Source organism: Kogia breviceps, chromosome 1 (genome assembly GCF_026419965.1).
Source record: "Kogia breviceps isolate mKogBre1 chromosome 1, mKogBre1 haplotype 1, whole genome shotgun sequence".
In the NCBI taxonomy this organism is placed as follows: Eukaryota; Metazoa; Chordata; class Mammalia; order Artiodactyla; family Physeteridae; genus Kogia; species Kogia breviceps.
Window position 1 is genome coordinate 21,971,750 of NC_081310.1, and position 122,378 is coordinate 22,094,127.

General features: G+C 38.8%; 1 long non-coding RNA gene across 1 annotated transcript; it reads right to left on the reverse strand.

The window, feature by feature from the left end:
• Window positions 1-245: 245 nt before the first annotated feature.
• Window positions 246-90,335, reverse strand: LOC136793793 (uncharacterized). The gene is made up of 4 exons (XR_010839567.1): window positions 90,029-90,335; window positions 70,157-70,281; window positions 656-759; window positions 246-383 (listed from the first exon to the last, which is right to left on the reverse strand). It is a non-coding gene; the product is annotated as an uncharacterized lncRNA (long non-coding RNA).
• Window positions 90,336-122,378: the final 32,043 nt, after the last annotated feature.

The window sequence follows — 122,378 nt, forward strand, 5'->3', positions numbered from 1 at the left end:
TCTGCACCCCTGTTGCTGTGCTCTCCTCCGTCGCTCCGAAGCTCCCCCCACCCCCCTGCCCACCCGCCGTCTCTGCCAGTGAAGGGGCTTCCTAGTGTGTGGAAACCTTTCCTCCTTCACAGCTCCCTCCCAGAGGTGCAGGTCCCATCCCTATTCTTCTGTCTGTTTTTCCTTTAATCTTTTGCCCTACCCAGGTACGTGGGGAGTTTCTTGCCTTTTGGGAGGTCTGAGGTCTTCTGCCAGTGTTCAGTAGGTGTTCTGTAGTTGTTCCACATGTAGATGTATTTTTGATGTATTTGTGGGAAGGAAGGTGATCTCCACATCTTACTCCTCTGCCGTCTTGAAGGTTCTCCTTACTTTTAAACTTGTTTTTCTGCTGGACCCTGATATTGCCATAAGAGAGAGTAGTTTTAATAATGGGGAAGGTCTTATATGTAAACTCAGACCAGAAAATATTTTTTTATCTCACCTACTGTTGCAGAAAAACTCAAACCCTTTCCCACTGCAGTAGCACAGAGGATATGGAAATTTAATTCACAACTCCTGCAGTACCAGCATGGCACTGCTTTTTTCAATAGCAATTAGGGACTGAAACCAAAATAGCAAGCACAATAGCAACACCATAGTTGAACTCTCAGTAGTTGAAGTAAAATACCTGTTTAAGGAGAGCATGTGGAAAAGTGGCATCCTGGCTGGCATGCCAGGTCAGGACAAATGACTGGATCACATGGACACCAATGGCAGATCCAGATTGGAGACCTGGTGGAGATCCAGACAGGGGACTTAGACTGGAGAACTGGGTTGACAAAAGAAGTGTCTCCAGGCAATGACAGAAACACCACTTCAGCTTCTCTTTTTTAAGGGCTCCAAAAGTCCATTTGCCAAATGTATTTTGCTAACTTTTAGAACATTGCATATGAGTCATTTGCAAAGAGTGATTTTGATTTCATACTTCTGTTGCATTTGAGAATACCCTCCAGTTATTCTCAGGAAGAGGTGACTGAATTGAGTGGACCCAATGACATTACAACTACAATGTCACCCCTTACAGAACCGTGTCTGTTCAAGGTACTATCCTTTCCATTTCTGTGAATCAACTTTTGCTTAGACACACTTTCTGTGCAACGTGACCTGAAGGTGAAGTGACTTATCGGGAATGTCTCTCTATACTTTTACCCAAACTGTTCCCTTTCATCTGTAATTCTCTAACCCTTAACGTTTTAAATTTTTGCCTTTAAAATCTTAGTCATCTTTTAAGACCCAGCTACCACTTCTAGTCCACCTCATATAGATGTGCACTTACCTTTCCTTCCACACACTGAGCGCTTAATTATATACTGTAAGGGACCCCAACTGTCAAAGCGTATCTGGAAAAATAGGCTTTCAATTTCCCTGGAAGGAAAAGCAGAGACAAGCAGGTCAAGAATGCCTAGCCATTAGCTCTGCTTATCCCTGAATGTGGATATGGCTTCACTGATGCTGAGTTTTGTTCAAGAATTAGGAGATTCCAGAATTCCCTTCAGTGGATGTACATCTGTTTGTATTGGGTGGGCCAAAAAGTTTGTTCGGGTTTTTCTGTAAACTATAAGATTTCTGAAGTAGTAATGTGAACCCAAAGTAGAAAAAGGACATGGCTAGAGATTAGGCCTCTCTGATCCAGCAAGATTCCTTACATGGACTGCACACTCATTAGGGAATTTGGGGACCAAAGACATGCCATCAAGACAGGTTTCATCTACTGCTCTGTGGGACTGCTGCTATGTCAGCTGAATTGTTGTGTCCTTTTCAAAATGAACTGAGAATTTAGTCTAACCTCTGTCTGTCTGTCTCTTTTTGTCTCACTACTTCCCACCTATTTATAAGTCACTGAAATGTTGCAGTAACCAACTGTTGTGACTTTGTTACATTAACATTTGTTAGATAAAGCCTCTGGGTACCAGATATGAGCCACAGTTCTATAGAAGACCATAAAGGAGTTGAAGCAGAGAAGTGTGTTACTTACAGGTTCTGGAGGAAGTACATGGCACACCGGAGGGGCCACCTGGAGAGGTCAAGGCAGAATGCAGCCAGAAAGCAAGAGCAGGACCTGGGGCACATGCCTTTATTAGGGTCTGTGGGTGGAGTGTTTTGAAGTTCCTGGGCTAAAATCAGATGACTTAATTAAACCCAGAAGAGTGGGATTTTAGTAAGCTCCAGGGAGTCTTATCTAAGGGCCAGGTAAAGGGTAAAGAACTAGAAGGCAGGGGAGACTTGATCACAGGGCTGTTGAGAAGTCATAACAGGAACTTATATTTGCTTGTGATTCTGTGGGCTGCAATCTAGGGCATGTGCTTTCAAGAGGGGCCTAGTATCAGTTAAAGGCTCTGCAGGCTGCTTGGCCAAACAAAATGGATGCTGAGGCAGCAATATCATGGAGTAATTTTAGCTAAACTCTCAACACAAACCAAATCAGCAATTCAATTTCTTCACTCAATGTCATATTCTTTTTTTGTTTGTTTGTTTGTGGTACGTGGGCCTCTCACTGCTGTGGCCTCTCCCGTTGCAGAGCACAGGCTCTGGACGTGCTGGCTCATGGGCCCAGCCGCTCCACGGCATGTGGGATCTTCCCGGACCGGGGCACGAACCCATGTCCCCTGCATCGGCAGGCGGACTCTCAACCACTGCGCCACCAGGGAAGCCCCCCTCTTTCTTATTTAGCTCATCAGGCCATTCAGATCTAGCTTTAAGGATCTCCATTTCAAAAGAGGCTGTTGAGCGATATTCTAAACTTAGTTGAACAGAGGAGCGAGAACTAGATGAATACAGATAACACACATTTATTCAGTATTCTGCATTCCAGGCATTGTGCTCATAAGCATATTATAGAACAAACCTCTGCTTTTCCAAATTCTGAGCTATCTGAAAGTTCAGATAATTGGAATTTTTTTTTTTTCACTCTGCAGGGGAAATAAAGACAGAGAAGCTTTTATCAATATTCAGATACACATGAGAACACACATTTTCTAGGACACATTTTCTTGGGATCATCAAATTCAGGTCAATGTCTTTCTTCTACCTTTTACAGTTTTAGGACAAGAAACTGCAAGATTTCCTTAGTGCTTTTTGAATCAACAAAGACTAAATTAATTTTGGTATCAATCTAATATTTTAATTTTACACATACACACAAGCACACATATTAGAAAACGGACATATTTATATAATTCTCAGACATGGCATCCCTCTGGAGATACAGGTTTATAATAATATGTATAAAAATTTAGATCTGTATTATGGAATTTGTCCCCTACTCTGCTTTGGTTCAGATGCACTTGTGTTTATCTTTTCCATAAACTGTGAGCTCTTGGAGGTCAGAAACTATGTCTTACTCAGTTTTTGGATTCTTCACAACATGTAATGACTCTTTTGAAGTAAAAGTGGAAGTAATGTTAAAATACTTCAGATATTTTCACCTTAGATATGCTGAGTAAAGATAAGAAAGGTATAGACTTCCTAACGTGGGCTGAATGTGACATATTCTAATGGGTATATGAAGAGTGAGGTCATAAAGCTTGTGAAAGCTGTAGTCAGACTGCGTGGGTTCAAACCTGACTCTGGCATTTACTACCTGTGGGATGTTGGTTAAGCTGCTTAACTTCCCTGTGCTTCGGTTTTCTCAACTGTGAAATGGGAATAATTATGGGATCTACTACATGTGAGGATCAAGTGAAGTAATACATGTAAAGTACTTCACACTGTGCCCAGTACACAATAAATGGAAGAGCCATTATGATTATTAAAATATATGGGGAGCTCAGGGAGGAGGGAATTTGTGAATGAATCTGTATCTTTATTTTGTGGTGTCATCTTGGGCATATTACTTGAGCTCTCTGACCCTCAGATTCTTTATTTATAGGATAAGGACAATACTCGTGAAGTGAGTACTAAATGAGGTAAAGCATGTAAAGCACTTAGAAAAGCACCTGACACATAGTAAATGTTTAATAAATTCATTTTTTCATTCAACATAGACTTATTGGCATTGACTACTCAATGGCACTGTGCTGGGTCCTGGGGATCCTGGAGGGAATGAAACAACCCTTGCTCTCATTGAGGTTACAGTAGAGGGAGGGGAGACACACAAAGATATTGCAGTTCAGGTTGTGATAAGGACGATAGGGTGCATAAAGCAGGGTAAAGGGATAGAGAGTGAGGGGTGAGGCTGTGCTAGTTTATAGAGAATTGTTACATTTGGGCAGAGACTGAAAGAAGAGAGGAAGTGAGCTGTGTGCCTGCTTTGGGGAAAGGTGTTCTAGGTAGAGGCAACAGCAACTGCAAAGGTCCCAGGGTGGGGCCTTCTTACGTGCAAGAATAGGAAGGAATCAGGGGGCCAAGCTGAGGAGGCCGGGAGAGCGGTGGGAAATGAGGGCAGAGAAGTCACGGAGGCCGGATCGTGCCTTGAAGGGCCTTGAAGGCTGTTGTTTGGAATTTAGGTTTGACTGTGAGTGAGAGGGGGAGCCATTGGAAGGTTTCCAGCAGACCAGTGATTTCACCTGACTTAGGTTTTAAAAGCTGCTGTTTATAATACAAATGAATGTGCATACAAAACAGAAACAAGACTCACAGGTATAGAAAACAGACTAGTAGTTACCAGAGGGGAAAAGGAAGAGGGGAGGGACAAATTAGGGGTATGGGATTAACAGATAAAACTAATATATAAAAAATAGATAAGCAACAAGGGTATATTGGATAGCACAGGGAAATATGGCCATTATCTTGTAATAACTTTTAATGGAGTATAATCTGTAAAAATACTGAGTCACTATGCTGTACACCGGAAACTAATATAATATTGTAAATCAGCTACACTTCAGAAAAAAAGCATCACTTTGGCGGGGAGGGAGTTGATGGAATATAGGTTGCTCATTGTTTTTATTATTATTACTCTTATTCTTTTGTATCTCTCTTGCCTAGAGGAAGGAGGTGTCTTTCCTTCCCTCAGAACAGGTATCTGATGTCCAGATCTAAAAATGTGACTAAATTCCCTGTGTGTGTGCATGGGTGTGACTTGCATGGCTGGGGTGTTATACTCAGGTTTATGCGTAATGTGTTTGGTGCAAAAGTAAGAAGATGCTCATCACAATCTCTGTCCTTGATGCATCTGCAGTCCAGTTGTGGAGATTGAATATAGAAGCAGCAGGGAAATAGCATGGACATCAACAGGCCACCTTTTATTTCACTCTACAAATTGTGTCATTATTACTGAATGTTTGTGTTTATGAAGTCCTCAGATGCTTTAAGCATGATTCCAAAGATGCTGCGATAAAATATGACCTGTGTTTTCTTCACCCATAAAAATGAAGGGTGGAATTGAATCAGCTATGAGTTCTTTTCTGTCTAAAGTGCTGTAATTCAGACACACATTTTTGAAATCATAATCGTCATTAAAAGTTTTCAAGAAAAACAGCTACTATGAGAAACTGGCATTGTTGGACACCCTGACCAGACTTCTTCAGACTGGGCACTTTCTCCAGCTGCCAAAGGGCTGTGAGGCTGCAGAGCAGAGGCGTGAGAGGACAGAGGCTTCAGGGACTCAGTCAGCTGTGGTCTCTGCCAAGGAGCATATCCTCATCATCGGGCTTGCCTTTACCCACTGACCTGCCTGAATCATTCATTCATTCATTCATTCATTCACTTGTTCATTTGTTTTCTTTTTCCCCCTCCGTCCTTACTCCCTCTCTTCTCCCATTCTCTCCCATTGCTTTCACCAACTCTTTCCTCCTCCCCTTCTCTGATGGGGGCAGGCAAGATCAGATGCCCAGATGTGCACTGGACCTAGTAGGTCATGCACACCACTTTCTCTATATGGTGCCAAATCTTTCATGTGATCTGTAACCCCTTATTTCTGCCTACAGATTACTCCGTCCTTTCTAGACTCTCATAGATTCACAGATGCCTCATTGCACAATAAGGAAACCTGAGCCAAGAAAGTGCTCAGTGACTCACCTAAAATCACACAGCTATTTATGGCATAACCACCATCCTTGAATAAAACTTAAAAGTCACCACATCATAGGCTAAATGGCGTCTTAAGTCTTCCTTCAGTCCATTTACTGGTAAATCTTTAGGCAAATTCTGGAGCTGAGTTCAAAGTCTTCCTTGTAACCATGGAAAGAAGAAATGAGAGGCCAGACCTAGCAACTTCTGAGCTATGGTCAAAGACCAAACTACTAACATAATGTTCACTAATAGGCCTAATGGGGCTTTATTTTAAAATCCTTTTTCTTAGCTAAACCAGACCACTGAAATTCTATCTATAATAAACTTGCAATTCTACTAGATTTCTTAGCTTCACTATTTAAAATATCGGTTTACTAAAACCTTTAAAAATTATATTCAGCATTTGGAGATCTTTAGACTTCTAATATAATAATATTCAGCAAAAATTGAAGTACCAAGATATTTATAAGTGAAGTAACTGGTAACAGCAATTTTGACAGTGCTCAGTTCAGTTTAGAAATGGTTACTGAATGAATACCGTGTTGCTCTATGTGTATACATTCACAAATATTAATATGGAATGTAACTATTAAATACAACTATTGAATCAAATTAATAACTAGTAATTATGTTTGTAGTGATTTTTCTATTGGCACCATAAGACCCTAATGTTTCCCACCGTCAGCTGAATAAATGGCAAGACCCGCCTCTTGCTGCCTGGCTGGGTGATAGATCTATACACCTAAGAGACATTACCTGTGAAAAGCAGATTATGAGCCTGTAATCCCAGAGAAGGCTGTGTCAGTTTTAAGGCATCTGTTTACTGTTGGGGAAGGAAAAGGCATTTCCTACAAATGCTGATCTGTTACACAAAGAAGCCATTTTTCTGTGAGTTAGAAAAATAATCCTAAGGAGGATCCACAATCAGTGCAGAGACTCATGCAGGTCAAACAAGATGGCAGAAACCTAGCAAAACAGCCATTTAGAAAGGAATGGGCTGTGAGCATTTGTTCTAAGTCTATAAAAAGGGTAATTACTTTGGCAAGGAGTTCCTTTTCTGCTCCCTAAAGGCAGATGTAATGGGTTATAAATAAAGGATGCCTCATAATTCATTAAAAACAAGAAAATGGGGAAAGTTTTAAGGAAGCATGAGCTTTAAGGAGAACCTTCCAAGTTTAAGAAAGGTCACAGAGGGCCAGAACAGCACAAGTCCCTCTCCAAACTTGGATCGAAGTAACAAAAAGGGGGCATTTTCCTTTAGAGGGGGTTGATTCTTCCAGCCCATCTGCTGTAGGCACATTGCTGGGTGCTATCCTTCCTCTGTAGGTGACCTGCCTCCTCAGATACAGGCAGAATACTGGATTGGAATCAGAAGAATTAAATTCAGATTACTCCTAGTAATCTTAGGCAAATCATGTAGTGTCCTTGATTCTCAACTGCAAAGTGAGATAACAATAGTATCTGACTCACAGAGCAGTTGTGAATGCTGCTTATCTTATTCATTCACAAATTCTTGATTTGTGATTGAAGTCCTACTTTGTGCCAGGCACTGGGGAAAGCACTAAAGATGAATACCAGGAAAAAAAAAAAAAAAAAAAAAAAAAAAAAAAAAAAAAAAAGATGAATACCAGGGCCCCAGACCTTGAAGAATTTGAAACACCCCTGTCCAGGTCACACCTGAGACCAATTGGGTCCAAATGTCTGGGAGTGGGGCCCAAGCACTGATACCTTTTACAAAATCCCCAGGTGAGCTCGGGGCTAAGGACTGCTGTTGTAGGCATACTGAGAAATGTCCCAGTGGAGGTAAGACACTAAGTAAATGGAAGGGGCTTCACAGATGTAGAGTAGGTCTTGACAGACAGGTGAGAGTTTGCCAGCAGAGGAAACCCAATGAAGAAAGGCAGTGCACACTTGACCTTGAAGTTTGGAGTGGCTGAAGCCCAGGTTGTATTTGCTCTGGTTCAGGAGATGAATTAGACGTGTACGTGAAGGCATAATGACAAAGGAACAGGAGTGCTGTGCTATCATGAAGGCAATGGGGAGTTTCTGGGGGTTTTCATATTTATATTAATGGGGTTCAGGACATACTACCCCAAAATATGGCCCCTTGGCAAATTAAATATCTTAAGCTGAAGTGATTTTTTAAATAACAGAAGCAGGAAGGTCACTCTGACCTTTCCCACTCCTCACCCTTCTTCTCTGAAATAGGTCATAAAACCCCATAGGAAAGGTACTCTCCCTGTACCAGGAGGTGGGAAGACATTCTTATCACTAGAGACAGTGAATTTGGGGCTGAGAAATCTATACAAACAAATGTTATTAAAGCAACCCTATCTTTCTAGTTACTTCTTCACCATTTACTAACCCTAGCTCAAATCCATTTATCTTGCTGATTCATCACAAATTAATTGTTTCTGGGTCTAAAAGATATAAAAGCTTCTTGGTCTGGTCACATCTTTGGGTCATCATTCTCTTGTGAAGACTCCTATATACTTGTAAAAATTTACTAAAATTTATGTGCGTTTTCTCCTGTAAATCTGCCTTTGTCAGTTTAATTTTCAGACCCAGTCAGGGACTCTAAGGTCAAGGAACACTTTTTGACAAAAAAAGAATTTACAATGAAAATGCTCTACAGGGGTATAGAGGGAACATACCTCAACATAATAAAGACCTTATATGACAAGCCCACATATAACATCATACTCAACAATGAAAAACTGAAAGCTTTTCTTCTAAGATTAGGAACAAGACAGGATGCCCACTCTTGCCACTTACTCAATCCTAGACACGGCAATCAGGCAAGAAAAAGAAATAAAAAGCATGCAAATTGGAATGGAAGAAATAAAACTACCTCTATTTACAGATGACATAATTTAAAAAAAAAAAAATATATATATATATATATATATATATATATATATATATATCTCCCTAAAGACTCCACCAAGAAACAGTTAGAACTAATAAATTCAGTAAAGTTGGAAGATACAAAATCAATATACAAAAATTTCATGCTCATGGGTTGGAAGAATGAATATTGTTAAAATGCCCATACCACCTAAAGCAATCTATAGATTCAATGCAATCCCTATCAAAATTCCAATGGCATTTTTCACAGAAATAGAACAAACAATTCTAAAATTTGTATGGAACCACAAAATCAATACACAAAAACCAGTTGCATTTCTATATACTAACAATGAACTATCAGAATAGCCAAAGCAATCTTAAGGAAGAAGAATAAAACTGGAGGCATCACATTCCCTGATTTCAAACTGTATTACAAAGCTATAGTAATCAAAACAGTACAATATTGGCATAAAAATAGACACATGGATCAATGGAACAGAATAGAGAGCCCAGAATTAAACCCATGCATATATGGTCAATTAATATATGGCAAAGGAGCCAAGAAAGTACAATGGGGAAAGAATAATCTCTTTAATAAATGGTATTTGGAAACCTGGACAGCCACATGTAAAAGAATAAAACTGGCTAATATCTTACAACATACACAAAAATGAATTAAATGGATAAAAGACTTGAATGTACAACCCGAAGCCATAAAACTCCTAGAAGAAAACATAGGCATTACACTATTGGACATTGGTCTTAGCAATATTTTTTTTTTTTGGATCTGTCTCCTCAGGCAAGGGCAACAAAGGCAAAAACAAATAAACGAGTCTACATAAAAAGGAAACCATTAACAAAATGAAAAGGCGACCACAGAATGGGAGAAAATATTTGCAAATCATATATCTGATAAGTGGTTAATATCCAAAAATATATAAAGAGCTCATACTATTCAATAGAAAAAAATCCAGTTAAAAATGGACAGAGGAACTGGATAGACATTTTTCCAAAGAAGACATACAGATGGCCAACAGGTACATGGAAAGGGGCTCAACATCACTAATCATCAGGGAATCGTAAATCAAAACCATAATGAGATACCACCTCATGCCTGTCAGAATGGCTATTTTCAAAAAGACAATAAATAACAAGTGCTGGAGAGGGTGTGGAGAAAAGGGAACCCTCATACACTGTTGGTGGGAAGGAAAATTGGTGCAGTCACTGTGGAAAACAGTATGAAGGGTTCTCAAAAAAATTAAAATAGAACTACCATATGATCTAGCATATGATCTGGGTATTTTTCTGAAGGAAACAAAATCACTATCTGGAAAACTTATATGTACTCTCACATTCATTGCAGCATTATATAAAATAGCCAAGACATGGAAATCACCTAAGTGTTCATGGATGGATGAATGGATAAAGAAAATATAATGGAATATTATTTATCCATAAAAAGGAAGAAAATTTTTTCATTTGCAACAACATGTACAGACCTTGAGAGCATTATGCTAAGTGAAATAAGCCAGACTGAGAAATACTGTATAATACCACTTATATGTGGAATTAAAAAAAAACAAACCTGAACTCATAGATACAGAGAACAGATTGGTGGTTGCTAGAGGTGAGAGGTGGAGTGGGGGTGGGGTGTGGTTGTGAAAGGAGTGAAGGTAGTTAAATGGTACAAACTTCCAGTTATAAGATGAGTTAGTCCTGGGAATGTAATGTACAGTATGGTGACCACAGTGAACAACACTGTATTGTATATTTGAAAGTTGCTAAGAGAGTAGATCTTAAAAGTTCTCAGTGACAAAAAATAAAATTTGTAGCTATGTGTGGTGATGGATGCTAATTAGATTTATTGTGGTGATCATTTCACAATGTATACATCTATCAAATCATTATGTTGTACACCTGAAACTAATACAATGTTATATATCAGAAATCTGAAGGCAGAGAACCCTGTCGCAGTCATCCAGATGTTATGGTATTTGAAAGAGTTACACGAATGTGAGGAATTTTTATCCCTGTTGGCCTACTCCCACTCTTTCCTGGTTGGGAAGTCCACGGGGACCTTTGCGGGGAGTGGATTTGAAGACATGGCCACGACCCAAAGAAATCCATAGTAGAAATTTTGAGATCACTTTGTGAGATCACAGTTAATTGTTTGTTTTGCCAAAGCATCCAGCTCAACAATACACCTCGAATTACCCCGTCACTACTCCAGTGGCTGCTGGGTGTTTGCCCCATGCACTCTAGCAGAAGGATTCTCCAGTCCGAGGTTGAAACAGACTGCATAGATGGGAATGGACACGACAGATCTATCTGTCGTGTGAGGCAGTATGGTTCAGATAAAGGGAGCTACCAGTTGAAAAGCACTTAGAGCCATGCCCAGCACACAGCCAGCACTATGTTTGCTATTGTCGTTTTTCCAATCTTAGCTCCAGTCGGTACCCCTTCCTCTGTGAGCTTCATCAGCACTCTGATGAATGGCCCTTCTGTTTATTTCTACCATATGTATTGCAATTATTTATCTGTATGTGTTTCTCTGGAGGCTGTGAGTTGCCCAAGAGCAGGACTGGTCTTATTTATTCCTTGGCATTGGTATGGGTATGTGCTTTCTGCCTGTTTATGTTATGACCATGACTTAGTTTTTATTAATTTAATAAAATAAAAACCACCAAAGCAAAGACATGTTAACATTCAGCAACAATCTTTTACTGTCTTTTAAAGACTGCAGTCTGATTTTTTCATGTGTTGTAAGAGACTTACAAATGCAAAGACATTTTCAACACCTTTGTTTTTTGCTATTAAAACTTCAGCCTTACTTGTGACTTTTTTTTTTTTTTTTTGCTGCAAATCTTATAAAATATTCAGTTTCCTAAGCACCTTGAAGTTTAATCCTTATAAAGAACCTTCCGTCTGGAAATGTCAGGCATAATTTATTAACTCCTTTTTCATGGGTATGGATAGTTATAGCTTTGCATTTCTGATGCAAAGCTATAACTTTGCATCAGAAATGGGAACTGAATTGCAAATGCAATGGAGATATGGAAATAGACAAATCTCTTTCAAGGTAGAGTTAAAAGAAGCATTTTAGAATCCCTTGCAACTCTAGCAAGCAAGTGAGTGCTTTGTGAGGTCAGGTACACAGGATGATTTCAGCTCTCAGGGGCCTTAGCTCTTCGCTCTGCATGGAAGCGCTCCTCCTAGATGCCCGCCTGGCTAGCTCTCTTACTTCCTTCAAGCTGAAGGGGGAGTATGTCACCCCAAATTATACTTCTTTGGCATAAGGATTATCCTGAGCTGGCAACTTTTAAGAAACAGCAGATATAGGAAAAGCTCTGAAAACTGAGTAGAAGTTATACTTTTGTAAGACACACTTACAGTAATAAGGGAAATCTCCATTTGTAAGGGTGTCCCTCTCTGTACTGGGAAGGAGGAGGATGACTAAATCTTTAGAAACTCTTTTCAGTGAAGAAGGCAGTGACTTAAATCTGTATCAACCATACCTTTGATTATGTGCTTTGCCTGATAACTGGCTTTCTCATAATCGTCCCAACATCTTCTTTTGTCTTTAGCTGGAAGTGGTATTTAAGGTGATGGCTTGGGCCATTTCAGAGAGTTACTCAGTTTTCCTGGTTACTTACCATGTATACAAGAGGTACACATGTTATTAAACTTTTGGGTTTTTTTCTCCTGTTAATTTGTCTTTTATTACAGGGAGGTATTAGCCAAGAACCTAGAAGGGTAAAGGGAACATTATTTTTCATCCACTACAAAGCTTTTGCTCAGTCTCACATTATTTCATCCTACCTCCTCTTCTTCCTCGTCCTCCTCTGCCTCAGGTACTCCTGATCCCCTGTTATGACACTATACCACTTTATCACCTTCAGTAGTCTATATAATTCACCCGTCAACTGAAAGAAAGATGCTCAACGTGAGAGCTGTGAGTTAAGTTTTATTCAGGGTCTTACTGAGGGCTGTTGCCTGGGAGACAGGCTCTCGGGTGGCTGTGAGGAACTGGTCCAAAGAAGTAAGGAGGAGACTAGTTTGTATGTGATTTTTGTTGAATAACATGAAGTCAAGCGTGCATCTTAACAAAAGATGACTGCTAGTCACAAAGAAGAGAGATCTCAAGTGAGTGATGATGGTGCTTTCCTATGTATGGGAGGATGCAAGAAGCGGGGTTCATTAAAATTCTCCCTGAGATGCATATAACTACCTGAGGGCCGGTTTGTCCAAAGCACAGAGCATCCTGTTATTGTCTTTAATTTCCTCTCTGAAGCACCCAGTGCACTGCTGGTCAGCCACTGCAGTGGGTTAATCTTTGGATTAACTTGGATAATGAGAGGAATTCTCTTTCCTCTTCTTTTGTTTGCATGCCTTGTTACGTTTGTTGTGTATCTCACTCCACTGGAATGTAAGCTCATGAGGGGTGGGCTGTTTATTAGTTGTTTTTTTGTTTGTTTGTTTGTTTTTGTGGTATGCGGGCCTCACTGTTGTGGCCTCTCCCGTCGCGGAGCACAGGCTCCGGACGCGCAGGCGCAGCGGCCATGGCTCACGGGCCCAGCCGCTCTGCGGCATGTGGGATCTTCCCGGACCGGGGCACGAACCCGTGTCCCCTGCATCGGCAGGCGGATTCTCAACCACTGCGCCACCAGGGAAGCCCTGTTTATTAGTTTTGTTGACTGTTGTAGTCCAAGTGCCTAGAACAGTTCCTGACAGACAGTAGGTGCTTAACAAATATCATTTGTATCAAATGCTGGCTACCTAACTATCACCAACACTACTCATTGATAAGACAAAGCTGAGTTTATTGCTTACTGTGCTAAGGGAGAGCACAGCCTTGACAGCAGGGTCTCTGAGAGGGAAAGAAAGATTGGAATTTACTGAGAATTTGAAGTTTGGTTTAAGGCAAGGCAAGTCTTTCAGTATGGGAAGGGGGGTCCTGATACGTTTTAATATTTTTATTTATTTATGTTATCCTGAAAGCATGAGGTTTTGGGATCAGGGCAGATTACTATTTACTTACAGAAATAACTATATTCGCTCGTCAGCCTTAGTTCTTCCCTCTTCTAGTGTAATGCAGTGAGAGCCAGATGGTCGGGCCTGTGTGTACAAAGGGGACTCTTACTCCACAGGAGAGGAACCCCAAATTCATCAATCTGGCAGTTTCCATAGGACAACATGCACAGCAACTTGACTCCCTTTCTGAGAGAGGGAAATAAACTTAATCTCCCTACTATAAACAAAATCTCCTTGGGAGGAGAAGAGGAAGATCCTTCTGCAAGGCAAATAAATGTCTCCAGGGGAAACCTAGACAAGCCTCTTGGGGCTTAAAACGCCGGAATGTCTCCATGTCCGTGTTTTATCCTCCCTTGAAATGTAACGTGCGTCTCCAGAGAGGTAAATCTTTCTGGAGTTCTCTGGCATCCAACTTCCCTTTAACTTCCAAGACTTGTCTTTCAACCCAGATCCCAGTACGATTTGCTCAAAGATCCCTAACTGTGCAGAAATACGAAAATGTTCATTTCCTGACATGGCCTTAATTAGATTTGCGTAAGGATCACAATTTAACAGTTGTGGAAATAAATGAAGATCATCCAAATGAGAAGAGGCAAAGACTATTTATTCAGAGCCAGGGAGTCAGCCACCATCGCTTGGTTTGGGCACAGACTCAAAGGAAAGCAGAGAGTGGTCAAGCTTTACAGTGGAAAAGAGGAAATTTGCGTGTGCCCTGGCTGGAGGCTATGGACGTGAGGAAGTTACAGGCAGGCTGACTGGATGCAAGGCATCCGAAGTGACTGGTTGGCCATGTTTGGCTTTCTTCTCTCCAGTTAGTCCTAAATTGGCAGTGGGCACAGAAATCTGGAAGCTGGCAGTTATCAATCAAGTCCTGGCTGTTTGAGGCCAATTGTTGCAGGAGTTATGGTTTGGCTGCCTGGACTGTGTGCTAGAGATAGTGATACGACTTCTTATAAGTCTGATTTGTAGATAGTAGGTTGGCCTCCTGGGCTGGTTATTATTGATAACGAGTTGGTTTCCTGGGCTGACTGCCACAGATTATGGGTCAGAGTTCTACTTTTATATGAGGTCTGGCCATTCTCCATTTGTATGGAGTCTCTCATGGTTTAGAATTGGTGGAAATAGCAAGGCAAAGACTTTGAAGCAAGGAAATCTTAGGCCACAAACCATCTGTTGATGCTTACCTATTGAAAAGTTGATGAGTCTTTTGGGAAGTTCCTATAAAAAACAAGCAGGATATTTGCTTGGGCAAGAACATCCTGAAAGAGTAAACTTGTGCTAATGAAAGTGACAAAAGAGTAAAGTTATGTTAACGTAGACAGTACCAGGAGAAGGGGAGATAGGTAGCTTTGATTTTCAGTTGAATGAATTGAAGGGAAGGAATTGGATGGAACCAAGATTTGTCTAATGTCACAGATGTTCCTCAATTTCATTTCTCTCTCCACTTCCCCCAGCCATGCATGGTGCTGTGAGAAAAGTGAGAATATTCCTGTTTTGCAGGAAATGGAGATTCCGAGTTTAAAAAAGGTGTCCAAAGTCAGACTTTGATTGTAGGAAAGACAGAATTCAAAGCCTGTTCTGTAGGACTCCAAAACCTCTGGCTTTTTCTAGAGCACCACGCTGCTTTCCATAAATTTAAACATTACCCAAATCACCTTTTCATTGCCATGCATGTGTATGAATGTGTAATAGGTAATAGGTATATGTGTAATAGGCCATATGTATGTTTTGGTGAGGGGGAAGAAAAATGGTGGGGTAGACCTTGGAATGGCACAAAATAAGTTCTTTTTGAGTATAGCTTTTGCGTGAGTTTTTTTAGGGGTAATTCCAGAATTTAAACTTGTGTCTGCCCTTCATTTCAGATATTCCCTGTACTGATAGGCCCTTTTAGCTACTGAATTATAATAACATATTTTTCCTTAATACATGTTCTTTCTAGTTTTTCCCCCCTTAAAAGTAATTGGCAAAGTAGCCAGAGTTAACTTCAAAGAATTAAATGCACGTGATTCTTGGGTATCATTTCAGATTTTACAAATGCTAAGCAGTTTTCAAGAACTATGGAAATAAAACTTCTGGATGTTCTTAGATTTACAATCTTCACGGTTTATATTCTATGCTGCTGGCATTTTTACTGAGCTGGAACATTCTCCAGAGATCATCATTTTATCTTTTAAAAACAATCACAATTATAATTAGTATTGTTATTGCTTTCTTAGCCATGGTAGGGGAACGCAGTGATCCAAGCCCCCAGTTTATCAGTGTGAAAACTGGCAGTACAGCAGTGCTAGGCTTCCAGGAGGGGCTCCGTGTTGCCTTCATCTGAGCTAAGCGCCAAAGCTATGGCTAGGAAAAACCTCGGGAAGAGCTGTGTGTTTGGTAGGAGCCCTTCCAAAGGGAATGCCCCCACTAAAGCCCACACTTGTGTAATTTTCTTCTCTTCTTCACTGAGAGGGGTTACCAGCTCTACTGGTTGCATTCAAACCCTGCTGCATGTTGGAATGGCCTGGGGACCTTTGAAAGCTCTTGACTTCCAAGCTGTACACCAGACCAATTAAATCAGAAGATCTAGAGATGGGAACCAGGCATTAACATTTTCTGAAATGTCTCAGAGGATTCCAACTTGAAGCCAACGATAGCACAATGATAGCAGCTTTTCAAAACTCCCGGAGAATCCCTGATGGCAGCTCCCCATAATATCCTGGACAGGGTGGGGAGGTTTAGGAGGCAGTGATGGTGGTCCTGGGCCATGAGGTGTCGGCTGCTGGTACCAGTCCTGACTCTGTACATGCAGGGCTGGCTTGTGCTCTGGGATGTGGCTGTGTTATATGCATTAGACAAACTAATTGCTAGAGTCCTTGACAGCCACTCTGGAAATGAGTCTGTGGGGTCTAAGGACTGGTGGGGATCAGCCTTTCCTGGAGGGATTGCTTCTTAGTTGCTGGTGGAGAAGTGGACCCAGCCTGGGCACTGCTCTGCAGGAGTGGGCATTACCTTACCTCTTCATAACCCACATGTCAAGTTGGAGAGACTCAGTTGCTGAGTTGGCCCTAAGCACCATTACACAGCTCCCCTGCACTTCTGAGCAGCCCCAGCCAGCTTCTGCTCTAGATGTCTGCAGCCTCCGTGAGCATGTTCAGGGAGGGAAAACAGACAGCCCAAAGCTGAAGGTTCACATTCGTCCACTTAGTAGCTGAGATGCACAACCATACAGCTTGCAAGGCAGCTTTTTTTTTTTTTTTTTTTTTGCGGTACGCGGGCCTCTCACCGCTGAGACCTCCCCTGCTGCGGGGCATAGGCTCCGCACTCGCAGGCCCAGCGGCCATGGCTCACGGGCCCAGCTGCTCCACGGCATGTGGGATCTTCCCGGACCGGGACACGAACCCACGTCCCCTGCATCGGCAGGCGGATTCTCAACCACTGCGCCACCAGGAAAGCCCTGCAAGGCAGCTTTTTATCAGAAGCTACACATCTCCTCAGCAGGCACACAGCCAGATGAGACCAAGTCATACAGGCATCCAATGATGACTTAGAAGCACTGGGCACCCCTGGACACATAAACAGGACAGGGGGAGCCTTGTCAGCGTAGCCTGGACTTTTAGAATTCCTCTTTTATTTTTTTATTTATTTATTTATTTATTTTTTAATTTTTTTTTTTTTTTTGCGTTACGCGGGCCTCTCACTGTTGTGGCCTCTCCCTCTGCGGAGCAACAGGCTCCGGACGCGCAGGCTCAGCGGCCATGGCTCACGGGCCCAGCCGCGGCATGTGGGATCCTCCCGGACTGGGGCACGAACCCACGTCCCCTGCATCGGCAGGCGGACTCTCAACCACTACGCCACCAGGGAAGCCCAGAATTCCTCTTTTATTATGGTTGATTAAGTATTTACAGTTTGGAGATTGATTAGGTATATTAGTAATATCCAAACTGAATAGAACGATTATTTTTAATCTTTATTGTAACAGGATATTAAAATAAGAATCTTCCCTGGATTTTTAGTTTCAGCAGAGGCCATAAAGGCTAAAAACAAACCAATGGGGAAAAAGTATCCCATATCCTAAGATATGTTGTAATTGCTCAATCTATTATATATGGTGAAGAACCATTCCGTCCATTGTGGATGGATATTTTGTAAAATACAAAATCATGCCCTTGGATATGGTAGCAATGTCAGATTGCCGAAAATGTTTCAAACACTCTCAATTTCCGTACTGAGATCTTCACAGACTGGTAGCAGTTTTAGGTAGCACTGTTCTAGACCACTTTTACAGATCAGGCTAAATTCTTGTGAAAATCGTTCTGTCAATCTTAGCCCACATCCCAGCCTAACTAGGTAAGAGAAGGTTGAAGAGCCTGGAGAATGATTTCTTTCGAGAAATGTCAGAGTGAAGTAAGAGTAAGAGTGAAGTACTTCACTCTTAGCACTTAGCAGTTAGATTCCATATATATGTGTTAGCATACGGTATTTGTTTTTCTCTTTCTGACTTACTTCACTCTTTCTTGATGGCAGCTCTAAAGGATCGCCTGGAGAGCTCAGTCATATCCCCTGACATATGCGGGGACTTTTATGGGACTCATACCTAGAAAAAGTATAAAGTTGAGAGGCTGCAGCTAGAGGGAAGAGAGCTGTGCAGAGTGAGCTGCACTTGCCCCCGTGGAGGGACAAAGATAAATGGTTGTTGGGGAAACTGGCTATGAGCCCTCTATAAAGAACCTGGCCCAAGAGGGTGTCCTGCCAGCTGTGAGGACACCGCCGTGGAAAAAGGCTAGAGTTATGCCAAAGAATACAGAAACTAGAGCGAGGAGGGAACACTGAGTGGTATAGTGGGAGCAGGCTTCAGCTCCACCAGGAAACTGCAGTTGGAGGCTCCCAGTGTGTGGGGGGGTGGGGGTGGGGGGGATGACAAAGAAACATCATGGGACAAAGAGCCAGTGATGGGGCATCAGTCACACAAAAGGTCCCAGCTCCAGATTACAGTACCCAACAAGAAAGCACTGCATCTGTCCCCTCTACCTCTTCTCCATCCCTCCCACCCCTGCCTGACTGCAGACCTTGTAGCTTGAGTTTGGACCAAACTGAGAAAGGGAGACAATGTAAACTGGGTGAGTCTAGAGTCTTGATATTATCCTGGCTTAGATGTATCAATACTAAAACAGACTGTTTATTACCTGAGAGTAACCAAAATAACACTCCATCTGCCCCAGGCTGCATCCAGGGGGAAACCCTGCTTCAGGCCTTGTGTAGAAGTGCCCTGCTGAGCAACAAAGTGACCTCCTGATTTGGCCTCTTGTCATCCAATAAATTGGTGGCATGGCCATAGAATAATGGCTGGAGCTCAGAGTCTGAGTAAGATTTCTGGGTTTGCTTACTTGTTCACCACTTACTAGTGATGGGGTTCAGGACATGCTACCCCCAAATATTGCACCTTGGCATATTAATAATTTAAGCTGAAGGAGTTTGAGAAGAGGGCAAAAGAAGTAAGGTCTCTCTGACCTTCCCCCATCCTTCTGCCCTGAAGCAGGTCATGAAACCCTCATGTGAGAAGTGCTCTCCCTATACCTGGAGGAAAGGAGTACTTATCTCGAAGATGGAGGGACACTGAGAAGAAACCGAACGAGCTTGCTCTTTCCCCAGTTTACTACACTTAGCTCAAACCCCTTGCCCTATCATACCTTTCCACAACTCTTCAGAAAACGTAGCATAAAACCACTCAAATTTTTTTTTTTTTTTTTTTTTTTTTTTTTTTTTTTTTGGCGGTACGCGGGCCTCTCACCGCCGTGGCCTCTCCCATTGCGGAGCACAGGCTCCGGACGCGCAGGCTCAGCGGCCATGGCTCATGGGCCCAGCCACTCCGCGGCATGTGGGATCCTCCCGGACCGGGGCACGAACCCGTGTCCCCTGCATCGGCAGGCAGACTCCCAACCACTGCGCCACCAGGGAAGCCCAACCACTCAATTTTAACTGTTTCTTCGGTCTTCTTTTCCTTATGAAGGCTCCCGTGCCACATAAAATTTGTATTAAACAAATTTGTTTCCTTTCCTCCTGTTGATCTGTCTTTCAATTTAATGTTCAGATCCAGCCAGGGACCCTATGAGGGTTGAGGGAAATGAATTTTTCCTCGCCTACACTAGCTTTGTGATCCTGGCCAAGAGAAACTATGCCTCAGTTTTCCATCTGTAAAATAAGGATAACTTGACCATTTATTTATTTATTTATATGTTTAACATCTTTATTGGAGTATAATTGCTTTACAATGGTATGTTAGTTTCTGCTTCATAACAAAGTGAATCAGCTATACATATACATATATCCCCATATCTCTTCCCTCTTTCTGCCTCCCACCCTCCCTATCCCACCCCTCTAGGTGGTCACAAAGCACCCAGCTGAACTCCCTGTGCTATAATGCTGCTTCCCACTAGCTATCAGTTTTACGTTTGGTAGTGTATATATGTCAGTGCTACTCTCTCACTTTGTCCCAGCTTACCCTTCTCCCACCCCATGTCCTCAAGTCCATTCTCTAGTAGGTCTGGGTCTTTATTCCCATCCTGCCCCTAGGTTCTTCATGACCATTTTTTTTCTTAGATTCTATATATGTGTTAGCATACAGTGTTTGTTTTTCTCTTTCTGACTTACTTCACTCTATATGACAGACTCTAGGTCCATCCACCTCACTACAAATAACTTAGTTTCCTTTCCTTTTATGAATAAATAATATCCCATTGTATATATGTGCCACATCTTCTTTATCCATTCATCTGTCAATGAACACTTAGGTTGCTTCCATGTCCTGGCTATTGTAAATAGAGCTGCAATGAATATTGTGGTACATGACTCTTTTTGAATTATGGTTTTCTCAGGGTATATGCCCAGGAGTGGGATTGCTGGGTGGTATGGTAGTTCTATTTTTACTTTTTTAAGGAACCTCCATACTGTTCTCCATAGTGGCTGTATCAATCTACATTCCCACCAACAGTTCAAGAGGGTTCCCTTTTCTCCACACCCTCTCCAGCATTTATTGTTTGTAGATATTTTGATGGTGACCATTCTGACCAGTGTGAGGTGATATCTTGTAGTTTTGATTTGCATTTCTCTAATGATTAATGATGTTGAGCATTCTTTCATGTATTTGTTGCCAATCTGTATATCTTCTTTGGAAAAATGTCTATTTAGGTCTTCTGCCCATTTTTGGATTGGGTTGTTTGTTTTTTGTTAATGAACTGCATGAGCTGCTTGTAAATTTTGGAGATTAATCCTTTGTCAGTTGCTTCATTTGCAAATATTTCCTCCCATTCTGAGGGTTGTCTTTTTGTCTTGTTTATGACTTCCTTTGCTGTGCAAAAGCTTGTAAGTTTCATTAGGTCCCATTTGTTTATTTTTGTTTTTATTTCCATTTCTTTAGGAGGTGGGTCAAAAAGGATCTTGCTGTGATTTATGTCATAGAGTGTTCTGCCTATGTTTTCCTCTAAGAGTTTGATAGTGTCTGGCCTTACATTTAGGTCTTTAATCCATTTTGAGTTTATTTTTGTGTATGGTGTCAGGGAGTGTTCTAATTTCATTCTTTTACATGTAGCTGTCCAGTTTTCCCAGCACCACTTATTGAAGAGGCTGTCTTTTCTCCATTGTACATTCTTGACCCCTTTATCAAAGATAAGGTGACCATATGTGCATGGGTTTATCTCTGGGCTTTATATCCTGTTCCATTGGTCTATATTTCTGTTTTTTGTGCCAGTGCCATACTGATTTGATTACTATAGCTTTGTAATATAATCTAAAGTTCAGGAGCCTGATTCCTCCAGCTTTTTTTTTTCGTTCTGAAGATTGCTTTGGCTATTCAGGGTGTTTTGCGTTTTCATGTAAATTGTGAAATTTTTTGTTCTAGTTCTGTGAAAAATGCCATTGGTAGTATGATAGGGATTGCATTGAATCTGTAGATTGCTTTGGGTAGTACAGTCATTTTCACAGTGTTGATTCTTCCAATCCAAGAACATGGTATATCTGTCCGTCTGTTTGTATCATCTTTAATTTCTTTCATCAGTGTCTTATAGTTTTCTGCATACAGGTCTTTTGTCTCCTTAGGTAGGTTTATTCCTAGGTATTTTATTCTTTTTGTTGCAGTGGTGAATGGGATTGTTTCCTTAATTTCTCTTTCTGATTTTTCATTGTTAGTGTATAGGAATGCCAGAGATTTCTGTGCATTAATTTTGTATCCTGCTACTTTACCAAATTCATTTATTAGTTCTAGTAGTTTTCTGGTAGCATCTTTAGGATTCTTTATGAATAGTATCATGTCATTTGCAAACAGTGACAGTTTTGCTTCTTCTTTTCCAATTTGGATTCCTTTCATTTCTTTTTCTTCTCAGCTTGCTGTAGCTAAAACTTCCAAAACTATGTTGAATAATAGTGGTGAGAGTGGGCAACTTTGTCTTGTTCGTGATCTTAGTGGAAATGGTGTCAGTTTTTCACTGCTGAGGATGATGTTGGCTGTGGGTTTGTCATATATGGCCTTTATTATGTGGATGTAAGTTCCCTCTATGCCTAATTTGTGGAGAGTTTTTATCATAAATGGGTGTTGAATTTTGTCGAAAGGTTTTTCTGCATCTATTGAGATGATCATATGGTTTTTATTCTTCAATTTGTTAATATGGTGCATCACATTGATTGATTCGTGTATATTGAAGAATCCTTGCATTTCTGGGATAAACCCCACTTGATCATGTTGTATGATCCTTTTAATGTGCTGTTGGATCCTGTTTGCTAGTATTTTGTTGAGGATTTTTTCATCTATGTTCATCAGTGATATTGGCCTGTAGTTTTCTTTCTTTGTGTGACATCTTTGTCTGATTTTGGTATCAGGGTGATGGTGGCCTCGTAGAATGAGTTTGGGAGTGTTCCTCCCTCTGCTATATTTTGGAAGAGTTTGAGAAGGATAGGTGTTAACTCTTTTTTAAATGTTTGATAGAATTCACCTGTGAAGCCATCTGGTCCTGGGCTTTTGTTTGTTGAAAGATTTTTACTCACAGACTCAATTTCAGTGCTTGTGAATGGTCTGTTTATATTTTCTATTTCTTCCTTGTTCAGTCTCAAAAGGTAGTGCTCTTCTAAGAATTTGTCCATTTCTTCCAAGTTGTCCATTTTATTGGCATATAGTTGCTTATAGTAATGTCTCATGATCCTTTGTATTTCTGCAGTGTCAGTTGTTACTTCCTCTTTTTCATTTCTAATTCTATTGATTTGAGTCTTCCTTTTTTTCCGGATGAGTCTGGCTAATGGGTTATCAGTTTTGTTTATCTTATCAAAGAACCAGCTTTTACTTTTATTGATCTTTGCTATTGTTTCCTTCATTTCTTTTTCATTTATTTCTGATCTGATCTTTATGAATTCTTTCCTTCTGCTAACTTTGGGGGTTTTTTGTTCTTCTTTCTTAATTGCTTTAGGTGTAAGGTTAGGTTGTTTATTTGAGATGCTTCTTGTTTCTTGAGGTAGGATTGTATTGCTATAAACTTCCCTGTTAGAACTGCTTTTGCTGCATCCCATAGGTTTTGGGTTGTCGTGTTTTCACTGTCATTTGTTTCTAGGTATTTTTTGATTTCCTCTTTGATTTCTTCAGTGATCTCTTGGCTATTAAGTAGTGTATTGTTTAGCCTCCATGTGTTTGTATTTTTTACAGATAACGAGAATAGAAGAGGTCAATAGTGGAAAGAAATCTTTCTGGATGGATTGCATAATGCTATGAAAGTGCAATGTATGGATAAAGGTGTCTGAGATTTTTTTGTTGATATATAATTTACATACAACATTATATTCATTTCAGGTGTACCACATACTGATTTAATATTTGTATACTTTGCAAAATAATCACCACAAAAAGTCTAGTTAGTATCCATCACCACACATAGTTACAAACATTTTTTCTTGTGATGAGAACTTTTAAGATTCACTCTCTTAGAAACTTTTAGATATACAGTACAATATTAGTAACTATAGTCACCACACTGTACAGTATATCCCCAGGACTTATTTATTTTATAACTGGAAGTTTGTACCTTTTGACCACCTCCACCCATTTTCACCACGCCTTTGGCAACCCCCAGTTTGTTCTCTGCATCTATGAGTTCATTTTGGTTTTTGTTTTTCTGGTTTTTTGTTTTTTTAGGTTCTATACATAAGTGAGATCGTATGGTATTTGTCTTTTTCTATCTGACTTATTTCACCTAGCATAGTGCTCTCTGGTTGTCAAAATTGGAAGAATTTCCTTCTTTTTATGGCTGAGTAATATTCCATTGCGTGTGTATATGTATTTTTTTTCACATTTTCTTTACCCATTTATCCACTAATGGACACTTAGGTTGCTTCCATGTCTCAGCTATTGTAAATAATGCTGCAGTTAACATGGGGATGCATATATCTTTTTTGAGTTATTGTTGTTGTTTCCTTCAGATAAATACCCAGAATCAGACTTGCTAGATCTTTTGGTACTTCTATTTTTAATTGACTGAGGAGACCTCATATTGTTTTCCATAGTGACTGTACCAATTTACATTTCCTCTAACAGTGCACAAGTGTTCCACTTTCTCACCAACACTGGTTATTTGATGTCTTTTGTTAATAGCATTTTAACAGGTAATATCTCATTGTGGTTTTGTTTGTATTTCCCTGATTATTAGTGATGTTAAGCACCTTTGCTTGTACCTGTTGGCTATCTGTATGTCTTCTTTGGAAAAATGTCTATTCAGATCCAAGTGTAGGAGTCACTCAGGTAGTTTTTGGTTTTCTTCCAGAGATGACTGTTCCATACGTGAAGCTGTAGATTCAGTGCGACCATGGGAGGGAGGGAATTCAGAATCCTCCTATGTCACCACCTTGAACTGGATCTCTGAGATTTCTTTTTATTCATGTAACAAATGTTCATATAACAACATGTACCAAACACTGTTCTGAGCACTTTACAAATATTGATTCATGTGGGAGGAGATGGGGAACAGATTAGAGCACAGAAATTTTTTTTTAAAATAAGGTAGTCTGGATACCTACTATAGGGTTTTGCTGGAGAAGATTTAATTCTGAAGGATGTAGATTTACGGTAGGACTACAAGGAGGACGAGGGCAGGTCCAAAGTCCTGAGCAAGCAGTGGAGTTCAGAGCACCAGTAGAGTGGGGCAGGCCATGTTGAGCCCCCACCCAAAGTACTATTCTACCTACACCTTGATTTCAGATTTCCAATCTCCATAACCATGAGAGAATAAGTTGCTGTTGTTTTAAGTCACCCAATTTGTAGCAATTCGTTTCAATGGCCACAGGAAACTAATATAGATTTTGGTACCAGTTAGTGATTGCTGCTGTAACAAATAAAGTGGCTTTGGAATTAAATCATGCATAGTGGCTGGAAGAATATCTGAGCAGAGATATTACATAGATGTTGAGCTGAGAGCTCAGTTCAGGGACAGACTGAAAGATTTGTAGACATATGAATGGCACTGTCATAGCTGAAAGGCTGAATACTCATTAATTAAGTCAATAAATATTGATGGAGTATCTTCCGTGTAAGAGACATTACGATAGTTTACAAGACCAACTCATTCCTTGATGTTAGTAAGCTTACATTGTAACAGGGAAAACAGACATTAAATAGCTACAGCACAATTAATTAGTTACAATAGTGATCTGTGCTGTTAGGAAGTGTAGAGTATTATCTGAACAATGTGAATTTTTTTAGCAGAATGTTAGTGTTGCTGTCCATACTATTCATGCATTAATGCAACAGCTCCTCACTCTCTGAAGCATTCTTAGCAAAAGTGATTCCCTATGGTTATACTTAAATAGATCTTTGAAGCTCAAAAAAATAATAGCTTATCCAAAGAAATGATTAAAAGCCTAACAGTATTTTAAACAATAATAAGAACACAAGCAATAAGTTGAGAATGGACCACCTTCCTTCTAAATTATTCAGCAAAATGGTTCTGTCTTTCCAGGCAAGAGAGGAAATGTCTGGTTGGAAAGGAAGGGGAAAAGAATATCAGTCTGAGAAAGATTTCATTCTGATTATGGCTCCCCAAAGTATATGAGAAATACTATATAGCTAATTCTAAACTACTTTGTACCATTTAGATGAGGTGGATCCATAGGCATGTAACACAACTAAGCTAGATAATGTCCTCAGTGAGCCCCAGTGTGCCCCAAGCCACACTGCCATCATTGACCAGATAGACCTTTGTATAGCGACTGTGCCCTGCCAACATGCCTCTTATGAGGCAGAAGTCGAGGGTGATTTTCCAAGTCACCTCACACAAGGTGCACAAGAAGGAGACTTCAGACCTCCTTATACACCAAATTCCACAAAGCTGGAGAAAGTTAACTCGTTTTATTTTTGTTTTAAAATGGAGTTCTTCTTTAAAAACTATAATGTAGCTACTGTAACAATAACAGTAATAACAAGATGTTTATAGTAGAGGCTTTTCCCCTCATCTTAAAAAAATTAGTGGTACTAGAGCCATTTTGTACCCAGGTATGTCTCTGATTCTACTTTTGAAGAGTAGTCGAGTATTATTATTATGATGATTATTATTATTATTTTTTTTGCGGTACGCAGGCCTCTCACCGCTGCGGCCTCTCCTGCCACGGAGCACAGGCTCCGGACGCGCAGGATCAGTGGTCATGGCTCACGGGCCCAGCCGCTCCGCAGCATGTGGGATCCTCCCAGACCAGGGCACGAACCCATGTCCCGTGCATCGGCAGGCGGACTCTCAACCACTGCGCCACCAGGGAAGCCCCTAGTATTTTTTTATGTGAAATAAAATTTCATTCTAGTGTAGTTTGGGGAAAACTTCAGATAAATATTTCTTTCTTGTGTAATACATGAACTGTATTCTCTCTAGGTTTTCATAAAGCTGAAAAAGATGTTTATCTTACCTGATTTCAACCCAAGCAAGATTGCTCTAGTTTCTGTTGCTTGTTGCTCTATGTGCCAGTGGGTTATGACATTGAATAATTACCATGAAGTATAGAAGGTATGCATTTTCCTCTTAAATATCTATAACAATTTGGAAGTAACACATCTGTGTTGTCCCAGAAAAAAAAACTTAATGCTCAAATGAACTTCTGTGGAAAGAATGCTTAATGAAAAACACTTTAATCAAACATATTATGTTAACTCATAGATATGACAGTGCTCCTATGATATTCTTTAATCTATGGCAACTATGCTATTGTTTTATTTATTTGTGTTAAGATGTTTCACCATATTAAACTACTTATTTCCCTTTGTACTCTAATTCTAGGAAAGTTTAAGAGTTGACATCTATAAGTGTCTTTCAAACTTATAGAAAGAAAAATAAGTTCACTTATTTTTAACAGTGAACTTGACTTTTTTAACACTGAAATTTTGTGACATTCTGTTTGAGCTGGTGGGCCCTAAACAAATACAAGTGGCTGAAGCTCAAAATGTTCTAAAAATTGCACAACAAAGGTTGGCCAAAAAACAAAGAGATTTACAGCTGGTAAGAAATTTTTTTACTTGTTAACCTCTCAATGTCTTGATGAACTAGATGAAAACATCAGAAAGATGTCATTATCTCAATAGAATATACTGGTTTAAGATAAAATAAAGATAATAATATAATAAAGGTAGTGAAGAGATTAATTGTGATTAAGTAAACAATATAAATACTATATGTACAGGTCTTAGTGCCTGCCACATAGTAACACACTCAATAATGTTAATTAATATTATATCAGTAATATATTAATTTACCATTTCTCCCAGGAGAACTTTGTAACTTCAGTTTACCAAAGACTTAGTATCAATCTATGTTTTTAAAAAACCATTTAACCTCTTTATATTAATTACTCTGTTGCTATGTAAAGTCATGGTTATTCCTTTAATGTCTCAATTTTAAATTAAAATAGAGTATCATAATGAGAACTAAAACTAGAATTGAGATCATTAATCCCTATCACTTACATAGCTCACATACATTTTGAGAGTGGGTGAGGCAATATAATTCAGAGATGGCCATCTAGCAAGGGCATTCAGCCCATTGACATCTTTATTTGGCCTATGTAAGTCTTTCTCCCCTTTCCCTACATTTGGATGTAGTTACCAACATTTTAAAATCTGAGAATTTCATTTAAAATCTGAATGCTTATGTTCTTTTGAAAATTCAGAAGATCCAACAGTCCTGGGCTAGCATTCTCACTTGGCTATCATAAGCCCCCCAATTCACTTCAAGGATTTATGTTCCCTGCCTGGTCCCATACACATTTCTTGCAAACTTAGGGATGTAAAAAGTATTGGACATTTTTGAAGGAAGTTAACAACAAATTTGAACTGAATTTATTTTTTTTTGAACTGAATTTATCTTATGTTGATAAGTAATTTTATTGTACTTACTTTTGATGCTTGGTATTTTCAATTTTGGTATTTACTCAGTTTTCCTGATGTCCATTATTTTTTGTGTGTGTCTTAGTATTTTCACTCATCTATCCAACAAATGTTTATTTAGAGTATTGCTCATTTGCTTTTATTATTATTACACAGTAGAGGAAAGAAAAATAAACTGCAAATTCCAGTCAGAACCTTACTCACTAATACTCCACATTCCCTTCCACCTCCACAGGCTTCATAAGTTTCTAATATTTTAACTCATTGAACTCAAACAAGTATATTTTAAATGTATATTTTTACACGTAATGTTTTTAAATTGAGTGTAGTAGTTAACTCCATTGGTTTTAAGCTCTTTGTTGAGATTTTCTGCTTACTCAGCCATGTACTGTCTCCCATTTAAAAAATACGTTTTTTGTTCACCATGCCTAAAAAAAATTTCTGAAAAATCTCAGAGACTTTGGGGGAAAGATATAATGCCAGAACCTATTATATTTCATTAAAAGTGCTACCTTGGGGGAGCATGGTGACTGTCACATAATAAAAATTTCATGTGTCTAATTGAATCAGTAAGCCCTACACTTATTTCAATATTTAAATACCTCACTAGATCATAAGTAGCAAAGGAAGAATTTGCTCAGAGTAATCTAAACTGGAAGGATGAGCAAGCAAACAACAACATAATATATAAAAGAGTAAATGACTGAATAATTATTATGGATGAAACAGGACTAAATAATGTCATTAGAATAAGCATTCCAAAAGTAGCTTATGTGTTTGTTTTTGTAAAAATTAGGTATTTTCACCAGAATAACATCTTAAAAATTGGAGGAAAATTACAAGTCACAAACTGTATTCAATACACACAATTTTGTGTATACAATTACATGTACATATCATATTCAAGTCTCCATACTAAACTCTGTCTTCAAAGACTTTGAGGACATAAAACCTTTCAAAAATAAAATAACAATAAAAGAATAATAAGACTATTAAGACCCAACCCAAGAGATAATATCAAGCAATTTATAATTACTCACAAATGAGTTTTATAAACAGTAGATCAACATGGATTTGACAAGGCTGAGACTTTATGACAGCTGGAAGTTGTTAAAGATTTTAAAGAATGCCTAGGATTTACATCCACTTAAGTGAGGAGTCCAGGCATAAGGGAAGGATATGAGCCAAATCTCAGAAGCAAGAAAATTTAAGGAATGTTTGGAAGACATGGAATAAACCAATCTGGTGTAGTGTAATATTATTGAAAAGGAGATGAAATTGGGACTGAAGGTTGGGGTTAGATTGCAGAGGTTTTTGTTGACAGGGCCAAAACATTGGACTCTCTCCTTAGGCAATCGTTTCTATAATAATTCACCAAATGTTTCTGAGCAAGGGTGTTATCAAGATAAGTGGTAATTTAAGAAAACTGTATCATCAGCTATTCATGAAAATATGTTTTCTACTTACAGCCTAGGGATAATTTAATACTTGCTTCATCCTACCAGCCTAACTTCAAAAACTCGTTAGTTCCTAAAGGTCAGTGTATCTGGAATGAAAAAATTTCAGTTACTCCTTTAAGAGAAAGAAACTGGATATGATATAAAATTTTCTGTGTGAAAAAGAAATCAGAAAATGATGAATCTTCAAATACTAAGATTGTAAGAAAGCCTACTGAGGAAGATAACATTGAAAAAAACTTCAATATCAAGTATCAAAGAATCATTCATTTAATTACAATAAGGTGCATTTTCATTGGTAATATAATCTATCTTTCCAGGATATAAAATGAAATGGTTACACACTATATTTGCATAAATGACAGATAAACTCTTGAGGCAAAATGAGAGTAAGAATTTGTCTCAGTAATGAATTAATTGTCTTTCAGGTTGAAGAACATCTGCAGTTTTTGCAAGCAGCCTACAAAGATATTGTTGCTAAAAAGAACTACTAACATATCGGAAAAAACGGGCCACCAAGCGCTTACAGTGTGCATCTATCTTGCTAACTGCCCTGGAAGATGAGAAGGCAGGCATGACTTTCTTTGGTTTTATATCTCCTTCATTAATTTCTACGGGGCTTGACAAACCCAAGATGTTATTTTCACCAAAGCCTATATCATATACCTCTTAAAACTATCTTACTATCAGTTTCTCATTTAAGATTAGTAGACAGTCCTATTCAGATAAAAATAAAGGAGACTTAAGTAGCCTTCAAACAGGGGTAACACACTAAAAAGATTAAAAATTGTTTTCTCTTGTTCCTAAAACATCAGCACACTTTTGTCTGATGAGCCCAAAATAATAAACCTGCCTGTGAGTATGGCTTGAGTTTCCCTTTTCTAGCACAAGAATTACCCAAGCTGTATGTATGAAACATGGGTGGGCTGAAAGGAAAGGCATGTCTTTAGGAAGGAAAAAGAAAATTTTATTTTGCTCTGTCAGTCTTCTGACCTCTTTTATCTCACCTTTTATTTCTCTGCTTTCTCTATACTTGAATCCCCAGTGAGCTGACTAGAATCTTGGTTTAGTCATAACTCAGTTATCTCAAAGGATCTTACAAATTCTCAAGATAATTTTAATTTAGTTTAATTGTTTAAATAAATACATATCACAGAAGACTCCTACAGGGCAGGGAGAGAAGGAGGTTATGAAATGAGGCCAATCAGAGAGAGATCACAGCTCTCAAAAGATGATTGTGAGCCAAGTGTATGTTGACAGGCAGTAGAACAGCATTACCTCAGATTTTAAGCTTCCAGAAGACAGGGCTCTTGCTCAACATGCTTTATTTCTTGATCAATCAAGCACATGCGTCGTTGTAGAAGGAGGCTATATAGCCAAAGAATATGGGTCCAGCTACACTCTTCAGAAGCTTTGTGAACATGAGCAAGTTGCTTAACTTCTCTAAACTTCAATACCTTGATCTTAAAATAAAGTCAGTGGCTTTTACTTAACAGGATATTGAGAGCATCACATGAGATTTTCAAAGAAAAATCTCTGTCAGATAAGTAGGGATCAAAAAATATTGGTCATTATTATCATCATTGAACACCATTAATGATACATTATAATGAATCAATATTTTAAAAATTATTCTGCTTTATGAAACAAAGGATTTGAAATGGCTATCTATCAATCTTAGCAAATATAACACAGTCACAAATGCAAGAATAGGACCAATGTTCTCCTCAGAAAACAGTTTGTTTTTAAATATTATCTATTATGAATTTTAATATGACTATAGCATGAGAACAGTAATAGTAACAACAATAATAGATCCAACTTGGAGAGTGTTAGTATCTAAAACGTCTCACAGTAGTATATTTTATAGTAAATATCAATAACTTTTTTATTTGAACATTTAGACTCGATGGCAAGAAACAATCAATCAAATAGACAACAAGTTGGAAGGAATTTTGGGTGACATACTTATTTCAGCAGCATGCATTGTCTACAGCGGGGTGTTAACAGCAGAATTTCTCCAGTTGATTGTGAAGAAATGGGAGAATCTTTGTACTGAAAACAACATTTCTTTGTCTTCTAACTTTTCTTTAATTGAAGTCATGGCACAAAAACATGAGGTAGTAACATATTTCTATTATCCAGTTAAGTGATTGTTTTTGTTGATTTGGATTGTGTGTGTATGTGTATGCATGCGCACATGCACTTTGGGGCTTGAATCATTTCCCCAAATTATTTTATAAGTAAAAATACAGGAGTTTGTTCTGTGCTTTTTTAAAATTATACTTCTGATGGCTCAATTAGTTAAATCTCCTGTTTCTCATCCTCTGGGGAAAAGTCAAAAATATCCTTTTCCTCATTGTAATCCTACTACCTTGTCCTAATAAATATAGCCTATGTCCTAATAAATATAGCTGAAACCCCTTTAATTAATAAAATTGGTGAACTTGTCAAACCATAGGTAGTAGTCTTAGAAAGAGCCAAAATTATAGACCACAATTTATCAATAAATATTTATTGTCTATCTATGTAAGTTCTGTGCTGATGGTAAGAGAATAAAAAAGAAAACACCTACTTTTTCATCCCCAGAGAATAATTTTGGATTGGTTCTCCCATACCTTAAACTGACTGTCCAAAATACAAACTCTCAGAAGCAAATACTGACTTTTCATTTTCATAATGATAATAATGAATTTAAACCCAAATATATCAGTAATTACATTAGATGTAAATGGACTAAATGGTACAGTTAAAAGTCTAAGATTATAAAACTACATAGAAGTATAAACCAAATCACAAAACAGAAACCATGTTATTTAGAAAGGAAACATTTAAAACAGAAAGACTGACAGTAAAAAAAAGTAGGAAGAAATTTGACATATATTACCCCCCCCCCAAAAAAAGGACAAAATAGACCTTAAGGCAAGAAAATGATTACTAGAATTAAATAAGTTTTTGTTAAAATAAGAATTGGTTTAATTCCTCTTCAAGATTACGTTAACAATTCTAAAACTGTACGTAATAACATGACCTCAAATAATAGAAAGCAAACATTAAAAGAACTACAGATAAAAATGGACAAATCTACAATCATAGTGAAAAATTTAACACAATTCTTCCTGTAACTCACAGAAAAAGAACACAAAAAGCAGTAAGATTAGAGAAGATTTGAACAACATAATCAACAAATGGACTTAATAGGCTAATAGGACACTGGAGCCTACACCTACAGCTTTCACATTCAATGCAAGCACATATAGAACATTGCCAAAATTGACCACGTAATGGACCATAAACAAACTTTCAACAAATATCAAAGGACTTAAATTATACAGACTATGTTATCTGACCAAAATGCAATTAAGCTAGAAGTAAATAATTAAAAGCTTCTCTGAAAATTCCCCTATTTCTAGAATTTAGGAAATATACTCCTAAACTAACCATAGGTCAAAGAAGAAATCAGAGTTAAATAAATGAATCATTGGTGAAAGATTTTCCTTTGAGATTGGGAACATGACAAAGAGATATCAACTCTCTCCATTTGTACTTACCACTGTACTGGAGATCCCAGACAGTGCAGTAAGGAAAGAAAAAGAAATTTTAAAATGCTAGAATTGGAAAAGAAGAGAGACAAATATATAATTTTGCAGATGAGATGTTATGTATCTAAAAAATCCAAGAGAATCTGTAGATATATCATGAGCATTATAAAAGTTTAGCAAACTTTCTGGAATTAAAATCAATATACAAAAAAACCAATTGCATTTCTTATACCAGCAACAAATATGGTGCACAATGTTTTTAGGTACCATTTATCACAGCATCAAAATGAATCTATCAAAAAGTGTAAAACTTACAGAAACGAAACTATAAAATATTATTGAGATAAGTTTTAAGAAACCTATATAAATGAAGAGTTATACCATGTTCATGAATTGGAAGACTAAATATTCTGAAGTTGCCAGTTCTTTCCAAATTGAGCTATAGATCCAGTGTAATCCCAATCAACATTCCAACAGGTAGAGGTGTGTAGAGGTGTGTAGGGGTGTGTGTGTCTAACTCGACAAGCTGATTCTAAAAGTTGTAAGAAAATGCAAAGAACCAAAATGTCCAAGACAATGTTGATGAAGAACTAGGTGGAAGGACTTGCAATATCAAATATCAAGATTTACTTTAAAGCTACAATAATTAGGACAGTGATATTGTTTATCCTTGTGTGTAACAATGCAAGAATAAACAACTTATGCCAATGAAGCAGAACTGAGAGCCCAGAAACAGACCCTTAAATAAGTAGACCTTTGGTTTATTTCAAAGGTGATACTGCAGTGCAGTGAGGAATGGATAGTCTTTTCAGTAAGATAATGGAGGGTAGTTGAATATTAACTTTAAAAATTGACCATTACTTCACACCACACATAAATTCAATTGTAGTTGAATTGTGGACCTAAATATGAAAGGCAAATTAATAAAGTGTAATTTAGGAGAATATATTCATGACCCTAGGTTAAGGAAAGATAACCTGAGCAGAACTAAACATAGAGGAAAAAGTTGATCAGTTGAGTTACATTAAAATATAGACCTTTTGTTCATCAAAAGACACAACTGAGAGGATATAAAGGCAAGTCAAAGAATAGGATATTTGTAATACATGTATTCACCAAAAGGCCCTATCCAGAATAGAAAAGAGAACTACTATAAATCACTAAGCAAAAGACATGCAACCCAGTAAATAAATGGGCAAGAGTCTTGAATAGGCAGCTCACAAAAGAGACTGTCCAAATAGCCATAAACATACGAAAGGTTCTTAACCTCATTATTCATTAGGGAGTGAAAATTAAATCTAAAATGAGATATCACAACATATCTGCCAAAATGACTAATATTTATTTATTTTTCTAATATTTAAAAGATTGACAATATCAAGCATTAGCAAGGATATGGAGTAATAAATTATCATAACTGCTGCTGCTGAAAACATAAAATGCTATAGTCATTTTAGAAAACTGATTTTAGCTACAAATATTAAAAATATCCTATGACCCAACATTCAACTTCTAGGTTTTCACCCTAAAAATGCATATATAAGTTGATCCATAAAATATAAAAGAAAAACCAAAAAGAAAGGAATTTAAGCATACTACAAAGGAAAATCATCAAACCATAAAAGGAAAAACAAAAAGAAGAGGAAGTGAACAAGGAAGAACTACAAAAACAATTGGAAAACAGATTAAAATAGCAATAAGTACATAACTATCATTAATTACTTTAAATGTTAATGGACTAAATGCTCTGATCAAAAAACATAGAGTAGCTGATTGGATTCTTTAAAAAAAAAACACACAAAACCCCGCAGTATGCTGCCTACAGGAGATTCAGTTCAGGGTGAATGAAACACACAGATTGAAAGATGGAAAAAGAAATTTCATGAAAACAGATATGACAAGAAATCCGGGGTAGCAGTAGTCATATCATACAAAATAGACTTTAAACCAAAGGCTATAGAGAAAGACAGAGAAGGACATTATATAATGATAAAGGGATCAATACAAGAAGATGTTATACTCCTTAACATATATGTACCCAATACAAGAGCACATAAATATATAAAGCAGATACTAACAGACATAAAAGGAGAACTTGAAAATAATATAATAGGAGACTTTAACACCCCACTGACATCAATGGACAAACCATCCAGACATAAAATCAATAAGGCAACAGATGTCCTAAAAGACACAATAGACCAGTTGGAATTAATATCAACAGGACACTACATCTAAAAAAACCAGAAAAAAAAACATCTAAAAACATCTAAAGCACACATGGAATGTTCTCTAGGATAGATCCCATACTAGGTCACAAAACAAGCTTAAATTTAAGAGAATAAAAACTATATCAAGCATTTTTTTATAACCACAATGGTATGAAACTAGAAATCAACTACAAAAAGAACAGGAAAAGAATGAACATGTGCATACTAAACAACATGCTACTAGAAAGCAGTGGGTCAATGATGAAATCAAAGAAGAAATAAAAAATACCTCAAGACAAATGAAAGTGAAAACACTCCAAAATCTAAGGGATGCAGCAAAAGCAGTTCTAAGAAGGAAGTTCAGAGCAATACCCACCTTCCTCAAGAAACAAAAAAATCTCAATCTAACCTACCACCTGAAAGAATTAGAACATGAAGAACAAACCTCAAAGCCAGCAGAAATTAGGAAATAATAAAGACCAGAGAGGAAACAAATTAAATAGAGATTTAAAAAACAATAGAAAATATCAATAAAATCAAGCGCTTTTTTTTTGAAAAAAATAAACAAAATTGACAAACCTCTAGCCAGGCTCGCCAAGAAGAAAACAGGAGAGGACCAAATAAACAAAATAGGAAATGAAAGAGATGACATACAAACCAATACCACAGGGATACAAAAAAAATCATAAAAGAATACTATGAACAGTTATATGCAGCAAATTGGACAACCTAGAACAAATGGACAAGTTTCTGGAAACATACAGCCTGCCAAGACATAGTCAAGAAAAAAAAAGATAATTTGGACAGACCAATCACTACAAGTTAAATAGAATCTTTAATAAAAAGCCTCCCTGCAAGCAAAAGTCCAGGAGTGGATGCTTCACTGGGGAATTCTACCAAACATACAAAGAAGAACTTATACTTGTCCTTCTGAAACTATCCTTCCAAAGAACTGCAGAGGAATGAACACTTGCAAAATCATTCTATAAGGCCAACATCCTGATACTAAAACCAGACAAAGATACAACAAAAAAAAATTATAAGTCAATATCTTTGATGAATACAGATGCAAAAATCCTCACCAAAATATTAGCAAACTGAATCCAACAATACATAAAAAGAATAATACACCATCATCAAGTTAGATTCATTCCAGTGTCACAAGGATGGTTCAACATATGCAAATCAATCAATATGATACACCACATTAACAAAAGACAAAAAAAATCTATGATCATCTCAATAGACACAGAAAAAACATTTGACAAAATTCAGCATCCATTCACAATAAAAACTCTCACCAAAGTGGATACATAGGGAATATATCTCAACATAATAAAGGCCACTTATGACAAACCCACAGCCAACATAACACTCAGAGGGTGCAAACCTGAAAGCCTTTCTGCCTAATTCAGGAAGAAGACACAGATGTCCACTCTTACCACTTTTATTCAACATAGTATTGGAAGTTTTGCCCACAGCAACAAGACAAGGAAAAGAAATAAAAGGTACCCAAATTGGAATGGAAGAGGTAAAACTGTCACTATTTGCAGATGACATGATACTCCATATAGAGGACCCTAAAGTCTCCAAACAAAATCTTTTAGAACTAAGAAATGAATTCAGCAAGGTAGCAAAATACAAGATTAATACATAAAAATCTGTTGCATTTCTATACACTAATAATGAAATATCAGAGAAAGTAAAAATACAATCCTATTTAAAATTGCATCCAAAAAAATACCTTGGAATATACTTAACCAAGGTGAAAGACTTAGGTGCTGAAAACTATAAAACACTGATGGAAGAAACTGAAGATGACACAAAGAATTGGAAAGATATCCCATGCTCTTAGATTGGAAGAATTGTTAAAATGGCTGTACTACCCAAAGCAATCTACAGATTTAATGCAATCTCTATCAAAATACCCATGAAATTTTTCACAGATCTAAAACAAATAGTCCTAAAATTTATATGGAACTTAAAAACATTCTTTGACATAAATTGTAGCCAAATTTTCTTACATCAGTCTCCCAAGGCAAAGGAAATTAAGGCAAAAATAAACAAATGGAACATAATCAAAATTAAAAGCTTTTTCACAGCAAGAAACTATTAATTAAACAAAAAGACAACCTATGGAATGGAGGAAAATATTTGCAAGTAATGCAACTGACAAGGGGTTAATATCCAAAATATACAAACAGTTCATACAACTCAATATTGAAAAAGCAACCCAATCAGAAAATGGGCAAAAGTCCTGAATAGACATTTTTCCAAAGAAGACTACCAATGACTAACAGGCACATGAAAAGATACTTAATAGTGCTAATTATTAGAGAAATGCAACTCAAAACCACAATGAGGTATCACCTTACACCAGTCAGAATGGCTATCATCAAAAAATCTACAAACAATAAATGCTAGAGAGGGTGTGGAGAAAAGGCTACCTTCGTACACTGCTGGTAGGAATGTAAATTGTTGCAGCCACCATGGAGAACAGTATGGAGGTGTCTTAAAAAAACTAAAAGTAGGGCTTCCCTGGTGGCGCAGTGGTTGAGAGTCCGCCTGCCAATGCAGGGGACGCGGGTTCGTGCCCCAGTCCGGGAAGATCCCACGTGCCGTGGAGCGGCTGGGCCCGTGAGCCATGGCCACTGAGCCTGCGCGTCCGGAGCCTGTGCTCCGCAACGGGAGAGGCCACAGCAGTGAGAGGCCCGCGTAACTCAAAAAAAAAAAACCAAAAACTAAAAGTAGAACTACCATATGATCCAGCAATCTCACTCCTGGGTATCTATCTGGAAAAAACAAAAACTCTAATTCAAAAGGATACATACACCCCAACATTCATAGCAACACTATTTACAAGACATGGAAATGACACAAGTGCCCATCAACAGATATGTATTATATATATATACATATATATATATATATATATATATATATAATGGAATATTACTCAGCCATAAAAAAGAAGGAAATACTGCCATTTGCAGCAACATGGATGGACCTAGAGAATATTATGCCTAGTGAAATAAGTCAGAGAGAGAAAGACAAATCCTATATGATGTCACATATGTGAAATCTAAAAAGTAATACAAATAAATATATATATACAAAACAGAAAGACTCACAGACATAGAAAACAAACGTACGGTTACCAAAAGGGAGAGAGGTAGAGGGAGGGATAAATTAGGAGTACATAAGTCCCCTACATATGAACTTTCAAGTTGCAAACTGTCAAAGATGTGAACATGCATTCTCATGTCCAATCACGTTAGTTCATGTGTCTGGCGTATACTGTCACATGTGTGCATCCTCTACAAGTGCTTATGCTTTTGTGCACTTTACAGTACTGTATAGAGTACAGTAGTACAGTTTCTTTATTTCAAGCCCAGGATGTCCGGAAGCAAGTGTAAAAGCAGCAGTGATGTAGCTGGTACTGCTAAGAAGCACCAAGAGGTAACAATGGAAACAAGCGTGAAAATAATTAAGAGAGTGGAGCGAGGCGAAAAGATGGTAGACATCACTCGTTCTTCGACCTTCGGCACAATTCTAAAGAACACAGACAAGATGATGGAACATATGAAGTCTGCTGTGCTGATGATGTCAACAATAATACTGAAGAATCGTGGAAAAGTGATAGAGGAGATGGAGAAACTTAGTGTGTGGATGCAGGATCTGCATCAGTGTTAAGTCCCGCTCAGCTTAATGCTGACTCAAGAGAAAGCCAAAAGCCTTTATGAAGACTTGAAGAAGAAACACAGGGAAGACTCAGAGGGGGCATTTTTAATGCCAGCCATGGCTGGTTTTGTTGATTCAAGGCTAGAGCCAACCTTCACAACGTAAAATTAAGTGGTGAGGCAGCAAGTGCAGATATGGTAGCTGTCCAGGAATTTCCTGAAACACTTCGAGAAATTATTGATGAAGGCGTGTATTTACCTGAGCAGATTGCTTTTTTTTTTTTTTTTTTTTTAATTTATTTATTTTATTTATTTATTTTTGGCTGTGTTGGGTCTTCATTGCTGCACACAGGCTTTCTCTAGTTGCGGCAAGCGGGGGCTACTCTTTGTTGAGGTGCACAGGCTTCTCACTGCGGTGGCTTCTCTTGTTGTGGAGCACGGGCTTCAGTAGTTGGGGTACACAGATTCAGTAGTTGTGGCTCGCGAGCTTTAGAGCCAAGGCTCAGTAGCTGTGGCACGTGAGCTTAGTTGCTCTGCGGCATGTGGGATCTTCCCAGACCAGGGCTCGAACCTGTGTCCCCTGTGTTGGCAGGTGGATTCTTAACCACTGCGCCATCAGGGAAGCTCCCGAGCAGGTTTTTTTTTTTTTTTTTTTGGTGGTACACGGGCCTCTCACTGCTGTGGCCTCTCCCATTGCGGAGCACAGGCTCCGGATGCGCAGGCTCAGTGGCCATGGCTCACGGGCCCAGCCGCTCCGCGGCATGCGGGATCTTCCCTGACTGGGGCACGAACCCATGTCCCCTGCATCGGCAGGAGGACTCTCTACCACTGCGCCACCAGGGAAGCCCCCGAGCAGGTTTTTAATGTGGATGAGACAGGACTGTACTGGAAGAGGATGCCAGACCGAAGTTACATCAGTAAGGAGGAAAAGTTGATGCCAGGCTACAAAGCAGCAAAGGATAGGTTAACTCTGTTGTTTGGTGCAATGCTTCCAGCGATATGAAGCTGAAGCCTCTCTTAGTTTATCATTCAAAGAACCCAAGAACCCTTAAAAACATAGTCAAAGTCTCTCTTCCTGTTGTGTGGAAGAGTAACCCCAAAGTCTGTGTTACACAGGCCATTTTCCAGGACTGGTTTTTCCACTGCTTTATCCCGGAGGTAGAGAAATATTGTTTGGAGAAGGACATCCCATTCAACATTCTTTTGCTGCTTGACAGTGCTCTGGGCCATGCCCCATTCATGGACAACTTTCATCTCATCGTCAAAGTAGTGCATCTGCCACTGAATACTACATCACTCATCCAACCTATGGACCAAGGAGTTATAGCGACTTTCAAGAAATATTATTTATGTCACACTTTTCATCGGACAGTAAAGGCGAGTGACAAATCAAGAACAACCTTGGGACACTTTTAGAAGGACTATAACATCTACAAGGCCATAAAAAACGTTGACTTTGCTTGGCATGAGGTTACAGCCATCACCATGAATGGGGTTTGGAAGAACCTTTGCCTGCAGTTTGTTCACAATTTTCGTGGATTTGAGAAGGTGAATAAGGAGTCCAAAGAAGTCTTTCAGCAACTTAGTGACCCTCAGCGAGAAGCTGGAGCTAGATCTGCAAGAGGATGAACTCACTGAACTCCTAGCTGTGCAACACGAGGAGCTTACTAATGAAGACCTGATGGAATTGGAGGCCCAGAGAAAGGACGAAGAGAGACAAGAGGAAGAAGTAACTGAAGAACCCAAGAGACTCACGGTGCAGGAAATGGCAAGGGGATCTTCTTTATTTGAGGAGGCGCCGTTAGTTTTTGAGGCACAGGACCTGAACTTAGAACGGTACACGAAGATTGCAGCAGCCGTTCAGAATACAATCCAGTGCTACCATGTCATCTATGAAGAGAAAAAAAGAGCTACTTCCCAGACGTCACTGGATTGTTTTCTCAAGAGGGTAGATAGGATTGAATCCAGCAAGGAACCAGAATCTGTGCCATCAACGTCAGGTGTGAGTGAAACTGCAGCTTGCCCTCTGTCTCCTATTGCTGATGATCCTTCATCTCTACCATCTCCCACCTCCCCACCCTCCTCCAGTCAGTAACTTTTCCTGCCTGTTCATTCGATGCCAGCCCCTGTGTGCCAGCTGTTGTACTGTACTTTTCAAGGTACTATACTGTAAGATTAAAAATGTTTTCTTTATTTTTTGTTTGTTTTTATGTATTATTTGTGTGAAAAGTATTATAAACCTATTACAATACAGTACTATATAGCCGATTGTGTTAGTTGGGTGCCTAGGCTAACTTTGTTGGACTTACGAACAAATTGTACTTATGAACACGTGCTCAGCATGGAACTCCTTCATATATAGGGCACTTACTATATGGTATTAACAGATACACACTACTATACCTAAAAATAGATAAGCAGCAAGGGTTTACTGTATAGCATAAGGAATTATATTCAATATCTTATAATAACCTACAATGGAATATAATCTGCAAAACAAATATTGAATCAGTATATACTGTACACCTGAAACTAACATAATGTTGTAAATCAATTTAAAAAAGAAAGGAAACTGATTTTAGCCACAAGTATTAAAATTGTACACACCCTGTGATCCAACATGCCACTGCTGGGTTTGTACCCAAAAGAAATACATACATAAATTGACCCATAGAATATAAAAGAATGTTCACTGTAGCAATATTCATACTAGCCAAAAACTTTAAACAATCCAAGTACCCTCAAAAGTAGAATGGATAAAAATCTAGTTATATTCATAAAATGGAATACTCTACAGCAGGGAAAATAAATAAATACAGCTATAAAACAGCATGGATGAAGCCAGACAGAAAACAGGATATACTATAAGATTTCATTTCTCTAAAGTTCAAAAATTAGTAATACAAGTGTTTAGGAACACATACTTCAGTAAAATAATAAAGTATGAAAGTCAGAATGATTCATTTTTTTTTAATAGAAACTTTGATTTGCTATTGAGTTCAAAGTTTTTTTCTCTCACAACACTGACTTTTACTCTCTTCTTTGTACTCAAGTATAATCTATTGTAATCTATTTCCATAAGACGTTATGGAAAAACCTGAAAGAACTTTTTGGCCAACCCAATATATTCCAACCAACAGAAATACTTGTGTTTTTCAGGAGTCTTCACCGTCTTTCATATTTTCTTTTATGTAGAATTCAAGAACATCCTATTCTTCACAGGCTTAAACAAAAAACTTTTTCTTGTATTTTGAAAGTAAACAGTATCTTTGGCTTCTCCTGGGGAGGCTCCTGCTTCCTTTCACTGCAAGGTTCCCTGGTGTCCTCCTCCTTCTCTGATCTCAATGGACCTTCGTGGCATTTTTCTCCCAAGCTGCTGGCATGAAATCAGAGTGGCAGGCAAAGAGAGGCCATGTAAGGATGAAAAGTTTATTAGTCTTGGAGTTAGCTTCTGAGTCAAACCCTAGGTCTGCCTTTTATTCTGAGAGTAACCTCAGTTCCTCCTTCCAAGAAATAAGGGTTGTTATAGAAATTTAAGTAGATAATGCATTTATGTGCTTGGCGGGTGGTAGGTGTGCATTAGAGTGGCTGTTAATATACCTGTATAATTCTGTACTATTACATTTCATATATATCCTAAGATCCTTGGGAACAAGTACTCTATCTTACATTTCTTTTCTGTTTCCCATAGCATGTATGTTGTGATGAGCACTCATCCTTAGTGTTAAACAGAGAATTGTAATATTCTGAATAATTACCCTACCAAAAATTTCATATCTCAGTTGTTTTAAGTTGTTCATTTCCTTAGTCCTTTTAAAGATTATTTGATAATCTATAGGATCCTTCAGTATCCTGTAGGATATTAAAAATGTGAAGAAGTTTATGAAACAGTGAAAGCACTAATGATTTCATTCCAGATCCACTGATGTCATCATCAGGGGTTCCCTCTTGGTCAGTATTCAACAGAGAATGCCATCTTGGTCAAGAACAGCCTACAGTGGCCACTGCTGATTGACCCGCATAAGCAAGCATACAACTGGATCCGTCAGATGGAAGGATCTAGGCTCCAGGAACTCTCACTGAGGATAGCAATTACATCCAAAACATTGAAAATGCTATGAAAACGGGGGGATGTGTCCTCTTACAGGTATTTAGACAAAATGGCCTAATTCCAGGCAGCTGACACAAAGATTGTAGGCACTGAGCATAAAGTCTTAAGAGCTTTAAGTGACAGGTAACTTTGTCAAGGGAAAAAAATGACAAATAAATTGATACCGATATCTAGATATTAACAAGATTTACATGTTTTAAATGTTGTGCCTTTTCAACTGATTTCTTTGTTGTAAAAAGAATTTTTTATTTATGTCTATTGGGCTTTTCAGAATCTCCCTGAAACATTAGCTCTAAATTTAAAGGCAATTTTGAAGAAGGATATCTATCAGAAAAGAGGACAATATTTCATAAGGATTGATGATTCTGAGATTGAATACAATTCCAAATTTAGGTAATGTCTCTCACAGTTGAATTGAGTCAAGTGTTACATTTTTAAAGACAGATAATATTGAAGTTCCCTTTTTCAGCCCTGATAAGCTTCTCCTAGAGGAAAAAGTAAGACTGCATTTTGAACGTTCTTTTTGTTTTTGTGTTTCCAGTAGCACTTATTAGTATACAGAGTAGAGAATGGATTTTTAAATATATAAAGTCATTCCAAACCAATATTTTTCAAATTGTGCCTGATGAAAGCTGTGGGCTCCATGAAGAGTCTTCAGAAGCTGTGCAGGGGTGGTGGTGGTGGTGGTGGTGGTGGGATGAAATGGGAGAATTGGATTGACATGTATACACTGATGTGTACACAATGGATGACTAATAAGAACAGGCTGTATTAAAAAATAAAATTCAAAACATAAAAAGTTTAAAAAATTTTTTTAATTAAAAAAATAAAATTAATGCCAAATCTTCATAGAAAAAAAAAAAAGAAGAAGAAACTGTGCAGGAAAGGCAGTGAGCAGGAAGCCTGGCCCCACTTGATCCCATGGAGCTCAATTTGATCTGTTTGCATAACGTTTTATTCGGGCAGAAAAAACTTCTCTTCTTTAAAAAACAAAATCCACATCTAGAGCAAAAAGAGATTTTGCCTAGGCAGATAAAAACATTGTATCCATGTCCCAAGCACTGATGGGCCTCCAGGAAACCAACCCACCAGCCAACTTCACAAAGCACTATTATATAGTCAAATTGAATTACAACAAAAATGCAGTTCCCAAGGGAATAAGACATTTCAGTTATCAGTCGTGTACATTCTTTTCTTCAATTCATAATCAAAAGACTGCTGGGTAAACAAGTCACCAGTAAGGATAACTAGAAGATGATTTTAATGGTCCCTAGCCTAGCGCATTTAACTTCTTTACTGGGACTCTGACAGACTGACTCTTTACCAAGTGGTCCTGACTCTTAAAATCTGTTGATCCGTGGATCCTCTCCCTTGGGCAGAGCTGCCAAATTCTTACTCCTCACCGAATTCTTACTTCTTAGAATTCTCCCTCCCAGCTTCCTTCCTCTGTTAATAAAACATTTTCCAAAGTATGTTTCTCAAAACATTTCTAAGGATTTAGTAGGGGTCACTCAAAAAAAGAATTCTGTACTTTTTTAAAGCACTGGGTTAAACAAAGTTAAACAAGATTCTTTCCTACAAGGACTTAAAATCTCTTTGTTCATTTAACAAACCTTCAGAAAATAGTGTTCTATAGAATACACTTTGGAAAATACTGTGTTAACCCATTCTTTCTTTTTCACTGCATACAGTACAACTGATTAAGCTACAGCTCTAGAAATGCTAATGAAGTAACATCTTCCTGAATTGATAGACTGGTCCCCATGTTCGAATTTTGTGTATGAGGAGGTGGTAGAGAGACTGTTTTAGAGGGCAGACTGGTGACAGATTCCCTCTCTGTCACTTCCTTTGCCATGTGATATTGGCAACTTATTTAACCTCTCTAAGCCTAAATTTCACCCTTTATAAAATGGAGAGACGGCTTAAAGATGGCAGAAGAGTAAGACGCGGAGATCACCTTCCTCCTCACAGAGACATCAGAAATACATCTACACGTGGAACTTCTCCTATAGAACACCCACCGAACGCTGGCAGAAGACCTCAGACCTCCCAAAAGGCAAGAAACTCCCCACGTACCTGGGTAGGGCAAAAGAAAAAAGAATAAACAGAGACAAAGAATAGGGACGGGACCTACACCAGTGGGAGGGAGCCGTGAAGGAGGAAAGGTTTCCACACACTAGAAGCCCCTTCGCGGGCGGAGACTGCGGGTGGCGGAGGGGGAAGCTCCGGAGCCGTGGAGGACAGCTCGGCCACAGGGTGCGGAGGGCAAAGCGGAGAGATTTCTGCAGAGGATCGGTGCCGACCGGCACTCACCAGCCCGAGAGGCTTGTCTGCTCCCCCACCGGGGCAGGCGGGGCCAGGAGCTGAGGCTCGGGCTTCAGTCGGATCGCAGGGAAAGGTCTGGAGTTGGCAGAGTGAAAACAGCCTGAAGGTGTTAGTGCGCCACGGCTGGCCGGGAGGGAGTCCGGTTGAAGTCCGGAGCTGCCGAGGAGGCGAGAGACCTTTTCTTCCCTCTTTGCTTCCTGGGCGCGAGGAGACGGGATTAAGTGCGCCGCTTAAAGGAGCCTCAGGGGCGGGCGCGGAGCTGCCGAAGAGACAAGAGACTTTTTCTTGCCTCTTTGCTTCCTCGGGCGCGAGGAGAGGGGATTGAGAGCGCAGCGTAAAGGAGCTCCAGAAACGGGCACGAGCCACGGCTGTCGGCACGGACAGTAGAGACGGGTGTGGGACGCTAAGGTTGCTGCTGCCACCACCAAGAGGCCTGTGTGTGAGCACAGGTCACTCTCCACACCGGCCCTCCCGGGAGCCCATGCAGCCCGCCACTTCCGGGGTCCCGGGATCCAAGGACAGCTTCCCCGAGAGAACGCATGGTGCGCCTCGGGCCTGTGCAGCATCACGCCGCCCTCTGCCGCCGCGGACTTGCCCCGCCCCCATGCCACTCCCTCCCCCCAGCCTGAGTGAGCCGGAGCCCCCCAATCAGCTGCTCCTTTAACCCCGTCCTCTCTGAGCAAAGAGCAGAGGCCCTCAGACGACCTACACGCAGAGGCGGGACCAAGTCCAAAGCTGAACCCCAGGAGCTGTGCGAACAGAGAGGAGAGGGGGAGGTCTCTCCCAGCAGCCTCAGAAGTGGCGGATTAAAGCTCCACAATTAACTTGAAGTGCCCTGCATCTGTGGAAAACCTGAATAGACAACTAATCATCCCAAGTTGAGGAGGTGGACTTTGGGAGCAAGATATACTATTATTTTCCCCTTTTTTTCTTTTTGTGAGTGTGTATGTGTGTGCTGCTGTGTGAGATTTTGTCTGTATAGCTTTGCTTTCACCATCAGTCCTAGGGTTAGACCGACCCGTTTTTCTGTTTTTTTTTTTAATATAAATTTTTCTTCTTAATAATTATTTTTTATTTTAATAACTATACTTTATTCTACTTTGTCTTCTCCCTTTCTTCCTTTCTTCCTTTCTACCCTCCTTCCCGCGCTTCTTCCTTCCTCCCCTCCTCTCTTCCTTCCTCCCTTTCCTCCTGTCCACCTTCCTTCCTTCCTTTCTTGCTTTCTTCCTTCCTTCATTTCTTCCTTCCTTTCTTCCTTCCTTCCCTCCCTCCCTCCTTCCTTCCTTCCTTTTCTTTCCTTTCTATTTTTTCTCCCTTTTATTTTGAGCTGTGTGGATTAAAGGCTCTTGGCGCCCCAGCCAGGCACCAGGCCTGTGTCTCTGAGGTGGGAGAACCAACCTCAAGACAGTAGTCCACAAGAGACCTCCCAGCTCCACGTAATATCGGACAGCGAAAATCTCCCAGAGATCTCCATCTCAACACCAAGACCCAGCTTCACTCAAGGACCAGCAACGAACAGTGCTGGACACCCTATTCCCAACAAAGAGCAAGACAGGTCTACAGCCCCATCCATTAGCAGAGAGGCTGCCTAAAATCATAATAAGGCTACCAACATCCCCAAACACACCACCAGATGTGGACCTGCCCACCAGAAAGACAAGATCCAGCCTCATCCACCAGAACAGAGGCACTAGACCCCCAACCAAGGAACCTACTCAACCCACTGAACCAACCTTAGCCACTGGGGACAGCCACCAAAAACAACGGGAACTACGAACCTGCAGTGTGCAAAAAGGAGACCCCAAACACAGTAAGATAAGCGAAATGAGAAGACAGAAAAACACACAACAGATGAAGGAGCAAGATGAAAAGACACCAGACCTAACAAATGAAGAGGAAATAGGCAGTCTTCCTGAAAAAGAATTCAGAATAATGATAGTAAAGATGATTCAAAATCTTGGAAATAGAATAGACAAATTGCAAGAAACAGTTAACAAGGACCTAGAAGAAATAAAGAGGAAGCAAGCAATGATGAGCAAAACAATAAATGAAATGAGAAATACTCTAGATGGGATCAATAGCAGAATAACTGAGGCAGAAGGATGGATAAGTGACCTGGAAGATAATATAGTGGAAATAACTAATGCAGAGCAGAAGAAAGAAAAAAGAATGAAAAGAACTGAGGACAGTCTCAGAGACCTCTGGGACAACATTAAACGCACCAACATTCGAATTATAGGGGTCCCAGAAGAAGAAGAGAAAAAGAAAGGGACTGAGAAAATATTTGAAGAGATTATAGTTGAAAACTTCCCTAATATAGGAAAGGAAATAGGCAATCAAGTCCAGGAAGCACAGAGAGTCCCATACAGGATAAACCCAAAGAGAAACACGCCAAGACACATAATAATCAAACTGTCAAAAATTAAATACAAAGAAAACATATTAAAAGCAGCAAGGGAAAAACAACAAATAACACACAAGGGAATCCCCATAAGGTCAACAGCTGATCTTTCAGCAGAAACTCTACAAGCCAGAAGGGAGTGGCAGGACATATTTAAAGTGATGAAGGAAAAAAACCTACAACCAAGATTACTCTACCCAGCAAGGATCTCATTCAGATTTGATGGAGAAATTAAAACCTTTACAGACAAGCAAAAGCTGAGAGAGTTCAGCACCACCAAACCAGCTCTACAACAAATCCTAAAGGAACTCCTCTAGGCAAGAAACACAAGAGAAGGAAAAGACCTACAAGAACAACCCAAAACAATTAAGTAAATGGTAATAGGAACATACATATCGATAATTACCTTAAATGTAAATGGATTAAATGCTCCCACCAAAAGACACAGACTGGCTGAATGGATACAAAAACAAGACCCATATATATGCTGTCTACAAGAGACCCACTTCAAACCTAGGGACACATACAGACTGAAAGTAAGGGGATGGAAAAAGATATTCCATGCAAATGGAAATCAGAAGAAAGCTGGAGTAGCAATTCTCATATCAGACAAAATAGACTTTAAAATAAAGACTATTACAAGAGACAAAGAAGGACACTACATAATGATCAAGGGATCAATCCAAGAAGATATAACAATTGTAAATATTTATGCACCCAACATAGGAGCACCTCAATACATAAGGCAAATACTAACAGCCTTAAAAGGGGAAATCGACAGTAACACAATTATAGTAGGGGACTTTAACACCCCACTGTCACCAATGGACAGATCATCCAAAATGAAAATAAATAAGGAAACACAAGCTTTAAATGATACATTACACAAGATGGACTTAATTGATATTTATAGGACATTCCATCCAAAAACAACAGAATACTCATTTTTCTCAAGTGCTCATGGAACATTCTCCAGGATCGATCATATATTGGGTCACAAATCTAGCCTTGGCAAATTTAAGAAAATTGAAATCTTATCAAGTATCTTTTCCGACCACAATGCTATGAGACTAGATATCAATTACAGGAAAAGATCTGTAAAATATACAAACACATGGAGGCTAAACAATACACTACTTAATAACGAAGTGATCACTGAAGAAATCAAAGAGGAAATCAAAAAGTACTTAGAAACAAATGACAATGGAGACACGACGACCCAAAACCTATGGGATAGAGCAAAAGCAGTTCTAAGAGGGAAGTTTATAGCAATACAATCATACCTTAAGAAACAGGAAGCATCTCGAATAAACAACCTAACTTTGCACCTAAAGCAATTAGAGAAGGAAGAACAAAAAAACCCCAAATTTAGCAGAAGGAAAGAAATCATAAAGATCAGATCAGAAATAAATGAAAAAGAAGTGAAGGAAACAATAGCAAAGATCAATAAAAGTAAAAGCTGGTTCTTTGAGAAGATAAATAAAATTGATAAACCATTAGCCAGACTCATCAAGAATAAAAGGGAGAAGACTCAAATCAATAGAATTAGAAATGAAAAAGGAGATGTAACAACTGACTCTGCAGAAATACAAAACATTATTAGAGATTACTACAAGCAACTGTATGGCAATAAAATGGACAACCTGGAAGAAATGGACAAATTCTTAGAAATGCACAACCTGCCGAGACTGAACCAGGAAGAAAGAGAAAATATGAACAGACCAATCACAAGCACTGAAATTGAAACTGTGATTCAAAATCTTCCAACAAACAAAAGCCCAGGACCAGATGGCTTCACAGGCGAATTCTATCAAACATTTAGAGAAGAGCTAACACCTATCCTTCTCAAACTCTTCCAAAAGATAGCAGAGGGAGGAACACTCCCAAACTCATTCTATGAGGCCACCATCACCCTGATACCAAAGCCAGACAAAGACGTCACAAAGAAAGAAAACTACAGGCCGATATCACTGATGAACATAGATGCAAAAATCCTCAACAAAATATTAGCAAACAGAATCCAACAGCACATTAAAAGGATCATACACCATGATCAAGTGGGGTTTATCCCAGGAATGCAAGGATTCTTCAATATACGCAAATCAATCAACGTGATACACCATATCAACAAACTGAAGGAGAAAAACCATATGATCATCTCAATAGATGCAGAGAAAGCTTTTGTCAAAATTCAACACTCATTTATGATAAAAACCCTGCAGAAAGTAGACATACAGGGAACTTTCCTCAACATAATAAAGGCCATATATGACAAACCCACAGCTAGCATCATTCTCAATGGTGAAAAACTGAAACCATTTCCACTAAGATCAGGAACAAGACAAGGTTGCCCACTCTCACCACTCTTATTCAACATAGTTTTGGAAGTTCTAGCCACAGCAATCAGAGAAGAAAAAGAAATAAAAGGAATCCAAATAGGAAAAGAAGAAGTAAAGCTGTCACTGTTTGCAGATGACATGATACTATACATAGAGAATCCTAAGGATGCTACCAGAAAACTACTAGAACTAATCAATGAATTTGGTAAAGTAGCAGGATACAAAATTAATGCACAGAAATCTCTGGCATTCTTATACACTAATGATGAAAAATCTGAGAGGGAAATTAAGAAAACACTCCCATTTACCATTGCAACAAAAAGAATAAAATATCTAGGAATAAACCTACCTAAGGAGACAAAAGACTTGTATGCAGAAAACTATAAGACACTGATGAAAGAAATTAAAGATGATACAAATAGGTGGAGAAATATACCATGTTCTTGGATTGGAAGAATCAACATTGTGAAAATGACTCTATTACGCAAAGCAATCTACAGATTCAATGCAATCCCTATCAAATTACCACTGGCATTTTTTTACAGAACTAGAACAAAACATTTCACAATTTGTATGGAAACACAAAAGACCCCGAATAGCCAAAGCAATCTTGAGAACGAAAAATGGAGCTGGAGGAATTAGGCTCCCTGACTTCAGACTCTACTACAAGGCTACAGTAATCAAGACAGTATGGTACTGGCACAAAACCAGAAATATAGATCAATGGAACAGGATAGAAAGCCCAGAGATAAACCCACACACATATGGTCACCTTATCTTTGATAAAGGAGGGAAGGAAACACAGCGGAGAAAAGACAGCCTCTTCAATAAGTGGTGCTGGGAAAACTGGACAGCTACATGTAAAAGTATGAAATTAGAACAATCCCTAACACCACACACACAAATAAACTCAAAATGGGTTAAAGACCTAAATGTAAGGCCAGACACTATCAAACTCTTAGAGGAAAACATAGGCAGAACACTCTATGACATAAATCACAGCAAGATCCTTTTTGACCCATCTCCTAGAGAAATGAAAATCAAAACAAAAATAAACAAATGGGACCTAATAAAACTTAAAAGCTTTTGCACAGCAAAAGATACTATAAACAAGACCAAAAGACAACCCTCAGAATGGGAGAAAATATTTGCAAATGAAGCAACTGACAAAGGATTAATATCCAAAATTTATAAGCAACTCATGCAGCTCAATAACAAAAAAACAAACAACCCAATCCAAAAATGGGCAGAAGAACTAAATAGACATTTCTCCAAAGAAGATATACAGATTGCTAACAAACACATGAAAGAATGCTCAACCTCATTAATCATTAGAGAAATGCAAATCAAAACTACAATGAGATATCATCTCACACCAGTCAGATTGGCCATCATCAAAAACTCTAGAAACAATAAATGCTGGAGAGGGTGTGGAGAAAAGGGAACCCTCTTGCACTGCTGGTGGGAATGTAAGTTGACACAGCCACTATGGAGAACAGTATGGAGGTTCCTTAAAAAACTACAAATAGAACTACCATACGACCCAGCAATCCCACTACTGGGCATATACCCACAGAAAACCATAATTCAAAAAGACTCATGTACCAAAATGTTCATTGCAGCTCTATTTACAATAGCCAGGACATGGAAGCAACCTAAGTGTCCATCAACAGATGAATGGATAAAGAAGATGTGGCACATATATACAATGGGATATTACTCAGCCATAAAAAGAAATGAAACTGAGTTATTTATAATGAGGTGGATGGACCTAGAGTCTGTCATACAGAGTGAAGTAAGTCAGAAGGAGAAAAACAAATACCGTATGCTAACACATATATATGGACTCTAAGGGAAAAAAATGTCATGAAGAGATTAGTGGTAGGACAGGAATAAAACACAGACTTACTAGAGCATGGACTTGAGGATTATGGGGAGGGGGAAGGGTGGGCTGTGATGAAGTGCGAGAGTGGCAGGGACATATATAAACTACCAAATGTAAATTAGATAGCTAGTGGGAAGCTGCCACATAGCACAGGGAGATCACCTCTGTGCTTTGTGACCACCTAGAGGGGTGGGATAGGGAGGGTGGGAGAGAGGGTGATGCAAGAGGGAAGAGATATGGGAACATATGTATATGTATAACTGATTCACTTTGTTGTAAAGGAAAAACTAACACACTATTGTAAAACAGTTATACTCCAATAAAGATGTTTTAAAAAAAAAAAAAAATGGAACAACCCAAAACATAGGGTTGCTATGAAAACTAAAAAAGATCCAGAATCTGACCACTCTTGAATGCTCCCCCTGGTACCACTCTGCTTCAAGCCATCATCACCATCTCTTACATTTTTAACCAGTCTCCTAGCTTCCTTCTTGCTCCCCATCTTCCCCCTGCACAGGCTACTCTCAAGATAGCAGCTAGAGTGGTCCTCTTATGAAAGATCATGTCTCTCCTCTTCTCAAATCCCTCCATTGGCTTCTTTCTCACTCAGGGTAAAAAGCATAGTCTTTACAATGATCTAGTAGCAAGCCAAAACTCCCAGTATGTAACATTTTTCTTTCCTCTTCCTTATGTTTAGACCAAATATAGTATGGACATAATTTATGGTTGTATTTTTTAAGTCATAAATAGCACTTAGTATAAATTGAGAGACTACTTGGTATACAAGGCTGAATAACACTAAAAATTAAACTTGTTTACTTCCAGAAGAAATATTTTTTCATTATTAAATAGTTTCATTTTCTTTTCTTCTGCATATCCTTTGAATAACTGGTGCCTTTCTCATGTTTTAGGTTATCTACAGAAATAGATACATTTTTTAAGAAGCATTTTCCTATTTTCCTCCATTCGTTTATAACTTTGTTACTATGATAAATTTCACAGTAACATTGCAAGGTTTTTAAGATCAACTCATCTACTGTATTAACTCAGGAAGTTCCTCATTTAGAAAATCAACGTTTCCAACTCTTAGAGAGTATTGCCTTGATGCTAAGACTCTTGAAGAACTGGAACAAAAATCATTGAATTTACTACAGAATGCACAAGGTAAGTTAAGATATTTAGTGATATTAGTAGACCCTTGCATACCTTTGTAAAGGACAGAAAAGAAGTTAAAAGAACCACATTCTGAATTGTTACCAAATATATCAGATCTCCATTTCCACCAGGTAACTGATTAATGTAAGTGAACTACCTCATTTCTAAAATTAAAATGATGCAAATTTTGATATTTCTCAGTTCCTACCTCTGCATTACCTCATTATATCATAAAACATTTGCCACTGTGTAATCAGTATAAGTTGTAAGAAAAAAATCTTACAGAGGCTAGTTAGTTCCCTCCTCACTCTATGCCTTCTTTCAGGTACCTGACATCTGTTATATGTATCAAGTTAGATGATAGAAACCAAAAGATTAGGTTTTCCCCCAAGTTTTAATAACTACAATATAAAAGGACATAATCCAGTGACTTATATGTATGGTATTAAAATATGGTATTTATTAAAATAACAATAGAAATCTTCTTCCTCTTCAACGCAAGAAACATCTAAGACACTATGGTCTTTAAATTTAAACAACATAATTTCTAAACAACCAAATATGAAGCATTATTAGTTCCTGGGGCACACTGATATATCTGCTCCTAAAAAGTGTTCTCAATACCCAATTTCAACATGGGGGCAAGGGGTTTCTCCCATGCCAAAAAGCAGTGGAACACCATCTGGGTGTATTACAATTCAACTCATTTCTGACACCATCTACCTGGAGATGGCATTAGATTCCACAGGTTAAGGGCTCAATTCTACAAGACTGCCCCCTACCCCCACTTCAGATGCCAATCACAAGCCCAGGTTGTTACCTGTGCTTCTGACAGACTGACTACAGTTTGGAAGTTCCAACAACCCCCTCCTTGGGTTTGATTAATTTGCTAGAGTGGCTCACAGAACTCAGGAAACCCATTTACTCACTAGATTACTGGTTATAATTCAGGAACAGCCATATGGAAGAGATACATAGGTCAAGGTATGGGGAAAGGGCACGGAGCTGTCATGCTCTCTCCTAGCACACCACTCTCCCCCAATTTCCAAGTGTTCACCAACCTAGAAGTTCTCTGAACTCTGTCCTTTCGGGTATTATGGAAGCGTCATTACGAAGGCATGATCGATTAAACCATTGGCCATTGGCAGTTGATTCAACCTCCAGCCCATCTCCCCTTCCCAGAAATTAGGGGGTGGGCTGAAAGTTCCAATACTTCATTCACGCTTGGTTCTGCTGGCAACTAACCTCCATCCTTAGGTGTGGCCCAAAACTCACCTCATTAACATAACAAAAGACGTCTTTATTGATCTCAATACTTAGGAAATTCCAAAGGTTTTAGAAGTGTTGTGCCAGAAATGGGGATGAAGACCAAACATATATTTCTTAGTATAAGTCAAAAAAATCAAGTATATTTGTTTACTATGAAACTTTAAATACATATTTATGCCTGGAAAGATCTGACTTTGTTCCTTTTCTATACTAATTACACCTAAAAGCTGTTTCTTTGTAACACATGACTAAGCCGTTCTTCTATTAATGACAAGACTGGTTACATAGACAAGGTTTCCATATCTGTTTCTCATGCAGGATTGTAATCATAGCTGGTAACTTCTTAAGGAGCAAAACCAAGGCATCTAGATATTATGTAAAATATGTAGAAGGTGACACAATTGATCTAATGAGATTGAGAAGCCCAGCCTCTCCTATTTTCTGAACCACTATATGACAAGTGTCATATTTTGCTATAACCTCTTCCTAACCTGGACAAAATATAGATTTAACGAGACAAAAGAAAACTTCTTTATGATGACACACATTAGTGCACTATATTCTTTTATTATGCCTTTGGTATTTATTCCCTACCAATTGTTCCCCTTTTTAGAGTCTGAGATATTTTTAAAAGGCTGCAATCTTTTACTAATAGTGGTTTGAATAAAGATTGTTCTTGGGGAAAACTCAATAGAAAGACTCCTTGATTTTGAACATATTTTTTCCTCCTTTCCAAGTTTTAGTAAAATAGATTATCCTTACTACCTTTTGTAAATATTTTATCTTGGGTATGACTCCTCACCCCCTTTGGGAAAAGGTGTGGCAGGCTAGTGACGATGAGAGGTGGTCCGCAGCTAGATCCAGACATTACTTAGAAAGCTTCACCTACGTCAATAAGAATATGTTGTCCAGGGCTTCCCTGGTGGCACAGTGGTTGAGAATCTGCCTGCTAATGCAGGGGACACGGGTTTGAGCCCTGGTCCGGGAGGAGCCCACATGCCGCGGAGCAACTAGGCCCGTGAGCCACAACTGCTGAGCCTGCGCGTCTGGAGCCTGTGCTCCGCAACAAGAGAGGCCGTGATAGTGAGAGGCCCGCGCACCATGATGAAGAGTGGCCCCCGCTTGCCGCAACTGGAGAATGCCCTAGCACAGAAACGAAGACGCAACACAGCAAAAATAAATAAATTAACTAATAAACTCCTACTCCCAACATCTTCTTAAAAAAAAAAAAAAAAAAAAGAATACGTTGCCCAGATCTTGGAATGCAATAATCCCATAATTCCTTGCAATGGCCATATCAAGCTTTGGTTAGTTCTGGATGCCACATTTCAAGAGGGCTCTTCTCAAATTAAATTGTTTCCAGAAATGAGCATCAGGGGGTCTAGAAATCATATCATCAAAAAAAAATTTTTTTAAGCACTTGAGGGAATTCCCTGGTGGTCCAGTGGTTAGGACTCTGCACTTTCACTGACAAGGGCATGGATTCAATCGCTGGTCGGGGAAATAAGATCCTGCAAGTTTTGAGGCATGGCCAAGAAAAAAAAAAAAAAAGCACTTGAAAATGGTAATGTTTAGCCTATAAAATAGAGTTTAAAATGGGGATATGAGAGTTGTCTTAAGCATTTGAAAGGGATAGAACTGTTACCTGTGTTTCTAAAGCAGTGCTTTTTCAAAAGGTGAGTGGCAACTTATCAGTGGAATGAAAAATCACTTTCATTGGTCATTGCCAACTTTATTTGTTTAATAAAATAGAATACAATGGAGACTATCAGAGTGCATCACATGAAATAATGGTGCTCCTGTTGTTTCTGAAATTTTTATTTTCATTTTCTGTGTGTTTAGGAGGTCAAGTGGAAATGCATTCCTTATGATGAAATGGCTATTTATTATGTGCCTATAATAAAAATAGAATCCACAAACACTAAAGTAATATAAAGAATAGACTAGAGAATGGGAAGGGGGAGGCATGTGTACTATTAATCAAAATTTTTAGAAATATGACCTATCTTCATTTAAAAACCCATATCCAAAATAAAACCTATAAAAAGCCAACAGTAAAAACTCTTAGATAAAGGGTACAGAATGAGGAAAGGGCCATTTAATATTCCAATGGTTTTTATTTAAATTCATTTTTTGTTTGTCTTTAGGATTTGTGTTAGATGATGAGGAAATCGTAGACATCTTAAGAAAATCCAAGATGACCTCAAATGAAATTTCAAAGTGAATCAAAGCAACAAAAAAGCAGAAAGTGAAATTGAAGAAACACGCAAAAATACCTCCCCACTGCTCCTCGAGGTGCCCTGCTCTACTTTCTAGCAGCTAGTCTTGCACAAGTTGATTACATGTACCAGTTCTCCCTAGACTGGTTCTGTCAAATTTTTGTTTCATCAGTAGTTTCCAAGAGCAAAGAAAAAGAAGAACACAGTGTGAAAAGGGAGAGAATGTCTCTGAAAAAAGTTCATAAAATCACAAATCTCTCAAGAGCCTAAATTAGAAAGTGAAAAAAAACTGTTAGACAGTCATCTTAAAAATTCAATAGACAGGTTGACAAGAAATATTTTTAAGGTGAGATATTCTTTAATGTGAATTTTGCATACTTATTTGATCTAGCTAGGTTAGTCTAACAGTTATGCTTTCTCTATAGGTGGTTTCTTCAGCTCTATTTAACCAACATAAACTTTGCTTCTCCTTTGGGCTTTGCACTACAATCATGCAAAATAATGCTAATGGAAATTTAATGCCAGATGACATTGGATCCCTACCAGATGAAGAATGGAACATCTTCTTATATTCTGGCATGCTTGTAAATATTAAATGTGTAATGCCCCAGCCTAAACTTAATAGTAAGTAAAAGTAATTGCTCTGGATTTACTAGAAACCCATTAAACACATTTCCTGAAAAATCCTAAAAGATATCTAAGGTGCTGCAATTCAATGCTTTTAGATTGATTAAACTAAAAGCAGCTTGAAGTCAAGTGCAATATCGAATTCATCACGGTATCCCCTGCACTATTGAGCATAGAACCAGTGCTCAACAATTTTTGAATGAATAAATAAATGACAATTGCTAGGTTATTATAATTCTAATCTATAAAACTGAATACCTAATGCCAGTCTCGATAGGGGCATGTGTGCATGTGCACGCGCACGCGCACACACACACACACACACACACACAAACACACACGTTGATTAAACACCATCAGAAGTTAAATTTCACCCTTCTAGCTGTAGTTGCCCTCAGTTTCTTATGAAAATTCCCTGAAAACCTGAACCACAAAAATCATGCTTATCGAAAAAGACTAGACAAAATACTTAAGTATTGGATCTTTTCAGATGCTCCTGTGTTAATACATTTTTTAATATACTTATTTTTAAAATTATGGTAAAATACACATAACATAGAATTTACCATCTTACCCATTTTTAAGTGTACAGTTCAGTGGCATTAAGTACATTCATATTATTGTGCTGTGTTGTAATTTTAAGTTACAAAACATATAAAATTTAAAGGAAGTCTGACATTCTCACTGAGGAGGAAAAAGTGGTGGTTTGGAGTAGCCTTTGTCAATTGTTTTGAGACTATTAGCAGAGGCTAGAAGTCAGAATGAAAATATGAAAACAGTTGCTAGGGAAGATACCAGACGTTTGGATAGTATTTTTTTTTTTTTTTTTTTTTTGCTTTTATAGTCCCAAATCCTGGTCCACAATAAATGTTTGGTAAATGACTCTTTTTTTTTTTTTTTTTTTTTTGTGGTACGTGGGCCTCTCAGTGTTGTGGCCTCTCCCATTGCGGAGCGCAGGCTCCGGACGCGCAGGCTCAGCGGCCACGGCTCACGGGCCCAGCCGCTCTGCGGCATGTGGGATCTTCCCGGACCGGGGCACGAACCCGTGTCCCCTGCATCGGCAGGCGGATTCTCAACCACTGCGCCACCAGGGAAGCCCCGGTAAATGACTCTTGAATCAATTAATGTTCTTTTGAATTTATTAAGATTCTTTTGCTTGCAAAAAACAGGCAACAATAATTCAATGGCTTTAAAAAAATTAAAAATGTATAGAAGAATTCTGGGATATCTCAGAAAAACCTAAGGAAAATGTGAACAGCCAAGCACCAATATGAAAATAACTACTGCCTACCGTTAACATGACTCAACTTCCAATAGTTCTCAGACTCTGTGCCACTCAGTTCTAGACGCCATACATATAGAAGGGTGAATCTGAGTGTCTTAGCCTCAGTCAGGAGCCTATTCCTCAACTACTCACCTAAGGCCAAGAGAAAGATCATGCAGCAAAACAGGCAACCAAAAATTCATCTTCAGCAGCCAATCCATGAGGTGCCTACTGTAATTGGAATCATTAAAACATTCTCAGTGTACGTTAGGGCTTCCCTGGTGGCGCAGTGGTTAAGAATCTGCCTGCCAATGCAGGGGACACGGGTTCGAGCCCTGGTCTGGGAAGGTCCCACATGCCACGGAGCAACTAAGCCCATGAGCCACAACTACTGAGCCTGCGTGTCTGGAGCCTGTGCTCCGCAACGGGAGAGGCCGCGACAGTGAGAGGCCCGTGCACCACGATGAAGAGTGGCCCACGCTCGCCGCAACTGCAGAAAGTCCTTGCACAGAAACGAAGACCCAACACAGCCAAAAATAAATGAATAAATTTATTTAAAAAAAAAAAGAAAAGAAACGTCACACTACCATGTTGTACACCTGAAACTATTATATTGTATGTCAATTATACTTTAACTAATTTAATTAAAATTATTTTTTGCTCTCAACAAAACAAAAAAATTTAAATTATATAATCAATATGTATTTATTATAAAAACCATTAGAAGTTATACACATGGAAAAGAAGAAAATAAATAAATTCTATTCAGAGATAACCATTATTAATATTTTTGTGTTTTTTTCCTTTCACTTTTTTCTTCTACATATATATTCTTTATATATATTCATTTTTTGAAATATAGTTGACATACAATATTAACTTAGTTTCAGGTGTACTACATAATAATTTGACATTTGCATACATTATGATACGATTACCACAATAAGTCTAGTAATCATCTCCCCATACAAAGTTATTACAATATATAATAATTAACCATATTCCTTATGCTATATATTGCATTCTCATGATTATTTATTATATAACTGAAGGTTTGTACCTCTTAAACCCCTTCATCTGTTTTGTCCACTCCCACCACCTTCTGGCAACCACCCATTTGTGTTCAATATCTATGAGTCTGTTTTTGTTTTGCATTGTTTTTTTGTTTGTTTGTTTTGTTTCTTAGATTCCACAAACAATGGAATCTAGATTTAGATTCCTCATGCAGTATTTCTCTTTCTCTGTCCAACTTATTTTACTTAGCCTAATACCCTCTAGGTCCATCCATGTTGTCATAAAAGGCAAGATTTCATTTTTTAGGCTGAATAATATTCCATTGCATATGTATTCCACATCTTCTTTATCCATTTGTCTATAAATGGAAACTTAGGATGCTTTCATATCTTAGCAATAGCTAAGATAATGCTGCAATGAACATTGGAGAACACACATCTTTTTGAATCAGTGTTTTTGTTTTCTTTGGGTAAATACCCAGAAGTGAAATTGCTGGATCATGGGGCAGTTCTATTTTTAATTTTTTTAGGAAATTTCATAATTTTTTGCATAGTGGCTGCACCAATTTACAATCCTGTCAACAGTGCATGAGGGTTCCTTTTTATGCACATCCGCACCAGCATTTATTATTTGTTGTCTTTTGGATGATAGCCATTCTGACAGGTGTGAAGTGGTATCTTATTTTGGTTTTGATTTGCACTTGCCTGATGATTAGTGATGAGCATATTTTCATGTGTCTGTTGGCCATCTATATATCTTCTTTGAAAAAATGTCTATTCAGGTGTTCTGCTCAGGTTGTTGTGTTTTGTTTTGTTTTTTATGTAGAGTTGTATAAGACTTTGTATATTTTGGATATTAATCCCTTATCAAATAAATCATTTGCAAATACTTTCTCCCATTCAGTAAGCAGCCTTTTCATTTCGTGAAAGTTTCCTTCACTGCATAAAGCTTGTAAGTTTGATGTAGTTCCATTTATTTATTTTGGCTTTTGTTTCCCTAGTCTGAGGAGAAATATCCCCCCCACAAAAAATACATTGTTAAAGCTAATGTCAAAGAGCATACTGCCTGTGCTTTCTTCTTGAAGTTTTATGGTTTCAGGTTTTACATTTAAGCCTTTAATCCATTCTGAGTTTATTTTTGCATATGACATGAGAAAGTAGTCCAGTTTAATTCTTTTGCATGTAGCTTGTCCAGCTTTCCCAACTCCATTTACTGAAGAGGCTGCCTTTTGCCCATTGTATATTCTTGCTTCCTTTATCAAAGATTAATTGACCATATAAGCATGGGTTTATTTCTGGCCTCTCTAATCTGTTCCATTGATCTACATGTCTGTTTTTGTACCAGTACCATACTGTTTTGATCACTGTAGCTTTGTAGTATAGCTTGAAATCAGGGAGCAAGATACTTCCAGCTTTGTTATTTCTCAAGACTGTTTTGGCTATTGGGGGTCTTCTGTGTTTCCATACAAATTTTAGAATACTTTGTTCTATTTCTATGAAAAATGTTATTGGAATTTTCATAGGGACTGCATTGAATCTGTAGATTGCCTTGAGTAGCATGGCCATTTAAACAATATTAATTCTTCTAATCAATGAGGATGGTATGTCTTTCCATTTATTTGTATTATTTTAGATTTCTTTCATCAAAGTCTTACAGCTTTCTGAGTGCAAGTCTTTCACCCCCTTGGTTAGATGTATTCCTGCTATTATATTCTTTTTGATACAGTTGTAAATGGAATTGTGTACTTAATTTCTCCTTCTGATAGTGTGTTATTAGTGTATAGAAAAGCAACAAAATTCTGTTTATTAAATTATACATTAATTATATCACATTAATTATATCTATTAATATAATTATTTATTAATTTTGTATCCTGCAACTTTACTAAATCTGTTTATTAGTTCTAACAGTTTTTTGGTGGCATAATGGTTTTTTCAGTATATAGTATATATGTAGGAATATATATATATATATTTATATAGGAAATTTTCATGTCATCTACAAACAGTGACAGTTTTATTTTTTCCTTTCCAATTTAGACTCCTTTTTTCTTTCTTTTTTTTTTTTTGGTCTGATGTGGTTAGGACTTCCAATACTATGTTAAATAACAGTGGCAGGAGTCAGCATTCTTGTCTTGTTTCTCATTTAGAAGAAATGTTTTCAGCTTTTCACTATTGATTATGATGTTGGCTGTAGATTTGAGATATATGGACTCTATTATTTACAGGTATATTCCCTCTGTACTCAATTTGTTGAAAGGTGTTACCATGAGTGGATCTTAAATTTTGTCAAAGATTTTTCTGCATCTATTGAGATGATTATATGATTTTTATTCTCCAATTTATTAATATGGTGTATTACATTGATTGATTTGTGGATTTTTTTACTTTTTATTTTACATTAGAGTATAGTTGATTTACAAAGTTGTGTTCGTTTCAGATGTACAACAAAGTGATTCAGTTATACATATACATATATTGAATCTCTTTCAAATTCTTTTCCCATTTAGGTTATTACAGAATATTGAGTTCCCTGTGCTGTACAGTAGGTCCTTGTTAGTTGTCTATTTTATATATAGTAGTGTGTATATCAGTGGGATTAACATATACACACTGATACGTGGATATTGAACCATTTTTACATCCCTGGGATAAATCCCACTTGATCATGGTGTATGATCCTTTTAATGTATTGTTGTATTTGGTTCCCCAATATTTCATTGAGTATTTTTGCAGCTATGTCGTCAGTGATACTGGCCAGTAATTTTCCTTTTTTGTGGTGTCTTTGTCTGGTTTTGGTATCAGAGTGATGTTGGCCTTGTAGAATGAGTTCAGAAACATTTCTCCCTCTTCATTTTTTGGGGAATATTTTTGAGAAAGATAGTGTTAATTCTTCTTTAAATGCTTGGTAGCTTTCATCTGTGAAGCTGTTTGGTCCTGGACTTTTGTTTGTTGGGTGGTTTTTTTTTTGATTACTGATTCAATTTCGTTCCTGGTAATCAATCTGTTCATATTTTTGTATTTCTATTTCTGATTCAGCCTTGGGATAATGTACATTTCTAGGATTTTTATCTATTTTCTTGAGGTTGTCCATTTCATTGCTTCATAATTCATAGTACTCTCTTATGATCCTTTGCATTGCTGTGGTGTTCTCCTATTTTATTTCTGATATTATTTATTTGAACTTTCTCTCTTTTTTTCTTGATGATTCTGGCTAAAGGTTTATCAACTTTCTTTGCCTTTTCAAAGAGCCAGCTCTTAGTATCATTGATCTTTTGTAATTTTTTAAGTCTCTATTTCATTTACTTCTGCTCTGATCTTTATTATTTCTTTCCCTTTACTAACTTTGGGTTTTGTTTCCTCTTCTATTTCCAGTCCCTTTAAGTGTAAAGTTAGATTGTTTATTTGAGATTTTTCTTGTTTTCTGAAGTAGGTATGTTTTGTTATAAACTTCTGTGTCAGAACTATTTCTGCTGCATCACACAGATTTGGGATCATTTGTTTCCATTTTCATTTGTCTCCAGGTATTTTTAAATTTCCTCTTTGACTTCTTTAGTGACCCCATTTGTTGTTTAGTAGCATAGTGTTTAGCTTCCATGTGTTTGTGTGTTTCACAGTTTTTTTCTTGTAGTTGATTTCTATTCTCAAACTGTTTTAATCAGAAAAGATGCTAGAAACTGAGCCTCGGGCGGATCCCAGGGAAAGGTCTGGAGTTGGCAGAGTGAAAACAGCCTGAATGGGTTAGCGCGGCTGGCCGGGAGTCCGGGAGAAGTCTGGAGCTGCCGAAGAGGCAAGAGACCTTTTCTTCCCTCTTTACCTCCTGCTGCGCGAGGAGAGGGGTTTAAGCGCGCCGCTTAAAGGAACTCCAGAAACGGGCGCGGAGCTGCCAAAGAGACAAGAGACTTTTTCTTGCCTCTTCGCTTCCTGGGGCGCGAGGAAAAGGAATTAAGGGCACCACATAAAGGAGCTCCAGAAACGGGCGTGAGCTGCGGCTGTCGGCACGGACAACAGAGACGGGTGTGGGACGCTAGGGTTGCTACTACCGCCACCAAGAGGCCTGTGTGCGAGCACAGGTGACTCTCCACACCGGCCCTCCAGGGAGCCTGTGCAGCCCGCCACCGCTAGGGTCCCGGGATCCAGGGACTGCTTCCCCGGGAAAACGCGCGGTGCGCCTCGGGCCGGTGCAGCGTCACGCCGGCCTCTGCCGCCACGGACTCACCCCACATCCGTGCCCCCCCTGCCCCCCCCCGCCTGAGTGAGCCAGAGACCATGAATCAGCTGCTCCGTTAACGCTGCTCCTTTGACCCCGCCCTCTCTGAGCGAAGGGCAGCCGCCCTTGGACGACCTGCGCACAGAGGTGGGGCCAGGTCCAGGGCTGAGCCCCAGGAGCTGTGCGAACAAAGAGAGGGGGAGGTCCCTCCCAGCAGCCTCAGAAACAGCAGGTTAAAGCTCCACAGTCAGCTTGAAGTGCCCTGCATCTGTGGAAAACCTGAATAGACAGCAAAATATCCCAGGTTGAGGAGGTGGACTTTGGGAGCAAGATATACTATTATTTTCCCCTTTTTTCTTTTTGTGAGTGTGTATGTGGGTGCTGTTGTGTGAGATTTTGTCTGTGTAGCTTTGTTTTTACCATTTGTCCTGGGGTTAGACTGACCCCCCCTTTTTTTTTCTTCTTTTTTTTTCTTTAATAGAAATTTTTCTTCTTAATAATTTATTTTAATAACTGTATTTTACCCTACTTTATTTTGTCTTCACCCCTTTCTTCCTTTCTTCCCTCCTTTCTTTCCTATTTCCCTCCTTCCTTCCTTCCTCACTTCCTTCCTTTATTCCCTCCTTCCTTCCTTCCTCCCTTCCTTCCTTTATTCCCTCCTTCCTTCCTCCCTTCCTTTCTTCCTCCCTCCCTTCCTTTCTTTATTCCCTCCTTCCTTCCTCCCTTCCTTTCTTCCTCCCTCCCTTCCTTTCTTTATTCCCTCCTTCCTTCCTCCCTCCCTTCCTTTCTTTATTCCCTCCTTCCTTCCTCCCTTCCTTTCTTCCCTCCTTCCCTCCCTTCCTCCTTCCTTCCTTCCTTTCTTGCCTTTCTATTTTTTTCTCCCTTTTATTTTGAGCCGTGTGGATTAAAGGCTCTTGGCACTCCAGCCAGGTGTCAAGGCTGTGTCTCTGAGGTGGGAGAACCAGCCTCAGGACGCTGGTCCACAAGAGACCTCTCAGCTCCACGTAATATCAAACGGTGAAAATCTCCCAGAGATCTCCATCTCAACACCAAGACCCAGCTTCACTCAAGGACCAGCAACGAACAGTGCTGGACACCCTATACCCAACAAAGAGCGAGACAGGTCTACAGCCCCATCCATTAGCAGAGAGGCTGCCTAGAATCATAGTAAGGCTACCAAAATCCCCATACATGCCACCAGACATGGACCTGCCCGCCAGGGAGACGGGATCCAGCCTCATCCACCAGAACAGGGGCACTGGTCCCCCTACTTTGATAAAGGAGGGAAGGAAACACAGCAGAGAAAAGACAGCCTCTTCAATAAGTGGTGCTGGGAAAACTGGACAGCTACCTGTAGAAGTATGAAATTAGAACACTCCCTAACACCATACACAAAAATAAACTCAAAATGGGTTAAAGACTAAATGTAAGGCTATCAAACTCTTAGAGGAAAACATAGGCAGAACACTCTATGACATAAATCACAGCAAGATTTTTTTTGATCCACCTCCTTGAGTAATGGAAATAAAAACAAAAATAAACAAATGGGATCTAATGAAACTTAAAAGCTTTTGCACAGCAAATGATACCATAAACAAGACCAAAAGACAACCCTCAGAATGGGAGAAAATATTTGCAAATGAAGCAACTGACAAAGGATTAATATCCAAAATTTATAAGCAACTCAGGCAGCTCAATAACAAAAAAACAGACAACCCAATCCAAAAATGGGCAGAAGAACTAAATAGACATTTCTCCAAAGAAGATATACAGACTGCCAACAAACACATGAAAGAATGCTCAATATCATTAATCATTAGAGAAATGCAAATCAAAACTACAATGAGATATCATCTCACACTGGTCAGATTGGCCATCAACAAAAACTCTAGAAACAATAAATGCTGGAGAGGGTGTGGAGAAAAGGGAACGCTCTTGCACTGTTGGTGGGAATGTAAAATGATACAGCCACTATGGAGAACAGTATGGAGGTTCCTTAAAAAACTACAGATAGAACTACCATATGACCCAGCAATCCCACTACTGGGCATATACCCTGAGAAAACCATAATTCAAAAAGAGTCATGTACCAAAATGTTTATTGCAGCTCTATTTACGATAGCCAGGACATGGAAGCAACCTAAGTGTCCATCAACAGATGAATGGATAAGGAAGATGTGGCACATATATACAATGGAATATTACTCAGCCATAAAAAGAAATGAAACTGAGTTTTTGTAATGAGGTGGATAGACCTGGAGTCTGTCATACAGAGTGAAGTAAGTCAGAAGGATAAAATCAAATAGCGTATGCTAACACATATATATGGAATCTAAAAAAAAAAAAAATGTCATGAAGAGATTAGTGGTAGGACAGGAATAAAACACAGTCTTACTAGAACATGGACTTGAGGATATGGGGAGGGGGAAGGGTAAGCTGTGACGATGTGAGAGAGTGGCAGGGACATATACACACTACCAAATGTAAATTAGATACTAGTGGGAAGCTGCAGCATAGCACAGGGAGTTCACCTCTGTGCTTTGTGACCACCTAGAGGGGTGGGATAGGGAGGGTGGGAGAGAGGGTGATGCAAGAGGGAAGAGTTATGGGAACATATGTATATGTATAACTGATTCACTTTGTTGTAAAGGAGAAACTAACACACTATTTTAAAACAGTTATACTCAAATAAAGATGTTAAAAAAAAAAAAAAAAAGAAAAGATGCTAGATGTGATTTTTAAATTCTTATATTTATTGAGTACTGTTTTGTGGCCAAGAATGTGATCTATCCTGGAGAATGTTCCATCTACAGTTGTAAAAATTGTATATTCTGCTACTTTTGTGCATATATATATATACACACACACACACACACACACACACACACACACACATACATAACATCTGGTCTAACCTGTCATTTAATGTGCCCATCTGGTCTAATGCGTCATTTAAGGCTAAAGTTTCCTTATTGATTTTCTGTCTGGATGATCTGTCCATTGATGTTTGTGGGGTGTTAAAGTCCCCTACCATTATTGTATTACTTTAAATGTCTCCTTTATGTTTGTTAATATTTCCTTTATGTATTTAGGTGCTCCTGTGTTGGGTACATATATATTTACAAGGGTTATATCTTATTGTTGGATTGATCTCTTTTTCATAATGCAACATCCTCTTTGCCTCTTGTTACAATCTTTATTTTCAAGTCTATTTTGTCTGACATAAGTACTGCTACTCCAGATTTCATTTCCATTTGCAGGGAATAATTTTTACATCCTCTCACTTTCAGTCTCTGTGTGTCTTTATAGCTGAAATGAGTCTCCTGTAGGCAGTATATATATGGCTCTTATTTTTAATTCAATCAACCAATCTATGTCTTTTTATTGGAACATTTAGTCCATTTACATTCAAAGTAATTATTGCCATCTTGATCATTGTTTTTTGGTTGTTTTTGTAGTTCTTTTTTTTTTTCTTCTTTGCTCTCTTGCTTGGTGATCTGATGACAATTTTGTTATGTTTGGATTTCCTTTCTCTTTTTGTGTGTGCATGTTTTAGGTTTGTGATTACAATAAGGTATATTCATTTGTGTGTGTGTGTGTATATATATATATATATATATATATATATATATATATATAAAATATAATAGTATTTTAAGTAAGTGATCGCTTAAGTTCAAATAACCCTACATTTCTACTCCTGCCCACCACATTTAGCATTTAGTATTTTGAACATTGTATGTTTTACATTTTTTCTTTTGTGTGTCCTTTAATTACTTACTGTGGGTATAGATTATTTTACTACTTCTGTTTTTTAACCTTTCTACTAGCTTTATAAGTGGTTTATCTACCACCTTTACTGTATGTTTCCCTGAAACATATGAAATATGTTTATGAAATAAAGTTTAATTCAACAGAACCCCATTTCTTCAATCTTCCCTTTCTCTCCCACCACCTCCCAAAAAAAGTTCTTGGGGTTAAAAAATAACAAAAGCAGAGAAACTTAATAAATGTTTGCTTGATCAATAAAGTAAAGAGGGAGCCGGCAGCATGATGATGACAAAGGATGATAATCCCATTTGGGAGACAGATTCTCAGCAGTGATGGTGTCAGGGGACCACACCTAATGATGTTTCACTTGGATGATTCTCAAACTTTCATTAATTGGATATATTGTCTGAACTCTGCTATTAGACCCCAGATTCTTTGTATGCTGCCAGTTTTCATTTTTTTAAAATATATATGCTGCATTTAATTAAAATAAAAATTTAAGATTAATTGTTCCAAAGGGTAACAGAAAAGAGCAGAGCTCAACATAGTGATTATATGTTAAACATGTGAACTTGCCAATATTTGACAGTTTCTGACTATTACCCATAGTTCAACCTAGTATATCCACACAGACCCACAGACACATACAGTTTCAGCTTTGCCTTAAATGATGGAGTCTCTGATGCTGAAAATGCTTAGCACAGAATGTATGATCATTCTGTAAAGAAACAGCACATAAGTGATTTGAATAAAACAGTTTTCATGGAAAAGGTCTGAAATTTGCAATGATTTCCAATAAGCCCTGAAATCTCTATTTCCCACATGTATACATTTGCAAAATCTTTTAGTTCCTCTAGAGTTCTTTTCAGATATGTGCTGTGCTCAGTTTGCTTAAATACACAAATATTGTGCTATTGATTTTCATTTTATTAATGGAAGAGTTAGTACTCTTCCAACCATGCTATCCTGGATTTTCATCCCTCAACACCATGGGATTTCTTGCTCTAGATATGTACAGCAGAGCAGGAAGAAACCCAGGGGAAAGGTCTCTTTTTGCAGAATCAGGGACCATAACTTGGATTTTCACATCCAAAGTGAGATCGCAGAGTGTGAAAGAAAGGTAGCCATGACATCTAATGAAGGACCGTATGAAGGTCAAGAGCAGTGGTGGCAGTTTCCTCACCACACATAGACTCTCCCATCAAATTTTCCCAACCCAAGGAACACCACAAAACTCTTGACTGGCAACCTAAGTAATGAATACTTTTTAGTTTATTTCCTCTTACCATAGGGAATATTCCCTTGGACGGTTTCTAAAGTCATCTTATCTTTCATGATTTCTTTCTTAGATAAAAATTCTTAGACCAGAACATTTAAAGAATTCCATGAAAAGGTTTGTAACCGAAAATATAAGAAATGAATATATTCACAGAACTGGAATTGATTTGAAAGAATCATATAAAGAACTCAATGCCAGAACTCCACTGATACTTATTCACTCACATGGTAAGCTACTTGTCAACAGTTAAGATGACACGACAATATTCATCAAAAAATGTAGAGAAGTAGGTTCTGTGTCAGGTTATTCTCTGTTTAAAATATTTTCCTATTCTTACTTAAGTATTTTGGGAAAGAGACCGATTAAAACCGTAAACTATATTAAGAATGAATCTTTCAAACACACTCACAGATATAGCGAACAAACTAGTGGTTATCAGTGGAGAGAAGGAGAAGGGGAGGAACAAGCTGAGGTAGGGGATTAGGAGGTACAGACCACTATATATAAAATATATAAGCTACCAGGATATATCGTACAACAAGGGGAATTAGCCATTATTTTATAATAACTATAAATAGACTCTAAGCGTTAAGAATTGTGAATCACTATGTTGCACACCTGAAACTTATGTACATCATTATTGTACATCAACTATACCTCAATTTAATAAATAAATTTTAAGAGTAGCACAATTTAATAAATAAATTTTAAGAGTAGCACATAAAAAAAAAGAATGACTAAAAATGTAACAGAACAAAGAGAGCTAAGATATCTCAGATTCACAAGTATGGGAAAATTTATCAATGCTAGTTTTCTGTGCAGAAAATACCTACCAAACACATACGATTGATATGAAAGTTGGGATTGCCCTTGCATTTATTAACAATTTTAATTCCCACTGACTCATGAAAAAAATACGTTATAAAATAAACTATAAGAAATTGGCTCTGCTGATCCAGCCCTTGTATTTTTCAAAACTCCAAATGCATTTTTTTCTCCTTTTCTTGTCTTTGCTCTATAGACCCTAAGCAAAATATTTTCTTCATTTATCTTCTGCTCTTCATCATCTTCAAATCAAACATGTCTTTAGAACTCACCATTTTCAAACTCTGATTCTTTTAGGCAAAACCTTGTTCAAAGTGCCTCCATGTAGAGGCTTTCTTACCTGGAACTTTTCCATGTAAAGCAGCTGCTATATGCCTGATGCACTCATAACAGGTGCTGTCTATTTCTTGAAGACTTAGCCTGAGATGGCAGCTAAGGCTCTAGTCATCACATCCATGCTCCAAGCTAGAATGGAAGATAACAACATTTAACAAACTTTGCTGCCAAAGCTTATTCACATAATATAAGATGCTCATATCTAACTGCAAGAGAGGCTAAAAATGAAGTATTTTAGCTGGGCACATAGCCATCTGGAGTAACACTGGGGTTCAGAGGAGGAAGGGATAAGTAAACGCTGGAGTCAATAACCAGCAGTCACTGCTGTAGGTAAATAGTATCATCCCCGGGCTTCCCTGGTGGCGCAGTGGTTGAGAATCCGCCTGCCGATGCAGGGGACACGGGTTCGTGCCCTGGTCCGGGAAGATCCCACATGCCGCGGAGCGGCTGGGCCCGTGAGCCATGGCCGCTGAGCCTGCGCGTCCGCAGGCTGTGCTCCGCAATGGAAGAGGCCAAAACAGTGAGAGGCCCGCATACCGAAAAAAAAAAAAAAAAAAAAAAAAAAAAATAGTATCATCCCCATCTGTCACCCCATTAGATTGGGACTGACATATACACACTACTATATATAAAATAGATAACTAATAAGAACCTACTGTATAGCACAGGGAACTCTACTCAGCACTCTATAATGACCTATATGGGAAAACAATCTAAAAAAGAGTGGATATATGTATAACTGATTCACTTTGCTGTACTGAAGAAACTAACACAACATTGTAAACCAACTATACTCCAATAAAAATTAAAAAAAAAAAAGTAGCAGAGCCAAAATTTGAACTCTGCCTTCTAATTCCAAAGACTTGTTTTTCCACCTTCTACACCTTCTCCCACCACCACTCAATAAACGCTAGCTTGTATTTTTAAAGAGGGGATTACATGAATTTACAATAGTATGTATCTTTCCACGTTGTCTTGCAGGGATCAACCTCACCAATACTCTCCTGAAATTTGCACAAGAGTTAAAAGGAACAACAAATCATGTGACCATGATTTCTTTGGGTCATGGCCAGACAGCTAAAGCAGAAGACCTCATTGTTAAGGCCCTAACCAAAACTGAACAATGGGTCTTCCTCCGGAACTGCCATCTTGCAGCATCATTTACGCCGAGGCTTTGCGCTATTGTAGAATCGTTAAGAGTTTTACATTTATTTGTAAGGAATCAGATTATTCTCAAAACAGTGATTTGCATTTCTCTAATAATTAGGGATGTTGAGCATCTTTTCATGTGTCTCTTGTATGTCTTCCTAATGTATACCTATGGAATCTAAAAAAAAAAAAAAAATGGTACTGATGAACCTAGTTGCAGGGCAGGAATAAAGATGTAGACATAGAGAATGGACCTGAGGACACGGGGTGGGAGGAGGAAGCTGGGGCAAAGTGAGAGTAGCATCAATATACATACACTACCGAATGTAAAATAGATAGCTGGTGGGAAGCAGCCGCATAGCACAGGGAGATCAGCTCGGTGCTTTGTGACCACCTAGAGGGGTGGGATTGGGAGGGTGGGAGGGAGGCGCAAGAGGGAGGGGATATGGGGACATATGTATGAATATAGCTAATTCATTTTGGTGTACAACAGAAACTAACACAGTATTGTGATGTAATTATACTCCACTAAAGCTCTAGTTTTAAAAATGAAATAAAACTGGAAATGGAAATGCACAGCATGCTTAAACAATGATAAAATAATGTGTTGGGCCTCTCAGAGGAAACTCAGGCTACCTTTTGAGAGTTCTCTTTTCTTCAAGAACTTGAAAACTTCACAAAGAATATATCAGTTTTTATTAGAGAAAAAAAGCCCTCTTCAGTTTTTATTTTCCATCCTGTTTATCACTTTCTCTTTCTCTCTTCAAACCCTCACCCTCAGTAGATATACACGAATACTTACCCATGTATATACAGACATATAGATCTATTACATAGTTTTTAATAACCTATATGTTTCCAAACAGCAGAATAGGATACCTCATATCCATACTTTCGGTGATGTATTTAGTACTTATTCTGACTTATTCTACCTCAACCCACTTTTCTAGGCTGTATCTCCCAAGGCACTTGTTCACTCGGGCAAAAATTTCCATAGGTTCAGCCTTCTTCTTTGCAGTGGAAGTATTTGGAAGTTGAATGATATAACTTTGAGTGAAGAATAAGCAATGTGTTGAGTTAGTAAGGTTTAAACCAACAACATTCTATAGTTTTTTTCTCCAGCCTTGCATTTCTGTCCACTTTACTGAGTATGGCTGATACTGTACTGTAAAATTGTCTTGAAATGAGGCTCTTCTCTTCTTTACACTGTATTCTTCTGCTGTGAGCATTCACAAGGAAACTATGAAACCAAAATGCAGCTGCCTGGCTTAAATTTCTAAAAACTTCACTAATGTCATTCATTCTGTTATCAGACAGTTATTCTTTTAGAAGTCTAAAAACTATTTCATAATTTCTCTTTTTCACCTTTATTTCATCACTTGAGGCAAAAGATGAAGATTACTTAATTGTATGATTTCAATAGATGCAAACTGTGGACTATGACACAATAATTTCTACCAGTTTTTTCATTCATTATTCATTCAATAAATATCTATAGGGAAACTATACTATTTGCCAAAAATCATTCTAGAGACTAAGGACACAGCATCAACCAGACAGTCATTGTATCAACCTTCAAAAGGTGTGTTAAGACTTTTTGAATACATTGGGGAAGCCCCCAATGTATCATTTTAAAAAAGAGATTAGAGAAATGTTTTTCAGAACAGAGTTTCAAAGCCTTAATAAGAGTAATTAATGATACATTTAAAATATTCTATATTACCAGAGAATGATTAAGGTAAATTCATACTTCTTTATCAAATCAAGCCTTTAAATATTTATTACTATCACCTTAGCAGCCCACACTGGGAGAGGAAAACGTGAAAAAGATTTTCTTAAATTTAGGAATTAAAGAAATATGTTTACAATATACTGCTAAGAGGAAAAAATCAGGCTACAGACATGTAGCCTGTAAAATACATGTATGTATGGTATAATATTTTTAATTTAAAAATGACAGAAAGAGGGCTTCCCTGGTGGTGCAGTGGTTGAGAGTCCGCCTGCTGATGCAGGGGACACGGGTTCGTGCCCCGGTCCGGGAAGATCCCACATGCCGCGGAGTGGCTGGGCCCGTGAGCCATGGCCACTGAGCCTGCACGTCCAGAGCCTGTGCTCCGCAATGGGAGAGGCCACAACAGTGAGAGAGATGCAGACAGAGAGGGGAAAAAGAGAGAAGTATACTTACACCTACTCTGTCAGATTTCAGATTATTTTTGTTTTTCTGTTTAATTTTTTTTTCTTTTTTTTTTGCGGTACGTGGGCCTCTCACTGTTGTGGCCTCTCCCGCTGTGGGGCACAGGCTCCGGACGCGCAGGCCCAGCGGCCACGGCTCACGGGCCCAGCCGCTCCACGGCATGTGGGATCCTCCTGGACCGGGGCACGAACCTGCGTCCCCTGCATCGGCAGGCAGACTCTCAACCACTGCGCCACCAGGGAAGCCCTCTGCTTAATTTTTTGTTTAGTGTTTCTTTGCTTTTGTAGTTTTTGGTTTGTTTTTTAAATTAAAAAAATAATTTCAGACTTGCAGAAAATTTGCAAGAATGATACAAAAACTATACCCTTAACCTCTCTTCCTTTAAATGAGTTAATGATTGTTAACATTTGCCCTCTCATTTCTTTCATATGTACATACATGTATATGTAATTTTTTCTGAATCATTTGAAAGTAAGTTGCAGACATAATGCCACTTGACCTCTAAATACTGCAGCGTGTATGCTGATTATCTAATCAATAGAAATTAATCATGTCTAGCCTATTGTCCCAATAATATCTTTTATTGCAAAAGAAGAAAAAAGTTAGGTCCAGGTTCCAATTCAGGATTTCTCATTGCATTCGGTTGTCATGTCTCTTAAATCGCCTTTGTTCTAGAATAGTTCCTCAGTCTGTTTTTGTCGTCTACAACTTTAACGTTTTGTGAAAAGTACAAGCTGGTTATTTTGTAAAGTGTCCATCAGTTTGGATTTGTCTGCTATTTTCTCATGGTTAGAGTTAGGTTATGCAGTGTTGCAGGAATACCACAGATGTGATGTTGTATCCTTCTTGGTACATCATAGCAAGAGGCACAAGACGTCAATCTGTCCCACTTCTGGACAGATTTAGGGGGACCAGAAATAGGAAAAAGCTAGAGAAGCAAAGAGCAAGGAAAGGACACAAATTCTATACTCTATACTCTGGTTTATAGAAGTATAGAATATTAATTTTGATCATTTAATTAAAGTGGTATCTACCAACTGTAGGGACTTTCAGATGATCTATACATCTCAGACTTTCACCCACTACTTTCCACTTCCATTGATAATTTTTGATTGAATTATTACTGAATTATTTGCCAAATGGTAACTTTCTAACTCCACAATTCCTTCGAAATTTATTAAATTATGTTCTACTATAAGGGAATTTTCTTTCTCCCCATTTATTTATTTATTTATAACAGCATGGACTCATGGATTTCTGTTGTATTCAATGGATTATAAACTTTTACCATCATTGTTTATTACGATGTTCAATTGTGCCAGATGTGAGCAGTAGAACTCATCATTTTGTCCTTAATTTGTAATTTTTTCCAAGTTTTTTTTGCAATAAGTCTATATCATTTTTGTACCTAAGGGAGGGAAAACTACTTTTTCAAAATGGGAATTAATGGGTCTTAATGCAAATTCTTATGCAACATGAAAGTTCTTATGGTTTGATTATTAAAAGGGTATCTAAGACCAGTTCAAACATTAAGATAACTATGATTCTTAGAACATGTTGGTTTCATTTAAATTTTTCACATTAAAATATTTATGAATTTTTTATTTTGCAGATTTAATTGTCCAAATGTGACAGGAGAGCCTGGGTTTAGGCTGTGGTAAAGCTCAAAATCAGACAGTTCTTTCCCAATTCCTATTCTTCAAAAGAGTTTAAAAGTAAGGACAAGGTATAATAGATTTTAATATTGACTCAGAAACACTATTTGAATGTAAACTGTCTTGCATTCATAATTCTGAATTAAGAAGAGAGTGCTAATTGCAGTATGCTAAATTTCTGCTGTGCTCAGCCCTGCACTGTGGACCAGGAAGGATGCAAAAGTATAGACAAGATCCTTGCTTTCAAGTGATTCAAAGTTTAGATGTTTGTTTTCTCAAACAAGGATGCTTAGGCTTCCAACTCTTATAAACCAGAGTACAGAGTATAGAATTTGTGTCCTTTCCTTGCCCTTTGCTTCTCTAGCTTTTTCCTGTCTCTGACCCCCCTAAATGTTTCATAATTTGTTATTAATTCTCTGAAAGAGGTCTGGCAAAAAGCAGGTTGAAACTATTGACTAAAAAGTCCTAATTAAAAATTATCTGTGACTTCTAATCATATCCACCATTAAATTTGAATAAATACTAAGACTTGGTCGATTCTGTTAAACAAGTGTCCAGCTGACCAAAAAATGGAGTCCTAATGGCAAAGAAAACTGACCAATGGCATAGGCAGAATGTGTGCCAGATATTTAACAGAACTGGGATGAAGATAGAGGAAATGGGATAGATGGGACAATTTCCTGATAAAGTCCCAGTCCAGCCTGAGAATAAATCAGATTTACTCTTGGGAAGCAAAGGAACTTCTCCCTGTTACACTGACCCCCAGCTATTCCCCGGCCCCTGGGTGTATCTACCCATGACGACGGTACTGAGCCAATTCCCAACAAACCTGCTCCTGTAGAAGATGGGACACGGATTGGAGAAATCCGCAACTTTTAGTCTGAGACTCAAGATATTCCATTTACCTCCCAGGGCCAGGCAGATTATGATGTCAAACAGCCTTTTATCTTTGGCCAGGAGCAGGGCGTTTGGGAGGTGGACATGCTGGGGACAGAGATAGAGCTTGAAGGAACATTTTATTTTAAGTGCTCTGTGAATAAATCAAGCAGTCGTATCCTTGATTCAGAAGTCTCATGTTCACGTACACACACAACGCACACACATATCATATATACATATCTACACACATTTATATGTATCCTATATATATATACCCACACAATGTGAAATACACATATACATTTATATGTCTATGTATGTATGTCTTTGGAAACTGTGCAAGAAACATTTTCAGAGCCTTCAGTTTCGGACTTACAGCCACACTCTTAAAAAAAAGCCCTCCAAGTGATTCTCTCCCCAGTTCACCTCCTGTACCTCCTCACCTCAACTTTCCTAGTTAAAAAATCAATCAAAGTGATTTTCAATTCAAGCAGAACACTTTAGTAACACACCAAATTATCTGTTATGATTAGATACTTTTGTTGGTTCCGTGAGTTCTGTTTCCCATAATTTGGAGCCCCCTCTATCTGCTGCCTTGCTGAGGCCATGTAACCCTGATTCTGTTACAGCCATTTAGCTGACATTGAGCATTTAGAGTATAATAACTCTTCACTGTCAAACTTTCTAAAATGCTGGGCTTCCAGAACAAACAGGAGTGCTTTTAATGACAATGTTGTACTTATTTTAAGGTATGAATTGGAGCAATAGGAAATCTGATACAATCCTTTTACAGAAGTTTTCAAATGGGAAAAGAATAACACAAGATTTTCGATTTGCCATTGAACCTTAAAAACAGTTATATTCTTAGGTAGTTCTCTATGCAAAGAAGAGTCCCCCCTAGTCCTAGTGCCTGTATCTGTCCTCACATGTTGTTTTTACTCACATCTGTTTTAAAGATTGCAGTGGAAAATCCCCAGGGGTTGAAAAGTAATTTACTTCAGACATTTGGATATAGTGGGAGTGGAGAGGTAAGAGAGGAGATATTTGAAAAACCGGACTGTGGACCATGGTGGAAAAAACTTATTCAGCTTATGTTTCTTCAATGCTCTGATCAATGAAAGAAAAATTTATGGAATGTTGGGCTGGAATTTTGCATACACCTTTAGTTCTTCAGACTTGGAGGTAAGTGTGGTACCTTAAACAACAATAACAACAAATAACAATAAGATACAGAAAGCCTAGTGTGTATCTACACAAATACTAAGTGTTTTTCATGGTTCTAAGATAATGAACTCTGTAACTAGGCAATAAGGGCTGGCTAACATTTAAAGTATGGACTTGGAAGCCCTCCCCCGCCCCCCAGCTCCTCCAGCTTGTAGCTGAACAAGGATTTACAAGCCATTGAGCAAGCTTATTAACTTCTCTGGGTCTTAGTTTCCTTGGCCAAAAAAGTACCTAGGCCAAAGGGCATTATAAGAGGTAGACTAGTCAATAGAGGCAAAGCACTTAGAACAGTGTCAGACACATATAAATCACCACAAAAGTGTTTGTTGCTTTTACTTATTCATTTAAAGCAAGAAAGATTACATTGACCCATTGTAGGGGAAAAACTTTAGCTTAAGAGCCTTTCTTCACTATTCTCTATATAGAACCCTCTATTTGTGTTTAATATTGCAGGCTGTTTTTTTTTTTTAATTGAAGTATAATTGATTTACAATGTTGTATTAGTTTCTGGTGTGCAGCACAGTGATTCAGTTATATATACTATTCTTTTTCATATTCTTTTCCATTACGGTTTATCACCAGATATTGAATATAGTTCCCTGTGCTACACAATAGGACCTTGTTGTTTATCCATTCTCTATATAATAGTTTGCATCTGCTAGTTCCAAACTCCCAATCCAACCCTCCCCTGCCCCCGACGCTTGGCAACCACAAGCCTGTTCTCTAGGTCTGTGAGTCTGTTTCTGTTTTGTAGATAAGTTCATTTGTGTAAAATTTTAGATTCCACACATAAGTGATATCATATGGTATTTGTCTTTCTCTGTCTGACTTACTTTGCTTAGTATGATAATCTCTAGATCCATCCATGTAGCTGCAAATGGCATTATTTCATTCTTTTTATGACTGAAATATTCCACTGTGCATATATACCACGTCTCTTTTATCCATTCACTTGTCATTGGCTATTGTAAATAGTGCTGCTATGAACATAGGGGTACATGCATCTTTTCAAATTCTAACGTTGTCCGGATATATGCCCAAGTGAGATTGCTGTATCATATGGCTTTTTGAGGAACCTCCATACCATTCTCCATAGTGGCTGCACCAATTTACATTCCCACCAACAGTGGAGGAGGGTTATCTTTTCTCCATAGCAGGGTGTTTTCTTTATTGCTAAAGGAAACATGGGTAGCACCTGCTTAAATTTTTACCAGGTTAATTTTCTTGCAGTGGTGCTCTCAGTGCAGAACATTGCCTTGATTACCCACTCAGTTATATGTAAGGGCAGATCCAAAAGAAACTTTCTGAGGAACATCTTGACTCTGCCTCTGGGTGTCGATCTCCTAGACCCACCCTAGATGGGTACCCTTCCACCTCTCCTACGTGTGCATTATGCTTTTCAGTTTTCACAAGGGGCTGCCATACTCACTGCAAGCCACACGGCCTGTCAGAGTATGTGCTTCTGCACGTAACCAGAACATAACATGAAACAGCTGCATTCTGGGTATTTGTCGAGGAACATGAGCTCAAGCACACGTCTGTCCAAATCTTAATCAAAGCTTAAGCAAAGGCAAAGGATATACTGGGGGGAAAATACTTGCACCATGTATTAGACAAATGGTTATAAGCAATTCACAATATAAATACAAAAAGGCAATAAGATTGTGAATACTTGCTCAACTTCATCAGTTATTGTGATGGTTAATTTTATGTGTCAACTTGACTGGGCCACAAGATCCCCAGATATTTGGTCAAACATTATTCTGAGTGTGTCTGTGAGGTTGAGTTTGGATGAGATTCATATTTAAATCAGTAGACTGAGTAAAGCAGACTGCTCTCCCTAAACTGGGTGGGCCTCATCCAGTCAGTTGAAGACCCAAATAGAACAAAAAGGGAGATCCTCTTGCCTGACTGCCTTTGAACTGAGATATTGGTCTTTTTTCCTGCCTTTGGACTTGAACTGAAACATTGGCCCTTCCTGGGTCTTGAGCCTACTGGCCTTCAGACTAGATCTACACCACTAGCTCTCCTGGATTTGCCACTGCCAACTGCAGATCTTGAGATCTGTCAGCCTGTACAATTGTATGATCCAAGTCCTTATAATAAAGCTCTTTCTATATGTACATACAACCTATTGGTTCGGTTTCTCTGGAGAACACTTCCAAATACAATCATCAAGGAAATGCTGATTAAAACCACAATGAGATACCACCTTTCACTACCACAGTGGCTAAAATAAACAAACAAAAATGCAGAGAGACAGGGACTTCCCTGGTGGTCCAGTGGTAAAGAATCTACCTCCCAATGCAGGGGATGCAGGTTCATTGCCTGGTCAGGGAACTAAGATCCCATGTGCTGTGAGGCAATTAAGCCTTAGTGACACAACTACTGAACTTGTGAACCTCAACGAGAGAGACTGCATGCTGCAAAATACTGAGCCCACGTGTCCTGGAGCCCGTGCACCACAACCAGAGAAGAGAAAACCTGCACACCACAACTAGAGAGAAGCCCGCGTGTGCCGTAACGAAGACCCAATGCAGCCAAAAAATTAAAATAAATAAATTAAATAAATAACTATTAAAAAAATAAATTAAAAAATGCAGAGAAACAGGCACTATCTCATACTGCTATTGAGAATTTAATTTTTCCTAACTTTTCAGAAGACAATTTGATAATATAGTTCAAAAGCCTTTAAAGAATTCCTGTTGTTATCAATATGAAAGTTAGTCACATTTGCAAGACTGATTACTAAAATTGGGTTATAACAGAACATGTATAGTATGATCTCATTTTTGCACATATATTTATAGTATATATATTTTTCAATATATACTAAACCATCTGCAAGGGAAATAATAAATGGAGGATTATGAATGGCCAGGTGATGGCAGGGTATTTTGTCATGCAAAGAGCTTGGGTGAATACCAGCAGCATCACTTGGTGCAGGCTGGAATTCACGGGATGCTGCTCTCCTTTTGGCCTTTGGCAGAGAGGATTCATTAAGCCAGAAGCAGCTGGTAACATCATGGCACTGCCCTCCAAAAGAAATACCCTCCCCCTCCTTTGTTCTCCCCTTTAATGTGGCAAATGTGAGAGCATCATTGCCAGTGGGAAAGAGACTGCCTTGGTGCCAAGATGTCTGAGTTTGGGTACCTGATGTTCAGGGAGTTGTCTGGAAATTCCAAATGCTATAGCACCTTGAAACTGTGGGAAATTGGATTCATGCACAGCCCTCTCATTAAGGAAGCAGGAACTTCTGGTTCAGTGGGAAGTTGAGTTTGGACACAGCTCCTCCCACTAGGGGGAGTTCCAGGCCCAGCCAGCTTATTGTTAGGCAACTTGGAGAGTTTCCTCAGGGGACTGACAATCTGACTGGTGCTATCTACCAACCCATAGGACTACACATCAATATATTTTCCACCGTATGTAAGGCTATCACTACTGAAAGCTCCCCAAAACCTGGACCTAAGCTCCAAAGACAAGACCGGGAAAAAATAACATATCTAACAAGATCCCACAGACAAAGAGAGAAAGAACACAAGAAACAAAATTATAAGAGCCCATAAGGATACAAAAGCTAATGCACATACACATTTTACACACACAATTTTTTTAAATGAGCACTTGTCAAATATTTTTTTAACTCGTTGATAAAAGAGCCAGCAGGATGGTTAAACTGATTTTTTTAAGTATAGGAGAGGGACTTCCTAGTGGTGCAATGGTTAAGAATCTGCCTGCCAATGCAGGGGACACGGGTTGGAGCCCTGGTCTGGGAAGATCCCACGTGCCGTGGAGCAACTAAGCCCTTGTGCCACAACTACTGAGCCTGTGCTCTAGAGCCTGTGAGTCACAGCTACTGAGCCTGCGTGCCTAGAGCCCATGCTCCGCAACAAGAGAAGCCACTGCAATGAGCAGCCCACACACTGCAACAAAGAGTAGCCCCCACTCACCCAACTAGAGAAAGCCCACATGCAGCAATAAAGACCCAACACAGCCAAAAATAAATTAAATAAACAAATTTAGTTTTTTAAAGTATACGAGAACAGAAATATTTATAGTTATTGAAAGATATTGTAATGAAATATGATTACCAAATTACATATAAAACTGGTAAATGCCCTACCAGCAATAAAATTGTAACCTTTGGGTTGTAATTTTCTTTATGAACAAGAAACCATTTGTATTTCTACAGGACAAAATTTCATTTTCATTGTTATCAGAAAGAAACAGATACAGGGCTAACAGTTTTCCATAAGTTAGCATATACTCTCACAGAGTTGTAAAGTGCTCTAATCAATAGTAAATAGTAAGTCAAAACAAAAGTAGATACTCCTGAAGTATTTAATAATCCTTAAATGAGTATGTTAGACAATGTTTTCAGTATGACATTGAAAAGATAATGTGGTCATCCTTTTGCCTTCTTCCAAATTATGGAATTTTTATTTTTGTCTTATTAGCTCAATTTATGATTATAAACTATCTCCAAAGATTATGTATTATCACAAAAAAAGGGCCAGCATCACTGTGTTTTGGCGTGACTCATTTACACACATGTGGCAAGAGGTGTTAATTAGTGCATAGGCTCCATGTATTCTCAACAAATTGGAGTTGTATACACACACCGTGATTTCTGAACTTAAAAAAAAAAATGAGGTAGGGACTTCCCTGGTGGTCTAGTGGTAAAGAATCCATCTTCCAATGCAAGGGATGTGGGTTCAATCCTTGGTCAGGGAACTAAGATCCCACACGCCACAGGGCAACTAAAACCCTCGCGCCACAGCTACAGAGCCCATGCACCCTGGAGTCGACATGCCCTGGAGTCCACATGCCACAACTAGAGAGAAGCCCGTGCACCATAACTAAAGAGAAGCCCATGCGCCACAACAAAGAGCCTGCGCCACAACAAATGATCCTGCACACCTCAAAGAAAACGAAGACCCTGCGGGCTGCAACTAAGACCCGACACAGCCAAAAAAAAAAAAAAGAGGTAGAAGAATTGAAGGAAAAAATGGTCATGGTTGAGACTTGAGTTAATGGCTAGAAAAATCAAATTGAAGGAATAACTCAGAGCATAGGAAGAAAGCTACAATAAGATGGAAATCATAAGGCAAAAATTAAGAAGGTATTTAAAGGGAACCCCTAACATTCAAATGATACGAATTCCTGAGGAGGAAATTGAATAGATGGAAAAAACAAACTAAGAAGAAATCTATTTTATTGTCTCTTAACTGATTAAAGATTTGAGTTTACAGATTGAAAATCCTTAGTAATTCATGTAGAGTTGTGATAAAGACATACATTTGGACATAAGCTAGAAAATTCCTGAACTCCAAGCTTCGAAGACAAGTTTTGTAAGAACAGTGATAACATTTAGACTTGTCATCTACATCACTAGCTAGAAGATAGTGGAATAACATCTAGAGAATCTGGGAGACTAAGACTGCATGCCAAGAATCTTATTCCCAGCCAAGATGTCATTCACTCTGTCAAGGAGAAAGAAGGATATTTGCATATCAGCTAGGATTTAGATTATATATAATTCATGCTCTCTATCTGTGGAAAATGCTTGAGTAAGATCTATACTATGTACAAATATATCAGAATAGAGACCCAAAATAAAGGAAAATGAAAAGAAGTAGAAACTGTGGTGAGCAGTATATTGGTAAGCCTTTTGGTACATTATTAAATCTAAATGGATAATAATAAATGGTTGACGGTGAGTGGTCTAAGTGCTAAATACAGATTATTTAAGAGGAAGAGTCATACTACAAGAAAAATTCCCTTAATAGTCTTAAGCTAAGAGTACTAAATTATCTCAACAAAGCCTAGGAGATGGAGTAGAGGGAAGCATGTACATGAAGAGTGAAGAGGAGAGCGAAAACCTTCTGAAGTGTTTATGTGAGGAAAGGAAAGAGGAGAGGAGGGAAGTAAAAGTTTTCTAAATGTTTCACCTTATTACTGGTTCTAACGTTAGAGAGGGCAGAGGAAAAAAAATGGGGAAATGGAAAATTTTGGTAGGGAAATAATTGATATCCTCTCTTCATTTGAAAAAAGGAATGTTATTTTAATATGAATTCAAGGAAAGGAAAGGTAACCTGTAATGGAAATGGTATAATGTCTAAATTAGTGAAGAAGAAAAAGGCAAATAAATAACAATTTGATCAACCTACTAAAAACAAGAGGGAGGGAGAGAAACAACATACTAAAATAAACAATAATGTAAAGCAATATGAAAGGAATATTAACAGTTATTACATTAAATGTAAATGGATTGCATTCTCTTAGCAAAATTATTACATTGGGTTACAAAACAAAACTCAACTATACACAATTTATATGAAAAACCCTTACATTAATGAAAAAGCTTGAAACTACCAAGAAAATAAAAACAGCAAAAAGCAGGAATGCTATTATTAATATCAGACAAAATGGAATTTAAGCTAAAAAAGCACAGAACAGTAGCAAGAGAAAGAATTTATGAAGATATGAGTCGTGAAAATAGTTAACTTTTATAGTGCTTTCTCTCAGCATGGTTTTAAGTACTTTATGAATTAATTAACTGAGACCTTACAACATCCCTATAGAGAAGGTAGTATGATCCTTAGTTTACAAATGAAGTACAGAGAGGTTAGGCAATTTGCCTAATGAGTGAGCAGAACAGACACAACTCGATCACAGGTAGTCTAGCTTCAGAGTTTGTGCTCTCAGCTCTTTCACTATGTGGTCTCTAGATTAATCAGAGTGGTACACTATAGCACATATATACATACATGTATGTCTATGTAGACACATGTATATGTGTACACATACATTCTATAAATGTGATTATTGTGGGAAATTTCAAAAAGCTCTTTCAGAATTAGACAGCTCTAATAAGCAAAAATAAGAAAAAGAATAGAATAGTATAATCAACAAACTTGATTAACAGATGTATATAGAACCTAACGTCTTTCTAATAGTTCATATTTTTTATGTAGCTAAGGAACTGTTAGAAAACTCAATCATAAAATGGCCACAAAGAAAAATATTTAATGATTTTATGTCACATTCTCTAATCATAAACTAATAAACAGTAAAAATTTGACCCAAGATATCTTAACAAGATGGAAAGTAAGAAACATGCCTCTAGATAAGAATATTAAAAGGGAAGATAAAGAGGATATTAAAAAGGGAAGTCACAAAATATCTCAAACACAATAGAAATGAGACTACTTCATACCAAAAATAATGTGAGGGACAAACGCTATGCTCAGGAAAAACAAAAACAAAAAACTACCTCGAATATTCATTATTAAAGAAGAAATACAAGAAATCAACATTCATCTTAAGAGATTAGAAAAAACAACAAAAAGAAGTAAAAATAAATATAATTTTAATGTTAATGAAGTATATAATATACAAAAAGGTAGAAAAGAAAAATAAATTTAAAAATTGGTTTTTGGTTAGACTAATAAAGTTTGAAAATCTAGATGAAGCCAATGATTTCCCCGAAAAATATGAATTATCAAAACTGACTCAAAAAGAAATGGAAATTTTGAGTAGACCGATTGCCATGAGAAATAACACCAGAATGAAATGGTTTCACAACTTAGTTCACTCTGAACTTTAAAAAACAGATACATTAACATTATTTAAACGATTCCAGGACTTCCCTGGTGACGCAATGGTTGAGAATCTGCCTGCCAATGCAGGGGACACAGGTTCGAGCCCTGGTCCTGGAAGATCCCACAGGCTGCGGAGCAACTAAGCCCATGTGCCACAACTACTGAGCCTGCACTCTAGAGCCCGCAAGCCACAACTACTGAGCCCGCATGCCACAACTACTGAAGCTCCTAGAGCCTGTGCTCCGCAACAAGAGAAGCCACCACAATGAGAACACATGCACTGCAACGAAGAGTAGCCCCTGCTCACCGCAACTAGAGAAAGCCCACACACAGCAACGAAGACCCAACGCAACCAAAAATAAATTAATTAATTTAAAAAAATTTTTTAACTATTCCAGACCTTAGAAAAAGATGGCAATCTCCCTAGTTGATTCTATGAAACCAACAAAATTTTAATATGAATAATTGGTAAGGATAATATAGAAAACAACTATAGGCTAATTTCACTTAGTACTTGATATAAAAATTCTATATTAAACTATTAATAGGTTTCAGCAATGAATCAAATAATACACCATGACCAAGTAGGGTTTATTCCAAGAATGTAAGAGTGGCTCAGTATCTGGAAATCTCTAATCTCAATTTGAATGATCAGATCAATAGTTGTAGAAAAGGCTTTATTACGAATTCAGGCACCATTCCTAATAAGAACTCTTATAGGATTCAAAGGAACGGCTTAAATATGAAAACGACTACCAAAAAACTAAAGCAAATATTATTCTAAATAGCCAAACACTGAAATTGTTTCAAATAAAATCAAGAATCACACATGGATGCCTTTTATCTCCATTGTCTTTCAGCATTGCCTTAAAAGTTCTAATAAATGCATTAAGATAAGAAAATACATAATTCGTATTAATGCTGTAAAAAGAGAGATAAAAGAGAAAAAAATACCTTTTGTTGATGATATAGTTTTATATATAGAAAACCTGAGAGACTAGTTTAAAAGAAAAAGAAACCACCCTAGTAGAAGTAATGAGAGAATTTGGTAAAGTGGCTGGGTAAAAACATAAACATATAAAAGCCAGTAACTTTTCCCTAGCAATAAACACCTAGAAATGGAAGTAGAGAACACATAGTACATTCACAATAATGATTTAAAATTTTTTAATATTCAGGAAAAAATTTAACAAGCCATATGTGTCCTAAATAATGAACACTGTAAATTAGGGGGGAAAAAAGAAGAAGAATATTTGCTGAGAGATTAAAATGTTCTTATTACTTTATATGAATTACTTAATTCTCACAACAACCTTATGAAGTGAGTACACTAATCATCCTCATTTTAAAGATAAGGAAATGAAGCCACAGGACACTTAAAAGACTCACCAAAGTTACACAGTTGTGGCAGTCTGATTCCACAGCTCTTTTTCTTAATCCTGCCTTCTCTCTCGGATGGGAAGATTTCCCATATCATAAACTACCAATTCTTCCAAAATTAATAATAAATTTAATGTCATTAGAACCCTATTAGGGAGATTTTGGAATTGATAAAATTCACATGGACGAAGACACACTGAAGAATAAACCAGAAATGCACAAAAAATTAAAATACTGCAAGAGTCTTCCTTCACCAGATATCAAAACATACCAAAAAAAAAAATTCCACTATACTAAATCCAACAGTGTTTGGCAGAAGTAGACAATAAATCAGTGGGATATAATGGAGAATACAGATATATTCTGTATTCTCCAAATATCTGAGTTTATATGAAATTTTAATATTTGACATAGTAAGTATTTTAACTCAGTAATGAGGGATTTTTTTTTTTAAAGTAAAGGTTACTGGTTACATTGACCATCCAGCTGGGAGAAAATTAGTTTGGCCCTTTATCTTATACCATATAAAAACATAAATTCCAGAATGGAGTAAATTTTAGATGTCTTATAAAACAATAAAAATCTTTAAAAATAAATTTGGGAGATTACATGTACAATCATGGAGTTAGGGACAACTTAATTAAAATTGGAAAGCCAGGGCTTCCCTGGTGGCGCAGTGGTTGAGAGTCCGCCTGCCGATGCAGGGGACGCGGGTTCGTGCCCCGGTCCGGGAAGATCCCACATGCCCCGGAGCGGCCGGGCCCGTGAGCCATGGCCACTGAGCCTGCACATCCGGAACCTGTGCTCTGTAACAGGGAGAGGCCACAACAGTGAGAGGCCTGCGCACCGCAAAAAAAAAAAAAAAAAAAAAAAAATTGGAAGCCCAAAACCATAAAAGAAAAGATAGGCATATTCGATTATAAAAACTTCTATATGGCAAATGGTGACAAAATAAAGTCAATAGACAAATCACAGATTTAGGATAATATTTGCAATGCAAATAACTATCAAAGAGTTCATGTCTGTAATATACAAAGAGCTCTTACATATTAACAAGAAAAAGACAAACAATCCAAAGGAAAAATAGGTAATGTACAGAAGATCAACTCTTGACCAATAGACATAAGATGCTAAAAATAACCAGTAGCAAATGAAATACAAATTAAACTAACAGCAAAGTACAAAAAATTACATAGGGCAACACCTCCTAGTAGTGGAAGGGAAGAGAGAACAGTAGCAAAGAATCCTTTCACACACTGTTAGTGGAAGTATGAATTGTTGCAGCCATTGAACAACAATAGTCAAGATATATTGTTCAACTGCAGGACAGTGCATATAAAGACAAGAAAACAGAAAAAAGATGGATGAGACAGAAGGAGAGATGAGAGATAGTTGAAGGACAGAGGGAGGGTAGAAAGAAAGGGAGAGAGGAGGTGAGGTAAGGAGGGAGAAAAGTAAGAATTAAATCAATTTATGTGCACAAAGTTACACAGACTATGTAAGAGTACCAAAGACATTGTTAACGGTGACAGCCTCAAGGGAGGGGATCTGATGGCTAGAGTAGGGGCAGGAGAAAACTTACATCCCCTTGTTTATCCTTTCGTATCTTCTGAATTCAGTACTACGTGCTTGTTTTGTCTATTCAAAAAATAATAATATTAATCAATTAACTATTTCAATGTTTGTTCAACAACAAAATAGGATCAGTGGAGAAAAATGTATAGCCTAATATTTTTGTTCCTCTTTTTATTTCCACATATTGTTAAAGTGAAAATATATGTAGCTGTTTGAGTTGTTGATTTTATGCTAAATCATGAAAGCAACCTGAAAACACACACTAAAATAATGAAAACTAGTGGATTTTCTAAAGGCTGCCACAAAGGTGTTGGAAAATTTCCTGAGCGCACAGTCCAATATTCCGTGGCAGACACTGCGCTACCTGATTGGGGAGGTGGTTTACGGTGGCCGGGTGACTGACAGCTGGGACAGGAGATGTTTAAACACCCTTCTCTACAAATTTAGCAATCCTGAAGTGCTGAAAGATGACTTCAGCTTCTCTACTGATGAGGTAAGAAAAGGATTTCGTTTTTTAACATTACTTGATTATTTTTTAACTAAATATTGCTGCATTATTTTAAATCTGTATTTAATGTTCACTTTTAATGGCTTTTATTAACTGTCAGTATTACAAAAGTAAATTGCCATTACTCTACTAATTACCACTTCGTCTACCCATCCATACTCTCAAGACTCTCCACAGGGGCACAACCTGGAGTCTACACTATTAAATACAGCATTATGCCGGCCCGTAAATAAAAAGAATGATAAATGGTTCATGCCCTCCAGGAACCTACAGTATAAAATACAGAGCACAAGGAAGCAGAAGAAAGCTCACCTGCATTGACCTGATCCACGCTTGTCAACTGATGTCTGTTTCTCATTTAATGCTCAACACAACTATGTGAAATAGATGTTACCCCCAGTTTCAGATGAGGAAACCGAGGTTCTCAGGGTGCAGCCACATACAGTAAGGAGAGCTGGGATTCAAGGATTTTGCCCCAACCCCAAGCACCCAAGAAGATGCAATTCTTCATCTTCCCTTGTCCTCTCTCTACTTAGTGTTTAACTTCCATCTAGACCTCCATCTTTGCGGAGCAAGAAACTCCAGTTTACACACAGCAGCTGTGCCCCTGGCAGATGGTTGCCAGCAGAGGCGCAAATCCTGCAGACCTCTGGCCTGAAAACATGGAGGGAGGGCTTGACATCAGTGTGATGGGTGGGAATTTTCATAGAGGAGGTGATGGAAGATGAGAAGGAAGACGATGCCATCTGGGTGAGCATTCCCGTTAAGGCAGGAAAAGGCTAGAAGTTGTTGTTTTTAAGATTTCCGTTCTAAAAAACTGTTTAACGTTTTAGTTGTTTAGAGTCTAAAGTCAACCCTTAAGGTAAAATTACCCCTGAAAATCTTTTAAATTGCAAAAAGAGAAAAAAAGTGCAGTGGGCATGGTTTTTGTAGACAGGCTGTTACTTTGAGTATGCACAAGAGAATAAGAAATACAGTAACATGCAGAATGTATATACAGTAACATACAGAATGGGATTCTGAAACCGTATATTTCAGTTACTTAGTTGCTTTAAACACTGGCAATTTTATGACAGTTCCAACTTGCCACCTCTTCCTGTTCCTTGTCAAAATCTTAGTTTCTGCAGATGAATTTTTTATCAATGATTCTGCTTGTTAGTTGATGTTTCCCTGTGGCCCTCATTAATTGGTCAATGTTTTCCTTGAAGATATCAAGAAAGCCACCACTACCCACTTTCCTGGCCCTGCAAACATTTTTCTTTGTCAGTGATCAGTTATTCTTTTTTTTCTCTCTAACACTTAAGGCCTAGTACCAGACATGACACAGAATGAGTATTCTGTACAGTGCTCTATTAGTCAAGCAGCCACAGAATCAGATTGAGAGGAGGAGAGTTAAAGAATTTGGGGCAAGGTTTTGTTTTGTTTTGTTGCCAAACGCGGGCCTCTCACTGTTGTGGCCTCTCCCGCCGCGGAGCACAGGCTCCGGACGCGCAGGCTCAGCGGCCATGGCTCACGGGCCCAGCCGCTCCGGGGCATGTGGGATCTTCCCGGACGGGGGCACGAACCCGCGTCCCCTGCATCGGCAGGCGGACGGACCCTCAACCACTGCGCCACCAGGGAAGCCCCTGGGGCAAGGTTTTTAAACTTTCAGAATCCACCCTCTGGCCACAAACGTTTTACATTCTTTCCATATGCAAAATGCACTCACCTCCTCTCAGACAACTGTAAGTTCTCATTTCATTGCAGTGTTAAGGTCAAGGATCTTGTGAGGTCCTGGAGCAGATGAGACTCTTTGGGTGCACGTCCTTGGGTGTAACTCCTTAAGTGGTTCCTCTTCACCTGAAGATCTTTGAATTAAAGACACTTGATCTGGCCCAAACCACCACCATATATATCACAGGGAGTGATGGGAGAAGCATAGGACTGTGCTTCCATGGACATTTCCCTTCAAAGAGGGGAAAGTGGAAGGCACGTAGCCCTCACTAGTCCACAGAACGGGTAAATGTTGCAGTTCCTTGATTGGGACTCAGTCTTACTTCCTGGCAGGACTCAGAGACTTTTACCTCCCTGCACTGGGATCTTGGTTCCACCCTCTGAGTTAGCCTTCCAATTCCCTAGGAAGTAGCCCAGGGTTGCATAGTTTTCTCAGCTGCTTCCTGTCAGCTGCAATAGTTTTCTCAGCTGCTTCCTGTCTGTAGTACTGTCTGAAGTGTCCTCTCTTCATGTTTTACTGTCTCTGTCCCTTTCGGTCCAGGCTGATACAATTCATTTTTAAACATTGTGGGTTCCTTATGAATCGATTTATAATCTAATAAACAAAAACTGCACCAACATACATCCTTGGGGCAGCGTGGCTGCGTTGTTCTGGCTCAAGGTTTCTCGTAATTTTACAGTCGAGATATCAGCTGGGGCTGCCGTCCTGAAGGCTTAACTGAGGCAGGAGGATCTACTCCCAAACCCACAAGCTCATATGTTGGCCAGAACTCTTAGTGCCTCAACATTAGGGACCACGGGGCTGCTTGATTGTCCTCAAAACATGGCAACTGTCACTCCCCAGCGTGAGTTAACTAAGAGAGAGAAAAGAAGCTGCAGTGCCTTTTTTTTTTTTTTTTTTTTTTGCGGTACACGGGCCTCTCACTGTCGTGGCCTCTCCCGTTGCGGAGCACAGGCTCCGGACGTGCATGCTCAGCGGCCATGGCTCACTGGCCCAGCCGCTCCGCGGCATGTAGGATCTTCCCGGACTGGGGCATGAACCCGTGTCCCCTGCATCGGCAGGCGGACTCCCAACCACTGCGCCACCAGGGAAGCCCCTGCAGTGCCTTTTGAGACCTGGTCTCCAAAGTCCCACTTTAGGGAGAAATGGGGAGATATTGGTCACGGGGTACAAACTTTCAGTTATAAGATAAAGAGGCTCTGGGGATCTAATGTATAGCGTGGTGACTACAGTTAATAATGTTTCAGGAAGGGGGACCCCTTCCCGGGCCCGAGAGTGGGCTCTTGTCTAACACTCAGAAATGAATTATCCGAGGAGACACACGTGCTGACAAAGCGAAAGACTTCGTTGGGAAGAGGCGCCCGGTCAGAGAGCAGCAGGGGAAGGGACCGCAGGAGAACCGCTCTGCCACGTGGCTCTCAGTCTCAGGTTTTACGTTAATGGAGTTAGTTTCCAGGTTGCCTCTGGCCAATCACTCTGACTCAGGGTCTTTCCTGGTGGTACCGCGCATCATTCAGCCAAGATGGTTTCCAGCGAGGAGGACTCTGGGAGGTTGGTAGGATATATGGACTGGCATCTCTCTCCTTTTGACCTTTCCCGAATTCTTCGGATTAGTGATAGCTTGTTAGTTCCGTGTTCCTTACCAGGACCTCCTGTTGTAAGATGCCTCACGCTAGTGGCTGCTATTGGGCCTAGCCAGGGCGGGTGTCTTCAGTCAGTGGTTCCCCTAACAATAATACTGTATTGTATACTGGAAATATGCTGGAGAATATGAGGTGATGGATGTATTAATTAATTTGATTGTGGTAATTATTTCACAACATATATTTATATCAAATCATCACGTTATATACCTTAAATATATATATATATATATATATAGTTTTATTTGTCAGTTATACCTCAGTAGAGCTGGGAAAAAAAGACATAGGGTAGAATAATATATACTTTATGAGCTGAATTTTTTTTAATAAAATTTGATTTTAAAGTTTAAGAAAAAAAAAAGTCCCTTCTGTTTTATTTCTGTTGGATAGAAACAGTCACTCCGTCCAGCCTCCAGTCAAGAAGAGAATTAGACTCCATCTTTTGAAGGGTTGAATGTTAAAGAACTTGATATATTTTTAACCAGCACAGCCACATTTATCATTATCACTTAACAGGGTTTTGAAGCCATATTTTTTCCCTCATTAGTTGTGACCCCGGGGACCAGCCGAAGGAACACCTGCTCTTACGGAGCTTTCATCCAATCAGGACTTAGTTATACCTGCTCTTACGGAGCTTTCATCCAATCAGGACTTAGCTATACCTGCTCTTACGGAACTTTCATCCAATCAGGACTTAGTTATACCTGCTCTTACGGAGCTTTCATCCAATCAGGACTTAGCTATACCTGCTCTTACGGAGTTTTCATCCAATCAGGACTTAGTTACAACTTATCAAGTGGGAGATACAGCTGCTAAACAGGAAGAAAGAGCTTTTTGTTTCCCTATTAAATCACTTTAAAATCTATCTTATTTTATTATTTTCCTGCTTACTTATTTTGTAACTGGAAGTTTGTGCCTTTTGACCACCTTCACCCACCCATCCCCTCCGTGGTCAGTTATTCTTCAGATCATTCTCACGTTTCTTCTCCAGGTTTTACCAAAGTAAGACGATTTGTTAAACTTGATTGCATCCATTATCTGTGGGTGTAGTTCATTGAGGCAATGGGTGGGTAGTCAGAATCACGCTAGCCTTTGAAATGTGTTTTTTTTTTCTTTCCTTTTTTCTTTCTCTCTTTACCCAGTGAGAAAGTTATATGTGCCTATTATGCAACTGCACTTTACAAGATAGCCCAAATGCAGCTTTTGACAGAGGTGTCTAGAATAGACCACCAACAAATAAGAATAAAATAATGTATAAAATTTCATGGAGAAATATCATCTTCATACATTACGAAAAGTAAATATGTAGGCAAAAACTAACGGTGTTTAAATTTTCACACATGTCAGCCAGTGCCAAACTCTGGAAGCATGAAGGATTACATACACATTATCCAGTCCTTACCTGACGATGACCCTCCTCAGCTCTTGGAATTATACGCTGAGACCACAAGGGGCTTCAGGGAGATCCAGGGCCAGAAGTTCATAGATAATCTCATTGCCATGCAACCAAGGCCTACCACAACCGGCCTCATGTTCAGGTAAGAACTCACTAGGAAAAAATATTAGGTGAAAATTATTAAATATCCATTTGAAGAGATACAGTACAGAACTTATAAAAAAATACAGTCTAAAAATACAGGAACTAAATTCTCCAAATGACAGAGAAGCAAGTTTACACACACAGGAGCACACACACACATATATTTGTAATTAGTGATACCAAGCATGTAGTAGGTTCTCAATAAATATTTGTTGAGTGAGTGATTGAACTGTACCTGATGAGTGGTATTTTTAAACTGAATTTGTATAAATGTGAAATGTTATACTTACTTCTACAGGACAGGAAAAAGATAGCCATCATAATAAGTAAGAGGACAGTGCAGTCAAGAGGAGCTGGCCCTACTTTTAGACACCTATGTTGTAATCAACATATTGTAACCACCTTTATTAGCTCTGTATCCAAGGTCACACTGCCTCAGTATCCTTATCCTGCTTATCCATAAGTGGAGATAATATCTGTCTGCCCTTCAAGGCTATTGTGAGGTTTAAATGGTGCAGCACATATCACCCAAATTTTCAGGGCTCCTCAGCCTGTGACTGTAAAATAAGATCGTGTTTAATGCCAGAACCACATGGCTTAAACCCCCAATGGCTTGACTGCCCAAAGGGATGTTCCTACTCTTCCTGCCCCAACAAAGTGTGTTCCTGCTATTTCTAAACATCTCCCAAAGTGGTCATTCATATCTGCTCAGGAAGAAAGTAACACACACATGTACACTTCTGTCTCTGTTTTCCCTGTTATGTCTGGGTTCAAATCCCAGCTCCATCTATCACTTGACTTTGTGAACTAGGGGAAGTCAATTAAGTTTTTCTGTCTCAGGTTCATCACCTTTTAATCAGAGATAACAACAGTACCTTCTTCACAGGGCGGTGTTAAGAATACAATTGTTTCCTTATGCATTTAATTTCAGTGTAGAAATCTAGTTTTTTAATTTATAAGTCCAACAAACTATAACAGTCTTTTTTTTTTTTTTTTTTTTTTTTGGCTGCATTGGGTCTTCGTTGCTGTGCGTGGGCTTTCTCTAGTTGCAGCGAGCGGGGGCTACTCTTCATTGCAGCGCACAGGCTTCTCATTGTGGTGGCTTCTCTTGTTGCGGAGCACAGGCTCTAGGCACATGGGCTTCAGTAGTTGTGGCACGCAGGCTCAGTAGTTGTGGCACACAGCCTAGTTGCCCCGCGGCATGTGGGAACTTCCCGGACCAGGGCTCGAACCTGTGTCCCCTGCATTGGCAGGCAGATTCTTAACCACTGAGCCACCAGGGAAGACCAACAGTCACTTTAAAAAGGGCTTTGAATAGTGTTTGGTTCCATTTATAAAGTTAAACACTTTCAAATATATTAACATTCATTATAAAGTTAATGTACTTCAACTATCTGGCTGCCAAAACTTTTCAAGCCTTTTAGTAATTCTTATAAATATAATAATTGAACAAATAGATATGACGAGTCTTAAATTTTCTCATATTTTTCAATATGTTATATCAGTTAAGCTAGATTTCAACTTAAAATCATAAATTTAAACCAATTTCTCAATTATCTGTTTTAAATTGGAGTCACAAGGCTTTAAGAGCCCCAATTCTCTTAAATGTAACAAATATTAAAAATACCAACATGTATAGATTTCTCAACACAAAAATATTTTTATGATGATTTTGATTCTGTTAACCCTATCTATACCTAATTCTAAATCTTCCCAGAATTGTAAGATGCTTACCAGGGACCAATTTTATCACTTTCCATGATTTTTGAGTTTGCCTTCTCAGTTTGCTTGAGGTTGAAAAAACCAAGCAAATAAACTAAACAAAAAAGAGATTTTAACCAAAACATGAATCCATTCTTGGCAACACTCACTGGATGCTTTGAACCTTGTTTATAGTTGTCCTTAAGATAATAACTCAACAACTCCATAAGGTGAGGGTCGCAATGCCCACATCACCCTAGTTTCCAGCTATACATTACCTAAGAGTTCTGTGTACTCATAGATCAGATTTTACATGTCTTTACCTACACATACATGTACATTTTTTTCCACTTACCTCTGAAATCTCTGAAGCCACTGAAATCCTGCATTCTTTTACAGTCTTCCCATGTCTTTGGACTACACAATTCATATTAAAATGACATCTGATTGGATTCTGGCTATGGCTTTGGGCTGGCTGTTTGGTCATATCTTCCAAGATCATTCTACTGACACAAAATAAGATCATCGAACTCTCATTTCACTGATGGAATGAAAATATACTAATTATCTGTGACATGGAAGGAAAGCTGCACATGTAGACAAAGAAGAATACCCAACTGGAAATCCCCCAGTATGGCCCCAGAATATCAGGTTCAATTTCCTTGCAGGTCGTACACTTCTAAAGATTAATTCTGTACTTTTTTTCTTTTTTTTTTTTTAAATGACGTTGATAACAATGCTTTTTTTGTGCCGCACCACGCAGCATGTGGGGGGTATTAGCTCCCCCACCAGGGATCAAGCCTGTGCCCCCTGCAGTGGAAGCACAGAGTCTTAACCACTGGACCACCAGGGAAGTCCAATTCTGCACTTTTAGCATTCAACAAATACACCAGTAAGAGATGAGATGATTATAAAGGAATACTTTTAATAAGCAAACCAAATATGTGTATTAATGTCCCTTTGGTCATTTTGGGAGGCTATCATTATCACAGTTATGCTGCCTTTGCTCAAAACCTATTAGAAACTTGTCTGTGGGCTTAAAAGCTTTTGCAAAGCAAAGGAAACTACAAACAAGATGGAAAGACAACCCTCAGAATGGGAGAAAATATTTGCAAATGAATCAACAGACAAAGGATTAATCTCCAAAATATATAAACAGCTCATGCAGCTCAATATTAAAAAAACAAACAGCCCAATCCAAACATGGACAGAAGACCTAAATAGAAATTTCTCCAAAGAAGACATACAGATGGCCAAGAAGCACATGAAAAGTTGCTCAACATCACTAATTATTAGAGAAATGCAAATCAAAACTACAGTGAGGTATCACCTCACACCAGTTAGAATGGGCATCATCAGAAAATCTACAAACAACAAATGCTGGAGAGGGTGTGGAGAAAAGGGAACCTCTTGCACTGTTGGTGGGAATGTAAATTGTTACAGCCACTATGGAGAACAGTATGGAGGTTCCTTCAAAAATTAAAAATAGAATTACCATATGACCCACAATCCCACTACTGGGCATATACCCTGAGAAAACCATAATTCAAAAAGACACACGCACCCCAATGTTCATTGCAGCACTATTTACAATAACCAGGTCATGGAAGCAACCTAAATGCCCATCAACAGACCGATGGATAAAGAAGATGTGGTACATATATACAATGGAATATTACTCAGCCATAAAAAGGAATGAAATTGGGTCATTTGTAGAGACGTGGATGGACCTAGAGACTGTCATACAGAGTGAAGTCAGAAAGGGAAAAACAAATATCGTATATTAACACATATATGTGGAACCTAGAAAAATGGTACAGATGAACCTCTCTGCAGGGCAGAAATAGAGACACAGATGTAGAGAACAAACATATGGACACCAAAGGGGGAAAGTGGTGGGGGTGGGGGTGGGGTGATGAATTGGGAGATTGGGATTGACATGTATACACTGATGTGTATAAAACAGATAACTAATAAGAACCTGCTGTATAAAAAATAAATAAACTTTTTTAAAAAAGAAACTTGTCTGTGGGACTTGAAAGGTCTCTCACATTCAAGGTAATGTCTTCAGTGGAAGCAAATCTTTGCACTTTGAAGATACGTTTGATTTTTGTAATCTTTTGATCTTTTGAATCATCTGAAGCCATGTTGGACGAATTCCACTGAGTAACCCTACTTTAAAGTCAAAAACAAAGTGTAATGACAAAGTGAGGAAATGTATTACTTCATGTGAGTTATAAACTGTCTCAGAAGCAGCACTATGAACCTAAATACACACCTTATCACCAGATTATCACTTACTTTGAAGGACAAAATTCATTCGGCCGTGTGAAACCTGGGATGTTTGCTGGAAAACCAGCTCCTACTAGTATAGAGAGTAACAGAGAGAGGGAACTTGAAAGAGGTGGGCCCCATTCCCTTCTCATCCACTGTTTAGGGAGGTTCTATCACTCCCTGAACCCTGGTTTCCTCATCTGTGAAAGGATTCCAAAGAGCTCCTCCAGCTCTAGTGTTTTTGTGATTTTGCTTATATCACCCCGACCCATACATACACTGTTCTTCTACCACCACCTACTGAGTGTGTTACCAGGAAACCCTGTGTGTGAACACACAGGAATTTGACATGCAGTTGAATAACCTATAAAGCTACTGGGGCATCCTCTGTCTGGTTGCCTCCTCTTTTGCATTTCAGTCTTGGTTCTTCCTTCATGCAGATGCATTTGGCCAAATATTTTTCAAAGAAATCTTAAGAAAACTTAAAAAATATGTACTTCCTTGCAAATGTCTGAGGTGCATTGGACCGTTTTCTCACCTGTAAAATGAAATGAACTCTGTGGTCTCTGTAAGTCTCCATGGTCTCCCAGTTGGGTACTCTTCTTTTTCTACATGTCAGCTCTCCTTCTGTGTCACAGATCGTATATGTTCATTCGGTCAATGAAATGAGAGTTCACTGGTCTATTTTGTGCCAATAGAGTGACCCTGGCAGCTATGACCAAATAGTCAGCCAAAGCCATAGCCAGAATCCAATCAGATGTCATTTCAATATGAGTTGTGCAGTTCTGTGGTTCTGTGAAGCTGTGTTTACCTTCAGATGGGACCTAAATAGAGGGTTGTCCCGGATTAGGCAGGTCTGTATCTCCTTTTTCTCTTGATTTCTTTTGCAGTTGGGAGCAAAGTAAGGATGAGCTGGTGATGGTAATTTTATCTGACGCGCTAAAGCGGCTGCCACTACTTGTGGAGAAAGAAGAATGTGCTGGAACTCCGAGCACGTTGAAGTGCATCCTGTTCAGCCCCATTTGGGAGTCTTTTAACAAAGATCTCAAAGGTAAACATGGGCCGTGAACTTCTCCCCCTCACCCCAGCCTCCTCAGGGAAGGACTGTGGCATCAGGAGGACAAAAGGTAAGGCAGAAGTAAAAAGGCTGACATGAGATGGGAAAGCTAATGCCCTGACACCCTCTTCTGTCTCCAAGTTGGAAGATGAGGAGCAGAGGAGAAAAGGATGGGGGCGGATGGGGTGGGGGGTGGTCCATGACCCCAAGACAAAAAGTGAAGAAGTTATAATGTAGCACACCAGAAAGGAGAAACTCTGCTTGAAAGATTCCCCAGAGCTTCTAGATCTCTGTACTTTTTTGCTTCTTTGCCTTCTGGAACAGCATTTTGGGCAGGGAGGTTTAGATGGGCCCTCTGAAAGGAGAGGTCCTGAGTCTACAGAAGCAAGGGGAGGGAGGGAGGGCAGGTCCAGAGGAGAGGAGCAAACCTAGTTGTCCAGAGTTAGTTTCATGCCCAGCTATTTGCCCTGTTATATTTTCAACATCCATATTTTAGCCCTTTAAAAAGATTCATTTTGGAGCCAAAAGTTGAGCAATAGTCTGTCGAAATAGTTATGATGGTTAAGTCTAGCTTAATGGTGGGCAAACTAGGGCATACAGCCCAAAGCCAACCCACTGTTTGTTTTGGTACAGCCTACAAGCTAAAATGGTTTTCACACTTTTTAATGGTTGGAAAAAAATCAAAACAAGAATAATATTTTGTGACACACAAATATTTTATGTAATTCAAATGTGAGTGCCCACAAATAAAGCTTTATTGAGATACAGCCATGATTATTTGTTTTCACATGTCTGTGCCTGCATCCACTCTACAGTGGGAGAGTTGAGTTGTGACAGAGAAAGGACAGCCCACAAAGCCTATTTACTAACAAAGTTAGTAAATAGAAATATTTACTAACTGGCCTTTTTCAGAAAATATTTTTCAACCCCTGGACTCGACACATGAAACTCCTTTAACTTCCAAACCTATATCTCTCCAAGTAAAGCCTCATTTTATCTGAAAGATATCACAATTTCATCTCTTTTTTAAATCCAGGCTATGAACTGGCTTGATTGAAATAAATGTCCCAGTTCTAGGGAAGGGGTAATTTAACTATGGTATATCCACATGATGAAATATTATGTATCCATTAAAAGATGCTGACATACTTTTGGTGTGAGTATATATTAATAAAATCTCTTAGAGGGCAATTTGGCAATTCTACTTAAATAAATTATCTAAGAGATGTTTATCACAGGGCTGTTTATAATAGCATAAAGCTGAAAACAACTTGAATATCTATTAACAGAAATCTGGTTAGATAAATTATGATATATCTAAATAATAAGGTATATGCTGATATACTGGAAAGATCTCTAAGATGTATTGTTAAATTTATTTTTAAGTTTTGGAACAATATATCATTTTTAAGGATTATAAAAACATATATATACTTCTATAAAACACATGCTTGCATAAGTGTTTATAAAAACACATATGTTTTAAATTCAAGAAACCCAAGTTAAAATTTTGGAAAAAAAGGCAGCAGAACTGGGCTGACAGCCCATTCTGTCCCCACTAGGGCCTCCAAGAGGCACATCAAGGGAGATGGGGCTGAGGACAGGTCCACAAGGAGAGGACAGGCCTGGTAGGGGCCAGCTGGTACCCAGCACCAAGGTGAGCTCAGGGCCCAGGTCAACTCCAAGGTCTCCAAGGTCAGGTGGCTGCAGGCCCAGGTCTGCTGGGAACCAGGAACTGGAGGGAACCAGGAAGCTGTATTCAGTGAGATGGGGGGTGACAGGATGCTGCTTGTGCAGAGGGCTGGCGGCTGTAAAAATTTCTTTTGTAAAGTAGGAGCTGGGGGTGACCTGTGTACTGGCTGCAAAATTCTGGCCTCTCTTGCCCCCGTTGCCCCCTGGCAATAAATTGTTTCTATAGGCCAAAAAAAATCATACAGGCAAAAAAGAAAAAAAAAGATCCTAAGAACGTATCCAGAATGCAGCCCAAAGAGATTAAGAATGGAAAATATGAAAGAGCTATTGATTCACAGAGGGCAAACAGGCTGTCCAACATAAGTCTGATTGATGTTCAGAGGGGGAGAAGAGAGAGGATAAAGCATAGGCAATAATTAAAGGAATAAGAGCTGAGAATTTTCCAGAATGATAGATGTAAGAAGTTCAATGAAACCCAAGCAGTATACAGCTTTTTAAACTTATACATGGATACATCCTAATGAACCTGCAGAAAATCGAAGAAAAAATCTTTTTAAAAGCAGCTAGGGAAAAAAACAAGGTGTGGAAATGGTATCTTCAGTGTGTCAAAGGAAATGAACTGTTAAACTAAAATTGTATATACAAACTTTTGTTTCAAAAACGAAGATGAAATAAAAGACGAAAAAGAGAAAACACAGAGAGAGTTCATCTTTAGCAAATGCTAAGGGAAACCCTGAATGTCCTTCCTCATTTCCATTAGGCAGGAGGAAAGAGATGAGGGGGAAACTCTGAGATGTGAGAGGGAATGAAGAGGAGAAAAAAGTGGTAAATGAGGTGGTAAATAAGTTCTGACAAAAATAAAAAACAACAGCAATGTTAATGTCCAGTGGGATTCTTTTTTAAAGAAGAATAGAATATTGAACGTTTTGAAATGGAAAGACCAAGAATGAAAACAGTCAACAATACCATATGAGCCAGGGTTGGAGAGTATATGGACTTTTTAGGTCTTAAGGAAGGAAGTTAAAAGTAATAATAGGGCTTCCCTGGTGGTGCAGTGGTTGAGAGTCCGCCTGCCGATGCAGGGGACATGGGTTCGTGCCCCGGTCTGGGAAGTTCCCATCATGCCGCGGAGCGGCTGGGCCCGTGAGCCATGGCTGCTGAGCCTGCGTGTCCGGAGCCTATGCTCTGCAAAGGGAGAGGCCACAGCAGTGAGAGGCCCACGTACCACACACACACACAAAAAAGTAATAATAACCCATAGACTTTTACAAATTAAGTATGCATGCTGTAATTTTTAAAGTAACCACTAAAACAATTGAAACCAATCACATAACTTCCACAATTGCAGAGGAGGGAGAGATGCTTGTTATATTGTTTTGTGACTAAAGAATGTTTTAAAAATTCAAAATGGCATATACAGTATTATCTCAACTACATAAAAAGTATGTAAACCCCTGCACATGAGTATCAATAGACATGTACAAAAATATTCAGAACATTATAATCTATAATGAGATATCTATAATCTATAAAGAGCTTCTAAGAAGCTCTTTAACATACTTCCACTTGTTTATCTTAGCTTTTCTTGCCTCTGCTTTTGGTGTCTTATCCAAGAAATCACTGCCAATACCAAAATAAGGATTTTTTTCCATACATTTTCTTCTATTAGTTTTATGGTTTCAGGCCTTACATTTAAGTTTTTGATCCATTTCAGCTGAATTTTTGTGAGTCTGGTTTCATTCTTTTGCATGTAGATATCCAGTTTTCTCAACATTATTTACTGAAGTGACTATCCTTTCCCCATTTCATGCTCTTGGTGCCCTTGTCAAAAATTAGTTGACTGACTATGGGAACTTCCCTAGTGCTCCAGTGGTTAAGACTCTGAGCTTCCAACGCAGGGGGCATGGGTTTGATCCCTGGTCAGGGAACTAAGATCCCACATGCCATGTGGTGCAGCCAAAAAAAGACAGTAAAAAAAAAATTAGTTGACTCTATATGCCTGGGTTTATATCTGGACTCTCTATTCTATGTGACTATTTTTATGCCAGTACCATACTGTTTTTATTACTACAACTTTGTAATATAGCTTGAAATCACAAGGTGTTATGCTTCCAGCTTTGTTCTTCTTTCTCAGAATTCTTTTGGCTATTAAATGTCTTTTGTGGTTTCATACAAATTTTAGGATAGCTGTTTCTATTTCTGTAAAAACTGCCATTGGAATTTTTATCAGGATTGCATTGAATCTGCAGATCACTTTGGGTAGTATGGACATTTTCACAATACTTTCCATTTATTTCTTCAAGCTCTTTCATCAGTGTCTTATAGTTTTCAGTGTACAGGTCTATCACTTCCTTAGTTAAATTTATTTCTAAGTATTTTATCATTTTCGATGCTATTGTAAATAGGATTGCTTTCTTAATTTCTCATTCAGATAGTTTGTTGTTACTGTATAGAAATGCAACTGATTTCTGTATGTTAATTTTGTATTTTGCAAACTTACTGAATTCATTTATTCTAACAATTTTTTGGTGGGATCTTTAGGATTTTCTACATATAAGATTATGTCATCTGCAAACAGAGACAATTTTACTTCTTCCTTTCCAATTTGGATTACTTTATTTCTTTTTCTTGCCTAATTGCTATGACTATGACTTCTAGTACTATAATGAATAGAAATGGTGAAAGTGGGAGTCTTTGTCTTATTCCTGATCTTAGAGGAAAGGCTTTTAAATTTTCACCATTAAGTATGATGTTAGCTACAGACTTGCCATATATGGCTTTTATTATGCTGAGGAACATTCCTTCTATACATAATTTGTTGAGAGGTTTCTTTTTAAATTTTTATTATTATTATTTTTTATACAGCAGGTTCTTGTTATCTATTTTATACATATTAGTGTATATATGTCAATCCCAATCTCCCAATTCATCCCACCACCACCACCACCACCACCACCCCTGTTTTCCCCCCTTGGTGTCCATACTTCTGTTCTCTACATCTGTGTCTCTATTTCTGCCTTGCAAACCGGTTCATCTGCACCATTTTTCTAGATTCCACATATATATGTTAATATACAATATTTGTTTTTCTCTTTCCGACTTACTTCACTCTGTATGACAGTCTCTAGGTCCATCCACGTCTCTACAAATGACCCAATTTCATTCCTTTTTATGGCTGAATAATATTCCATTGTATATATGTACCACATCTTCTTTATCCATTTGTTTCCTTAAAAAACTAAAAATAGAATTACCATATAGCCCAGCAATCCCATTCTGGGGCATATACCCAGAGAAAACCATAATTCAAAAAGACACATGCACCCCAATGTTCATTGCAGCACTATTTACAATAGCCAGGTCATGGAAGCAACCTAAATGCCCATCAACAGACAAACAAATATTGAGAGTTTTTATCATGAAAAGATGTTGAATTTTTTCAAATGCTCTTTGTGCATCTATTGAAGTGATCATAGGATTTTTATCCTTCATTCTTATATTGTGGTATATCACATTTTTTGATTTTCATATGTTTAGACATCCTTACATCCCAGGGGTGAATCCCTCTTGATCACCGTTTATGATCCTATTAATGTATTCTTGAATTTAGTTTGCTATTTTTTTGAGAATCAAACAAGTAAGATTAAGTGTTAGGTGGTTTGTGTATTTAAGATAGAAGAGTGTGTTAATAAACAAAGGGATAGAAAGTGGGAAGCTGAAGCTACAGAAAAGAAAAAATACTCCAAAAGAGCTATGCAGAGCACAGGGGCAGGAATCAACTTGACTCAGAACTGGTAGGAAAAGAGGGGAAAAAAAGAGACAATGGATGGACATTTATAGAATTTTGTATAGGGGAAGGCCAGAAAGTTGAGATTACTTATACTTAATGGCCTGTGAAGGTAATCTTCCCAGATAAGGGGAAAGAGGTGGGTAGGAAGAGGGGTGGCAGGAAAGAAGATGGATTAAAGAACTTGAGAAAAATGATAAAACACTAGCCAGGATGGAAACTTGCAAGTGTTTTATCCAAAGCTCTTTTAAGATTATGCTGACTTGCCTTGGTATCAGTCTTCAGATTTCTCATTAAGTACTTTCTGTAGGAAAACAACATCCTCTTGCCAAGTTATTTATCCCTGGCAATTGAGTCTGTCACCAAAGTTTGCAGATATGTTCTTAATGATCCCAACGACAGATCTTTTAAAAATTATGTGCCTGTTTCTAAATCCCAACAGAAACATGCCTACCAGTCAAGTAAACCCTTAAGTTCCTGGGTTAATGATCTCATCCAGAGGCTGAATTTATTTAATACCTGGGCCAAAATGGCTTACACTGCAATACATCGTCCATATGTATGAAAGCTACTTTACATTTCTTCTTCATTTTTGTTTTGAGCTTAATGGTTTTACAGCATAATTTCACATGCTTGGCCTCTTTGGGTTCTCATAGCAACATGTGAATTTAAGCAAAGGAGGGGTTCTTATCTTCAGTTTAGAAGGAGGAAATGGAGACCTAAGAAGTTGAGAGTTTCTTCCAAGGTCACTCTGCCCTAAGAGACAGAGGTAGAAACAAAACCTGGTACATTCCTCTTTCTATTATGCTTGTGACACTAGCAGGAAGAAATGTGAAAAGAAATTAAAAAATAGTCACATGCAATTTTTAAGTGTATTTTATACATAATACAAATAATTTGAAAGGCATGAGAGTAGCTCACACTTAAGGAGTACCTCACAGGGTGTCAAACATTTTTCGAAGTGCTTTACTCATACTAACTCAATTCTCACAGTAAACCTATGATATGAAGTAGGTACTATTATTTATCGTCCTCATTTTAGAGATGAAGAAACTGAGATACAAAAGCATGGAGTAACTTGCCCAAGGTTTCACAGCTAGAAAGTGGAAGTATTGAGATTTGAACCCAGAAAATCTAGTTCCAAAGTCCGTACCAAACTGTCTCTCGCACCACTGAACAATAAGTAAGTGTTAACTGTTTGAAGGCAGTAACTCAAAACCAATCCACAAGATTCCACAAGGCCCAGCCAGGATTCCTACTGTAATAACAACATCCCTTATTACCCAAATCCAATGTGTTCCAGTGCTTTGTGGTCTCAAAGGCTTTAAAGCCATAGCTGGTTTTCATTAAAGTACAGGACTAGGGTCCAGAGAAGGGGGGAGAGCTTGAGATGAAAAGGAAATGAGGGATCTAAGAGAGCCTGGAAGACATTGCTCAGATCATCTGAAAATGTGCAATTATTATGCCCTTAACCACACCAACCTGTGGTCTGCCTTCCAATAGGTGTACGAGACTTGTCACAGCTTGGAAGCACTCCAGCTCATCACCTAGTCAAAACCCCCAACACCCCACGGATCAAAAGAATGAGTTCTTTGAAGGATTTCCTGCAAGATGTTGGCTCCCAGCTTTCTTCTTTCCACAAGGTGAACATGAGAACCAGGACCAGAGACACCTGGTCCAGACAAGTCTGTCTCCAGTCCCTCCACCAGCACTCTCTCCCCTCTAGGGTTAGAGGCCCCTATGACATCCCTGCCCACCTCCGCAACAGGTACCAGGACCTCTTGCATGCACCAGAGCAGGCTCTCTTCTCCCTCACCACCCACACCCCTCCCTTGCCCCATCTCCTCATGAACCAAAATAAACCCACACCCTTGTCAGACCTCACCTGCACCCCAGCAGGTGTCTCACTTTCTCATCTCTATGCCATTAATTCTATGAGGTCAGAGGCCAACAACACTAGATTCCTCCCAAAGGCACCTACATTTTAAGAGGGGACTCCTGGAGATGGGCACCTACCCAGGGGATTGATTCCATGTTTCAGCCACTTCATTCATGTATTCATTGAATAAGAATTAATAAATAAACGTTTGCCGGGTCCTAGGCCCCACCAGCTTGGCACAAACGTCCAGCAGATATCCAGCTAGAGCCTGTTACAATAATGTGTGGTCGGGGTATAATGGGTGCTGTAAAGGGGCAGCACTAGACTGTAAGCTCCGTGAAGGCAGGAACCAGGTCTGTTTTTACTCCCTACTGTATTCCAAGCACCTAATGCAGCCCTCACCACCGAAAAACTTCTCAATAAATATTCAACGTTTGAAGAAAGAGCAAATGACTTTCTGAATGAATATAAGAATAGATGGGGCTTCCCTGGTGGCGCAGTGGTTGAGAATCCGCCTGCCGATGCAGGAGACACGGGTTCGTGCCCTGGTCCGGGAAGATCCCACATGCCGCGGAGCGGCTGGGCCCGTGAGCCATGGCCGCTGAGCCTGCGCGTCCGGAGCCTGCGCTCCGCAATGGGAGAGGCCACAACAGTGAGAGGCCCGCATAGCGCAAAAAAAAAAAAAAAAAAGAATAGATGAATACTCTTGGAGCCTGAAACAGGGGGACCAGAACTAAGGGTCAGGGAAGGCCACTAAGGAAGTAACTTCTAAGAAGAGACTTGAAGCATGTTACCAGTTAAACATTATCCAGGTCGGGACCGAATAAGAGGAGAGTAATTAACACGCTTAGTACTTACTGTAGAGTACTTACCGGGTGCCAGGCACTCTTCTAAGGACTTTGGATATATTAAGTCATTCAGTTCTCATGACAATCTTCTGCTGTTGTTACTATTATTATCCCTATTTTCAGACAAGAAAAGCTTGGCAGAGAGAAGTTGAGTAATTTGTCCAAAGTCACACAGCTACTGAGGGACTGAGCCAAGATTTGAACTTAGCCTGTATGACTTGGAAATTCACATGTTTAACCACTGCACTAAACTGGGAATTGTATTTTTATTAGAGAGAATACCATTCAAAGGCCCAGAGGTGAGAGAGGAAAAAAGCACATTAGAGAAACCAAATGTTCATCATGACCAGAGCCAAAGACCGACAAAGGGAGAATGGTTAGCATGAAGCTGGAGAGATGAGCGCAGGCCAGCTCCCAGGGAGCCTGCTCCCTCCAGCGGCAACGGGAACCGCTGCCATGCTCTCTAGGCAAGGGGCCCATGGTCTGATGGCTGCAGCATGCAAGAAGGGCGAGGGTGGACTGGAGAAGCTCGGGACTGGAGTCTGGGTCCTGGTCACTTAGGCATCTGCTTTATTCTCCAATCAAAAGAGTTGGTGGTGACATGGATGTGGACAGCGGTGGTGGAGTCGAAGAGAAGTCATTGACTAGAAGGACATTTAGGAAGCAGAACCAGCTGGACTCCATGTTTGAGAGGATGGGGTGAGAGGGAGGGAGAAGCTAAGCATGACTCCAGGTTTCTGGCTTGGAAAGCTGGGTGGAGGCTGATGTCATTGACTGAAATAGGGAACTCAGAGAGAGGAGCAAACTGATAAATGAGTCATGTCGAGTTTGAGATGTTTAGAGAACACCAACACCATGTCCAGTAAACAGTTGGTTATACAGGCCTGGAGCTCAGGACATATGTCTGGCTGGACAGAGGCAGTGCAGCCAGCAGTCACTGAGCACCCAGGCAGGGCTGCAGTGTGACAGCTGCCGCCACAGGCACAGAGGTGGCCAAAACCCAGGTCTTGTCTCCTGGAGCCTTTAGCCTTCTGAGAGGGGCACAGAAGAGAAGGTCACTTCTGTCTGGGTCAGTAGAGATAGATTCTTGGGTCTTGAAGAATTGTAGGGAAATTTGAGAAAGGTCATCCAAGGCAGAGGGCTGAGCAAAGACACTAAGTCAGGCTCACTGTCTTAGTGGGTATTTCGGTAGCAGCAGAGTAGAGGAGATATGCCAGTCTGGCTGGGTGCTAATTACCCAGTTAAGGAAACTAAAATTTACTCAGTGTGCACTGGTGTGGTGGCTTCTAGGCAGCAGCATTACTTGATCAAGAAGTAGTTTGGAGGGACTTCCCTGGCGGTCCAGTGTTTGATTCCGTGCTTCCACTGCAGGAGGCACGGGTTCGACCCCAGGTCAAGGAACCAAGATCCAGCATGCCGTGCAGGGTGGCGCAAAAAAAAAAAAAAAAAAAAAAAAAAAAAAAAAAGTAGAATGGAGTTACTCAACTGGCAATTTGTGCAGAATGGATTAAACAAGGGAAAGAGGAACTGATGTCAAGGAGAACAGTTAAGAGTTGTGTTAGGTATCTTGATATCAAACTACAGAATGTAATCCAGACTTGCTTAAGCAAAAGAGGGCAAGTTATAGGTGCAAATAAGTGGAAAGGAAGCCAAGGGGGTCTGGCTTCAGGCATGGCTGGATTCAGGTAGTCAGTCATCCTCCATATCACTCTCAGCTTGCCTCCTCATATCTTAGCTCTGTTTCCTCTATATCTTGGTCTCATTTTTGTTTGTTTTGTTTTTGTTTTTTGGGTTTTTTTGCTGCTGTACATAGACTTTCTCCATGCAACCAAGGGAATAAATGGCCACAAGCAGTTTAGCAACTCCAGAGGAAAAAGAGCCTTCCTTTTCCCAATACCCATGTGTCATTTTGAGAAAGGCTCTGACACACTTGGGTCTTGGCCTTGCCCCTGGGACCCACGTTTGTTGCCAGGAAGATGAGGTACTATGATTGTTGCCCAGATTGGGTCAAAAGTGGGTAAGGTCCCAGGACCCATAGCCCCTCTACACCCATATTGAATATGGGAGGGGCACTGGTCCTACAAAAGAACCCGAGTTCCCCAGGAAGCTCATGCTGCTGGCCAGACTGATATCACCAAGGCCCGAGCGAGGCAGCTGGATTTACACTCTCCTCCCACCCAGCCCAGTCTCACACCCACCTCTTGCATTTCCTCACTCTTTCTTCTCCACTCTTCCCTTCCCATGAGATATCAGTGTTGCTAATCCCCACGGGAAATGCTGGGATGTGCACACCCCCTAAATCCCTGAGACTCACAAGGAACTTGGTGTATGTTTTTCTCCAAAGCCTTTCTTATTGCTGTGCTTCAAGACTATGGAAGGTCCCAAGGAATCTCTACAGATGCCCTGACTTTTACCCATCATGTGATCTCTGACACCACTGACATGAAAGATGAAGAGCTCTCCATAATCATCCAGAAGAAACTCAACACAGTCAGGAGAGCCTTTAGGTACTGGAGTACTTCAAAGGTTGGAAAGAGTAATCATTCGTTCATTCCATCAATCAGTCCCTCAACAAACCTTTTGTTCCTCATTTACCACGTGCCCTGCCCTATCTATACTAGGCACTAGAGCCTGGTGCAGTCCTCATCAGATCCAAATGCCATCTCTCCCACTCTTCTTCTAGGGGCTTGGAAAGAATTATAAAGAAATTAAATGAATAAAAGATTTAAATAAGTACAATAAATGAACTTTATAACTCTCCCCTGACATAAATGAAGACTGAATGCTGCTAGGTTGGGATTTGAAGGTGGTATTTCAAACCAGGGGGGCAAACCTCTCCTGAGGGTGGCTCAGCTGAACTGCCTGCCACCTAGCAACCTACTCATTCCAGAGTTCAGTTAGGTTCAAGGAGACACCCCCAGCCAGCCTGCAATGAAACTCAGGGCACTGGGCAACGTGCTGATTATGAACAGAGGCAGTTCAGGCAGGGGGTGTGAGTGTGCAGACAGCCAGATGCCCAAGGCCACCCCCAGCCCAGTCACTCTCCCACCATTGCCCAACTGATTTGAAGGCCATTGTTGTGGTTTATTAAACTCCAATCTGTTCTAGGCATCTATTTCTCTATTCCAGGACCAACACCACACATGTCTAGAAGCTGTAAAGTTATATGTGGAGACTTGGTAGAGCAAGTCAGTCCTCATTTTTCCTTTTTTTAAATCAAATTTTTATTATATTTTTACTATTTTTTATTGTGGTAAAATATACGTAGCATAAAATTTACCATTTTAACTACTCCTTTTTTTTTTTTTTGGCTGTGCTGGGTCTTCATTGCTTCACACAGGCTTTCTCTAGTTGTGGCGAGCAGAGGCTACTCTGTTGCAATGCGCGGGCTTCTCATTGCAGTGGCTTCTTTTGTTGCGGAGCACTTCCTGGCTTGCAGACAGCTGCCTTCTAGCTATGTCCTCCCATGACCTTTCCTTGGTGTGCATGTGTGGAGAGAGAGAGAAAGCTCTCTGATGTCTCTTCTTATAAGGACATTAACCCTATTGGATCAAGACCCCAATCCACGTGACTTTAATTACTTCTTTAGAGGCCCCATCTCTAAATACAGCTACACTGGGTGTTAGGGCTTCAACATATGAATTGGCGGGGGTATAAATACTCAGTCCATAACACATTTCGTTCATCCACTCATCTGTCCATAGACACTTGAGTCACTTCCATCTTTTGGTCATTGTGAACAGTGCTGCTATGAACATGGGTATGCAAATATCTGTTTGAGTCCCTGTTTCAGTTCTTTTGGGTATATATCTAGGAGTGGAACTGTTGGATCATATGGTAATTCTGTTAAATTTTTTGAGGAAATGACATACTCTTTTCCATAGTGGCTGCACCATTTTACTTTCCCACCAACAGTGCACAGCGTTCTAATTTCTCCACATCCTCACCAATACTTGTTATCTTCTGGCTCTTGATAGTAGCCATCCCAAAGGATGTGAAGTGGTATCTCATTGTGCTTTTGATTACATTTCCCTAATGACTAGTGGTATTGAAATCTTTTCATGTGTTTATTGGCCATTTGTATATTTTCTTTGGAGAAATATCTATTCAAGTCCTCGGCCCATTTTTAATCAGGATTTTTTGGTTATTGTTGTTGAATTGTAGGGGTTCCTTATATATTCTGGATGTTAATTCCTTATCGGATATATGAGTTGCAAATATTTTCTCCCATTCTGTGGGTTGCCAATTCACTCTGTTGATAGTGTCCTTTGATGTATAAAAGTTTTAAATTTTGAGGTAGCCCAATTTATCTATGTTTTGTTGTTGTTGTCTATGCTTTTGGTGCCATAACCAAGAAATAATTAACAAATCCATTGTCATAAAGCTTTTCCCCTACGTTGTCTTCTAAGAGTTTTATAGTTTTAGCTCTTCAGTTTAGGTCTTTGATCCATTGTGAGTTAACTTTTGTGTATAGTGTAAGGTGACAGTCCATATTGTACATTGATATCCAATTTAACCAACACCATTTGTTGAAGAGGCTGTCCTTTCCCCCACTGAATATCTTGGCACCTTTGTTGCAAATCATTTGAGCATATACATGTTTATTTCTGGGTTCATTCTCTATTCTGTTCCATTGTCCTATTGTCTGTCTTTGTGCCAGTTGCACACTATTTTGATTAGTGTAGCTTTGTAATAAGCTTTGAAATCAGGAAGTGTAAGACCTCAAACTTTGTTCTTCAATATTATTTTGTTTATTCAGTTATCCTTGAGATTTCTTATGAATTTTTAAGATGGATTTCTCTGTTTCTACAAAAAACATCATTGGGATTTTGATAGAGACTATGTTGAATCTGTAGATCACTTTGGGTAGTATTGGCATCGGTGTTGTCATCCAATCCATGAAGTCATTGTTCCTTTTTAAAATTATCTTGACTTTTGTACCTTTTCTCTTCTAGGTGAATTTGAGAATAGGCCCACCACATTTCACTTTTTAAACAACCTGTTGGATTTTGATCAGCTTACATTACATTTACCTATAAATCTGGGAAAGAATTACTATCTTTTTAAAATCGAGTTTTTCCAATATCAAGTTGGCCAAAAAGTTTGGTTTTTTCCATAAGATGACTCTCGTAGCACTTAATTTTGTTAGATTGTGTTGTGACAGCTGTCATATCAGGGTGCATTTTTTTAAAAACATCAAAATTGGTGAATTTTTGTGTAGTCATTTTACTATCGAAGATGGAAGAAAAAAAGCAACATTTTTGGCCTATTATGCTTTATTATTTCAAGAAACGTTAAAACACAGCTGAAACGCAAAAAAAGATTTGTGCACTGTATGGAGAAGGTGCTGTGACTGATCAAACGTGGCAAAGTGGCTTGCAAAGTTTCGTGCTGGAGATTTTTCGCTGGACAATGCTCTACAGTCGGGTAGACCAGTTGATAGCCATCAAATCAAGACATTAATTGAGAACAATCAACGTTATACCATGCGGGAGAGAGCCAACATACTCAAAATATCCAAATCAAGCTCTGAAGATCATTTGCACCAGCTTGGCTATGTTAATCGCTTTGATTGTTTGGGTTCCACATAAGTTTAGCGAAAAAAACCTTCTTGATCATATTTCCACATGCGATTCTCTACTTAAACATAATGAAAACGTTCCATTTTCAAAACAAATTGTGATGGGCTATAAAAAGTGGATACTGTACAATAATGTGGAACAGAAGAGATCGTAGGGCAAGCGAAATGAACACCACCAACCACACCAAAGGCCAGTCTTCATCCAAAGAAGGTGATGTTGTGTATATGCTAGGATTGGAAAGGAGTCCTCTATTATGAGCTCCTTCTGGAAAACCAAACGATTAATTCCAACAAGTACTGCTCCTAATGAGACCAACTGAAAGCAGCACTCAACGAAAAGTATCCAGAATTAGTCAACAGAAAATGCATAACCTTCCATCAGGATAACGCAAGACTGCGTAACGTATGCCCACGTTTTAATTGGGCTGTCTTTTTGTTATTGATTTACAGAAGTTTTTTATATATTCTGGACATAAGTCTTTTGTCAGATATATATATATGGATATATGTATCAGAAGTTTCTTCTGAAAGTAAGTGGCTTTCCTTTTTACTTTGTTTATGATGTCTTCTTTTTCTCTGTTTTAATAAAATCCAGTATATCCATCTTTTCTTTGGGGGTTAGTATTTTTGAATGTTCTTTTTAAGAAATATTTGTCTACCTCAGGGTCATGAAAGTATTCTTCTCCTATGTTATCTTCTAGAAGCTATATTGCTTTACCTTTCACATTTAGGCTTATGATCCACATAGAATTGAGTTTGTGTGTAATGAGGTGGGGTCAAAAGTCATTTTTTCCATATGAGTATCCAAGTATTGACTTGGCACCTTTTCCTTTTTATTGAAATGGTCATCCTTACCCTACTTCCTCTTTGTCACAGATCAAGTAATTCTATATGCCTGGGCCCATTTCTTGAGTCTCAATTTTGTTCCATTGATTTATTTGCCTATCTTTGTGCCAGCACCACACTCTTTTAATTACTGTAGCTTATAGTAATTCTTAATATCTGGTAGTATAAAGTCTTCCAACTTTTCTCTTTTTCCTTAAAGTTGTCTTGATTTTTGGAGAATTGATATCTTAGCAATACTGAGACTTTCAATCATGGACATTTATTTAGATCTTTTAAAACTTCTGTAGCTTATGTTGATCTTAAACATTTATTTAAATGCATATAATTTGGTGCAGCTACTATGGAAAACAATGTGGAGGTTCCTCAAAAAATTAAAAATAAAACTACCATGTGATCCAGCAATTCCACTTCTGGGAATATACCTAAAGGAAACAAAAACCCTATGTTTAAGAGATATCTGTATTCCCATGTTTATAGCAGCATTATTTACAATAGCTAAGATATAGAAACAACCTGAGTGTCCACTGATGGATAAATGGATAAAGAAAATGTGGTATATATGCAACAGAATGGAATATTTTTTCTAGTTTTACTGAGATATAATTGACATACAGCACTGTATAAGTTTAAAGTATACAGCACAATGATTGACTTTTTTAAAAAACATCTTTATTGGAGTATAATTGCTTTACAATGGTGTGTTAGTTTCTGCTTTATAACAAAGTGAATCAGTTATACATATGTCCCTATATCTCTTCCCCCTTGCATCTCCCTCCCTCTCACCCTACCTATCCCACCCCTCTAGGTGGTCACAAAGCACCAAGCTGATCTCCCCGTGCTATGCAGCTGCTTCCCACTAGCTATCTATTTTACATTTGGTAGTGTATATACGTCCATGCCACTCTCTCACTTTGTCCCAGCTTACCCTTCCCCCTCCCCATATCCTCAAGTCCATTCTCTAGTAGGTCTGCATCTTTATTCCCGTCTTGCCCCTAGGTTCTTCATGACCTTTTTTTTTTAGATTCCATAGATACATGTTAGCATATGGTATTTGTTTTTCTCTTTCTGACTTACTTCACTCTGTATGACAGATTCTAGGTCCATCCATCTCACTACAAGTAACTCAATTTCATTTCTTTTTATGGCTGAGTAATATTCCATTGTATATATGTGCCACATCTTCTTTATCCATTCATCTGTTGATGGACACTTGGTTGCTTCCATGTCCTGGGTATTGTAAATAGAGCTGCAATGAACATTTTGGTACATGACTCTTTTTGAATTATGGTTTTCTCAGACTTTTTGACTTAGATATATTGTGAAATGATTACCCCAAAAAGTTTAGTTAACACCCATAGATACAAAAATAAAAATAAAAATGTGTTTTTCCTTGTGATGAGAACTCTTGGGATCTACTCTCTAATATTCAATGGAATAAATATTATTCACCCATAAAAAAATAAGGAAATCTTGCCATTTGCAACAACATGGATGGACCTTGAAGGCATTATGCTAAGTGAAATAAGTCATACAGAGAAAGACAAATACCATATGATCTCACTTATATGTGGAATCCAGAATAAAAAAACAAATTCATAGATACAGAGAACAGATTGGTGGTTGCCAGAGGCTGGGGTAGGGAGGTGAGTGACATGGGTAAAAGTGGTCAAAAAAGTACAAACTTCCAGTCATAAAATAAATTAAGCCCTGCAATGTAATGTACAACATGGAGACAATAGTTAATGATACTGTATTGCATATTTGAACATTGCTAAGAGAGTAAATATTAAAAGTTCTCATCAAAAGAAAAAATTATAGGGCTTCCCGGGTGGCGCAGTGGTTGAGAGTCCGCCTGCTGATGCAGGGGACACGGGTTCGTGCCCCGGTCCGGGAAGATCCCACGTGCCGCGGAGCAGCTAGGCCCGTGAGCCATGGCTGCTGAGCCTGCGCGTCCGGAGCCTGTGCTCCCCAACGGGAGAGGCCACAACAGTGAGAGGCCCGCGTACAGAAAAAAAAAAAAAAAAAAAAATTATAAATATATGATGATGAATATTACCTAGACTTATTGTGGTGATCATTTTGCAATATATACATGTATCATGTCATATACCTGTGTGTGCGTGTGTGTCCAGTGCTGCGCTAGGTGGTGCAAATATAGAGATGAACAAAATAAGGCTCCTGCCCTCCAGAAGATTACAATCTATCTGATAATGACGGCACTGTTTCTTATTAGCCAACGTTTACTATCTCCTATGTGCCAGATACTGTACTAAGCTCTTTATCTGTATTATTTAATCCTCAAAAAGTATCCTCATTTTATAGATCAGCACACTAAAGTTCAAAGAGGGTGAAGGGCCTTCTCAAGATCACTAGAGCTCAGATCATAAGGCTTGAACCCAAGTCTAGCTGACTCAATAGCCCATATCCTAACCTCTTCTACACAGCCCATTGGACATGCAAATGTTGCAGAGAAGCAGATGTTTGCTGGTGCCTTTTCTTATGCCTCACAGAGGGTGAGAAGGAAGTATGTGCTGACCTCCCAACTTTGTCATTTGTCTCTAACCTCACAATAATGTTCTCAGTTATTTCTGCTTTATACCAAGAACCAGCTTCGATTTAAGTAAAGTAAGATTACTTCCACTTATTCTTAGTGGCTCTTTGGAGAGCTAAATCTGAGCTATTTACAAATTACCTATGATTTGAGTTTTTCGAGAGGAAAGACCCCCATATGCCATGGCCAAGTGATACAAGTCAAGTATAAATGGAAGTCACTTTGTCAAATGCATTATATTAACTTCTTCCAAGATTTATATGAAAGGACAATACTAGAGCAAATGCAGTATAAGAAACTTTGGATTTACGTAAGAGTTAAAGAGAATTGAAAGTCATTATACAAAGCAATCTCCAGTAAGAGTCTTTTATAGAATAAGACAATTTCAGGGTGTTTTCTATTAGTTCAGTTTGCACCTTCAGATACAGTTGTGTTCCACAGAGTTGAGCTCAGATAATGTCAGTGAGCACAGCACTGGCTGTTCCACACTGCAGCTCACCTGCAAAAGAGCTGGCCCAGGGGCCTGGAGTGTTGAGCTTAGGTAGGACAGCTATGCTCAACCCTTCTCCCAAGTGACCTGCCTGACCAGAGAAGTAAGAGCCTCCCTAACACACAGCTGGAGTTACCCAGAATTGGAGCTGCTAGCGACTAAATTTTCTACTTATCAAAACTCATTTAGCCTTTTTCATACCATTCAAAGATATGATACAGAACCCTTCCCAACCTTTTAAAATTTCAAGAGCCTAAATGAATCATTGTACCCACAATGGTAGAAGTAGATGACAAAGTTTGAACAGAGTGAAATCTTTTTTTTTTTACCATGATTCATGTTTTCTCTCTTTTTTAACTTTATTGAAGCATAATTGACAAAAAATTTTATATATTTAAGGTGTACAACCTTATGGTTTCAGATAAATATGAATTCTGAAATGACCACCACAATAAGCTAATTAGCATTCATTACCTCACATAGTTACATTTATTTTCAACTCTGACCCCCCTCCCCTCTGGCAACCATCTGTTTGTTCTCCATATCTGTGAGTTTCTTTCTATTTTGCTATGTTTGTTCATTTGTTTTTTTAGGTTCCACATATGAGTGAAGTCATACAATATTTATCTTTCTCTGTCTGACTTATTTCATTTAGCATAACACCCTCCAGGTCAATCCATGTTATTGCAAATGACGAGATTTCATTCTTTTTTTATGGCTGAGCAATAATCCATTATATATATATTGATTGATATTGAACCACCCTTGCATGCCTTAGATAAACCCCACCTGATCATGGTGTATGATCCTTTTAATGCATTGCTGAATTTAGTTTGCTGATATTTTGTTGAGGATTATTGCATCTATGTTCATCAGTGATATTGGCCTGTAATTTTCTTTTTTTGTGCTATCTTTGTCTGGTTTTGGTTTCAGGGTAATGCTGGCCTGGTAGAATGAGATCCAAAGCATTATTTCCTCTTCAATTTTTTGGAAGAGTTTGAGAAAGATGGGTGTTAACTCTTCTTTAACATCCTGTGAAGCCATCTGGTCCTGGACTTTTGTTCGTTGGGAGTGTTTTGATTACTGATTCAATTTCATTACTGGTAATCAGTCTAATATTTTCTATTTCTTCCTGATTCAGTCTTGGGAGATTGTACATTTCTAGGAATATCTACATTTCTTCTAGGTTATCCATTTTATTGGCGTATAATTGTTCATAGTAATCTCTTATGATCCTTTGTATTTCTGTGGTATCATTTGTAACTTCTCTATCATTTCTGATTTTATTTATTTGGGCCTTCTCTCATTTTTTTCTTGATGAGTGTGGCTAAAGGTTTATTGATTTTGTGGTACTTTTCAAAGAATCAGCTCTTAGTTTCATTGATCTTTTCTATTTTTTTAGTCTCTATTTCATTCATTTCGGCTCTGATTTTTATTTCTTTCCTTCTACTAACTTTGGGGGTTTTTTGTTTTGTTTTCATTTTTGTCTTGTTTTTTTGTAATAAATAGCTATTTATTTATTTTAAAATTTATTTTTGGCTGCGTTGTGGATACAGATGATTTTACTACTTTTGTCTTTTAACCTTCCTACCTGCTTTATAAGTGGTTCTTCTGCTAATATCTTTACTGTATGCTTGAATTTACCAATGAGATTTTTTCCATTCATAATTTTCATATTTCTAGTTGTGATCTTTTCCTTTCTACTTAAAGAAGTCCCTTTAACATTTCTTGTAAAGCCATTTTAGTGGTGACGGACTCTTTTAGCTTCTGCTTGTCTGTAAAACTCTTGATCTCTCCTTCAAATCTGAATGACAGCATCAACCAGTTAGTGTTCCTGGTTGTAGATTTTTTCCTATCATCACTTTAAATACATTATGCCACTCCCTTCTGGACTGCAATTTTTTCTGCTGAAAATTTAGCTGATTGTTTAATAGGAGTTCCCTTATACATAACCATTTGCTTTCTCCTTGCTACTTTTAACTCTCTCTTTAATTTTTGCCATTAATATGGCAATTAAAATTGCAATATGTCTTGGTGTGGATCTCTTTGGGTGGATCTTGTTTGGGACTCTCTGTAAATTCCTAGACCTGGATGTCTGCTGCCTTTCCCAGGTTAGGAAAAATTTCAGCTATTATCTCTATCTCCTCAAATAAGTTCTGTGCCCCTTTCTCTCTCTTTTCTCCTTCTGTGTCCCCTATAATATGTATGTTAGTACACTTGATGTTGTATTTGATTTAAGAGGTCTCTTAAACTATCCTCATTTGTTAAAACTGTTTTCTTTTCTCTGTTCAGCTTGGGGGATTTCCCACTACTCTGTTTCCAGTTCACTGATCCGTTCCTCTGCATCATCTAATCTACTATTGATTCCTTCTAGGGTATTTTTTTATTTGTTATTGTATTCTTCAGCTCTGTTTGGCTCTCCTTTTATATTTTCTAACTCTTTGTTAAATTTCTACTGTGTCCATCAGTTCCTATTCCAAGTTTGTTGAGCCTCTTTATGATCATTAGCTCAAACTCTTTATTAGGTAGGTTGTGTCTCTCCATGTCATTTAGCTCTTTTTCTGGGGTTTTGTCTTGTTATTTCATTTGGAACACATTCCTCTGTCTTCTCATTTTGCTTAATTCTCCATGTTAATTTCTATGTATTTGGTAGATTGGTTACATTTCTTGTTCTTAGAGAAGTGGCCTTATGTAGGAAATGTCCTATGGGGCATAGCAGCACACTCCCCTCTGATCACCAGAGCTGTATTCTCTAGGGGTACACCCTAGGTGGCCACTTGGGCCCTTCTACTGTGGTGGGGCTGACTGCTTTGGGTACACTGGTAGGCAGAACTGGCCCCAAGCCTATGGGTCTGGGTCCTGGGGCAGTCTGCTGGTGGGCAGGTAAGCCACCACCACTAATAAGCTATTACCAGGACTCCAAACTGCCACTTGCCAGCACCAGAGCCCTCATGGTAGTGAGAGCTCTCCAAAATAGCCGCCACCAGCATCTATGCCCCCAGGGCGAGTCCCACTTGCCTCCCCCCTTCAGGGAGTTTCCTCAAGATCAGCAAGTGGATCTTACCCAGGCTCCTTTCAGATTACTGCCTCTGAGCTGGATCTCAGAGCATGCGAGATTTTGCATGAGCCCTTTAAGAGAGGAGTCTGTTTCCTACAGCCCTTTGGCTCTCCCATACATCAGCCCACTGGCCTTCAAAGCCAGACGTTCTGGAGGCTTGACTTCCTGGTGCAGGACCCCCAGGCTGGGGAGCCTGATGTGGGGCTCAGACCACTCGCTCCTTGGGGAGGACCCCTGCAATTGTGATTATCCTCCCATCTGTGGGCTGCCTACCTGGGGTCTGGGTCTTACCTATATACTGCATTTCTGTCCCTCCAGCCTGTCTCATTTTGGTTCCTTCTTTGTATCTTGAGTTGTGTAAAATCTTTTCTGCTAGTCTTCAGGTCGTTCTCATCAATATTTGCTCTATAAATATGGTGTGGCCATGGGAGGAGGTGAGTGCAGGGTCTTGCTACTCTTCCATCTTGCTAGAAGGTTGACTCGTTCTGTAATTGTTTTTGCTCTCTTAAAACACTGACCTAGGGCTTCCCTGGTGGCGCAGTGGTTGAGAGTCCGCCTGCTGATGCAGGGGACGTGGGTTTGTGCCCCGGTCCGGGAAGATCCCACATGCCACGGAGAGGCTGGGCCCGTGGGCCATGGCTGCTGAGCCTGCGCGTCCGGAGCCTGTGCTCCGCAACGGGAGAGGCCACAACAGTGAGAGGCCCGCGTACCGCAAAAACAAACAAACAAACAAACAAACAAAAAAAAACACTGACCTAAGGGATTATAATTCCAGAAATTTGGAGTTTTACTGTATTTGAAATACTTGTCAATCCCAGATCATCATACATAGACCAAAGACTACAAATTGTTTATGCTCTCAGAGTAGGAAAAGAATGAAGTACTCACCTTAGAACCTGGGAAAACAGGCCTGGGATGGGGTGGTCCCACATGGCAATGGCAGAGAAGCGCACCTCCTCTTCTTTGACCTCCTCCCTGACCTTCCTCCAGATGCAGCTTCTATTAAAGGAAAGGTCCTATCTGGGACCCACTGACAACACCTCTCTTTGATCTTAGGGCACAGACCCCACACACATTGGAGTTCACGTCTTTGGTTTATTCATTGAGGGGGCAAGGTGGAATCATGAAGAAAAAATACTAGAAGACTCGCTGCCTTGTGAGATATGTTGTGATTTTCCTGAAATATACTTCTTGCCAACAAAGGTAACCACCCAGATGTTTATCACAAAGTCTTAAAGCACTGAGTTTTCCCTCAGTAATACAAACCATTCCTTCTTTCTACTTCCCATTCTGATGATTTCACTAGGGAGATAGATTGGCTGATATACTTCAGACTACAAACGGGTAAAATAGCCCCCAATACTGCTAAAATCTAAAATAGATGCTATACCAACATCCAGTGTGATTTCTCAAGCATATGTACCATAAAGCTGTACTAGTTACTCTTTAAAATATTAAATTCTTCAGGAATAATTTCCATATGCAGTTACATAACCATCTAAAGTTAAAAGTATTCAACTTGTAACAAACCCCCCAAATCTAGTGTAAAGAAAATGTGAGCCACGGGTTTACTTGAACTACACAATTTGACTATTGGATTTTTTTTTTTTTTTTTTCAGATTTCTGCTGAAAGACTAAATGCTTCTAAGCAGACAGAGACAGAACTCTATACTTTTGAATGCCCAGTTTACCAGGCACCTGAGAGGTCCAGTATTTTGACAGCTGCTGGCTTACCCTCAAATTTTTTAACATCCGTGTATTTATCCACAAAGAAACCTCCTAGTCACTGGATCACAATGCAAGTTGCATTGCTGTGTGAGAAGAATGAAAAGTAAACTTCCATAACAAACCATGTAATTTTTGACTCCTAACCAGAATTACATGTTTCAGGACATTCACATGTACATCCTTCATGAAAACATCTGTATCATCAGCCAGACTAGACAGGGCTGTCTCTTCCTTCCATCTGTACATGAAAACTTCAACACGTAGAGGAAGCGCCCAGCTGCTTCCATTCTACGCAGTCCCTGTGGGTGGGCTCCAGTTCAGGTGAGGGAGCACGTCCTGGAAAGCAGAGGGTTTGACTTGTCTAAAAGGGAAAACTACAGCAACTGGCAAGATATTAGGTCATGTTTTTATGAAATTTTTCATTCCAAAAAGTGATTTCTGCAATTATATACAATAAAACATATACATGAAGAGTAGTTCTTTGGAATACTTTCCCAGGCTGCTCTGAGAGAAGACAGAACATGACACTGTTGGCCTGACTGCACACTTTTGAGACAAAAGAGGCTATTCTTCCCTTACAGAAATGGTCTTATTCTGACTTCACCAGACCTTCTCTTTCACCTGAAAAACCAACCCTGAGAATTCAATGCTGAGAATTCAGAAAATTGGATAAATGCCAAATGTGTTTCTGTAGGTAGATTTATTGCGCACCAATTATGCTGAGTAATCATAAAAATTCCTATAGTATCTTCAGGCCACCTATGTACTATGTGGTATATCAACCAAATTTTATACATGAAGAAACTGCTGCTCAGAGAGATTAAGTGACTTGCCCAAGCTCACATGGCCAGGAGGAAGCAGGGCTAGGATTCAAAGCCATGTTCATTGTCACATTACCTCAGCAATGGGTCCACTGGCAGAAAATAAATCCCATGTCGCCACAAATGAAGATCAAACAATCCATTCTGTCTGTAATAAGGGCGGGTAGGGAGGGTGGGGCTCACACCCAGAACTAGACTCTGTAACAGCCATGAACAAAATAGTAACGTCTACTTACTTTTGTGTCTAGGAAATTGTACTATCTGAAAGTCACATTATCGAAAACACATACACTGAGAATCTAATTACACACAGCACTATAGAAAAGAATTATAAAGACCTAGCCCCTGTCACTTAGGAATCAATAAGAAAATGATAAAACATAGGATTTTAACAAAAGATACAAGGTGGGATCTTATTTGGTCCAATTCATTTGTTAAAATAGTTTTAGGAATTATCCACAATCTGCTGAAACAAAACAGTCCATGAGTTATGGAGACCACCAATAAGCAAAGCCTTTTCCTCAGAGTACAAAAATAAGACCAAGGTAAGAAATCACATGATGTGATATTTTTAGCCTACTTGGTGTTGGTGCATATTCAAAACACCCACGTTCTGCAAAGCCATATCACACTGGGAAGAGAGGTGAAGACATGAAAGTGTCTGATCTCATTTCACTGACACACAAATGCCTCTCTCACACACATGTACTATCTTTCACATGCACTTAGGTGCTTCTGTAATACAAATTCATTTGAAAGTATTACTGAGTCTATGATACTTTTGATCATTCCTCTATTTTCTCAAAGAGCAAATACTAAATCCATGACCACCGTCTGGGAGTTGGGAC